We start from the raw sequence: 144179 nt of genomic DNA on the forward strand, positions 1-144179 counted from the left end.
TTAGAAAATGTTCTTTTGTGAAGCTCCCATTTAGTTTTTTTTTTCTATTATATTGTCTTTAAACCAATGTATGTGTCTTTATATATCGTGGATATGAGTGAGTCCTTTGTCAGAAATATGGACAGCAAATATCTCTCCCACATGGTGGTTTGCTTTTCATGCTCTTAATGATATCTTATGATAAAAAGATTTTCGACATTTTAACAAAGTCAGATTTTTCAATATTGTCTTTTATGTATATTTGTTTTATGAGAAATTTACAAAATTTTGCTACTCCAAGGTCACAAGAGTATTCATTTATGTTATCTGGCAGAAGTTTGACATTTCCATCTAGAATGGATCTATATGGTGTGAAGCAGGGATTGAGGTTAATTTCGTTCTGTTGAAATACCAAGTGATATATTGCTGTTGTTTTAAAAAATCATATATCATCTTTGCATTATAATGCTACTTTTGTCATCAGATGACTATATATGTGTGGGTCTATTTATTTAATTTTTTATTTCATTAGTCTGTCTTTGCTTTCATTAACACAACATTGAGTTCAATACTGTAGATTTTGAGTTAGCATATTTTTTTCAAATTTTGATATTTTAAAGCTGTTATAGCTCTTTTCAACAGATTACTTCATATAATTCATAGATCATTTTGTTCATTCCTACAAGGTCATAATTTTGATTTGAACTTAATTGAATATAGAAAAATTGGTAGACTTTTGACACTACACTATTGAGTTTTCTAATATATTTAGGAATTTTTAAAGTTTTAGTAATGTACAGAGATATTAGAATTTTATCTTTTATTTTTATTTTTTTAATAAAAGTATAATTAACATACAGTGTTATATTAGTTTTAGATGTATAGTATAGTGATTCAATAATTCTATACGTTATTCAGTGCTCATCAAGGTAAGTATACTCTTAATCCTAGTCACCTATTTAAACCACCCCTCTCCCTCATCTCTCCTCTGGGAACCACCAGTTCTCTATAGTTAAGTCTGTTGTGGTTGTTTTCTCTCTTTTTTTCTTTCTACATTTGTTTTATTTCTTAAATACCATAAGTGAAGTCATATGGCATTGGTCTTTCTCTGACTGGCTTATTTTGCTTAGCATGATACTTTCTAGATCCATCCACATTGTAGCAAATGGCAAGATTTCATTCTTTTTTTATGACTTATTTTTCATTGTATACATACCATGTCTTCTTTATCTGTTCATATATCAATAGACAATTACTTGGATTGCTTCCATAATTTGGCTATTATAAATAATGCTGCAGCAATCATAGGGGTTGCAAACAAATATATTTTCAAATATTTTTTTTTCATATTTTGGGGTAATTATCCAGTAGTAGAATTACTGGATCATTTGGTAATTCCATTTTTAATTTCTTGAGGAACTACCATAGTGTTTTCTAGAGTACCAGTTTGCCTTCCCTCCAATAGTGCGCTAAGGTTCCTTTTTCTCTACAACACTTGTTCTTTCTACTGTTTTTGATACTATCCATTCTAAAAGATGTGAGGTGATATTTCATTGTGGGTTTGAGTTCCTTAATGAATGACAAGTGAGCATCTTTTCATGTGTTTGTTGGCCATCTGTATGTCTTCTTTGGAGAGATGTCTACTAAACTCTTCTACCTATTTTTGAATTGGATTATTTGTGGGGGTTCTTTTGGTGTTGAGTTGTATAAGTTCTTTATATATGTTGGATACTAACTCTTTATCAGATATATCATTTGTAAATATCTTCTCAAATTAAGTAGACTGACTTACAATTTTGCTGTTTTTTTTCCTTTGACAGAAACTTTTATTTTCTATACTCAATAGTTTATTTTTGCTTTTGTTTCCCCTGCCTCAAGAGGCATCTCTAGAAAAATGTTGCTACAACCATTGTCATAGAAATTACTGTCTGTGCTCTCTCCTAGGATTTTTATGGTTTCAGGCCTCACATTCAGGTCTTTAATCTCTTTTGAGTTTACTTTTTGTATGGTATGAGAAAGTGGCCCAATTTCACTCTTTTGCTATAGCTCTCCAGTTTTCCCAACACATCATTTGAAGAGACTGACTTTTCCTCATTGATATTCTTGCCTTCTTTGTTATAGATTAATCAATCATGTAATTGTGGCCATTAAAGCCCATTATGAAAGCATTATATTTTTACTCTTTTCCCTCACATTTTATTTATGTGGTGTCATACCTTATGTTCTTTTATACTGTGTATCTTTTGATGAATTTTGATAGATATACTTGATTTACTACTTATATGCTTTCTACTTTTCTTATTCCTATTTATGGTCTTTCCTTTCCACTCAAGGAGTCTCCTTTAACAATTTTTGGAAGTCTGGTTTAGTGGTGATGGATTCCCTTAACTTTTGTTTGCCTAGGAAACTTTTTATCTCTCCTTCTATCCTGAATAAATGCTTTGCTGGATAGAGTATTCCTGGCTCAGGTTTTTGGTTTTTGGTTTTGTTTTGTTTTGTTTTCCCCTCTCAGGACTTTGAATATATCATGCCACTTTCTTCTGGCCTGCAAGATTTCTACTGAAAAATCAGCTGATAGCCTGATGGGATTTCCTTTGGATGTAACTTTTTTCTCTTGTTTTAAAAATTCTGTCCTTATTGGCTACTTTTTTGCTCATTTTATTACTATGTGTCTTGGTGTGAAACTCCTTGGGTTGATATTGTTGGGAGACTCTGTGTCCCCTGGATCTGGATGTCTGTTTCCTTCCCAGATTTGGGTAGTCAGCTGTTATGTCTTCTAATAATTTTTCTTCCTCATTTTCTCTCCTTTCTTCTTCTTGGACCCTTATAATGCAAATATTGTTATGCTTGATGGTGTTACTGACTTCCCTTAACCTAATCTCTTTTCTAATTATTTTCTTTTCCTCTGTTCAACTAGATTACTTTCCATTACTCTGTCATCTGAGTCATTGATCCATTCTTCTTCCTCTCATCTACTGTTTATTCCCTCTGTAGTTTTTGTAATTTCACTTATTGAGTTCTTCATCTCTGGTTAATTATGTTTTCTGTTTTCTATCTGATGAGGCTCTCAGTGAGAATATCTATTCTTTTCTCAAATCCATTGGGTATCTTTATGACCATTACTTTATATTCTCTATCAGACATATTACTTATTTCTGTTTTATTTAGCAATTTTGCTGTGACTTTGTGCTGTTCTTTCATTTGAAACATCTCCTTTGTCTCTTCATTTTATCTAACTCTCTATTTCTGTGTTAGGAAAGTCAGCTACGTCTCCTGTTATGGTAAGAAGTGGCCTTATGAAGAAGCAATCCTGTGGTACCCTACAGTTCAAGCCCCTTGATGACCAGAACCTGGTGCTTCAGAGGTGCCTCCTCTGTGTTTTATGGGTCCTCTTCTGTGTGATAGAGCTGCATTTGCCTTCAGTCCATTCATCTGCATGATTTTCTGTTGACTCTGTGCAGGGTTTTGTGCCTTTGTTATCAGTGGGCCATTCTGGGGCTCTCTTGGGCTTGATTTGAGTCAGCTCAGGCATATGCCAGTGTTGTGATCTCATCAAACTGCAGGATATTCTCCCTGTGTTGTTCCCTAAGAGGCTTTCTTTGGTGGGCAGGGACTCCAGTCTGCCAGGTGTTTTCCCTCAGCAGTGGAATTGGTGTATGGTTATCCTCCTTCTCTCCAGGACAGAAGTCACTTTGGAGTGGTTCTGCCTCTGATGAGGATACTTGTATACTGTCAAGCACATTTATGGCACTTCTTTGGATGGACTCTTGCCAAGGGTGGGTTGGATGGGGTTTGACTGTGGGAAACTAGGAGGTCAGGAAACACAGTGTTTTCATTCTGCTATGGGAGGAGACCTGAAACTGCTTTGGAGAACTTCTACCAAGAGCAGGTTGGAGTAGTCAGTCTGCAGGAGAATGTGGTGGCAGGGCATGTTGTTAGCAAGCTAGGTGGAGAGTGTTTGTGCTTATTCCAGCAGTGGCCATATCTAAGTTGGGGGCAGGGTAGAGAAATAGTGCCTGCTAGCTCTTTTGTTCTTGGAGAAGTCTCCTAAAGATCCCTGCCCCTCTAGCACATGTATTGAAGTTAGTAATTAAGGCTCCTTCCCGTATAGCCCAGGTGTTTTTCAAACTGCTGCTTCTATGCAGTACAGAAATATTAGACTTTCAAATATTTATTTTATTTATGTTATTTCTAGGCATTTTATTAATTTTAGTGTATTTGAAATTACACCTTTATATACATTATTTTTATAGTTTTAACCTTATAGAAAAGTTGCTTAGTTAAAGAATTTCTATGCACTGTTAATGCAGATTTGCCAATTGATTATATTTTGTTACAGCTGCACTGTTTTTCTCAGTTTCCCTTCTGTCTCTCATATTATTTTCCTCTGAGTCATATGCAGTTCATATTCAGATTTTATAAACTGTCCCCCAAAATATCTTTGGTAGTCACTTTTTCCTAGTACAACATCTAACCAGGTATAATGCATTACATTTATTATAATGTCTATTTTTAATCTCTAATTTTACACAGTTCCTCACAGCTATACTTTATCTTTTTTAACTTTGGCATTTCAAAAAACAAAGGCCAGTAATTTTAAGTGTTCTGTAAACTGTCCTTCAAATTGGATTTATCTATTATTTCCCCATTGTTAGCTTTAGTTTATGGAATTTTCAGGATCAGGGTTAGGGTGGGATGGTCAGGAAGGCCAAAGAAGTAGTGTTATGTTCTCAATACATTATATAGAAGTTGCATGATGACAGCTTGTCCTGATTTTAGTAACATTAAGTTTGGCCACTAGATTAAGATGATGTCTGTCAGTTTCTCCACTAGAGTGTTTATTTTTCACTTTATAATAAAAAAGAGAGTTATGGGACAATATCATATGAATGCCCAGTTCCACATCAAATTTTGACCCACTATTTTCACATACATTGTTAATATCCTAAATCCATCATTTCTTCTGTATTTATTAGTTGGTGTTCTACTGTAAGAAAAAGTTTTTCCTTCTTTGCCATTATTTATTTATTTGTTTGTTTACATAAGCATAGACTTGTGGATTCTTTTTTTAATTTTTATTTATTTATGATAGTCACACACACACACAGAGAGAGAGGCAGAGACACAGGCAGAGGGAGAAGCAGGCTCCATGCACCGGGAGCCTGACGTGGGATTCGATCCCGGGTCTCCAGGATCGCGCCCTGGGCCAAAGGCAGGCTCCAAACCGCTGCGCCACCCAGGGATCCCTAGACTTGTGGATTTACATTTTATTTAGTTGGCTATTTTTCATTACTGTTATTATGTATTTGCATGTTCTAATTGTCCCAGATTCAGCCAGTGGAAGTCTGTAATCTGTGTACTTCTGACAAATCTCTGTCATTCTCTGAGCACGTCTTTACATTCTAGAAGCACAAGATGTCCCTGGATCATCTTTTAGCCCTTTCTTCAGGAAGCTAAGATTTCTCTCCATGGAGACTATTGTTTATAAATAGAGATTTGAGTACTACAAGGGTTCATGTGTCTAAGCCCTCTGAGAGGAGAGGACTAAGGAATATATTATATATACAATTTATGCTTTTACTGTTGTACCTATCAATCATCTATACACACATATAGAAACATGTATGTGTATATGTATATTCAAAATTTGCAAATATATATATTTAAATATATGCTATGTGTTCATAGAAAAATACTGTAAATTTGAGACCCATCTTCATATTTATAAATGCCTTACTTGACAATGGTAACTCTGATTCCCATTATTCTCAGTGAGTTTATTCTTTTCCATAAGCCTCAATACATAGAAATGTTTCAGAATTGTTAATAAAGACCATCCCCAAAAGTAGTGTTACTAACTAGGATCAATATCTGTTTAGATGATATTTTTTTTTTACCAGAAATGAACCTGTAGTGAAGAGCAAAATTCACAATTTTAAATGGATAATTCAATGAGTTTCAACAATGGATACCATATCCCTGTCAAGATGTACAACATTTTATCACCCAGAAATTTTCCTCATTCCCTTTTCTAAGAAATGTTTCTATATCCTGCTCCCTCATACACACAAATACACTCATATGCATGTGTGTGTGTGTGTGTGTGTGTGTGTGTGTGTGTAAAATTGCCTTCTAAGAGGTGATGTTTCCAAGGTCATTATTAAGTATCCTGGGTGTTCAATAAGGTCTTATAGTGGTAAAAACTTGAATATCTAAAGCTACAATTACATAATTTATGAACTGAATGTTTTTCAACAGTCTTTAATTAGACTTTGTAATCAAATACTACATAATGCTAAATTTTTATTCATTTATTCTAGAGAAGGCAGAGTCATAGAACTATGGAGAAGTCAAATGGACTAAGAATATTATTTCTTAGATTGGTGTACAGTGATATTTAACCATAAATAATGGTTAATGATGATGTCTCAGCATTTGCCAAAATGTAATTTCAATGGATGTAATTCTGTTATCTATTGAATTGAGAAGAGTCAAGTTATATAGCATGCTCTATATTCATATAGAGCTAAATATTCATATTCTATATATGCCAGGATAGAAACTAATCTATGTATATAATACCAATCCTTAACTTGGCTCTTTTGCCATTGAGTATGGTAGGTGGTCTCTAATAGAAATCCTTAAAGTACACCTGCTATTTTTTTTAAAGGATTTTATTTATTTATTCATGAGGGACACAAAGAGAAAGAGAGGCAGAGACACAGGCATAGGGAGAAGCAGGCTCCATGTAGGGAGCCCGACGTGGGACTCGATCCCAAGTCTCCAGGATCACACCTTGGGCTGAAGGCGGCGCTAAACCGCTGAGCCACCTGGGCTGCACTACACCTGCTATTTATTTATTTTTTTTTAGCAGACTAAAACCTAGAGTGTTGATATGTAGGCATTGTCTTTATTATCTCTCTTACCTCTTTTAAGGGCCTACATATTTTTCCTTGACTCTTTCTCTTCTTTTTGCTTTGTATGTTTATTCTGTTGCTGCTGTGAAGCCTTATTCCTTCCTTTTCAAAATGTCCCTATATATATGAATAAAAAATGTTAATACAGGGTGATAAAAATTTATAAAACTGTTGAAATGCATAAGGTAAGGGTCACAAAGTTTGTTTTGGAAAATCCCAAACTGCTAGAACTATAGCACTAAAGTGGATAATTTATTGGAGGATGCTTGAAAGTCATGGACAAGACCCCATATCTGCCAATCTGCCATCTGCTGATGCTCACTTATGTACCTGTAGACTACCAAGAGTCGTGACTTTTTTTTTTCTTCCACATCTAATATGCTAACTCATGTTGCTGTATTCTAGTGGTTATTTTTTTGGGAACAGAGTTTGTAAAGTATAGTTTCAAGCTTTAGTCTCTGTTGGATATCAAGGGAATTATCACTAATCAAGGGAATTATCACTGATCATCAGCGTGTACATCTCACATAATAGATTTTAAGTACCTCCTTTCACATAACATTTTCATTTTGAAATCCATCTTTATTGTTTTTAATCCATGGAGATTTGGTCATCTCGTCCTGTAAATTGGTATGAACTGCCATGTATTGTTTCTTTAATAACTGAAATTATGAACTAACTAGGTTTTAACATCCTAATCAATAGTTTTCTTCCAAGGCACCTACAGGACTTATGATACCAGATGCCATTTTTATTTTTTGTATCAGAAGCTTGATGGACAGGGTCTAAATATCATTTTAATTTAGAATAATAAAAAATATCCCAAACTCTAAGTGCCATCTTTTCTGAGGATTATTTACTAGCAAAATGGATTAGATTAGAATACGCAATATGGCATTTTTAAGAACTTCAGATTTAAATGATTAATGTGGTTTAGTTAAAGACGCGGCAAATGAGGATAAATCTATGAAAAAGTGATTATTTTGTGAGTGGGGAAGATAGTTATGGGATCAGACTCATTAGCACAAATTGTCTAATTCCAAGATGCAGTTTCTCTGCCAGTGGTGGCACAATTAGTGGATATCCACAAGACCCGCAATTGACAAGCGTACTCAGGTCAGTAACTCAGATTCTGGGAGGTTTGTCAGCAAACATTCCACACTCTTTCATTAAGATTGTAGAAGATCAAGAGTTCATGAGCAGAAGAAACAAGTCTCAGGATGAACAAGTAGGGAGGGCAGAATAAAAGGCCTTGACGTGCTATATGGGATACAAGTTTGAAAAGAAACATGAAATCAGTGAAGAATTGGAGTAAATGCACCAATCTTATTTCTGAGGAAATGAGTTATCAGACGCACCTTCAAGGAGGGTGGGGTGGGGGACAGTATGACTGCAATTGCAGAGGAATTACATTGCCAAGGTCAGAGCAGATGAATAGGGAAGTCACACCGATGCTGAGTCCCTGAGCTGCTAACTTTAACCTCTCATTAAAAAAAAAGAATAGAGGGACGCCTGGGTGGCTCCATGGTTGAGCATCTGCCTTTGGCTCAGGGAGTGATCCTGGGGTCCTGGGATGAGTTCCACAGCGGGCTCCCTGCATGGAGCCTGTTTCTCCCTCTGCCTATGTCTCTGCCTCTTTCTGTGTCTCTCATGAATAATTAAAAATAAAAAAGAATAGGTTCCTCACAAATTCTTTGTGGAATGTATAAAATTCTTGCTAAGATAATATACACTTATACACAGGAAAAAATTAAGATATTAATTGTATATTAACAAAAATCATGAATTTAGGAGAGCAGATAGATTTTTTTTTTCTCATTAAACTTTTGTTTTAATGGGTCTCAAAATTCTGTGACAGATTTTTGGTCAAGTTGTTTCCATTAAAAAGTACTGATTTTAAAAACTAATAACTTAAAACTGCCACACATGCACAAAAAACAAAACAAAATAAAACAAAATGGTCCAAAAAACATTCTCCTTTCCTTCTGAAAGTTTTACGATGCATTGTTATCATTAACCAGTCTTTTACTGTTAAACTTAAATGGCCAATTGACACAAACAGTTCTGAGACCGTTCTTCCACCACTGGTGAAGACTGGGGTGGCAGATATTGGAGATAATATTCATTTAGACTTCTGAGCTTTCTGGGCAGACTCGGTGACTTTGCCAGCTCCTATCAAAATTCCAATGGCATTTTTCAAAGAAATAGAACAATCCTAAATTTTGTAAAGAACCACAAAAGATGCCAAATAGCCAAAGCAATCTTGAGAAAAAAGAAGAGGTGGAGACACCTTGCTTTCTGATTTTAAACTGTGTCACAAAACTATAGTAATTAAAACAGCATGGTATTGGCATAAAAAGACACATAGATCCATGGAACAGAATAGAGAGTCCAGAAATAAACCTATGCATACATAGCTAATTAATTTATGACAAAGGAGCCAAGACCACACAATAGGGAAAGGACAGTTCTCTTTAATAAATAGTATTGGGAAAATGGACAGCCACATGAAGAAGAATGGATCTGGACCATTTTCTGACACCATACACAAAAATCAACTCAGAATAGATTAATGGCTTGAACATAAGACCTGAAACCATAAAACCCCTAAAATAAAACATAGGCCATATACTCTTTGCAATGGGTCTTGGCAATATATATTTTCTTAAGTCTAATCCAATACCAAGAGAAAAAACAAAGCAAAAATAAACTAGCGAGACATTAAACTAAAAAGCTCTGCACAACAAGGGAAACCTTCAACAAAATTAAAAAGGAGCATACTAAATGGGAGAAAATATTTGCAAATCACATATCTGACAAGGGAATAATATAAAAAAATATATAAGGAATTCCTGCAATTCCATAGCAAACAAATAAAAGAGTCTGATTAAAAACAAAATGGGAAGAGAATCTGAATAGACAGTTTTTTCCAAAGAAGACATACAGATGGCCCACGGGTACATGAAATGAAAATCAACATCATTAATCATCAAGGAAATGCCAATCCAAACCACAAGGGAGATCATCTCACACCTGTTATAATGGCTATTAGCAAGAAGACAAGAAATAAGAAGAGTTGGTGATGACGTGAAGAAAAGGGAACTCTCATGCACTGTTGGTAGAAATAGAAATTTGTGCAGCCATTATAGAAAACGGTATATGGATTCCTCAAAAAATTAAAAATAGAAATACTATATGATCCAACATTCCACCTCTGGGTATTTATCCAAAGAAAATGAAAACACTAACTTGAAAAGATATATGCACCCCTATGTTCACTGCAGCACCTTTTACAATAGTTAACATATATAGAGAGATATGTGTAAATAGAGACACATATATACACATGTCCATACACATATATGATAAAACATTATTCAACCATAAAAATGAAATTTTGTCATTTGTGACATGATTGGACTTCAAAAGTCCAATTATGCTAAGTGAAATAAGTCAGAGAAAGACAAATGCCATGTAATGTCACTTATATGTGGGATCTAAAAAGAAACAAAAATCCTCAGAGACAGAACAGACAGGTCAGAGGTAGAGGTCATGACCCCAGGACCCTGGGATCAAGACCCCATGTAGGTCTCCCTGCTCATTGGGGATCCTGCTTCTCCCTCTCCCTCTAAGCTTCCCCTGCTTGTTCTTTCTCTCTCTCTCTCTTTGTGTCAAATAAATAAATAAAATCCTTAAAAAAAAAAAAGAGTTTGCCATTAGTGTAAGCAATGCTAGTCACAACAAGAAATAAGGCTTCACATCTAGAAGCAATACAAAAGAAGTTTTGCTCACAAGTCTAACAGGAGCCAAATGGCTACCTTATACCTTGCGGCCACCATAGGAAAGATAGAAGCCATTGGATTTTTCTGGCTGCTCTGAAGTACCAGGCTGTGAGTGGCCACACCAATCCCATTGACATTCCATTATTCAGAATCCAATCTGTCTTCTGCTTCATCCAAAACCTAACCACAGCAAAGGCTGGGAAATTTTGCTTCTGTGCCTAGGATGAGGCCTGGGCATGTATATTTTATCCTATTTACATTTGGTTCATTTTTAAATTTGAGACTCAGACTTCAATGAGTCACACATGATGGGCTGCTGAGCAGCATTTATTTCAACAAATCTTACTTCTATCTTGGATGCAAGCTCTTCTAATAGGTTTATAGAAACAAACTCTCCTTTAGCTTAACTAATTAAAGATGCTTCCTCCCTGCATTCCAGTTCCATTTAATCTTCATTGTCTTTTTATCATAATAATCACTCAGTTATCTACCTATCTAGTCATGTTATTCTAGATTCGAGAGCCTTATGTTACATACCTCAAATTGAAAGGCACCTAGAGATACCTCAGGAAATTTCTGTAAAATTGAATATCTTCACAGTTACTTACGTTTTACAGACCTGGCAACTGTGACCCAGAGAAGTTAAGCAACTCTGGGAAATCTGACTAGGAAACCCCACACTCTGTCTTGTATTTCTCTTTAGAGGTCCTATAACTTAGCTTTTTGAAACTATGTCTCATTAAAATTGTCTTTCGTTGCTTTAGTGGATGGGACTTTTGTTATAGGATTTATTTTCTTTTAGTGCTGGTGGTTTTTGGTTATGCTGCTTCAATGAATGAAGATATAGACCAGAGTGGCAGGCAGCAAAGCAGAGCTTATTGAGCGAAAATATAAAGCACCCAGGGAGGAAGGAGGACTGAGAGGGCTGTCATGGGAGTTTCTAAGTCCAGGGGGTTTTATGGTCTTATTGGAGGGCTGTTTTAGTCTGATTAACCCTGCATTCACCTGTCATCCAATCAGTTTTTTGTCATCTATCACATGGGAAAGAGTGGAGGGCTCCTTCCATGGTGGGTGCCCTTGTAAGGGTGGTTTCTGCTTAGGGCGGCCGGCCTCTTGTCCCTCCCTATCTTTCTTCCAACTATCCCTCATTACTTTTACTCTATCTTTTTTTGTTCTTATTTTACAAAGCTACTCATGAATACCAGTTCTCTTATGGCTCAAAACTAGCATCCTTAAAGCCAACAGCCTTAAATGAGTAAGGCACCTAGGTTTGGCATTTTTGTTCTGAACCTCCTCATAACAAAGGATTTTTCTACAAGTCTTCTATTATTTTTCATCTCAATTTCATTTGTGATAAAGACTGTATATGTATCCATGCTTGTCCCTTCTATGCTCTCTTTTATGCATAAACAAGAATTTACTCAGTTTCAACCTTTACACTTCAACTATTTTCTTCCAAATGTTGTTCAGGGATACCAAAATATAGGCTTTTTTTTTTAATGGTCACAACCCATTTCTTTGATTAGTTATGATCACTGTAATTAGTTATGATCACTGTTAGATGTGGGCCATGATGTGAAACAGGCAGGTTTGGGAGTGAATGGGCAAGAAAACTCATGAGACAGCTTCAGTACAAAAAAAGTGGTTTTATTAAAGCTCTGGGACAAGACCTGTGGGCAGAAAGAGCTGCACTGGAGTGGTGAGGAGTGACTGCTTATATACTTATTGGGAAGGGGTGGGTGAGAGATAGTGTAAGTTTCCATGGAATTTGGAAGCAAGATTTCAGGATCTTGAGGGGTTACCTGCTGTGAGGATAAGATCATTTACAACTGTCTAGTAAAACCTTAGTCATGAGATCCTTCAGGTATTTATCAGTGGGCCAGATACTTGGAGGATGATTGTTAAATATATCTTGGGGAGGAAGGGTTAGAGATAAAGGAAGTTTCCAAAGATATTGTTATGTTAAAGAAGGCTTATAGGATCCTGGAGGTTGGACCAATGTTAAGGTAAGGTTGCCTTTTGCCTGTAGCAAAGTATTAACATCCAGGCAGTTAAGTTCCTGAGGAAGGTTACTCCTCCCATCTCAAGTACTGGTTAATGGTCTGTAAGGTGTAAGGAAGTTTGGTTTTTCTTCTTCTATATTTCTTTTGCCTTTGTTTTCCACATCATTCTCCATGGAATAATTTTGACCCTTAAATCTTTAAGGTTGTTGAGGATGGAAGGTCTCATCTGTAACTTCTACCTGATGAATAGGGACACTGAGATCTCCCTACCTATGGGTCAACATTAGTAGTCAGTTAGGGACTTAACGTATATAAGAGTTATGAAAGGCAGAAGCAACTGAATACAAGGGAGACCTCATGTATGAATCTCCCCAAGTAGAAAGGATCATTTGTAGGATTTAACTTAAGGAAGTGAAGGAGTCTTAGCTCCAGATGGAGGGAGGCTGGGAGAAAATGGCAAAACATGATAAGAATAACAAGGGAAAGGAGCCTATGTAAGAGTCCTTTGAGGGATGCCTGGGTGACTCAGTGGTTGACAGTCTGCTTTTGGCTCAGGACGTGATCCCAGGGTCCTGGGATTGAGTCCCATATCATGGTCTCCACAGGGAGCCTGCTTCTCCCTCTGCCTATGTTTCTGCCCCTCTCTCTGTTTTCTCACAAATAAATAAAATCTAAAAAAAAAAAAAAAAAAGTGTCATTTGATAGTTGACAAAAGTCCTCCTCCAGTCTAGGAGTTTAGTCAATTATTAAAGGAAAGAGAGGGATCATTTAAAGTGCCAATATGAGTATTCCTATTGGCTGGAAACCCAGAAATATTTTTATGGTAATCGGGAATGTATACACAACATTCTTTTTATGATAACACAAGTTCCACCTTGTGCAGCAGTTAAAACATCTAATGTCATTCTATTTTGTAAAACTGCATAAAGCATTGTGTTACTTCAATATTTAACAGGGAAATGCTGTCTTGAGTGTCACTTAGGGCGTTTACCATGTACTTATTAAGAGCTTCCAGGTGTCAAATGACATCCTCCAGTCTTAAAGAGGAAATAAAGATGGATGCTAGGTGGTCATACCAGTAAAACAGAACATGTCCACCATTGTTTTAAATCTGGAAGGGTGACTGGGTTGGTAATGGTTTTAATAATGTGTCTGTGCATCTAGTCAAAACCCAGAGTAGAGTGGCCTTTCCAGCCTGGGAGAAGCCATGGCCACAGGATAGAGCTGCATAAACACTGGATCCTATTAGGAGCCAACCATGCAATTCTGGGCCTCCTTGAGCTGTAAGCAGGATATCAAGGCCCATTCAGTTTTGGTGGCCACCTTTTGAATTTGTGGGTGACTATGAGTTGGGTCTGGCTGAAGGTGGCTGCTCAATGCTTGGCTAACACCTCTACTTGAAATTTTGTATCAATGGAGCTGGCTATTAAGAAAATATGGCTAAGGATAAAACCATCAAAAACCTCTCTTTGTTTGATGTCTAGCCTTAACAATATCCTAATTATGAGGAATCACTGGTAAGTGGAAGAGGACTTGTCTCAGGAAATAAAGGGCATCCCCATGTGCATCATCCAATTCAATCATAAGGAAAGTGGGGCCATCCATTATCTCCACAAGTCTGTAGTTAACCCGACAGAGTGAGGTACACACTGACTTTTAAGGAATGATTTTGTCATCCCAGCCACACAGAATTAGTCAAGATGATAGTTATAGTCTTTGTGGAATCCATCCAATTTTCCAGCTGTTCAAATAATCATATATCTGTGGGGTCCTGTTTTTACCCCCACAGAATAATAAGCATGAAGATTGTCTATACATGAGCTATTGTGACAATTTCTCTGAATTTTACCTCAAGTTGTCTAGCTTAGGCAAACAATAAACATTTAAAGAAATCAGGGCACCTGTGTGGCTCAGTCAGTTAAGCATCCAACTTGTGATTTGAGCTCAGGTCATGATCTCAGAGTTGTGGGATCAAGCACCACACCAGACTCTGCACTCAGTGCAGTGTCTGCTTGTCCTTCTTCCTCTGTTCTTTCCTCTGCTTGCTCTCTCTATCTTTAAAATAAATAAAATCTTAAAAAAATAATAATCAGAGCTAGAATTTAACATTTACAAAAGTGTGCTATTAAAACATAATTTTTATCTCTAGAATCACCCCTATTTCAAGAGATAGCAAAATTAAGACTAATTTGTTAGAAAAATAAATTTTAACAAACTTGGCCTAATTATTTACATAAGCTCAGCAAGAATAGTGATTGGCCATATAGATTTCAAAGTTTCAAAGTTTGCTGGAGTTTTCATAAGGAATCTAGATTGAACTTTGAGTAGCCTCTCTAGGCCAAAAGCCAAGACAAACACTTGCCATTAGACATGTCTGCAATACCTGTGATTTGGGTGAATTCCTCTTCTTGAGGCCCCAAAATATCCTGAGGTTCCTACGTCTTCCATCAAGTGACATTCTTTACTCACCCAGTAAGGCTACTCAATAAACAATATCAGGCCAACATTTCCAAGAGTTTATTGGCTTCATAAAGTCAACCTTAATTCCTTAAAGCTGTCTGGTCATATCTGAGTCTATGCATGTATGTCTCAAATATGGCATTCCAGTCAAAGCCTTGGTAAAGTAACCAATGTTTCCAATGGCATCCTGTTAAAAGGAGAACAGATTCTTAACTAAACTTATACAAATGATTATAATTGCCATGGAAAAAGAATACTCACTGAGACTTTTTTTAATTTCAGAGGGTTCAGAGAGGAAAAATTAAATGCTTCAATTTGTTCACAAATGAATATTTCATCATATTTTGGCAAGTCCTAGATATCTGAAGACAAAATTTCCTTAATCTGGAATAGCAAACACTAGAGAACCAGCAGCGTTTCAAACATGAGCCACAAAAACTGTAATCATCTTCCTCAGTTCAATTAGTTCCATGTTACTAATTCTTACTGTTTGAATACAGCTTTTTAGTTAGTGCTAGAAAGTTTTACCCATGTTAGTTTCACGATCTTAAAAATATCAAAAGCCTGCATTTGTCAAGAGCCTTTTTTATGAATCTCTGTGAAGATGAAACATGTTCTGCAAATGACAAGAGACCATAAGGCAATTGACAAGGAAAGCCAGTTATGTTTTGTGAGACATAACACTTCAATAATCAGAATATCAGGTGATGACCTTACACCAGAACATAATATACCGAATAAACAAGTCTTATTAGTCAGAGACTTAGTTTTCAATTCAAATCTCTGGGAAGTTCCTTAAAACCTTGGAAAGTTTCAAAGCACATGCCTAAATAGGATAATAGCTCATTAAAGACCTGATAAAGACAAAACATAGAAACTGGTTTTTCTGGGCAAAGAAAAAAAAAAAACTTTGTTTACATTTCCTTATCAAGAGCAGATCAACAATCTATGAAAATATTATCTTTTTAACACAAAGAAAGCACAATTTCAATCTTATATCTTAAACTTAGTCTGTGCTGACCACACATAAAATTCCTTTTCAAAAAAAAATTCCTTTTCAATGATTTCCATCTACAAACCTTGCACACCTTTCTTTTGCATTCATTTTCTTTTTCTTTTGCATTCAGATTGCTCAGGTTTCCTTTTCCTTTCGTGTAGGCATTTCTTGGTCATACCACTTCAAAGAGTGGAAAGGGAGATCAGAGAAGAGTGGTAGGCAAAGCGAAGTTTATTGAGTGACAGTACTGAATTATGTTCTACCTGGGTCCACTTAAAAAAGGTAATCAATTTGTTCCCCATTGTCAATTTTTACCTGGAGCACTGGGAGGAAACTTGAAGTGTACAGTGTTAAGTTTGAGGGGGTGCTCTTTACTCCTTTACAGTGAAGGTAGTGGAAGGAGTCAATGGTGCTGGAGGCACTGAGGATGGTATAGGAACCAGTTACGCAGGTGCATCCAAGGTGGTGCAAAAACAAGAAGGGGAGGCAGAAGAAGGGAGGTACTGCCAGAGGGCAGAGAAAGAAGATTCCTAGTTCTAAAGCTCATCAGGTCCGACAGATGAGCAGGACCATGTTTTGTTTTTTTTTGTGGGTTTTTTTTGTTTTGTTTTGTTTTTTCCCAAAAAGTGGGAATAGGCAGTGCATGTTGGGCCAGAGAAGACAGGGACAAAGGGAATTTCAGCAGCTGCTTGGGAATATTGCTTAAAGTCCCTGTCACAGGTAGACTAACCACGGTTGGCCTCAGTTACCATAGCCCTTAACCCAGGAAATGAATAAGGGAGAAGTACCCACATCTATTAGGAGGAGCAGTGAAAGTCAATATCCTCTTTATTACCTCCAGCAACCAGGGTTTAGGAGGCATATTTAGATCATTATCATCCAATATATTGGGAGAGAGTTTAAAGGACTGGTTGGTGGTCAAAGGGCCCTTTGGTCCATGTGCTGATTTAAAGGAGGCCTGTACCTATGGTACCTCTGTCCATTTGCCTGTTTCCTGCAGAAGAGATCTAACTGATACATCATACTGAGGCCATGCAGTGTTACAGACCAGTCCTTTCCTCAATTTTTTTCAATCAGAATTGTTCCAGTGGGTTAAAAAGTCATTCCAAGGTTAAGTTCTTGAGCCTGAAGAGGGATGGTCCATTGCCACAAAAATCTCCCGATTCCCAAGTGGCACCACACACAGGATATGTCAGAGGTTCCTGGTGTTAAAATGACCCAAGACGTCCTTCAAATGAAATCTCTGTGATCGCTGCCCTGCCCTGTAGGAGGAATACCATTGCCCACCCCCACCCCTGCTTTCCTGCTGCATTCTAGACTACAAATGGGTGCCAAGTATGGACCAAGATACCATGTCATGCCCTGCCATGCCCTGCCATGAAGAACCCACTGTTTTTAACCCATGGAAAACACTAGAAAAGTTTTACAAGGGAAAATTACCTAATTTCATAATTTAAATGGTTAGTAGGGGACATTAACAGAAAACAATAAAGATAGAAATCCGTCCTGTTCTAAGTGACATTCCAACATATGTAGTCCTTATAGCTGACTCCCCCAGGAAACGGTCCCCAGTTGGGTACTATTTTTGGCCAGCTCTGAGTGGAGGCGTCACAGCCAGAAGTGGCTAGACCAGAGATGTGGAGGGGATCTCATTAGACAAATGAGGAAGAAACTTCACACGGGAGTCTTAAGATTGGCAGCTGTCCTAGTGACTTTGGTGATTGTCTCATGCCGAAGACAACAGTTTTGTATAAGGACAGGAAATCAAGTTTCTAAGTTTTATTGTCATTCTGGCCATAGTACTAACTTCCAGCCAAAAGGAAAGCTTTTAATCCCTCCCCATAGAGCAGCCATGGGCTGGAGGATTGCAGCCTGAGCAATTGACAAGAGTGTTGCAATAAGACCACACTCCTTGAAAAGCCCCTGAAATGGAAGGAAAAGAGAAAAGAAAAGAAAAAGAAAAGAAAAGAAAGAAAAGAAGAAAAAAAGGAAAAGAAAATAAAAGAAAGAAAAGAAAGAAAGAAAGAAAGAAAGAAAAGAAAAGAAAGAAAGAAAAGAAAAGAAAAGAAAAGAAAAGAAAAGAAAAGAAAAGAAAAGAAAAGAAAAAAAAGAAAAGAAAAGAAAAGAAAAGTACTCACCAAGTTTGTCACCTGAGGCTCGAGGTCCAGACTAGAAGTCTCAAGCCCCACATTGGATGCCCAAATGATGTGAAATGTTGGAGTTTGTGAGTGAATGGTCAAGAAAGAATTCTTGAGATGTGTTTGGTGCAAAAGGATGGTTTTATTAAAGCATAGGGACAGGACCTGTGGGCAGAAAGAGCTGCTCTGGGGTTCTGAGTGACTGATCATGTATTTTCTTACTGGAAGGAGGTTAGGGATAGTGTATGTCTCAAAGGTCTTTGGAATCAAGGTTTTCAGGATCTTGCGGGGTTAGCTGCTGTTAGGATAAGATCATTTACTACAGTCTGGTAAAACTGTAGTCATGAGACCCTTCAGATGTATATCAGCAGGCCACATGCTTGGTGGATGATTGCTAACATACATCTTGGGTAGAGATAAAGGAAGTTTCCAGTGAGATTTCCATATGCTAAAGAAGATGTACAGTGTCCTGGAGGTGCAAGGTAAGGTTGCCTTTTGCCTGTAGCAAAGTATTAACATTGAAGCAGTTGAGTTCCTGAAGGAAGGTCACTCTTCCTGTTTCAGGTACTTGTCAGTGAGTTGTAAGTTGTAAGGAAGTTTAACTTTTCTTTTTTTTCTTATTTCTTTTGCTTTTGCTCTCTGCATCAGGCAAAATATCTTGAAGAGATGCTATTTCTACCTATCTCTGTGTGGCTAAACTAATCAATGAGAGAAGCATAAACATGAGCATTTCTTAATGAATATGAATTAACTTAATCCAGAATTAAGTAATTTAAATATCTTTTGAACCTTTTTACAAGCCATTCTATCTTCTCCATACTGTGGCTCCTGAAATACTTGAATATGATATTCACCTATTATGAATGAACACTCTGAAGAGTTTATGTTAATTTGATCATATCATTTAGTCCTGTTGATTAGGGTTTCCTCAATTAATGTTTCTCCAAATCTGTATCACTGAAAAGTAAATCTGTTTTCAACAATACCAAAATACATGCCCTACATTTTTTTTTTTATCAGTGGGTATGGTTCTTAGATACAGTTCTCAAGAATGCTTAATTGATCTTAATTTGTCTGATTATTATAACTAAGCAATATTTATAGGATTACCCTATGTGATTAAATTTGCATTTTTACATCTGTTTCAAGCTGAGAAGATGATGTGATATTTCTTTTCACAATTACTCATTTGTTTTAAAATTACTTTAAATATTCTGTTGTGAACTAAGAGCTGATTCCAAGTGTCCACATAAATGAGTTTCAACACAATTGATTTAACCTCTCTTTAAATAGTCACTAATACACTAAATGTCTGCTGCATATTCACTTTATGTGTAGGAAGCAAACCTAAATTTTATTTAAAAGTTTACTTGAGCTTAGGTCTCTTAAAAGTTCTAAGGGCAAAGTTTTGGTTATGCAAGTAAAAAAGTAGTTTAGAACCAAGTAGTAACAAAAGAAATCATTTTCCTAATTAGAAATTCTGAGTCACTTGTCATATGTCTTAATACTATAAAAATGATTTCATGTAACATAAAGCTGGCAATTAATTAAGTAGTGTAGTTTTCTTTAGGTTTTTAACCCTCTTATAAAACAAAGCCAAGGAAATACAAGACAAAACCTTTAAACATCAGTAACATTGCTTCAATAACAAAAAATACTTATTGCTACATGTTAAAAATAGTTAATAAAATTTCAGAGGAAAAGGAAGTACGTAGATGTCATAAAATTCAAGTCCAGACTCTCTAAGTGAGGGTCCAAATTTTGTGTGTATGTGGGTTTTCTCATCAGGTTCAAATTGCTTCATTTTTGCAGCTTAAGGAATAAGGCAATTGCTGTAACCCAATTCCTTTATTTCCTTTAAAGAGAATATTGTTACATTTAAGAGAGTCTTAGAACATATGCAGTATAAAAACTTTTTTGAAAGTAAGAGTAAAACACAGGTTTGTTAGGTACGTTTTAATTTCAGTTGTTTATCTTTTTTTTTTTTTTTTTTTTCAAATTTAAAACAATGCCACCTAAAGCATGAAAGCCTAAAAACACTACTTTGGAAGATTTTTAAAAACTTCTCAGGAATGTCTACAGGAATTTTTATCAATATTCATAAACCACTTGAGGATTTTTGGTTACTAAGGATAATTCTGTTGAACTAGAGTACACTGCAGATCTCTCTAGGACATCTTGATGACTGTGTTTCAGAGGCCCTTGAATAAAAAACAAAGTAAAATCGAATTGAGAGTGGTAATGGTGGCAGGGAGATGGAAGTTACTGCTCTGAGAATTTCTAATTGCTGTGTAAGCAGCAGAGCAGAATAAAGTGTGTGTTAGATAAAGTTGGGCCAAGATATACAACTGTATCTGTAGTGAGTGAAATGCAGCAACTAACTGTGAAGGCAAATCTGTTGATGCCTGAAAGACCACACACGTGGAGAGGTGGTGAACTTTTCAGGAGGCTTTGTTATTCCAGCTGGGCACAGAGAATGAGAATAGTGTCTCAGCCCTCACGCATATCAATTTACCTCACTGAGCCTGACATTTCTAAGCTATGAAATAGTTGATTTTTATAATCCACCAACTATGAGAGATCAGTGCTCAGGAGTCACTTGGATTATGCAACACTAGTCCTAAACTGTATTAGGACCTCAAAAATTTTTCATGACTCAGAGAATGGGGCATTAATTGGGTGAATTGTCAGGCTAAGACAAACTGGCAGAGAATCAAATCCTGTAAGGCACTAAAGTCAGCCCAAGTACAAAATAGGTATCCTGAAAATGGGGGTAATAACTTATTCTCTAAAAGTAAAATTGCTCTTAAATAAGTTCTTTCAATGAGTCTCGTATAATGCAAAAGGCAATCTGTTTTCTTCTTGTAGAAATAAATCTTGCAAATTTGAAGTTCGATAGACTCTGGTTTACTTAATTAAGTAAACCGTACAAGCTCAGAGTTCATTATCCGATACCCTTGAGACCAATGTCTAATTTTAGATTTCAGAGATTTCCTTATTTTAGAAAGGTAATATTGTGTATATATCATATGTTAAGTAATAGTTCAGGGTTTGGGGCAGCACGCTATATTCAAGTACATTAATATGTTTGCAGTGAAACATATGAATATTCACAGTAGGTGGGATAAAGACCAAAGATAGCTTCATGTCAGATTGGAATAGGTTTTGCTGCCATAATTTGCCATAACTTTACTAAGATGTTTATGACACACAGAGATTTTAGGTATTGGAACTGTAATAGCTGAAGTTAGTCACTTGAACCAAAGGTTATCAAGTCCAAAAATTCTTCACTGTCCTTGAGGGGGTGTAATGAAATTTCATGAACATTGGAAGGGCTCTATGCAAGAAAATATTTACCCTCAAATGGCAGTACAATGACTTTGAAAAATCATCTTCAAGAAAGACATGATTAGGGATGCCTGGGTGGCTCAGCGGTTGAGCGTCTGCCTTTGGATCAGTGTGTGATCCCAGGATCCCTGGATCAAGTCCCACATAGGGCTCCCTGCATGGAGCCTGTTTCTTCCTCTGCCTGTGTCTCTGCCTCTCTCTCTCTGTGTGTCTCTCATGAAAAAATAAATAAAATATTAAAAAAAAAGAAAAAGGAAAGACATGATTGATTCAAATCCCCTCCACAGTATAATTAATTAATATAAGGCCATTTTCTAAGAATGTTTTGATAATGGGGTCAGAGGCTGAGAAGGTATTAGAATGAGGACAAGGAAAGGGAGATTTTCTTTCAAATTTAGGATACCCTGAGTTCATTACCTCCTTGTCTGAACCCATTCAAATATTTTCCCATCCAGTTTTTGCTATATAAGTCACAGCAAAGAATTTGAATGGTATCCTCCTAATCATGATGGAAAGTCATGGAAACCTTAAGAAAGTAATCAAACGAGATCTACATTTTACAAAAAGCCCTGGCATCACCATAGACAAAGGAGAAAGACAGATATTGAAGCAAAGGAAGCTAATTAAGAGATTATTGAAAAAAAAAAGTAAGATATATTGGTCTAGAACTGCCAAATATCACAATTCAAAAGCTATAAGGCAGAAATGACAAACTTAATGGTTGTTTGCATATGGGGAATGGCACAGGAGTCAAAAAAGGCTCTGAGACTTCTCTTTGAATGGTGATGTCTTTCCCTGAAACAGAACATAAGATTGTGTGTGTGGAGGGAGGGGGAGAAGGAATTGACATAGTAAGCTCAGTATTGAACATAATGAATTTGAGGTTTCCATGTGATATCCAAAAGGACACATCTACTAGGAAGTTAGCTGTAATACTTGAAAGTTCCGGGGAGATGTATAGACTCACGATTTAAGTATTTGCTCAGGAATATATTGATGTTAAACATTGTACAGGAAGAATGTAAAGTGAGAAGTGAACCCTAAGGCCACCATTAATTACAGTTTGCTCTCAGGAAGAGGCATCTCCAAAGCAGACTGGAAAGAAAAGTCTGATTTTTTTTTTTTTTTTTGCCAAACAACAACAACAACAACAAACAAAACCCACAAAATGCACAATAGCTTGTATAACAGAGGAAGAGAGTGTTTCAAAAAGATCATATTGTTAGAGAAATAAATTAGTTATTGGTAGAAAAGAGAAGAAAACTGTGTACTCGATGTGCTGGTGAGGAGGTCATTAACAGCCAGAGCATAGCAACTTCATGGGGTTGGGTGGCAGGGAGGGGTAGAAAACGGACAGCACTGGGCTGTAGGAGAGTGAAATAGATGTGGGTGAAGATGAGAGGAGATGTAGGATAGTAGGTGGCTGAGAAAAGAAAAATTGACATGTAGAGACTAGAGCTTGTTTAAGAATAGAATCAATGTATAGAAGAATATTGAATATATGGAAAAGACAAAGAGAAGTCGAATAAGCTTCCCTGGGAGGGAAGATGTGCAGGAAATTTTATAGGCTTGGGTTGCAAAGAGTCTTCAGTTTATGGCTTCTATTTTCCCCCAAGAAATAGGAACTCAGAGAGAAAGGAGGCTTTATGAGGTTTGAGGTGAAAAGAGAACATTTGAAATAGCAACAGTGAAAAATACAAGTGAACCATCTAGGGAAACAAGAAAATTTCAATATTGATTTTTCAGTGGCAGTTGCAGGCTGAATTTACAAGGGCTTAGCAGTATCAATGCACCAATTATAATTTTCAATAAATAAAAAGTCTATACGCCTCCCCAGAACTTTCAAGTATTTCTACCTTATAGCTTTCAAATATTTCTGCCTTATAGCTTTTTAATAAATAAAAATTAATTAATTGGAGGATTGATTAATTGGAGGATTAATTGGATGAAGAGTATTGATTGATGGGAGGAAGTATATTGATTGATTAATTAGAGGAAGAATAATGGTGAATGCTCTATGTGGAAGATGGCAAGAGATGCCCAAATATTGAAAACAAAAAGTTTTTGTTTGAAACTTTTGTGGTGAAATTTATACTGATTTTTAGCTTTTAAAAAAGGCAGCAAATGTGATTAAACAGAACATTTATGGAACTTCAGAGATAATTCACTAAGAATAAGTAATTATAGGGCAGCCCGGGTGGCTCAGGGGTTTAGTGCCTCCTTCAGCCCAGGGCATGGTCCTGGGATCAAGTCCCTGCATGGAGCCTGCTTCTCCCTCTGCCTGTGACTCTGCCTCTCTCTGTGTGTGTGTGTCTCTCATGAATAAATAAATAAAATCTTTAAAAATAATTAACCCCATTCTCCTTTAGTAGCATCAGCAGACTGGTAGAAAGATGAATGCCATAGATACAATATAGGATATAGTCAATAAGGCATTTATTTACTAACCTTATATAAGCTCCACAAGTGATTGCTGCAAAAACAAAACAAAACAAAACAAACAAAAAAACAAACTATAGCCATTGTTGGCAGAGAATAAGTTTAAAATAAGTATTTGTTGAATGAATTAATGAGGAACCTTGTGGCCAAAGATGTGAACTAGACAGTTATATAGGTTACTAATACTGAGAATGTTCACTATGGAATTAATGTCAATCTGGAGTAAATTTCCAGTTGTGTTTCCTTTTTGATCTTGTCTGGTACAATCTGGATGAGAAAAAGGCATCATGGTTATAAAATATGTATTTGTTATACAAACAAGATGACCTTGGAGTAGAGTATATAGGAAATCTTGCATTTCCACTGAAATTTAAGTACAGGTATAGGATGCAGAAGTTAACAAAAGGAAAGCTCATTGTGGCACCAAATGCAAACCTGTTAAAAATTAATCTAATTCTGATTCCCTTCCCATAAAGATAAATAATACTTTTATTTGAAGCAGAGATAGTGTCCTGTGTACTGGTGTGAACACATTTGAAGTACCGTGTTCAGTTTCATGTGCCATTCTGGGAAACCAGACAGAGATTCTCTGGAAAATAGTAACTAAGATCTCGAAACCACTGAGGGAAATGAGGACGGTGAGCACGAAGAATGAGAGGCAGATGGAGAAAATTACAGCATTGTCAAATATAACAAAAAGAATAGATCATTGGTAGGTTGAAGAACTTCCCTCCAAATCGGACTCACTGACCTTTAAGACATTGTCATACTCCACAATTCTCTGTCTTGTTTATCCTAAAGGAGATTGACAGGGTTTTAAAGAAAGCTACGAGTCTTAAACATTTCTATTCTTTCTCACTAGATGGAATATCACAAAAGCAATCAGTTCCTCTTCAATTGAATCTCTTCAATAAGCTATTTTAGTTTCTCAATCTTTTTGAGCCAAACACATTTTTTCCTTATAAATGTTAGTCTGCCTTGCCGGAGAGGGAGAGTTACAGTTAACAGATCCAAATTTACTATTGTGTAACCTTGTCTTTCCTACATTTATGGAATATGTATATTTTCCTAGAAGATAAATTTGCTTTCAACCAAAATATTTGATGGCACACTGCGCTGTAGATTTTTTCATATTTGGCTTTCAGGTTTCTTAAATGGAAATGTAAGCTATATTTTTTATCTGAATCAATTTGAAACAGTCACTAGTTAATGAGGAATATATATCAGTTCAACTCACAAAAATGGTTCAACTATTCAGGTCACAATGAATACTACCAAAACTGTAAAATAAAGTTATTGTGTTTATTTTAAGTACTTTAGAATGGTCTTCTTTCATCTAACATAAAAATGGAATTAAGCCAGAGTTGATACTTATGTCTAGCAAGTATTTTTTCTTTTATATGTAAGATTTTACTAATAATATTTATTTATATCAACTGAAATCTCTGTATATGTTTTGTTTCTGATGTTTTTCCAAACAAGTTATATAGTTTATGCCTTCAAAGAGAACATTACATTAACTAGAATTAGGATTAAAAAAAGGGACAATTTCAGATTTACATATATATGATTACTTTTAAAAATTTCTGTGATTTTTTAAAGATTCAAAGTGAGATTCTGTTAAACTGATTATACATATATTTTTATATCTTAAATCATTCAGTCTATTTGCACTATTCTAAGGTTAGCTGTAAATATATAGAAGTCGCCCCACCCCACCCCACTTATCTGCAGTTTTGCTTGGTAGTTTCATTTACTTTCAGTCAGCCAGGTCCAGAGGCAGATAGATGATCCTTCTTCCGATTAATCATAGGTCAACAGTTGCCCAAAGCTGTGTCCCAATGTGGACTCATTTCATCTCTTCACATAGGCATTTTATCATCTCACAGTATCACAAGAAGAATGGTGAGTACAGTGCAATAAGATATTCTGGGAGAGAGAGGCCTCATTCACATAATTTTTATTATAATATATTGTCATAATTGCCTTATGAGTTATTATCATTCATCTCTTACTCTATTTTGTAAATTGAAGTTTGTCATAGGTATATGTATAAATAGGAAAAAAAAACATGGTATATATAGGATTTGGTACTATCCACGGTTTCAGGCACCCACTGGGGGTCCTGGGACATATCCCCATGGATACGGGGGTGGGGGAAAAACTGGACCCTGCATCTAAGCACCACCATCCATACCTGAACTTTATTGTCTTGGAAATAATATGAAGCAAAAATCCAGACTTAAATTTACCTTCAACATATACTGACTACAGAAATGCCTTAGGGTTTGCACAGTACTAAATAATGTGGTCCTTGACCATGAACATTAAATAAATTGCAATTTAAAATTATTTAAGTTAAGTTGTGTATATATAAGCAAGATTTCTAGATTGATTTTTTTCACTTTCTGGTTTTGACCAGGCCAAACTTTTCATCTTTATTTTTCTTGGACCAGACAGAAATCTTTACATAGGGAAGGTTTAAGATTATTAATGAAAGAGTGCCTTAGGTTATACAATCATTTAAAAAAAAATACTTCTGTCTGAAAAAAATGGAGAACCAAAGACAAAATGAATTTGGATGAATTTAAGAAGGGAAAATGCAAACCATCACTTGGAAAGTAGTCTTATGGGTTAACTTTATACATATTATCTAACTCATGTTTTTTGTCTTTTATATTTTAATGTCTCCTGTGTAATTACACAAGTGCAATAACAAGAATTGCGAAAAGGAAAGCACTATATTGAAAATAGTACTGGTTTGTAAAAAGTCAAATGGTCTGCTCTTAAGTCCCCTATTTCCTGCTATAGAATCCTGTATTAGTCTCTTACTTTAAGACTTAGGTTCTTCCATTTCTATAATGGACAATGATATGTTCTCAGTTTATTTTCTAGGGTTTACAGTAAAGTGGAATTAGAAGCCCACTACAATGGAAATCAAACATGTTATGAAAATAAATACTATTATTCTAAGATCTATTTCACTGTGTACATGTATTTGTTTATTTTTCCCTAATCCGTATACTCACAGAGAGTGTTTTCTGAAAATATTTTGCCCCAGATTCCTTTCCTATATCAGAGTCAATTCCTATCATTTGTGTATTCTTGTAAATTAATGCAAATAACAGAATGGAATTGAATGTATATTTTTAAATATTAAAATTAGGTGTTTGTGGAAAGTTATTTTGTCTTTTCACTACTTTGTTCATCATTAATGAATCTGTGCCACTTTTTGTAGTTAGTTGTGCCAAGGCTAGTTGGATTTTTGGTATAGCATTTTCCCTTGCAAATTTTGGAACTGCTCCAGGCCAGAGCCTGGATGTTTAAGGAAGAAATGTCAGTAGTCCTCTTGGTGTGTGGTCTCCTAATGAGCTATTTCAGTCCTTCATGCTGCTTCCAACACTCTTGCTAACAGTTGGTTTTAACTTCTAGGCAAAATTTGCATTGTCTGTAGCTCAATGGAATTATATACAGAACATATGAATAAGTCATGAAGAGATTTCCACCAGCAAAGGTTGAAGTGGTGGGTATGAATTCCTATTTCACTGAACTTCACTGGAATCAACATTTATTATCTCATGCGCAAAATGTCTAGTGGAAGATGTGCTGGATTTGGAGTTAAAACGCAAGGTTAGGTTCTGAGTAAACATTTTAGATGTGCCATCTGAGATATGTCACAACTTCTCTAACCTCAATTTTCTAATATTAATGAGAGAGTAAAACTATATAATTTATAGGTTTCTTCTAAAATAATTGAATCTGTAATTCAAATATTCTAGATAAGTTTTTGTCTTTGCAAAGCATTTTGTTGAAATCAATGCAAGCCGTTCTTTATATTCCAGTTTTGGTACCTATCACAGCGGATCCAGAATCAGCAGAGTCACTGTTGGAAAGGGCTATTACGTAGATAGCCTCCCAGATTGAAATATGACTTATTATAATGCGTCATGCCAAAATTAAAAAAAAAGGGGGTTATGAAAGACTCTATGCTGTATGATTATAACAGCTGCTGTTATAAGCATTTTAGAGGAAAGGAGAGAATATATATGTTTTGGTTTTCATGGAAAAAGTATGATTTACAGCTTGGCTTACATATATCATCATCACGCTCACAGCATGTAGCTTAAAAATTTACTATCCAGATCAATAAAATGCTATTGTCTAGAGAGAATTCAATATACTGCATTTTAAGCATTTTGGAATGTGTATACATGTATATACACACAATCTAATGTTTTAAAAAATCAGTTTTACAGAATATGAATATTCACAAATTCTCCTCCTTCCATTAAATAACAAGTTATTTACTTAACACTTGATAATGATGCTGCTCTGTTTTTTGGGGGAGTGGAGGGGTTGGTTGCATCACTACTCTTCATATCTACTATACAACCTAAAATCTTTGTGGGTCTTTCAAGATACTCAATTATCTGGATCTATTTAACCTGCACAGGCTTTTCCCTATTGCTTACCTACCTCCACCTGTTTTTCCAGTCAGTCCTATCTTCTCCTTTCCCATCTGTTCCTTTCCTAATTCCCACCTTCACATCATTGCCAAAAATGTGTTTCCCCTACCCCAAATTACCATCTTCTCTCTTCCTCCACAAACCACACATCTTTTTTAGAGTAATAAATCACTTTACTATGTTTTAAGAATTATACCTTTCCATTACACCAAAAATCAGGCAGTATCCAAACATTGAAAAAGCGAGACTCCTTCAGTAATAAGCACTGCATTCAGTGAACATTACTCAAGACATTTCTCTTTGCCTGTTTGTGCACATACTGGCTGGGTAAAAACACCATCACTAAAGATTCCTCTAGAATTAAAAAAAAAAAATCACTAAGGCCTTATGAGAGACAGACTCATTATTTTTTCAGCCACGTTTCCATTTTAGACATCATGGATTGTTCCAGGGTCTTTTATGAAGCATGCCACACTTGCTCCAGCCCACCATGGTCTCCCTTTTCTTGGGACCCTCATTGCTCTATGACACTGCCTCAACTTTTAGAACTTACTGTGCTCTCACTTTTGTGTGTTTTTATTTCTGATGGAAATGAAACTAGATTTTAGTTTTCCTGATATAAGAGCTTTGTCATATTTCTTTGTAATTTCTCTGTCTCTGCCTCATTCTTGCTTGTCTGTCCCTTAGAAACTCCATACATATTTTTTTGCTGAGCAATTAATAGAATTAAAGAGTATATGTAAGTTTTGTATTTGACATTGGTTTTTGTCATCTCTGCATTCATTCCACTCCTTTCTTTTGAGTAACACCCATTAATGGTCAAATTTCTTAATATAATATAATACCCTGTGCCCAGTAGTCAGTTCTAGAATAGGCATATGAACTCAACTGGTCCAATCAGACTAATGCTTAGGATTCTTCTTTGATGGCTAAGGAAAAGGAAGCTTTGTCTTCTTCTGAATGCTCTAGTATGCAAGGTTAAGGCTTGAAAATGCTGCAGCCTTTTGCCACCACTAAGAAGGTCACACTGAGGAATATGCCAAGAGACAAAGGAAGTTTGTAACAGTATCAGAGAACCTGAGGCTGTGGAGACCAGATTAATCTGAGAAGCCCACACTACCTCTGAATTTGTCCAGTCGCCTGAGCCATAAATTCCGTACATTATTTGAGTCACATTGAATCAGCTTTTTATATATTATTTGAAAATTAGTTCCTCCAAATTGATACTTACATCCCAGTTGATACTTAGCAATGACTTTGCACTTGATAATTCACAGGAAATATAACACAGACAGGCACCTAGCATATTTTTATGTGTTCAAGAGTAAGTTTTGAGAAAATGTAGAACTTATTCCAGTTCATTCTTGTATTTATGAGAGACTGTGTGCATGTGTGTGAAAGAGATTCAGAGGAAGCAATACTATCAGTTGCAAATTATTCTTAAAAACTGTGTTCTTTGAGAAGTAACCTAATTCTAAGGAATAAAATATTTGAGGTCGGTTACTCAAATGATGCTCTTAAAATGACTGGGAGAAGAATCAATTGACTTACTGAGTATTTATAAAATGTAGCTTTTGAACTATAATACTTGTATGCATTATTTGGTAAATATGTTGGTTTAAGAAATTATTTTCTCATTCTTAAATTTGTGTCTGCAAAAGAATAACAGCTTTTTAAGCAGTAGGAGTGACTACTGATAGGCAATTTGTTTCTTTGACTTTCTTTCCCTTGGAAGGTAGGCATTCAATCCCAGGCCAACCACTTCAGATTTTTATGAGTTGTGAAACTACTTTATAACTTAAGGGTGACGGAATTGGCTTTGGGGAGGGAAAAAAAGAAGAGAAATTGAAATGCATTCTAAATGTGGTTGACTACTGCTAAAGGTTCCTGTTGAACATTAGTATGTTGTCCATAAATTAAGGTTTTCAATGTTTTAAAGTCTAAACTATTATTATCATAATGCTCTTCAGGCTTTTAATGGTGATCACAGGGCGTGTTCTAAGTTTTGATCCTAAAAACATTTTGAGGGAGCACAGCTCTCCCAATAGCCTATGGTTCTGGCACAGTTTTAAAGGAAGGAGAAGGTAATCATGGTCCCAGAACTTTACTGCTTGGAACTACTAACAAGTACTTCTAATAAGAGTCACTAAATGGCACCATGTTGGATGAAAACGTAGCTCAATAATCCCTTTCAAAGTAAGTTTTACATGAAGTAAGAAAATTGGAATGTTGCAAAGAGGGAAAATCTGAATATAGAGATGTTCTGCTGATTGAATTAACCCTACTTTTTAATATTCATGTTTAGCAGTCTTTTCATATTGTTGATGCATTCACTAACAATTATTTAATGAAGACCCCCTGTGAACCAGATACTCTTCTAGGGGCTGGATATGAAAGTCACTTCTCTTATGGTGACTGTGGTCTGTCCAGTAAGGGAGCCAGAAAATAAATAAGATGAATAAATATAAAACATAAAGTAGATTAAGGAATAATAAGAACTAAAGGAAAAAAGTAAAAGAAGGAAGAGGAGGAAGAGAATTTAAAGTAGTGGTCTGAATACAGGATGTATGTGATTTTTTTCAAAGAGATGACTAAGGAATATCTCATTAAAAGGTTTCTGAGTGCTTCGCCTGGGTGGCTCAGTGGTTGAGCATCTGCCTTCACCTCAGGGCATGATCTCAAGTGCAGGGATTGAGTGCTGCTCCCTGAGTGGAGTCTGCTTCTCCCTTTCCTGTCTCTGCCTCTTTCTCTGAGTCTCTCATGAATAAATAAGTAGAAATTTTTTTAATATAGTTTCTGAGTAACAGTCTGACAGACAGCAGAAAGCAGCAGTGGGAGTGCCAAGCAAGAGAGCATTTGCAGCAAACAGCATGTGCAAAGGCCCTGAGGCAAGAGTGTGTTTAACAAATAAAAGAGAAAAAAAAAAGTAGAGTAGTAGAAGGTGAGGTCAGAAAGGCAATGAGGACCAAATCTTATAGTTAAGGACAGATGAGAATTTTAACTTTTACTTTGAGTAAATTGAGAAGCCATTGGGTTTCTGCATAATTGGTTCTATCTCTTTTACAATATAAAATAATATTTTCTATTACCTTTACCTTTTTTTTTCTTCCTTGATTACCCTATGGCGTACTCTAGCCTTTTTTTTTTTTAAAGATTTTATTTATTTATTCGAGAGAGAGAGAGAGAGAGGCAGAGACACAGGCAGAGGGAGAAGCAGGCTCAATGCCGGGAGCCAGACGTGGGACTCGATCCTGGGACTCCAGGATCCCGCCCTGGACCAAAGGCAGGCGCCAAACTGCTGAGCCACCCAGGGATCCCCCCTATGGTGCCTTTTATTTTTAACTGGAAAACTCAGAATATGACATTTGTATCTCAGGAGCTTTTCACATTTCTGTTGATGTCACTTGAAGGATTGTCTTTTAGCAACTTTTGGAATTTATGGCAGATAATTTCCTTCTGGAGTGATGAAATTGCTCTATATCTTGATTGGGATGGTGGTTATACGAATTTAAATATTTATCAAGACTTACTGAAATGCACACTTAAGATCTATGCATAGATATGTATTTTTACCTCAATAAGAAAAGATTTAAAAAAGTAACCTGTAAATTTTATGTTATACTTTTTCCTAAAATGAATAATATGTACTGGAAATACTAAAACACCAGTAAAAGAAATAGAAAATAGAAATAAAACTATTCATTTTCATTAATCCAAATTTTGTGTACTTAAGCCTAATATTACAAATCAAAATAACATCATTAAATGCCAGTGTGTCATTTATAGTATTAGTATTGGGTTTTACTTTTTTGTCAGAAGTAGCATTTTAAATACTACCAGTATACTCATTTTATGAGATTTTTGCAAATATTATTATAAATATAAAAATTATAAACCGTCATTAAAATATAAATATTATAATAATCACAAATATTATACATATAACAAATAATATTACCTATTGGTTTTTTACTTGAGTTATAATATTAATGATGAAGTAGAACAGCACATATTATAGTTTTATTTATTTATTTATTTATTTATTTATAATTATTTTTTTAAAGATTTAATTTATTCATGAGAGACACATTGAGAAGCAGAGACACAGGCAAAGGGAGAAGCAGGCTCCATTCAGGGAGCCTCATATGGGACTTGATCCTGGGACTCTGGGAACATGCCCTGAGCCAAAGGCATCGCTCAACCACTGAGCCACCCAGGCGTTCCTATAGCATTTATTTCTTTATGATTTTAAAGTATGATTCTAAATAACCAATACAATTCCTTTAAATAGTGGTGCCATTATATGTTCTTCAGTTCTACTTAAAACCATCAATTTGGTCCCATTACAATTTTAACCAATACTTTACATTTTAGAATAGGTGACTGAGGCCAAAGACACAGTCTCTTAAACTTATGAAACAAATTATTAATATTATTATCAAAAGGGAAATAAGGATTTTACTCTCCCAGCACCATGTCTGTCATTGCCTACAAGTAAAGTATGATCAATAGCATTTATGTATTGCAGAATACTAACAAGCCTTTAGTAAGCACAGCATGAGGTTGTGAGATGTTATTTACCTTTCTTTTCTTAAGATTTTATTTATTTGTGAGAACATGAGGGAGGGGAGGAGCAGAGGTGATAAGGGAGGGGCAAGCAGACTCTACACTGAGTGCAGAGCCCCACATGTGGCTTAATCCCGGGACTCTGAGATCATGACCTGAGCCAAAATCAAGAGTCAGAAGCTCAATGGACTGAGCCAGTGGGGGGTCCTGTTATTTGCCTTTAAATAGGTATAATCCTCACAGTAATGTTTCTATAATGTGATAGAGGAAGCACTCTTTTTTGGAATTATCTGGGGACAAAAGACAAATTGTGACAACTATTTTTATTGCAATGATTTCATGTATCATCATTTTAATTACCTAGGTAATTTTTAATGGCATATTTTAATGTAGTAAAAATGAAATCAGCTAGAAAGAAATTTAAAAAATGAATAAAAATATGAAAAGGTGAGCTATATAGAAAGAAGTAAGATCTGATAGAATAAATAACCAGGAATTATTTTCAAATGTAGATGACTTTACAATGTTTAAATCTATATATATGAAGGGACACCTAGATGGCTCAGTGGTTGAGCGTCTGCCTTAGGCTCAATGCGTGACCCTGGGATCCCGGATAGAGTCCCACACCAGGCTCCTTGGATGAAGACTGCTTCTCCCTCTGCTTATGTCTCTGCTTCTCTGTATCTCCCATGAATAAATAAATAAAATCTTAAAAAAAAATCTATATATATGAAGACCAAATTGCTATGAGGGAAAAGAAAATAACCCGTAAAAGCAGGTCACATTAGCAACTGTATTCTCGAAAATTTCCATGAGTCCTATATCGTAGAATATTTTTTTTATCGTAGAATATTTTATGATCATTTCAGATTTCTTTTTTTTTTTTTTTAATTTATTTATGATAGTCACAGAGAGAGAGAGAGAGGCAGAGACACCGGCAGAGGGAGAAGCAGGCTCCATGCACCGGGAGCCCGACGTGGGACTCAATCCCGGGTCTCCAGGATCGTGCCCTGGGCCAAAGGCAGGCGCCAAACCGCTGCGCCACCCAGGGATCCATCATTTCAGATTTCTTATTTTTTAGAAAGCATATTATAAAGTCTATCTGTCATAAATTTAAATAAATTAATTGCCATACCCAAAAGGAAGCTTTCAACTTGAAACAATGGATTTTGTCACATAAAAAATAAATCCTTTTTAGCTTTAATAGTGATATTACTACCCATATTTCTCTGCTAAAGAGCATTCAAAAATAATTTTTAAAATATTTTATTTATTTATTTATTTTTAATTCATTTATGATAGTCACAGAGAGAGAGAGGCAGAGACACAGGCAGAGGGAGAAGCAGGCTCCCTATTGGGAGCCCGATGCAGGACTCTCTCCTAGGACCCTGGGATCACCACCTTAGCTAAAGGCAAATGCTCAACCACTGAGCTACCCAGTTGCCCTCCAAATTAATAAGTTATAAAAGCCTACAGCAAAATGTTTAGATGCATTGAGCATTGCCAGATCTGGTATGTTTTCTTTAAGTGATATGTTTTTCATAAGGTCTATATTCTTGGATGGGACCAAAGTATGTGCCCTATTTACATTTAAATTGCATAATACATTTGATTTCCTACAGTCCTGGCAACCATTAGCATCTTTTAATCCAGAGTATTTTCATCTTGTTAGAAAACTGATATTTTCAGTGAATTATTTTATCTGAGAATTTTGTTTAGTTTCTCACACTTTATTACAAAATAAACCCAACTTATGAAATAACACTGACTTTTTCAAGGACATTATGTGCTGTTTATTGCAAATATCTTCCCATTTTAAGCTCATATCAAGTAATATATAAAGAAAGAAAACTGAAAGTAAGGTTGTAGGCATGAAAGTCACATTTCTTGACAGATTTTTAACTTCGCCTCTTAATCTTAATGTGAGCTAAATGATAACAATTCTCATTGCAGGTATTATGTTACCATTTGAGTGCCTTTTTTTCCTGGTAAATGTTTGAAAGTGTTAATGATAACACTGATCAGTAGCTGAGGGGGCTTCATAATGGACACAGGTTGTCTGGAGCTCGGTTGTAAATCTCATACAAGAGACAGCTCCTCAGCTGGCCAGTGACTCATTCTTCAGACTTATATTGTCTGTTTCCAGCATTTCCAAACATTTTATTCAAGGTGGTATCTTTAATGATGCTTGTGTGTCTAATGTGGGACAGATGCTGGGGGCGGGGGGGAAGTGATCTCAATTGGTCCCTCAAGCCTATCTTGGAAAATTAAAAGGAATGTGTTATATTAGTGGACATCTGAAGTTGGCATTCAGTTTTCTAAGGATGTTAGCATGAAGTATGGTATTTTTATTTCACAGTAATTTTGGGGTAATTACTGTTTGACAGTTCAATTATATTGTAGCTGGTAGTGTTATTATATAGACAATTTACTGAAAGATTTGTAAGCAACTTTAATATTTTGGAAATCAAAAATACTAAGGTTTTATAAATATAGTGCTTATCAGGGAACCACTATCATTAAATAACTGGCCATTGACCTGAATATACCCAACTCTTTCAGATATATTATTATAAAAAGAGCACCAATGGAGATAGCAGTTGAGAACATGAACATCAGAATGAAACTTCTTAATTTTATTTTCTAAAAGAAACTCTTCTTAGCTATGTAAGTTTGATCAAGCACCCTATCCTCTCCATGTCTCGGTGTGTTTATCTATTAAATAAAATAACTGTAGTCAACTCTTAAGTTTGTTATGAAGACTAAATTAAGTGATGGAGGAATTATATAAACCATACAACCTAATAGCAATAAATTATTATTAAATAAATAGCATGTATTCTTGTATTCCTTAATGCTTTAAAAGAATAAGCTTCATATTCATTTATCCTGATAGTTTTTAGACAGCTATTAAATAAATAGTATGCATACCTTTATTTCTTAATACTTAAGAAGAATAAACTTTATATCCATTCATCATTATAGTATTTTGACAAATATATAGCTTGGATTAACTCTAATAACTTCGTCTCAATGATTTATGTCCTTCAAAATTAAATTACATTTCAAGAGTGACTTTAGGAAGCATTTATCCTTCCAAGATTCCTGGAAACATCTGTTATAAGAAAAGCTGGGATAAATCCACTCTTTCTCTCTCTAATTTCCTCTTTACCAGCACTATTACCACACTATAAGTTTTACATATAAAACCTATTAATTTTATATTATATATGATAGATTTGTTTAAAGAATGAATTGAATTATATAACTAACATCTACCTATATTTATTTTATTCAATTATTTAAATTATTATTTAAAACATAAATTGAATTTTCCACATGCTTGCTCAAACACCGATAATGTAAAATGGTATTACCTTTCCCCATGCATGTAGTCAAGTACTGAAACAGCCCAGTAAAACTTTAATACACGATTTTTATACGAAATATGATTTAACTGCTGTGAATGAGTTTTCTGAAAATTTGGTTCTTCAAAAGATTGTTAATTTAGTGGAAGAATCGTCATCATCAATGATAGGTCCAGAGGGACCTCCAGAAGGAATTCTCCCCTGAGGAAGCTGATAGTTGTCCTTCCTGGCATATCCCCTGAGCTTGAAACTGCTTGCTAATGAAGAGCTTACAGATCTTTTCCAGGTCATTCTAATGTTCAAATCCATCCTTCCATAAAGTTTGATTTTGGGCTAGCCAGTTGATAATTTAGTGCACTTGTCAAACATTTTTGCCGATTCTTATCATTCATCTTTCCTGGAGGTCTCTCATCTTCTCCAGTGGCCTTCGTACTAAATGTATAAGATGCATAAGATTTAATTTAGGACTCTGATGGCATCTGTGCTTCTCATCTTCATTGGCTGTATTTCTTAACCTCCTTGACTACCTGCTCACTATTGTCCTTGTTCAAAGAGCCTTTGTTGAGGGTAATTATAATTATCTCTTTATTTACTATAATCTTATCTGCCACAGACACCATTAGGGGTACCACAGGTATTAAGATCAAAGGTGATTTCAATCTGAGGAATGCCATGTGGCTCATAGGAATGCCTGTGATATCCAACTTTCCAGGTAAGTTTTTTTTCTTTATTATTGCCTTCCCATCTTCATAAATCCAAAAGGTTGTTAGGATAGAAAGTGAAAGTCTAAGTCTTTTTTTTTTTTAAGGTTTTTATTTATTTGAGAGACTGTGTACACTAATGTGAGACAGCAGGAGCAGGGGTGAAGGGGAGAGAGAGAGAGGGAGAAGAAGCAGGCTCCCAGCTGAGCAGGGAGCCTGATGTAAGACTCCATCCTGGGATCCTGGGATCATGACCTGAGCTGAAGGCAGACACTTAACCAACTGAGCTACCCAGGTCTTGTGTGTGTGTGTGTGTGTGTGTGTGTGTGTGTGTGTGTGTGTGTAAAGAGGTCATTGTGTTTGTTAAGAATTACTGTGCCTTTATTATTACTTTCAGTACCAATGAAACATAAGTGACCCTTGGAGACAAAGAATACTAACATTTTCTGATTTATCTCCTGACACCTTGGCTTCCTGGGCAGCTGCTCCATCAAAAAACAGTTATTGGGTTTATGATCTTGTTTAATCATTTGTCATTGAAGAAGTCCTACAGAAGATTCTGAGATTTGGGAACACACATTGTGCCTCAATAATGACTTGTCAAACATAAAGCTTTCTTTACAGTGATCAAGTTGGTAGGCTTCATGTCAGCTCAATTCTCCAAAAAGTGCATGGGTAATTTAGATTTATTCATATATGAACTCTATCTCAATACTGGTTTGAGTGTTACTTGAGTACTTTAGCATGTTCACACACTGTACAGATGACAGAAACACTTTTGTCTCAATGATGTCCTTTTAAACTTTCACTTGAACTTGGTGATGAAATAAACCATTTGCTTGTTTACTCAAGAATGTACCTAATTGTAGAGTTGATTTTAAATATTTCAATCTTACTAGTAAGGATGAACACATAAAGATGCTATTTTCCAGGTCAAAGATCAGTACACTTTGTTTGGCCTCAGTATCTTGCCCAAACCTTATGTAATAGCAAACACAGTTGGCTCATAGATGATTTCAGTCACAATGAAACCAGCAACCCTAAAAATATTTTTATATACCAAGAATCATTAAGGTAAGTGATTTTGTGATGATGATGATAGGATACTGAAGTTTTCTTCATCTTTTGTCAAAATCATAGAAATCTTCCTTGGAATGATGCTTTAGTTGTGTCCTTTGTACTCCACCTGGAACTGACCCTATGACATATCATTCACCACCATGAATAGCTAGTGTTTCTTATTTAAATGAGAAACCACCTAACCAAATTTACATTTACACATATGCTTGTCTTCAAATATTCTGTTGGTGGGATAATTGCAACATGATTCTTCTTAGCAACACTAAATCATTCTCTGACAATGAGGCAATATGACTTTGAATTGTCTAATTTCCCTGTTCAATGGCAGTGATCCTCACTTTTCTGTGTTGGAAAACACCTGTCTAGAAATAGACAGTTTTGAGGTTGTTGTCAACTGCTGGCATCTTGAATGTATTTGCCAAGGAGAATAGACTTGGCTCACAGGAGAAAGAAGTAGAGAAGATATTGGGGCTAATGTCCTATTTAATTAATTGAAGATGATTTTAAAATATAAAATGGAAAAATTCAAGAACAAGCTATTCAAGTTGTAATCAGACTCTTGAATTATACTAAACCCTATTCTGATGAAGAAGTTAAGTGGAAAGGGCTGTGTATCTACCAGGCTGAGAAAGGAGATGGAGGTGACAGACTCATTATTAGAGACTCTATCAGATGTCTTTTGTAGGTCCTGTGCACTATGCTAGTATTCCTGTTAAGTAAATACCACTAGTTTGCTAAAATTATCATAATTATTCTGAGGTTGAAACTAACTTTAGATTTTTATTCACTGAATTTACTAACATCTCATTTTTTTCTGAAAATTCTTTGAAGTTGCAGCTAATTTTAAACTTGATTTTTAATTATTTATTTGGTGATCTCTGAGGATGGTGTGGTTCTTTTGCTTGTTTGCTTGGTTGTTTGTTTTTTAAAAGGTCACATACTCACTGACAGTCTTCCCATTGAGAGCTGGGGAGTCTATGTCACCTGCCTTTGAATCTGAGTGGGCTGGTGAGTTTCAACCAACAGAGTATAGCAGAAATCACGTTAGATCTTTTTTGAGGGTGCTTTAAAAATCACCAGTTGTACACCTGAAACTATTGGTACATTATGTGTCAGCTATACTTAGAATGAAAGAAAGAAAGAAGGAAAGAAAGAAAGAAAGAAAGAAAAAGAAGGAACAAAGGAAGGGATTGTAGAGAAGTAGTTTACATTTACTATTGGGTGTTGTAAGAATTTTTCATAAATTATCTCGTTTTTTTCCCTAAAAACAAAACAAGCAAAAACATGTAATATCCTTCTGCTTCCCTTGGAATTTTCACTGTGAGGGGAATCAGTTGCTGGGCAAGAAGTACAAATGCTTGAGATGAACAGATTAGAGAGAACATACATAGATGGTCCAGTTGAGATTCTCCCTCAGGGCCTGGTATGCCAGCCATCCCTACCAAAATGCTGAACATTTGATTGACACTGTCGTGCACCCTCTAGACTATCCCATCTACTAGCTAAGTACCACTAAATGGCCTTAGTTGAGGCCATAAACAAAATAATCACCCCAATCTCTAACCTACCACACAATCCATATGGTATTATAAATTACTTATTGTTTAAAGCTACTAAGTCTTGAGGTAATTTGGTATGCAGTAATTGTGACTAAAAGATGGAAGATGTCATTTCTCTCTTTTTGAAGTTATGAAGGTAGCACTGAGAAATTTGGAGGCAGAACACAAATACTATTAGTTGAGAAATGCTTTCCTTCCATTTAAATTATTGTCTTTTTGTGTGATGTTGCTAGGACAATACTTTATTTTTATTTTGGTATATATCTTAAGAACTGAAAAATATAATCAAACTGAATTTCAAAATTTTGGATATTTACAAAGATATTAGCCCGAGAAACCTAATACTATCAATTTTGCAGATTTAATGGATCAAATATTAATACTTTCCAGTATGGATATTTTGCATGTTATGAATAAAGTATGAACTGTGATATTAACAGGTATAAAAGTTTTAGTTGGTAATATTTATTAATCTTATAGCATTAATCACATTGAAATCTGACATTTTTCTATTTAGAAATTGGAACTTTGCTGTATTTCTAGATTAGGTAAGCCATTTTGAAATGTAATTGAGTCACCTCATCAAATACTGAGAGCTATCGCCTGGCAACTGAGATACTTGGAACAAGTCAGTGCAGTCTGACAGCATGATATTCTTTTATACTTATTGATAACTTAGACCATGGGGATATCAAAGCAGTGTGTGTACCAGCTTTAGTTTAAAACAAATGCATTTAGTTAAATAGTAATTTGTAATTTTCAAAAAGCCTATTTTTTCCTCCCCCATAATTCAGTTACTGGATATGTAGAGCTATCCAAAAGGAAACAACAGGATAGCTCTACATATCAGAGTTGGAGCCTCAGAATGTTCAGTATGACCCTATCTAAGCAAATTTTTAAAATTCTGTATTAGATTTATAAGTTTTTTTTTAATTTTATAAATTAATTTTTATTGGTGTTCAATTTACCAACATACAGAATAACACCCAGTGCTCATCCCGTCAAGTGTACCCCTCAGTGCCCGTCACCCATTCACCCCCACCCCCCGCCCTCCTCTCCCTCCACCACCCCTAGTTCATTTCCCAGAGTTAGAAGTCTTTATGTTCTGTCTCCCTTTCTGATATTTCTCACACATTTCTTCTCCCTTCCCTTATATTTATAAGTTTTTAAAGTAGATTTACAAGATTTATAAGTTTTAACCTCCTCAAAGGAGTTACTCCAGCTGTGGTTCCTTCTGAAATTTAATATTTTCCTTCTTACCTGAATTCATCTAATCAGCATACAAGGGGAAAAAAGTCTTCCATTATAAAAATAAAAACAAAAACAAAAAAGACACTCTCCCTTTATGCTCCATCTTCACTTGGCTATTTTCCATTCTTCTACTCCCCTTTAAAACAATTCTCTGCCTCAAACTCCTTTCTTCTTGTTCTCCTTGAAGACTGCAATCAGCTGAGTATGTGCTCCACTTCCCTGAAACCATCCTCAAGATCACCGTTGACTTTCACATTGCTAAAGTCAATGATCACTTTTCAGTTGTCTTCTTATTCTTCCTATCAGCGGCAATTGATGCATCTGATTGCTTTCTTCTATTGAGTTTCTTTTCTTTTCTTTTCTTTTCTTTTCTTTTCTTTTCTTTTTCTTTTTTCTTTTTTTTTTTTTAACTTGCCTTTATGGAATCCACAACCTCTTGGTTTCCCTTTCACCTCTTTGGCTACTTATTTTCAGTCTCTGCTGGTTTAACTTCTGTTATACTTCTTTCCTCTAACATCTTCCATTCTCTCTTGACACTCACTACATAAACAGCTTCTAATATGACTTTGATATTGATGAATCCCAAAGTTTGTATCTTTAACTGGATGTCTCCAATCAGCTCCATGGTTGTGTATCCAGTTGCTTACTCGACATTTAAGCTGGGTGTCCCAAATAATTCTTTATCTCATAAAGTCTAAAACTTAACTCTTGATTCTCTTCCCTTTCCTTTTTCCAATTTATATGCATCGATAACTTCCATTTTATTGAAGAAAGTTTGTCTCATAATGCCATTTATGGGTTTGGAAATTGCAAAGATTGAATGACTTTTACTTTGCAGGTGTCTATCGATATTCTACCGACAGTGACCATTTTGTATATATGTAATCCTTTGTTTTCCTCTGTCTATATGAGAGTGAGAAAAAAATTCTAGTCTAAAAAATATTACATCCATATATTTTGAAAGTTGTGTAAGACATACATAGATTATTTTATTTGATCATTTCTAAACTATTAACGATTGGAAAAAACACTTTTAGACTCTTATTTTTCAATAACAATAGTAGACTAAGTTACATGATTTCTCTAAGGTCACTAGCATTATGTCACTGAAAAGACAAACCCATTTCCTTTTAACCCTACTTTTGTGGGTTTTTTTAAATAATAAACACTTCATATATTTGACTTTTGAATTACTAATGCATAGAAATTTCAGGGGCTTCACAAAATTCTCATAAACTGTTTAAAAATTTTCACCATAAGATGATCACTTCTTTATTTTATAAAGGAAAATGAGGTTAGTTTGATCTAATTTGCATATATTTATTTATTTTTGTGGAGGAGTTCATATTGACTGCTAGCGATCACAATCTTTCTAAATATTCATTGCCCATCCATTTAAAAATTCATTCCAGAATTTTCCCAAAGATCAACTTCAAGTTTATCAACTGATAATGATCATAATTCAATTTTTAAAAAATTCTCATAAACTTTTGAGTATGAAATTCTCTTATTGTATCTGCTTCTCTACTTTTAAAAATTCTATTGCCTTAATCTATTTGTATATTTCTGCATGTAAGTTAACTCTCTCAACTATTGGAGTATGATCTAATAATGTGTAGGATCATTACTTACCCACTGAACTGCTTTAAAAATTGTTGGTTCTTGTTGAACATTTTCTTTTCTGAATAAATCCTGGAAGCAGTTGTCAAATCACATAAAAAATTCTATTGGGAATACAATTGGGCTTTGTACTGAATTTATATTTTAATTTGTAGAGATTTGACAGTTTTTTCTCAACCAGAAAATGGTATATTTCTCTATTTATCCAAGCATTGAGCATGTCTTTTCATAGTTTTTAAGTAATCTTTATATTTTTATGATGTTTATAATTTTCTTAATATTGTTTATCTTATTTATGTTGGGCTTAGTACCCCTCTTCCATTTTTAAAAATCGTGATTGCTGATGTCAATGGGGTTATTTCATCACATTATCCAATTAGTTTTGTTATACCAGAGGAAATTATGTATTTGTACATGTTGATCTAATATCTGATCACTTTCCTAACCTAAAGTCCTACAAGTTTTTCAGTTAATTATCTTAAAATTTCTAGGCATACAATTTTAACATAAACAAATATGGTTTTGCCTTTTCCCTTGTTTTATTTTAATTTTTCGTCTTATTGCATTGTCTACTTCAGTGATATAGTAACCAATAGCATCTTTGTCTATTCCTGACTTTAATGGAAAAGTTTAAAATATTGCATCATTATGTGTCACGGTTTGTAAGTTTCTTTTAGATCGCCTTTATCAAGTTAAATACAATTCCTCTATGTCTTTTAATCTTTCTCTCAATTTTCATGTCATTTTTATTATGTACATTCTAAGAGAATGCTTCAGCTCAATTTCATGGTTTATTAACTTGATTTTCAACTCTGTTCAATTCTTTTCTGCCCTGTTAATTTTTATTTTAATTTTATAAATAAGGATTTTATTATTAAAGAAATATTTTTTATTTCTTTTTTATAATAATGTTAATCAGCTTTTAATTTTTATTCATTTTTAAAAATGTTATTTATTTATTCATGAGACACACAGAGAGAGGCAGAGACATAGGCAGAAGGAGAATCAGGCTCCCCACAAGGAGCCTGATGTGAGATTCGATCCCAGAACCCCAGGATCACGACCTAAGCCAGAGGCAGATGCTCAACCACTGAGCCACTCAGGCATCCTGAGTCTGTTTTATAAAAATAGGTATCCTGGAATCTCAGCAAGGATTCTAATTATGCTTATATTAGTAGTTTCATTTTTTTTTCCTAATGCCTTCTACCTTAGATTCTTGTTTTTTATTAACTTTGGTGCTTTTTTCCCACAATATTACTTTTCCCCAAATGTTGATGATTTTTGTTGTTATCTTTACCTTTAAATGACTAAATGATAAATATGATTTCTTCAGACTAAGTAAAATGTCTTTATGACAGTGAAAGCAGGTTTTTATTATGAAAGCATCTTTGATTCATTCAGTATCAACAAAACATACTCTTGCTCTTCTTTGTGATAGGCATAACTTCTCTGGGCTTCAGGTTCTCATTGGTAAAATGAAAATAATACCTATTCATCAATATATAAGAAAAATAATGAATATAACTAAGTAAACTTGAAGGTAAGCACCCAATACATGGAATGAGCAAGGAAAAGTTGAATTCTACTAGTTTTAAAAACACAGGATTAATTACATTTTTGGGATTAATACTGAAAAGTATTTCCTCTGTTTAGGAAATAGAATGAGTGCCATGACCCTATATGATACTGTGAAACACTGTTCCGAATGATCTCAGGTTTTTCATAGCTACTGTTAATAAGGCTTTATCATACTACAGCACTTAAGAAACTCTATGACTTTATTTGTTTATTTTGTCTCATTTCAGCAACTGTTTTACAAATGCTTATGTTATATCAGGCATTGTTCTCACCACCTTAAATCTATGACTTTTTGTAATCCTTATAAAAACCATGTAATACAGGAACTATTGCTGACCCTAACTTACAGGTGAGGATTCGGAAGCAAAGAGGGTTTAATTAATTTGACCACTGTTACACTTTAGTTCATGATAGTGTGATATAATGTGTTATTCATTATATCATATGCCCAAATAATGAAATGAGATATTTATAAATCATTTTAAGGTAAGTCTAGCTCACATATGACCACAGTATTATTGCCAACAACAACAACAACAATGATAATAGTAGCTATTGTAAATATTCACTTATTTAGTAACATGCATGTCTTCCCTCTAGACTCTACTGACTGTAGATATACCATATTCATCACTGCATCCCCAGAATCTAGTTCAATGCATGATAGTAAATATTATTTAAATGAGTGGCTACTCAGGTGAGGAATCTGTGTTAAGTTAGTGAATTGATCTAGCCATTACCTCTAAATTCTCAAAGGATGTCACTGAAATTACAGTAAAAATGTGAAAAAACAAACTTTACAAAGACCGAGAGGATACCAAAATAGAAGAAGAGAATGTCAAAGGTAAAAACAATTGTTGTAAATAGTAATTTATTTGGGATACCAGAAAATGTTGAAAGCTATCATCTTACCAGTGGACAAAAGGAAAAGGGGAGATGGAAAACCAGGAGGCCAGGCAATGTCCATCACAGATCTTAACTAGCTGTCAGAAAACAGAAGAACCAGCATCTTGGACACAGGTTGGTTGATAGGTTGAAAAATTTGGATACACCAAAAATTTCGAGAACTTAGGTCTTTAGATCTCTAGGCCACCCTTACTCCCAGACAGCTATCACTGAGCCTCATGTGTAGATTAGAGAATTATTCTCTGAAGGATTTGAAGCTAAATAATTTGGGACTCAGGGAGGACTTAGTTTAATTCTTCCTATAGTGAGTATCAGAGGCCAGACTTACAGCCCCATCCTGGAGATAAAAGATATTTATTAGTAAATTAACCTCTCCAAGAGACAACACAAAAAGATACTGCTGGTTGTGATTCCTCAAGAATCATGGTTTAAATTTTACTGAACTTATCTGTAGAGACGCTCACTGTTTTATAGCCTGTCTTTTAAATCTAGAAGTTCATATTCATTTTTTGTTATCTTATTATTAAATATAAAGTGAAGCCAAGAAGTGCAAGATTTTTTAGGAAAGTTTCAAACATGAAAGACAACCAAACCAAAAAAAAAAAAAAAAAAACAAAAAACCTAATAAAGAGCAGTGGGATGCCTGGGTGGCTCAGTCAGTTTAACTTCTGCCTTCAGCTCAGGTCATGATTTCAGGGTTCTGGGATTGAGCCCCACATCAGGCTCCCTGCTCAGTGGCAAGCCTGGTTCTACCTTTCCCTCTGCCTACTGTTCCCCCTGCTTGTGACTGAAAAATCTTTAAAAATAAATTAATAAAGAGCAGTCAATTATGATTGTGATATTTCAAGGAGAGGAAGGAAACCTAAAAATAGACACATTCAGAGTTATTGAAAGAAAAAAGGAAAATATTGCAATTAAAATCATGCAATTAAAACAAGACATACTTTATAAAAGAAACATATAATTAGTTATTTGTATATATTATATATAGTTATGTGCATATGTATTATGTGTGTATACATATTAGTTATATAATTTTTCATGTAAATTTAACTGTGATAGAAAAATCAATAGAAGATTTAGGTGGTATATTTAAGGAAAACTCACTGAAATTGAACAGAAAGAAAATGAAATTTAAATATAGATTGAAGAAATAGATAAATTAGAAGATCCACCCAAATCATCAATATCTCAAAGCAGGAATTTCCACAAGATAGAGGAGCCAAGTAGAAATTGTTATCTAAGAATTATCAAATAAAAATTTCAAAGTATTCACATACATGATTTTTATATAGAAAGGGCATCAAGTGTCCATTATAATGAATGAAAAATGACTCAATATTAACTCATAAATCATTAAGATTAGGCATAAAAATCTTTAGGGAGAGAGCAAGTAACACAGCAAATCAGAAATCAGAATGGCAGCTAACACTTGATGCCTAGAATATGATGCCTAGAATCTAGAAGAGAAACAGACTTCATGTTTCCGATAGAAAATGATTTTAAACTTACTGTTATAGATTAAGTCAACCATAAATCAAATATGAGGGTTAAATAAAGATATTTTTTCAAAGACAAAGACTGTATATATTTACCTTGAATATACTCTGACTCAAGGAACTACTAAAGAATGTATGTCACCAATATGAGAGATAAAATGAAAATATACTATAACCTGGGGTCTGGGAAAGAGGGAACACATCCCAGAAAAAAAGAAATAAAATCATAGAACATGACACAGAGTGAAACTAGTAAGACATATTGTAAAAGATGTATGTGGGAAATGGGAGACTCTGGAAATTAGATTTTTATAATAAAAATACATAAATGCATAAACAAACATAAAATATCTATTCAAGCTATGTTGAAAAATTTTGCTTGTACTTCAAAGATATTAGTGTAGGTTCCTATTATGTGCATAGAAAATTTAAGCAGAGAAACACAATGTTTATAAAGTACAAAATGTTATTCAAGACCAAAATAATGTGTATTGCACAAAAATGGTTCAATTCCATATAAATATAAATTCAATTGCATATAAAAAGGTAGATAGTACTGATTTGACCAAAAATGAATTGGAATATATAAATATATATCTGCATGCACACACACACACATGCGCGCACACACGTTTTATATATTTTATGAGAGAAAGAAATAAGGACGCGTGTGTGTATTTATTTTTAGATACATGTAATTTAATCCTTTAAATTTAAATTTAAAATTTAAATTTAATTTAATGTAAATATAACTTAAATGCTCAATTTCTTAGGATGTCAATAGGTACAATCTAAAAGTTATAAATCAAGATATATACATAATTATATGTAATTGACCTTTTAAACTATAAATATGCATTACTTTGCTAGAACTAAAACTAAAATTACAAAAATTAAATAATAGCCAAACAATCTCAAGAAGGAAGAATAAAGGGCAAACTCACAGTTTGTGATTTCATAGCTTATAAGCTACAATACTCATGACAGTGTGTTGCTTGGATAAAGATAAATCAGTGGAGTAGAACTGAGATTCTAGCAATAACTTGTAACATTTATAGGCAACTGGTTTTTTACAAAGAGGCTGAGACATATCAATGAGAAAGGAGTTGTTTTCTCAACAAGTGCTGGAAAAACAGTATATAAACATGCAAAATTATGAATTTATTTTCACCTCGAATCATCAAAGAAAAACATTCAAAATGTTGAGAAGGAAAGACTGCCAACCAATGTTTCTATTCTTAATAAAATGATTCTGCAAAATAAAGGAGAAATTAAGATGTTCCAAGGTAGAAAAAAACTTAGGAAGTTCATTGCTGGCAGATTACCCTACCAAATATACAAAGGGAATGATTTAGAATGAAATAAAAGGACACTAGATAGTAACTTGAATCCATAGAAAGAAATAAAGAGCACCACTAAAAGTGTGTAGTTACATACAAAAATTAGTATACATGTATTTTGTGTAAAACACTTTCTTCTACCCATGTAAGAGACAGTTGCATAAAGTAATTATTATAAAACTGTGTTGACAGGCTTGTCACATATAAAGCTATGGTTTGTATGACAGTAATAGCATAGAGAGGGGAGAGTAACAAAGCTATGTCTTAGCCAAGGGTTTTCTTTTGCTATAGAAATTAAGTTGGTATCAATCCAAACTATATCATTTTAAGTTAACATAATAATTCCCAGGACAGCCGCTAAGAAAATAACTCAAAAATTTTTAAAGAGGGGTGACTGGGTGGCACAGTGGTTGAGCATCTGCCTTCAGCTCAAAGCGTGATCCCAGAGACCCAGAATCGAGTTCCACATTGGGCTCTCTGAGAAGCCTGCTTCTCCCTCTGCCTAGATAACTGCCTCTGCCTCTCTCTCTTTGTGTGTCTCATGAATAAATAAATAAAATCTAAAAAAAAAAAACTTTTAAAGAAGCGAGGGAACTAAAATGATATACTAGAAAATATTTATTTAACACAAAAGAAGGCAGTAATTGGTTCAGAAAGAAACAAAGGAGATGTAAGACACAAAGAAAATGAATAGCAAAATGTCAGGCATAAGTCCTAGCTTACCAGTACTTGCATTAAATATAATGGACTAAACAATCCAAAGAGCAGAGACTGACAGCATGATCCAATGGTAAATTGCCTTCAAGAGGTGCAGTTTAGGTTCAGTGACATAGACTTAAGGTAAAAGGATGGGAAAAATAAATGCTGTGCAACAGTATTTAAGGAGAATTAAAGTGGCTATACTCATACGAGATGAAATAAACTTTTAAACAAAAACCATTACTAGAGGCAAAAAGGACATTTCAAATAATAAGAGTCAATCCATCAGGATGACATAATTATAAACATATAAGCCTAGCAATAGAGTCCCATAATATATGAATCAAAAACTGACATAATTGAAGTGAGAAGTGGGTAATTCAACAATAGTCAAAGTCCTCAATATGCATTTTCAACAGTGGATAGAACAACTAGACAAGATTTTGAGCAGGAAATAAGAGTCTTAAAAATAGTATAAATCAAGTAGTCCTAACAGATATTTATGGAAGACTCCACCCCAAAACAGCAAAACATATATTTTTCTAAAATGTATAGGAAATATTCTCCGAGATAGGTCGTACGTTAGACCATAAAACAAGCCTCAAAAAAATCTAAAAAAATGAACTCATACAAAGTTTGCTTTCTTACTATAAATTAGAAATCAAACAGAAGGAAATATAGGTAATCTACAAAAATGTAGAAATTAAATAAAAACTACTAAATAACTACTGGATCAAAGAAGAAATCACAGGGAAATTATAAAATATTTTGGAATTCCTGGAAATTAAAAGATACAATTGAAAACTTACAGAATAAAAAAAAAAAGAAAACTTACAGAATACAGCAAAAGTCAGTGCGTAGAGGGAATGTCATCATTGCTATGATCTATGCTAAAAAGGAAGAAATATTTCAATTCTGTTATCTAACCTTCCATCTTAAGAAGCTAGATTTTTTTTTTTAAAGAGCAAACTAGTCACAAAGCAAGGAAAAGGAAGGAAATAATAAATATTTGAGTGGAAATAAGTTAAATAGAGAAGAGAAAAACAATAGAGAAAATCAACAAATCCAAAAATTTGTTTTTTGAAAAGATCAACAAAGTTGACAAACTTTGGAATAGACTTGATTAAGAAAGTAAGAGAGAAGCCTCAAATTACTTAATTCAGGAATGAAGAAGGAGCATTACTACTGGCGTTACAGAAATATAAAGAATCCTCAAGGAACATAACAAACAACTGTGTACCAGCAAAATAGACAACCTACACAAAAAGGACAAAGTCCTAAGAAGATGCAAGCTACAGAAACTGAGTCAAAAAGAAATGAGTAGTCTGAATAGACTTTGAAAAATTTGATGGAATTTATAATTTGAGGATTTTCCAAAAAAACAAATACAGGAACACATGGCTTCAGCAGTGAATTCTACTAAACATATAAAAAAAGAATTAATAACAGTCCTTCATCAACTCTACCAAAATTTAAAAGACAACACTTCCAACTTATTCTATGAAGCCAGTGTCACCCTAATATCAAAATCAGGTAAAGACAGCACAGAAAATAAAACTGTAGAAAAATATTCCTTATGAATTTTAATACAAAATACTAGCAAATTGAGCAACGTATTAAAAATGACCACAAGTGATTATTCCACTAGTGCAGTATTGGTTGAAGTCTACATGTCTGCCAATGTAATGCACCAGACTACTAGAATAAGGAGAAAAAATGATAATAATTTTAATAGATGCAGGGCAGGGTTTGTAAAGTGACTGATAATGGATATAAGATTTCTTTCTGGGATGATGAAGTGTTCCAAAATCAGATTATGGTGATAGTTGCACAACTCTATAATTCAATAAAATCATTGAATTCTATACTTTAAATAGGTAAATTTTATGTGTGCAAATTACATATCAATAAAACTTTTAAGTTTCAGGAAAAAAAAAGAGGCTTTTATCCCATAACTCATAAATTGTTTCCATAATGTGGCATATCCAGCTGAACATGGCCACCAAGTTGCTATCAGTGTTGACAACAATTACATAGTCATTCCTTCTCATAATATGATGCTAACACTTTAAAAAAAAACATGTAATAAAAGGATACTTTATTCTCACATTAGTGCTCTGCATTAGTCATAGTAGGGGCTTCCCTCAAAATCATTTTTTTATAAGATTTTATTTATTTATTCATGAGAGACAGAGAGAGAGAGAGAGGCAGAGACACAGGCAGAGGGAGAAGCAGGCTCCATGCAAGGAGCCCGATGTGGGACTTGATCCTGAGACTCCAGGATCACACCCCCGGCTGAAGGCAGACGCTTAACCGCTGAGCCAACTGGGCATCCCTCAAAATTATATTTCTGCACAGAATGGCTCACTGAGTGGTTACTGATTCAAATGACTATCTTTGATTTAACATACAAGCTTCCCTGTAAAATCCACTTTCAGATGTTTACAAGGCGTGAAATGTCTTACATTATCATATTCTCCTTCATTAGGTGCATTTGAGAAAATGCAACAAGGCATGCTAGATCATCAGGTTATGCTGCATTTTCCTGTGTGATAACTCGTGCTGTTTCTTTTACTATTGAAAGTCGTTGGATGTGTTGAAGAAAATCCTATTTCTTTCCTACATGTAAAGCATAACTCGAAGAAGGCATTGATACATAATGAATCATAATGCTGATTTGTTTTTTTTTTTGCAATCATAATGCTGATTTGAAAAATTCTATCCTCACTATTGATTTGAAAGCTCTTTGACTATCTAAAAAAAAATCATTAAAACAGCATAACTTTGAGTCTGTACTGTAAGCCAGAAACAGACACTACTCTAATGTTTTAGATTCACTAAATGAATTAAATCTCACACGAAATATGAATGACTACTTTTTATCACCATTTTAGAAGTGAGGAAGTAATGACCCAGAGAGGTGAAGTAATTACTTAAAAAAAAAGTTTGTAAATTAGATAGTTATATATGAAGGATATACATAGAAATATAGAATCAGATATAAATATAGACATATTTTTAAACTCTACTAACTTTGAATATCGTTGAAAAGAACGTGTACATTTTACAATACTGTGATGTGTTACTTTTATACATTTATTCTATTATTGAACTTATGGAGGTTTTTCTTGTATATATATGGTCTAGTTAATAGCTTTAGGTAAGTAAATATTTTAAATGAACAGGCTTATTTGACACTAATACTTATATTTTTGTTAGCATGTAAATGTGCCTTGAAGTCTTAAAAACTACCATACTACTTGGACTAACTTTCAATATGACTCTACAAACTAAAACATTATGTAAAAAATGAAGATTAGGGGCACCTGGGTGGCTCAGTGAATCAAGCATCCAATTCTTGATTTTGGCTTAGGCTGTGATTCCTCAGTTTAAAGTTAATAAGAAATTGTTGCTACATTTCTGAAATACAAGTGTCTTCAAAGACAGCTTTGTGTAAATAACTCCTCCCCAAACAATTTTTTAACAGCGAGACAAACAGCAACAACAATAAAAGAACCTTCCATTTCACATGAATCCTCGAATCAGATAAGAGGAAGACTAATGATTTTCTGAATGTTCTTGGTTCACCACTTTATTGGAATACGTTTTATTTCAAAGAAAGGTGTTTTCTTTCTTTCTTTCCTTCTTTCTTTTTTCTTTTCTTCTTTCTCTTTTTTTCCAGTTGTTGAGGAAAAGGAAAGTTTTCCCCTTCTTATCTCTCTGAGATTCTTTTCATCAGCATCTCTTTTCAAAGCTAAGCACTGGAATTCCATTTGTACCCAAAGAAACAAGCGGACCTAAGAAAGTAGGAATTTAAAATTTGGAAGATAGAAAGAATGGAGTAATTCTAACAAATGAGATTTGCGGTTTGAAGTTTTGTTCAAAACTTTCCATTTCTCTCAAGTCCATGTACATTTTTTTCAAGTCAAACCCAATTCTGAAAAAAGATGAGGACTTCAAATGTCAAATGGGGACAGGAGGACAAGGAATGCCTCTGGGAAGAAATAACATATATACTGGAGCCAAAAGTAAAGAGTGAGATGCTGAGTGTTCCAGGCTGAAAGTAGAATCACTTAAAATGTCTCAAGAAGAAGAGCTATATACACATAAGAAAATAAAAATGCCAGTGTGATTAGAATGTACAGTGAGCAAGGAGGAAAAAAGGGACACTTTACAGTTAGAAAGAAAGCTAGAACCCTCATAGATTAAGCTAAGTATTAATTTTACCCTAAGAGCAGTAGAAAGCATTTGGGCATGAACTAAGTTATGAAACAATCACCCCAACTATTCAGTGGAGGATAAATTAGGGAATATGAATGGCAGTGAGGAAGCCATTTACACAATCCTGGTGAGAAAGGGCATTGCCTTGGCCTGTAGTGTAACATGAGGCTGAAGACAGTTCAAATGGATTTGAGATATTCCATGTTGTCATCAAAATCAAAAAACATAGACAAAATGTTGGGGTGGATGATGAGGAGGAATTAAAGATGATGATCAGTTTTTTTTGGTTTAAACCATTGAGAAAATTCAGAATGACATACACGATACCTTAAAAGTCATTACAGTATTTACCACTCCCCAAGAGTTATGATTAGAATAACTCATTAATTGCAAATAAATCATGGTATAACCAAGTTTTTAAAATGCCTTTAAGAATAAAAATATAGGGATGCCTGGTGGCTCAGTGGTTGAGTGTCTGCCTTCAACCCAGGTCATGATCTCTGTGGGATCGAGTCCCACATCAGGCATCCTGCATGGAGCCTGCTTCTCCCTCTGCCTATGTCTCTGCCTCTCTCTGTGTGTGTCTTTCATGAATAAATAAATAAAATTTTAAAAAAGAATAAAAATATATGAGATTATTCAAAGGAGAGAATATTTAGAAAATACTTGCATTGTTTGGTCTTATACAAATTATTGTTGAAAAGAATGGTAATGGACCTTGCATTTTTAAAAATAATCCAAATGATGTAATGCATGAATTTTACTACTTTCTCTAAACATTAATTAGAAAACTGGGAGGCGGGTGTCAGGTAGAAATCCCAGGATCCACATGAAGACAAAACTTGGGTGAGATACAATGTCCAATCATTACTAAGATTTGGAATTGCCTGATGAGGTTAGGCAGAAAGCAAAGTGCAAATGAAATGAGACAATATAAAAAGTCACTCAATCTCATAGTTGTAGCATGAAAGTAAAGTCAAAATGTAATGAGAATTATTCACTTGTTAGATTAGCAAATAACAAAATTTTTCTTAATAGTTTGAATAATGTGAGGTAGAGCTCTTTTCACACCTTACTGACAGAAGTAAAAAATTAGTTAAGAACTTAGTAGAGGGCAGTGTGGCAACAACTGTAAAAGTTAGAACGTGTGTGAATGTGGCCCCAAAAGCCACATCTTGGAATGTGTTTGCTGATGTATTTCTACATGCATACCAATGTGTTTTAATGTCACCCCCCACCAACATGTAGCTTTATTTGTTACAATATAATATAAAAGCATCCTTACCACCTGTCATGATGAAACTAGTTAAATAAGTCATGGTGAATACATATGATGCAATTCTTATAAAACATTAGAAAGGTGACAGTTTTTCCCCCAAAATACATTATTAGTAAAACAAAACAAAATACAGGACAACATGCAGGAAATGCTAGAATGAAGGAGTAGAGAACATGTGTAGGTATCCACGTAGACACAAGAGAGCACTAAAAGGAAAAAAAGTAACTGGACAGAGTTGTCTCTGGGAAATGGGAGTCAGCAATGAGATCTTCTCTCCTGCGAAACCTTTGAATTGCTCTCACCACATGAATCTATAACCTATTTAAAGAAAATGAAGGAAGAGAAAGAAAAAGAAGAAGAAGATGAAAGAGAAGGAAGAAGTAAAGCCTAAATGGACTATTGGCCATCAAAGGTATCTTTGTAGACATAGTTATTGATGGTAAAAACAGCCAGTCCCCTTTGAGGTAATGTCAACTTGCTTTAGGATGAGCAACCTGGCTTGACTAAGGATGCTGCGTTCTATTCGACCCCGTAGATATGGACAAAATTTACTAACTTACTTCCTAAATATTTTATACTTACTGTGGAAAGAATCCAGAACAAAGGTTGAACCTCTTAGGGTATCATGATACTAATTTTTGTTAGCGTTAAAAATGTCAAGAGCAGTTGAAAGACCGGGTTGATTAAATTCTTTTCATACTATATGATTTTTTAATTGTTTTTAGAAATCCAACAGCTGCCATATAATAATATGGCAAGAAACACGATCTCCAGCTCCCTTTCTTCCCTTTCCCTTCCTATACCTGATTGTGTGTGTTTACATCATTCTTCTAAGATTTGAACCCAGACTTGATTATTTATATTTACTTTTTTAAAATCTTACTTTTTAGTGCATAGGTAGTAAACATTCTTTTTCTTTGGAGCTCAGAAATCAGATTTTATGTTGCAAATGGATTTAAAACAACAATTTCTTAGCAATACACTTTTTTTTAAAGCTTTTATTTATTTATTCATGAGAGACACACACACACACACACACACACAGAGAGAGAGAGAGAGAGAGAGAGAGAGAGGCAGAGGGAGAAGTAGGCTCCTCAAGAGGAGCCCAACTTGGGACTCAATCCCAGGTCTCCAGGATCATGCCCTGGGTTGAAGGTGGCCCTAAATCTCGGAGCCACCCAAGCTGCCCCAGCAACACATATCTTAAAAGACAAATGTTAAAGTATCTTCCTGAATTTTAGAATAATTTAAACTCCATAGCATGTTCTATGACTTCAAATTAAAGAGATAATTTTTTAAAATAGACTACACTATGCACAATATTTTCTGGAAATAATGAGATTTTTCTGTAACATCATCATGCCAAGTTAGAAGAAAAATGTTTAAACTGTTGACCTTTACTGTCCATTCATTGTTAACTCTCTGTGGAAATATTTTTTTTAATTTAATGCATTTTGAGCACATTTTAACAAATTTCTCAAAGTATATGTATTTAAAGTAGAGTTTATATTTCTCTTCAGCATTTTCTTGAACAAATAATTCTTAAATCTGTAAACAAAATTATATAGATAGACACCTGCAGCGATCAAATTAATATCATTACATACGATTGAACTATATTGTGTGAAAAGCTATATTGTTCTGTAAGGAAATAAGTTTTCTTCTTCATGAAGATAAGTTGATTTTTTTAATTATAAAGGTGTTTTTTTAATTATAAAGTAGTTCATGTGCTGTGTTTTCAAAAGTCCCACAGAAGAAAATTTAAAACATAAATATTCGTCTTTATAATGCCTTAAAATAATTTTAAATATCAGATTTTAAGTCTCTATAAAAATATAAATTTACAAAAACGATGGAAGAAGCACATATTTTATTGTATAGGATGGCAATTACCACACGGAATGCTTGTCTTGCCTTTCTGAAAGGCATAGGTCTAAGTATAACCTATTTGATTTAATTTTGGTTGTCTAGATCACAAAGTTCACTGCATGAATTTGGCTCAATAAATATCTTAAGGGATAGAAAATTTAGTGAACAAGTTCAAATAACCTCTACCTTGGCCCCTTGGGACTTTCTCTAGTTGTTTCTATGCCTTTGGGAAACATACTGAGCTAAAAGTTGTCAAACCTAGTGCAATAATATCTAGCCAGAAATTGTTTGAAATACAGTGTTTTTGAGTCTTCAAGGACCCATTGAATAAGAAAGACTAAGATTTAGGAATCATAATCAATAGATATGTTCTTGCGGGGACTTTCTTAGCCTTCCAAAAATGGCTAAGATAATTAAACCTAGGAAAAACTATGCCTAAAATTCCTTTAAAACTGCATGACATATTTCAAATACTGTATTATTAAATGTGGTTAACTTTGAAAATGGCATCACAAAAGTATCATTTCATTTCTTTTCTTTCTTTGGTATAAACTCACTCTTCATTGACTTTTTAAGAAGGAAAGATAGCAAACTCTTCCATTATTTTTCCAATGGACTTAGCAAGTTATGTTGTGATCTATATTTTTAGTAAGCCTTATTTAAGTTTTTTAAAGTGCTTTCCATATAAATATTTTTAAATGCATAATACACAAAGTGACAATTTACAAATTAATAATGTAAATAAAACTGCTTTTACTTTAGTAAATATTTCCATGTCCTCAGTACCTAATACATCATCAGCAATAAAATATATATATTAGCTGGGCATTTTAAAATATTAGTTGGATAATCTTAGACATTTTAAAAATAAAGAAAATTCTGAAGTTTTATAAGAATGTAGAATCTGGGCTATCTGGCTATAAAAGCTGGCACACATTTTGAAAGAAAGGCAAATAAATGAAGAGGGTACTCTAAATCATAGCTGATATATCTAAAGTTAAGTAGTTAAGAAATCTAGAGACATAAGGAATCAGGCATTTCCAGGGATACACAGCAAAAAAAAAAAAAAAAAAAAAAGAAAAAAAAAGGATTGCAAACTATGGGTAGCAAACATGGGACAAAATGTAGACCTCCTTAGGTTTCAGGGAGAGGATAATGCGTGGGTACAGCCCTTTTGGTCCAGTCTTCCCTTCTATGTGATTTGGTTTCCAATGCCTGGTACCTAAGAAATTAATTTGGCTTGCATCTCTTAGCTCATAATGAGACCTTTTGCTCATGCATGCATTCAATAAATATTTAATATTTATATTTAAGGTACAAAATTTATTTAACATTTGTTTAATATTTACTTAAAATAAATATTTGTTCATTTATTCATTCAATAGATATTAGCTTATTGAGAACTACTAGGTTCTATATCTTTAGTGACAATAAAGAGACAAAGTTTCTACAGAAAAAAGGCAACATTTGTCAAAAGTAGAAACCGTTGTTTGATCCCAGGAGTCCTGAAAGAGTAAAGAGATGCTAGGGAAAAGTCACACTGTATTCATAGATGAGGCGGTTTTCATTTTCTTTGTCCCAAATCAATTCAAAGAGGGTTTCTTTCTGTAAATGTATGCTGTCCCAACCAGTCATGAATCAGGGATGGTGAATTGGAAATAGGGCTGAATAAGGGCTGAATAACTGTTGTATTTTTTACGAGCATGCATCTTCAGAAATGTGTAGGTATCATGGGATGATTATAGATGTCAGAGGTCTTTATATCAGCCTTATGCCACTGACCTATAATCTCTTAAACCATTAACTCGGGATTAAAGTCACAATGTGTTTCCTGGAATCGAAAGTAATTTGTGGCTTGTATGGTTGTCTCACATCTCCACTATAAAACAGTCTCTCAAATAATCTTTATATAAGTCCTACCAGTACACCGTGGGCAATGTTTAAAGGGTCAAATTCTAACTGTATTCAGACTTTTCAATGACCTTAAGGTCAGCTGCAACTGAACTGCTTTTCCTCTTCACTGTAGTAGGATACATTTTATCTCTAGCCATTCAGTCATACAACAAGCTTTAACTCCAGGCTTTGGAGGAAAAGGGAAGAAAAGGGATTATAAGGGAATAGCATATAAGATCTAGGTTTCCCTGTTAAGTATTATCATGAAAGATGTTTCTAGGTTTGTAATTTGAGAAAAAAAAAACATTTAACTCATTATATTTATGAATTCTGGACAAACTATTTAGGAAAGTTCTTGATCCCTTACTCTGGTTCTAAGGTCTTATTTTGGATAATATTAATTTATTTTTGAATAATTTCTGAAGCCACGATTTCCACATCTTCATTCCTGGTACACTACTAATAATGTGACAGCAGCCACTTTTTCCATTTGTTCCCTGTCTGCTCCACTTAAAAAAAAAAAAAAAAAAAAACAAGAATTTTCAGAAAAACAATGATAATTTAATTGCCTAGGATATATTTTCAGTGACTGTATCAATTTTATCTCTTGGAATATCTGAGATCCTAGAGTAAATGTTTACTCAAAATGCTTTATATTAAACTAAAGAATAATGTTACCAACAAAAATTAAAAAGCCAGAATTCATAGGAAAGTGAACAAATAAGTAAAAATTTGAAAAATAAAACAGTTCTGATTTCTATTAAATTCTTGAGAGGATATTCAAGGTTAAGTCTAGTTATCATTCTTACCCATTAGGTTAGCAACAGTAAATAGGAAAATATTGCCTACTACTAAGGAGGCCTGAAAATTGAGTCTCCTTTCTAAAGAATGTGCATCATATCAGCTACTTGGAATGCAGGGAGGCAATGTCTATTAAGATTTAAAATACATGTATGCTTTGATTTAACATCTTATGGGGATCTATAAAAGCCCTACATTTTAAGGATATATGTACACTAATGCTTAATGTAGCAGTATTTGTAATATTAAAAAACTGGAAACAATATAAATGACCTTTATCTTCCTGAAATAGTTGTGCTGTATATACATCATGTATTTATTATACAACAACAAAAACAATGAGAGCAGCACTAGTTGAGAAAGACTTTCCATAATGTGTTTTCAAGTGAGAAGGGCAAAAAGCAAAGAAGTCAATATGGAACTTTGCCATCTCTTCTAAAGAGCAAACAGTGACTGTGTGCCTGTGTGTTTGTGTGTATTCTTGTGTTTCTGGTTTATAGTTGATTATATTGGAATGAAGCAAGATCTAAAAGAACCACTGTTATTTGATAACACTGGCTACTTCATTCATTTAGTGCCTGAAGAGAGAAAGTTAGAAAAGAAAGTGCAGATATAAAAAAAGGAAAAACTGTAACACAGTTTATAAAGATAAATAAATGTATAGAGAAGCAATACTATGCATAACATTATCTTGTGTGTCTAAAAGTTTGTATTTGCATGAATGTTCTTTAATAAATAAAAATTTGAATAAGAGTTTGAGGGAAAGAATAGCTATCAAAATGTTATCATTGACTTTATTTTATTTCCTTTCTTATTAAAAAAACATAATACGCTTGTTCTATAATTATGCTATCAAGTGGAGATATTATGCATTAAGATGATTATTTTTAAATGATAACGAGGGGGGAAGTTTAAACTCTATTGCTTTAAATTCAGTAATTTTCAGACATCACAAAATTCACAAAGCAAATTTAAATTTAATATGTATGATGAAATTTAGATATATCTGCTATTTTTTATAGCCTGGAGGCTAAAAAAAAGGAACCCATGGTAAGACATCCCTATGCAGAGGCTTTGAATCACTGCTTTAAATTTTCAGTCTCATAACAAACTTTTGAGAAACACTGGGTGAAAGTGCATAGCCATAAAAGCTGAATAATATGGCAGTTTCTAAATTTTCAAATATATTATGAGGGTTTATTCACCCATCTTTTTTCCCCTCTCAAATATTTAAGGCTTTGGTGAGCTGTAACAAAACGGGAAATTTTAACAGAAAAACTAAGACACAGGAATCTTAATGGAGAAATTAAGGAACTGTTTGTTGACCTCTATTAATTCGTCAACTTTCTCAATGAACATGTATATTTGGGATGAGCTTTTGAAATAGCATCCAGCAAATATGGGGACACCTAATGTTAGGAAACCATCATGGAAAAGGACAATTCTCTTTACTTTAAATTCAGTCACCCCGTGCATTCTGGAATGTGGAAAGCAGCTACTTTTGGACCCGTCCTCCTCTGACAAGTTCAGTGTCTGGGATATGATTATATGGCACGAGACTTTGTGAAAAACCCAGAAAGTATCTATCAAAAGGAAAACCTACTAGAGTTAAGAAACTTGACTGTCTCTCTAATCTAAACCATTAATTTTATCTGCTGTCCCACATAACAGTTTCTTAAATGGCAGAATTAGATGGAGAAGAAACTTGGAATGGTTGGAAATTTTATTTCCTTTATTTCTTTAAGAACACTTCTTTTTTTTTTTTTTTGAAGAAATGGAGTTGAAGGGAGGTGTTGGCTGAGCAAGTTTTGGAAAATGGATATTATAAAGATGACTTTATAATTATATAAAAGACAAGAATCCAGACAGGAAAATGAATGATAAACCAAGGAGCACTTGAGTGACTCAGAAGTTGAGAATCTGCCTTTGGCTCAGGGTGTGATCTTGGGGTCCTGGGATCGAGTTCCACGTTGGACTCTCTGCAGGAAGTCTGCTTTCTCCCTCTGCCTATGTCTCTGTCTCTGTGTCTCTTGTAAATAAATAAATAAATAAATAAATAAATAAATAAATAAATAAATAAAATAACAAATGCTATATCAAGCTATAGATTAGCACATTTAGAAAAAAATGTTTCACATCTAGATACTAGTTTTTCTCTTTGTATTCTGTTTATATGCCTTTGGGTGGTTTTCCTATCTAGAAGGCAGGTTTGCTTAGTTTCTCATAGAGATCATTTTTGTTAAGAAATTTCTTTTTTTTTTCATTCATTATCTAGAAAGATCTGGACTGTTGTAAATGTTATTTCTACTCAAGAGAGCCCTAAATCTTCATATAGTCTTCAAAGTAGTGACCAGGAATAAGGCATGAATAAAAAAGATCAACAATTTTGCCTGTCTTAAGAAAGCCATTTATTCTAAAACAAATACATACATACATACATATATATGTGCGTGTACACACACACATACATGACTCTCTTGTGCTGCAGTCATGCTGTGTGGTTGATTTTTAATTTCAGTATCATCCACACATCATAAAGGAATGGAAAGGAAAGGAAAGAAAGTTCATAATTATAGGGAACACAGATGTAAGAAGGGAATAGAGTCTACTTCCTCTCCACCCAAGCAGAAATAAGGATCTACTGTCCCTCCTCTCTTGAGGACAAGTGGAGAAGGGAAGTACAGGAAGTCAAATTTCCATGCAAATCTCCGTGTAGAACTTCCCTGATCTAAGAGATCCTCCCATGAAACAGAAAATCAGCTCCTGGCCAACCAGGTGACAGCAACCTGTCTGGACAACAAAGGAAGGATTCCTTAGTGTCTCTGGACAAAAACTCTCAAGTGCTGTTTAAGGAAAATCTATGCTTATTTCAATTAAATCACAAAATATATAAAAATTAAATCACATGTTGAGATAATTCATTAGATTAGAAAGTACATTGTATTTTGAAACATTTTGGTACTACTTAATATTACATGTTATACAAAATTAGAAACCCTGTGGAAACTTAAAATAGGAGGATCCAATAATGAAACCAGGAACAATAATCAGGTAGATTTTTCAGTATTGACAATAAAAAGTAAAGAAGAAGAAAGAAGAAAGAAGACAATGACAATGATGACGGGGAGGGGGAAGGAGAGGAGAAAAATGAGTAAAAAAAAATTCTTCCATAAGTAGGTTATTTCCAGTATTACATGATTTAAAAAAAATCAGATTTGATTATTTGTACAGCAGATCAAGTGGCAGTATGAGTCCCTGGAGAATAAGTTTTTAATGACGATGGAAAATATTTACACATGATGAAATGTCTGTTTCATAGTTGAGAATACTCTAAAGAAGTGGAAAGTGACTTTTTTGGCAAAGGTCGCATGACAATATCTTTAGACTGTGTGTCTAGATGGCTATGAAATAATAAAAAATATATAAATCCGTCTCTGCATCCAAATCCGGACACATCTTTTAAAACCCTTGTGAATAGTGGTAGTAAGTAAATCTTTTGTTTTAACATTTAGTTTTTTTACCCCAGTTTCTGACACAGAGGCACTGCGACCTTTGTAATTTGCTGAGTGATAAGAGTGCGCCAAAATATCTTGGAATTTCCTAGGTGACAGGAATATCTTTCGTTCTACTGTTGGAGCTCTGGGTGAGCTCCTGGTGGGCTCCTGGTTGGGAGTTAGTTACCCGAAAGACCAAGCTATGATTAGAGGCTTGGAATTTTCAATCCCATCCTCCATTATATGGAGAGGGGCTGGAAATCTACTTAGAGATCAGTCATGCCAACAGGATAAAGCCTCTATACAAATCCCAACAGTTCAGAGAGCTTCTGGGTTGGTGAACACATCCACGTAACAGAAAGGGGACACAACCCAACACCATAGAGACCGAAGCTCCAGCACCTGCAACCTTTCTAGAACTTGCCCTATGTCTCTTCATCTAGGTGTTCATTTGTATCCTGTTGTATCCTTTAGTACACTCTCAACTTGTAAACGTAAGTGTTCCCCTGAGTTCTATGAGCCATGCTAGCAAATTATCAAACTCAAGGAGTGGATCATAAGAACCTTGATTTACAGTCAGTCTCAGAAGTGAGAGTGACAACTTGCCCCTTGTAATTGGCATCTGAAATGGGGACAGTCTGGTGGGACTAAGCCCGTAACCAGTGGGATCTGATGCTAAATACTGGTAGAGAGTGTCAGGTCAGGACTGAAATGAATTGTGGAACACCTGACTTGTGTGGAAGAACTGTTTGATGCAGAATCGACAGTTGGTGTCAGAAGAGGTTTGTTTGCTTGTCTGTTTTTATTTTAAATCCAGCATATTTAATATACAGTGTTATAATAGTTTCAGCTGTACAAAATAGAGATTCAACAACTCTACACATTACTTATTGCTCATTAGGACAGTTGTACTCTTAATTCTCTTAGCATATTTCACCCGTTCCCCCTACTCACCCTTCTCGGATAATCATCCGTCTGTTCTCTATAGTTAAAAGTCTGGTTTTTTTTTTTTTTTGTTTGTCCCCTCTTTGTTCATTTTTTAAAAATACCATATATGAGTAAAATGATGTGGTATTTGTCTTGCTCTAACTGCCTTATTTCACTTAGCATTATACTCACTAGATCCATCTATATTGGTGCAAATGGCAAGACTTCAATTTTTATGGTCAAGTAACATTCTACTGTGTGTGTGTGTTTGTGTGTGTGTGTGTGTGTGTGTATACCAATTCTTTTTTATCCATTCATCTGTTAATGGACACTTGCACTGCTTCCATGTATTAGCTATTGTAAATAATGCTGCAATAAACATAGGGGTCCCTTTATCCTTTCAAATAAGTGTTTTGATTTTTTTTGGGGGGGGCTAAATATCCAAGAGTGGAATTACTGGATAATATTCTAATTCTATTTTTAACTTTTTGAGGAACCCTTATTCTGTCTTCCACAAGGGCTGCACCAGTTTTCATTCCCACCAACAACAGCACACAGGGGTTTCTTTTCCTCCACACCCTCGCCAACACTTATGTTTTTATTTTAGCCATTCTAACAGGTGTGAAATGGTATCACATCATGGTTTTGATTTGTATTTCCCCAATGATGAGTGATGACAAGCATCTCTTCATGTATTGGTGTCAGAAGTTTTGAGTGCAGTAGTCATATGACAGTAAATTAACATGCAGAAATGTTTTCTCTGTTTGTTTTCTTTACTCAATGGCATTAGCAATGGCTCCACATCAGTGAAGCACAAAAAGCAGACCATTTTCACATTCATCACTAATTATTATGTCTAATTGCTACAGTATGCATGAGAGACTTGATCTTAAAGTCACTGAACTAACACCACAAGCTGAGGCCTGTGGTGTGACCAGGTTGTTGATTTTTTGCTCCATCTGGAACAAAAGATTATGGAGGAAAATAGGTTGACACAACACACCGGGGTGCCCTGACTAATCCTGAGATACAACCTGAGGCGACAAATAATTTGTCACTAATAATATTTAAAGTGCCAAAATTTGTGAATGGTTTGCTTTTTTAAATTATTAGTTAAATAATTAATAGTGTGTCTCCTACATGCTATTGCTATATTTTATGTATGAGGAGGTTAAAAAAATGTTTGAGAATAGTTGGTCCAGAGGAAAATAATTTGGCTTCTATGCAGAGTTTAAGTTGGATTCTTCCTTTTGTTGTATATTCTTCTGAATAATAAAATGAGCTCCTTTGGGAGGAAGAGGAGAGTTGTGAGTCTAGATTCTGTGCACCTGAGTGCCCAAGGCCTCCCCAGATAACCCCAGGCAGCTACAGAACTGAGTGCATGTTTTTGTCTTTCTGATCCAACCAGGAAAGAGAGCAGAGAAGAGTCCTTCACAGATGAACACGAGACCAGGAACGAAATTCTCAGAATTTGGATACACATATGAAAAAGTATGAAAATGTAATTCAACATCATGTACTTAGAGAACTAGAAGCAGGGAGTACCTTGAATTGTAAGAGAATAATGTGATAAAGAAGCAAAGGGGCTTGTCCAGCTGCATGGTAATAGGGCAGATGTTTATTTCTGTTTTCACCTATCCTGGAGGGTTATTATGAAGAACAAATGAAAGAACAGACAAAGAGTTACTTTGTAAACTTACAATGTATTGTACAAATAAAGAGTAACATAAGGGACTTTGTTCATAGATTGCTTCAAACCATAAAGAAATATTAAAGATATAGCCATATGATAATTTTTCTTCAATTTATATTACTGGAACTGTTTGAGAATTATAAATGAGTTTCTTTTTTACATAAGTAAAATATAATACATTTTAATAACTATATAAAAGTATGATCTATGCCTTGGTCACTGCCAGTTAGCACACTGATTTCCAAGTAGGATGCACAAAATTTATCCAGGCTACTTTTAAAAATACAAATTCTTAGCTCATCCCAGACTAGTCAATCAGAGTATCTGTGGTTAGGGTGTGGACATCTGAGTTTTTTTGCCAACTGCTCAGTTGTGTCTGATGTACCCCCTTCTACATTGGTCTAGGGATTGTGTTTGAGAGCCACCAAATAATGATACCAGAGTCCAAAACATATCACAGAGCCATTTTGGAGGCTTTGCTGGTATTTTTTCAAAAACATATATTTTGATATCCTTAGATATCTTCCTAGTTTTTGTCATTATCACTTCACATCTCCCGATTCCTGAAATACTGCCATTACCTTTGCTCTACATTTTTTTTTAATATTCAAATCATCATTTTCCTACCTGGTCAGTCAGAGTACTAAGCTCTTTCATCATTGTAACTAACTCACTTTAAACGACTTGCATTATAAGTAAGTTCATAAAATAGTAACAAAGGCAGAAATAAGTAAAACTTTTAGAAAAGAGGAGGTTTGACCTCCAAATTCAGTATTATTTAAAGATAGTATTGTTGTTTACTTTGAAAAACCAAAAGAACTTGTGAAAAACTGTCAACAACCAGGAAGAATATATTTTTCCCTAATATGATCCTGGTCATCAAAATTGGATTTTCATACTATTTTATTTTTAAGACATTGATACAAGATGTTCTAAAATAAGGGAGACACTGATAAAAATTAAATCTTATTATCTGCCAGGTACTATGTCAACCACTTGCAACTTCAGGAAATCAAGCCTCAGGGAGATTAAACAATTTGCCAAAGGTCACAAAGCTAGTGGGAGGCAAAGCCATGATTGCTAACCCCAACATACACGGTCAACTAATATGACAAGGGAACTAAGAACACTCAATGGGGAAATGATAGTCTCTTAAACAAATACCCAAGAAAATGAGATAACCACTTGCAGAAAAATAAAATTGGACACTTATTTACATCACTTACAAAATTTCACTTGAAATGGATTAAAGACGAAGATAAGATCTTCTCCTGTTAAACTTTTAGAAGGAAACAGAGAGAAGCTCCTTGATATAGGTCTTGACCATTATTATTTTTTGATATGACACCAAAAGCAGAAGCAATAAAAACAAAAATCACAAGGAGAAACTACATCAAACCAAAAATAACCTGCATAGATAAACAATCAACATAATGAAAAGACAGTTTACGGAAAAGAAGAAAATATTTGCAAATCATGTCTGATTAGGGGGATCTCTGGGTGGCTCAGTGGTTTGGCACCTGCCTTTGGCCCAGGGCACGATCCTGGGGTCCCAGGATCGAGTACCACATCAGGCTCCCAGCATGGAGCTTGTTTCTGTCTCTGCCTCTCTCTCTCTCTCTCTCTCTCTCTCCGTCTCTCTCTGTCTCTCTCTGGCTATCATGAATAAATAAAGAAATCTTTAAAAAAAAATCATGTCTGATTAGAAGTTAATATCTTAAATACATAAAAAACTTCTACAACTCAATGACGAACTAAACAACCAATCCAATTTTAAAAATGGACAGAGGCTCTGACTAGACATTTTCTCAAGAAGACATGCACATGGCCAATAGGTACATGAAAAGATGCTCAACATCACTAATCATCAGGGAGATGTAAGTCAAAACTACAATGATATATCACCTCACACTATCAGGATGGCTAATATCAGGAAGACAAGAAAGTATTGTATATACCTCTCCAAGTATTGGTGAGGATGTGGAGAAAAATGATCCTTCAGGCACTATTGGTGGTAATGCAAACTGGTGCAGTCACTGTGGAAAACACTATGGAGGTTCTTCAAAAAATTAAAAAAAATAGAATAACTTTACAATCCAGCAATACCATTCCTGAATATATATCCAAAGGAAATGAAAATAGAACACACACACAAAAATATCTGCAGTCCAGCATTTATTGTAGCATTATTCACAATAACCAAATATGAGAACAATACAAATGTCTGTCAATGGATGAACAGATAAAGGAGATACGATGTATATATATACACACATATATGTGTGAGTGTGTGTGTATGAATATTATTCATCCATGAGAAAGAAGGAAATTCCGCCATTTGTGACAACATGGATGGTACTTGAAGGCATTATGCTAGGTGAGACAAGTCAGACAAAGAAAGACAGAAACTCTATGATCTCACTTTATTCACTTGCACAAGCAAGGGAGTAGCAGGCAGAGGGAGGAGAAGCAGACATCCCGCTGAGCAGGGAGCCCGATGTGGGGCTTGATCCCAGGACTCCAGGGTCAGGACTTGAGTCAAAGGCATATATTTAACAGACTGAGCCACCCAGACACTCCTCAATTTTTTTTTTTTAAAGGTGATTGCTATACTCCTTGTATAATTATTCTGAAAGAAGTTTATTTTTCTCTTTATAGAAATAAGAAAGGAAAAGACATGCAGAAGATAGAATGGGAGAAAAGAGAACTCAGATCTTTGGGTGACTGAAATATGTAACCACCAACTTTTGGTAAAGTACTATAATTTTACTGAATGCCTGTTGAAAGAGATTTTTTAAAATCAGCTAACATAGAAAGTAATTCTCATTAGGATTTGGATGGGACATAATAGGACCAGGACTAGTGAGGTGGACCATGAGAACAGAAGTCCACAGTAATTCACATAAGTCATGATGAGGGCTTTGGATTTACACAGCCTGTGGAATTGGGTATTTCAAGCTAAATTTGCTTCTTCTCCAAAGGGCAGGGACTTAGCAGCTGACTGCTAGATTGCATCCAAACAAATCAGAGGAAAATCCCATTGATTGCTTTGTGATCAGATTTCAAACAATTGATTCAGTTAAATAAGAGGCTGTAACTTCAGTTTCCTTTTTGAGTTAGCTGTATGAGTACTCTTATTAGAAAATGAAGTGTTACAAACTATTGGACCATATAAGATCATCAATATTTAACTGATAATAAAGGTGTAGCCTGGAAAACAATTCAGCTCGATTCACCTTCAGAAGGCCAGATGTGCGTGTAGAACATTTACGCTGCTGAAATTTGTGGTTGTCACTGTTACTAAGACAGGTCTCGCTCACTAGCTGACATTGAGTTACAGAGCAATGAAGATTGCAAAGAAAGGCAAATACAAGTTTTATTGGCACAAAGAGAATAACGCTGCAAACTAATGACTTCTGTCCCTTTAAATTATGGCTGGCAGGGGTTTGACATAGCGAGGCGATCTCTTTCCAACAGCCCATCAACATCTTCTCAACTGCCATCAGCATCACTTTGGACCCTGCCCTTCCTTTAGCTGGACCATCTCTCTGGAGGCCTTTGACTGGAGGCTAGGTTTTAACTTTGAAATATTACAAGCTTTACAATGAATTGGAGACTCCTTATCTTTTTATTGGATTTTTGTTTTTAGGTAAAATTTGTGAACTTTTCTCAAAGACTAGTGGTGAATATAAATTCCAGACCAACCAGAGACCAAACGCTATGAAGGAAATTTATACTTACTGTAGGTTCTCTACTCATCCTCTGCCCTCCCCCTTTCCAGGCATCCCATTTGTCACAGAGAACTTCTGTGGTGACAGAGACGAGCCGACTGGAGAACCCTGATTTCCAACCTCTTCCATTTTCCAGTTTGTTCCCTGAAGTTCCTTAACATCCACTGTAATTAGTTATTTATCTCCTTCATTGGGAGCTCTGGTAGGTTATAGCTCATCTAAACTGTTAAACCACTTCAGAACAATAGATGCATGGCTAATGTTGGCAGAGTGTCATGTTTTAAAATGAACTGTTGAAGTCTGGGCCTCACCCTGATATGATATTGCTGTTTAAAAGCCACCTTCCCAGTATTTACCCAAGTAAACAAGGAAATGGGAACTCTGCCTTCATCCATGAGGCAAAGTCAAGTCACATTCATATCAATGCCCATATTATGCTACCCACCAGCGAGCCCCCAACTGCCCTCACTGGAATTTCTGGAGGTCTCCAAATTTATATGTCGTGTGTTCTGGACAGCAGTCCCCTGTATCACTCTCCTGCTCTGGCTTTTTCTGTCTGCTGTCCACTTCACAGGAAGCAATTCACAAATGCAGATGAAGGGTTGTTTCTATAAGGAGTTTCCCTGTGAGAACAGCATTGCGGGTGCCAAAGGAATTAACTCCTGTGGCCAGGATGCTGCCCTCCCTGGACTCGTGCTTCTTTCCTCAGTAGGGCCTGGCCCAGCTCCCCTTACAACTATCTCACTGTCACCCATGAGAAGAGAGCCTTCATCCTCAGGTCCTTGGCTCCCTGTCCTTTATACACAACTGAAAACAAAGGAGAACTCAGAGCTCCTCAAAACAAACGAACAAAAAACAAAAAACAAGCAAGTTTTCAGACCCAGAACAAGCTCAATCCTTACTGAGGAGAAAAGAAAAACACTCTTCAGGGAACAGGATAAAAAGTAGCTTATCATGATACACAGACACAATTTTCCATTATTAGATAGAGTTTTTTCTTCTTGGAACAGAGCATTTCAGAGATGCCCTTCTTGTTGTGCTAAGGTCTACAAAATCCATGATTTTGCTGTCTTTGGTTTCAGGAACCTGGGGTCAGCCACCAGGGCAAGCAGCTGCTCCTCCTTATTATTTACTTATTTATTTATTCATTCATTCATTCATTCATTCATTCATTCATTCATTCATTCATGAAAGGCACAGAGAGCGAGAGAGGCAGAGACACAGGCAGAGGGAGAAGCAGGTTCCATGCAGGGACCCTGATGTGGGACTTGATCCTGGATCCTGGGATCACACGATGAGCCAAAGGCAGATGCTTAACCGCTGAGCCACCCAGGCATCCCAACTGCTTCTCCTTCTGACCCAGCACCATTATGTCAATAAAGGCCTAGGGAACGGTTACGCTAGGTCACAACTCTGGTGTCATTCACCTCCTTTCTGCCACCCAAATCTTATCGTCTCATGGCATCACAGGAAGAAGACTCAGTATAGTACAGTACAATATTTTAAGAGACAGAAAGACCACATTCACATAACTTTTATTATGGTATATTATTATCGTTGTTGTACTTTATTATTAGTTATTGTTACTCGTCTCTTACTGTGCCTCATTTGGAAATTAAACTTTCTCACAGGTGTGTATATATAGGAAAACCAGTACATTTAGAATTCAGTACTATTGGTATTTCAGGCATCCCGTGGGGGTCTGGGAAAGTAGCCCCTGGGGATAAGACATGACAACTGTATTTACTTAAGTGAAAATGTAGCCAGAGTGATGCTTCCCTCCTTCAAAAGAATTCTTTATAACTCTTTTTAAGCTTTTGCTTCTTGTGAGAGAGGACTTTGCATTTTATCTTCCATATCAACATTTCAAAAAATGTTTTTAAATATTTTAAAATTTAATTTATTTATTCACAAGACACACACACACACACACACACAGAGGCAGAGACACAGGCAGAGGAAGAGGCATACTCCCTGGGGGGTACTCAATGTGAGAATGGACCCCAGGATACAACCTGAGCAAAATGCAGATGCTCAACTACTGAGCCATCCAGGTGCTCCCAATATTTCAAAAATCTTAAGGCTATTTAAAATAAAGAGATTTACTAATCTTTTTTTTTTTTTTTTTTTTTTTTTTTTTTACTTAAATCAAGCAGTGACAAACCAGAAATAGGAGTGCTCCAAAAATAGGAGCTAAAGAGAGACTTTTAAAGAGAAAGGGCAGAAGCGAAGCAAAGAATTTATTGATTGGCTATAGCTTAAAGCCTGGTTGGCTATTTGTGATTGGCTCTCCTTGGTGCTTTGATTTCATAACCTAAGGCATATACAGGCTTAGGTTCTGGTTTGCTTATGCAGACCATTCCAGCATTAGAGCCAGATCAGTCTAAGGGCTCCCTTGTTTAATCTAACAAGGCTAGATCTCAGTCAGAACTAAAGAACAATGAACTGAGAGTGAACTTATTTTGCTTTTGGCAACATCTGTGAGGAAGAAGCAAGCTACCTAGAAATGGAAACTGAGTCTTGGTGCAACAGGGCAATACGTTGCATTATAAGGACTCAATTCATTCGTTTGTGTCTTTCCAACTCTATAAAGCAAATTCTGGATGTTGTTAGCAACCTACGTTCTTGAGTTCAGCCAAGAAAGAATACAGAGCTAAACTCTGAAGCAAGCAAGGGTTTAATAATGCTTAAAGCAAAAGGACTCTCAAGGGGAGAGATGGGCAGGCCCAGAGGTGGCAACTGCACTGGGGGCTGGGATGTCTTTTTTGATCATGTTTGTGTAGGTTATAGGTCATAGCCAGGGTGGTCTCTGACTCAGGTTGCTTCCAATCATCTAATGTACTCCTTTCACTGGTCATGAGAAAGAGTTTTTGGTCCTATGTGGTCTTTGTTGGAACTGTCATAGCAGCCCTCCTCCCAGGGGGTGCAGTGTCAAAATTGCAATATAAATGTATTATATATTAAAACTGTAGGTTACTATGGGGCAGTGGTCATAGGGGAGAACACATTGTGTATCCCCCTAGGATCTTTCCCAGTTGTTTGGAACTTGATTTATACGCCCCCCCCCTTTTTTTAATCAATCAGAAATCATTTGTTCTCTGCTCAAATCTAACTGCCTACTCTCTCACAGTTTGCTGATGAGCCCTGAGGGCAGAGTCAGCTTTAGCAATGAGAAAATGGAGGTATTTAGAGAATGTGCAAGTCCTTCTACCTTTTCACATCCAAGAACAACTTTAGCCCCACACCCTACCTTGCTTCCTAGCTTGCTTCTTCTACCAACCTCTCCCCAGCTCTTGCATGAGATTCAGCAGCCCTAACACCTCCTTACTACTTTCCGGAGCCAAGAGAGTAGGTGCTATGATTTGTTCGTAAAACTGGCACTAGTCACTACTCTTTTTTGGCCTGGCTCTCCTATTCCCACAGTGCTTGGTTAAGTTAATGAACTCAATTCCGCGTTCTTGTTTAAGGAGAAATAGATTATCTTTTGTTAAAACACAGGCTTGTATCGAGTATGAACTTCCATGCATTTGTCTGTTAAGTCTCAAAGATTCAACTATCTAGCTAAACTCTTAAAAAAAAAAAACAAACAACAAAAAAAAAACTTTTGCTGTGTTCTTTCTCTTCGGCCTTAAAATAGTTGTGCTATCAAGCACTCTCAAGTTAATACATTAAAGTATTATGTTCTGAGAAAAGGTTTTACTTTCTTTATGCTTCTCCTTGTCAGTCTTTTTCATGCTGCTCAGATGCATAGGCAGGAGACTGTAAGGAGTGTTTAAGTCAAGGGAGGAGCAGCAAGAACCTAATGCTTTATAGCCTGTGAGACATTTAGCTGTCAGACGACAGAGCACTCAATAGAATTTAGTAGAACTAAGTGCCCTCTTTTTTATTTTGCTTTAATGACTAAGGGAACAGAAAGAACAAGGTAAAAGACAGAAGGGCAAATCTACAGTCATCAACCAAAAGCAGAGGGGTTAGTATATTTCCAAGTGCTTAAAATGCTTCTTTTAAATTAATGTTTTGTTTTGTTTTGTTTCCTTTCCTGGACCATGTCTAATGTTAAAATCAGTGTTTAAATCAGGTCACATAAACCCACTGTAAATTAGGAAATAATTAATGAAAAAAGGAGTATCAGCTTAGGCATTTTTGTAATAAAATCAAGAGCTGTATTTTTGTGTAAATTGTCCAAATATTAATCATATTTATTTGTCTTATGGATGTAGAGCGGAGAGAAAATCCATTTTGTCTTTTTTCTTTAATTCTGGTGACAAGAGAGTTTCAGTTCTGATTTTCTCTACTAACAACTCATAGCTACCACTAAATGTTTTCCAAATGCACTCCTTTTATAGATCGTAGTTTAAGAATATTAACTTTACTAGATTTTCAATATTGGATTTTTGATGAGATAGGGTTAAATTGGAGGGAAAAAATATCAATGTAAGAACAAAAAAAGTCTTATAAAATAATATGAAAATAAAGGTTTATCATATATGGTATATATGTGAATATGTATGTGTGTATTTGTGTGTGCATATATATAATTATATGTATATGATATAGGTTTCTTATGTAGCACTGTGTGTATGTGTGAATGAACAAATTCAGGTCCAATAATACAGATTGACTTAAGACTCAGTATTTGTCTTGCTTAGAGTAGAATGTTGAATGCCAATTATTAAAATGTGTAGGGGGTATTGAAACAGGAAAATCATCACTTTATAGGCATCATAGAGTTCAGGCAAGAATTATCAATGAATATAAAGTCCAAGGTAATATTTTGTTGAGAAGTAGGAGATTTGCATGGTTGTAAAGTGTTGACACATGAATCTCTTAGTAGCTACATGGGGAAATATAATCATTATACAGAGGAAAAATTGAATGACATATTGGCAGAGTGCTCAAAATTAATATCATCAATGGAGAACAGATAAATATCATGTGACCCCAGGTATGATATTGCTAGGAATTCATAACCTGAATCTAATTATCAGAAAACACTGGACACATGAAAAAGGAAAATTCTTTTTTTTAAAAAGCCAATATTATAAAAGACAAGAATCCTATGGGTGTATTCTAGATTATTACAGAATAAAGGAGAATAAAGAGACATGAAAACTAAATATAAGTATAGAAATATATATAATATCTGATCTTAGACTAGATTCTGTGTTAAAGGGGAAAAATGTTATAAAGAACATTAACAGGTCATTTGAAAAAATCAAAATACAGATGGTAGGTTAGACTAAAAGATTATATTAATGCTAAATTTCCCAAGATTGATAACTGCCCTGTGGGTCTGTAAACAAAATATCCTATTTCTTATGAAATACACATGGATGAATTTAGAGAGAAAGGAAAACCAAAAGGAAAACACAAATATATAAAAATATTAAAAATATGTGAATGTGGGTGAAGGATATATATATATATATATATATATATATATATATATATATATATTCTTATTTTTTAACTTCTCAAAAAACTTGAGATAATTTTCAAATAAAATGTTACCTTTGTCTAAAAAGCAACATATATTGGGACATACCCCTCCACACATACACACACATTTAGATCTATATTTATTTTATTATTTTCCCTCAATACAGAATTGGCATTGTACAGATTATAGTCACTGCAGAAATGCCTCTTTCAACTTAGGTTAGGCAGATCTCACCAGGAGATAACACATCCTAAGGGCATGAAAACTTTGAAGGAATACAGTGTTGGCAAGTAACAACGTGTAGGAATTCGGAAAATATCGTAGTGTCTGAGACTAAGTCTAATGGGTAGGGAGGTACTATCAACAAATAGTAAAAACAGTTGTTCCCTGAACACTCTCTGGGACACTGGCCCCGTGGCCATCCTTCTTTGGGACCACTCTGATGGGGCAATACAGGGAAGAATGGTGATGTTCTCTCCCACCACCCCCAAACACAGGAATATGTCACCACTTACGTGGCTAAAATCATGGACAAATCAGGCAATAGTAGTGCTATAGGAGAAATTGGTGGTGTCTGGTGCCCCCATGATAGCTAGAAGGGGAGAAAAAAAAAAATACCAGACATCATGTGATCATTCAGATGACAGCTGACCAGCTTAATTGAAATAATCACCATGACTCCCAATATTATGATCTCAGGGGAATAAAATCCAGTGGTCACCATTTTTGCAACCCTGTTTAATACCCCAAAACTGAGGACTTCTTGGGAAGCTTTCTACATATGATTATGTGTGAAACCTACATGCACCTTTCTATGAAAAAGAAATCACTCCAATGACCACAATCAAGAGGCCTATCCAAAATATTAAATAAAATAAAGTCAAAATTTTTAAGATGTTTTCTACATTCATAACTACAAAGGCCTCAAGCAGAACAGAAAATCAATGTAAAGCTGAGACAAGAATGCAAGTCTTCTGTTTTTGCAATCAAATATTCTGCCTGGAGAACACTGCTTTATGGAACATAAATTAAAAAACAATGAAAACTATTCATCACACAGACACTGTTCTATCCCTCTTTTATCAACAAAACCACACTGAACGTTGAACAGGGCACTGTTTTCTCTGCCAGTGATCACACCAAAACCCACCAAGAGGAAAGAAAAACTTGGTAGATTTTAGTCGCGTCCCTGTGGCAGAGTTTTTAGAAGGGTCTTTCCTAGACTAGATCTGTTTGGGGAATGAAAAAAGGGAAGATTGGAGAAAGGAAGATAGTATCAGGATAGGTGGGTTAGAAAAATATGGAGAGGAGAGTTCATGTAAAGGAAGAAAGAAAAGATAAGAAAAAAAAAAGGTAGGCGACAAGGTCATAAAGCGAGTAGTTTACTACGCTTCAGCTTTCTTTGAATTGATGTTTAAGCGATATTTTACATAGACCGTCCATGGCAAACAAACAAATAAGCAAACAAACAAAGGATAGAGAAAAAAAAAAAAAAAACCTTAAAGTTTTGTCAAGAAAGTGCTTCTCAGCATTTTTTTTTCAGATAATTTTTAATTATCTCATTAGAAAATAATGAACTTGTGTGGCAAGAGTTTGGGCTGCTTCCTGCTCTCTCTGGTGAGGTACTGGATTTACAAAAGAGGAGAAGATTCATATTTAAGTTTGTCCAGTGATGAAATAAGCACACATAGTATGTATTTTAGAAATGAAGTGTTTTTTGAGTGTGAGTTCCTGTTATAAAAACAGTAACCCGAAACCCACTTACTCAGAAGCCCTGACTTATGAAAAAATAATGTTGTTTTTCCTTAGAAGCTAAAGATTAAAGATATCTATAAAGAAATGAGAAAAAAAGAAGTTTTGACTAAGATTTTATATGGTATCACTTTTGTGATGAGCCTTTTTACCATGAAGATACTCTAAGACAGTCACATTTAAATGAACTTGAAATGTTGTTTATGCAAGAATGTGGAGCTTCTCTGGAAATTGTCTGATATACTCATCTCCTAATCATCTGAGACACTGGAGTCCCTCACCACTACTGATGACAATCATCTGAGGAGATGGGTCTTTTAAACACAATCTAGCCTCAATCTGTGTATTAATGCATCCTCAATCCCATGACTCTCATTCCTCTGAATAGCTTTTAGAAAAGTTTAATATTAACTTTTTTTATACCATCAAAATATCTTTTCTTTTAGAAGATAAGCCCACCTCCTTCACTGAGAAAAATAAGGTCAATGGATAAGAACCCCCTAAGCTTCCAGGGTCTTCCCTGCTTCCTCACATCCACCCAATCTATTGAGGGATTCCTGGCACCTTTCTGACTGATATTTTTCTTCAGCCCAGGGAAGCTATTGGTAGCCCTTTTCCATTACACAACATGGAAAACAGAGAAAGTTTGTTTACCACTAGAGAGAAGAACAGAACAGAGGTATGTAGTTGGGCAAAAATGAGAAAATTCCCCAGGTTCCAGTAACATTGTTGTCCTCAGTTTCCTTTCATTCATAGTGTCCAGCTCATTTGAGGGATACCCCACAATCCTTCCCAAAACATTTTGTCTTTTGCTTCATTGGGTTTCTGGTTCATGACATAAAACATCTTAAATACATAGTCTAATATATATATATATATATATATATATATATATATATATAATGAACTATATATATGAATATATATATATATATATATATATATATATATATATATATATATTTTAAGTTCAGGACTTGGTATACATTGAAATTTGCTCCCCCAAGAGACATGTTTAAGTCCTAACCCCTGGCACTTGTGAGTGTGATCATATGTAGAAATAGGATCTTTGCAGATGTAATCAAATTCTGAAAAGGTCATAGCACATTGGGACAGGCACTAATCCAATGTCTGGTGTCAGTCTAAGATGAGGGAATTAGGACAGAAGTTGGAATGATGCCTTTACAAACCAACAAATGTCAAGTATTGCTGGCCATCACCAGAAGTGAGGAGGAAAGCATGAAACAGATTCTACCTCAGAGCCTGCAGAAGGACCCAACCTCACCAATACCTTGATTTTGGACATGTAACTTCAGAGCTGTGAGAGAATAAATTTCTGCTATTTAAGACACCCAACTTGTGGAACTGTGCTACAGTAGCCCAAGGAAGCTAATGCAGGCGGCCATATTATTCTGATTTTAGAGCAGAGGGCATGGAGGCTAAAAGTGAAAATGATGAGCTAAAAGGAAAATCAAATATCTGGCAAGTAGAAGGTCATGTCCTGTGATATTTCTTTCGTGCCATGTCACTATCACAACCGAGAAACTCTAATTGAATTTAATATATCTTCTAGTACTCTGTGATTGACCTCCTGCTTCTAGGTAATAACTAGTTTATCTTTATTTTAATCAATCAATTTTATAAAGAATAAGAGATAAAACATTATTAAAAGGAAAGGTGTTAAGCAAGAAAGCTGTAATGTAAAATGTTGCCACCATTGTATATGACATTTTGTGAAATCTCAAGGTAGTAGTCAATAGTGATAATATTATATGCACCATAATAATATGCAATATTATATGCAGCCTAAGCTGTCACATTGTTAAGTCAGTTACAAAATATACCAGGCCTCACTAAATCCTTAAAGTTTTTTGCACTCGGGTCTTCTGATAGATTTTTAGATTATTAAAGTATCAAAGTTTTACTTTTTCATGAGAATACCAGGCACACTGATGATCATTATGAGAGATATAAAAGGTGAGGGAGGATGGTCATTTCTAGTAGCCAGGTTATGTTCCAGGCATTGTACTAAACATTTTTATATCCTTATATTAACTGGATGTAGTACATATTATTATTGCTACTTTAAAAATAAACTAAATATCATAGGTTGTATATAATTGGCCTTAAATCACATATAGGTCATAAGCGGTAGAACTGGGTAGAAGTCTGCCTGAAACCTTCACCAATATCTATTCTACTCCACTGAGTTGGCTTGGCATTTGCGATCACAATGAGAATTTGATAAGTTTGCTGCTCAAGAATGAAATAGAAGAAAATGTAGGTTTAAGAAGAAAGAAGTCAAAATAGTGCAGAGGCACAGGAGAGTGTGCTAGGAATAGACTAGATTTTTTAAAAGTTCCAAGAAAATAGCAGATGAGATGGGATTGATGTTTAAAGAAAAATGAAGCCAGCCATAACCCAAGACATAAGCAGAAAATATAGGTCTTCCCTACTCTGCAGTAACTCAATGAAAGGAACAATATAGGCGCTCCGGGGTGACCACAGGATGGTCTAATAAAGTATTTTTTGAGTCAATTGTCTCCCTTCTTTATAAAAATAGGATGGCTGATAGTTATTGCTTTTGACCTCAAAAAGAAGACTGCGACCTTCTCTCTAAAGGAAGTAGGCTACCTATCCAAGGGGGCCCCTGGTAAAGACAGTGGGACCCAAGAGAGAAGCAGAGCCTGATGGAACACTGGTTTTCCCCAGTAGAAAAAAACAGAAAAGTAAAAGCTCCACCACACACCAAAGCCATCCTTACTTTACAATATAGAAGTTCCTAGATTGTCTGCCTGCCGCTGTGATGGGTGCCACATTGGGGCACAATCTCTTGGATTGAAGGGCTCATTCCCCCAATCCTGGGGCTACCACCCAAGAACAGGCTTCAACTACCTACACTTTTGGGGAAGCATCTTAGGTTGAACAAAGCTACTCATCAAAGTCATGTCACCCTTTTTCCAGTAGCCTGTCTCCTCCAATGACTGGCGCATGCAAGGATATAAAGATTCAACTTGTTTGACCAAATCAAGACAAGCATGGAGGTCTTGTCTGGTTTTAGAACTCTTGGTGAGGGTGGCTAAAATGTTGTGTTGACTGCTTCATGGCCCAACTTCTTCCTCTACCCCCTTTCTATTTTCTTTTCTTCTCCAACAGGAGTTGATTTTGAGAACAATCACCAATAAACTTTGTCATGCTTCTCTATGTCTTAGAGCCTGCTTTCTGAGAAACCTAACATACGCCACTTTCTACCACATCTTAGAGAAAATCTTCCTGTCAGTGTGCTCAGTTTACCTGGGTTTCCCTGTCATTCTCCCATTCAAGAAAGAGGCTTTCTGGAGAACTAAGAGTTCCTGAGAGTAGAGGAAACAACATAAGTCACATCACACTAATCAACCATTTTCATTCATAATGTACATGGACAACTATGAAAACCAACAGATATTTGAGAAAAATCAACTCGGGATGCCTGGGTGGCTCAGAGGTTTAGCACTTGCCTTCCACCCAGGGCAAGATCCTAGAGTCCCAGGTTTGAGTCCCACGTCGGGCTCCCTGCATGGGGCCTGCTTCTCCCTCTGCCTATGTCTCTCCCTCTGTGAGTTTGTGTGTGTCTGTGTGTGTCTCATGAATAAATAAAATCTCAAAAAAAAGAAAAGAAAAATCAACTCTATGAAAGTCGCAAGAAACCACTGAAACAATTGAGTACAGCAGAATCAGATCAATTAGAGATTCAGAAACAATTTGTCTAAGTATATAATCTAGAGACTGAAAAAAGCATTTCATAAAGCAATGGAAATACAAACCAAGAGCAGAGAAAAATATTTTATTAAAATTTTGAAGTATGATTCTGAAATTATAAAAGAAATTCTGAATGTAAAGTCTAAATATTTTTTAAAGATTTTATTTATTTATTCATGAGAGATACAAAGAGAGAGAGAGAGGCAGAGACACAGACAGAGGGAGAAACAGGCTCCATGCAGGGAGCCTGACATGGGACTCGATCCAGGGTCTCTAGGATCACGCCATAGGCTGAGGGCTGCGCTAAACCGCCGAGCCACCGGGCTGCCCAAAGCCTGAATTTTAAGAAGGAAATATGACAAGATCCACCCTAGAAAAACTAAGACCACCAAAAACTGGAAAATGTAGAAATATTAAGAGCTGTGGAAAAACAGCAAGTTGCCAGGGAAAAAATAGCAACAATAGAAAAACAAATAATTAAAAATTGCATTCACCAGTTTTCCCAAGCTGAAGACTGATGTGTTCACTGAAAAATCCTCTCAAGAAACAAAAATGACTCCTGGAGAAATTATCATAAACTTTTAATACTCTGATATGAAAGAAAACAACATAAATGCTTCAAAGAGAAAAAAAAAGTTCTCCAGGAGAGCTGATCCAGTGATGGGAGTAAGGAATGAATTTTTATTGCATTAAACCCCTGAGATTTGGGACCTATCTCTAATGACAGCTAGTATTATCTTGATATAAAATAAACTGGGGTGCATCTGGGTGGCTCAGTGGTTGAGCATCTGCCTCGGCTCAGGTCATGATCCTGGGGATTAAGCCACATATCAGGCTCCCTGCCTGTTGGATAGCCTGCTTCAACCTCTCCTTTTGCCGCCCCCTCTGCTAGTGTTCTCTCTCTCTCTGTCAAATAAATAAATAAAAACTTTAATAAAATAAATAAATAAAAATAAAATAAGCTGGATGATTTTGATGAATCAAGTAGTAGAGATTTAATGAGTTTTATTGAAAAATATCAAAACAAGCACCAGGTTGACAAGTAATGGCACTAATAAGCCAGTGATGATGATGATGATGATGATGATGATGATGATGAAAATAATAATAATTAATAATAATAATAAGAAGAATGGCATCCAAATCCAAAGGCAGACAAGAAGGACTGGGAGATAGTGTACATTTGATAAATTCTTCATCATTGTGGTGGGGGGGGTGGGGTTTGAAGATAAAGTGATATGATACAAATTTGATAAATTAGGATGCAGATGACAAGATATGATTATATTTTGTATAGCTGAAACAACCATTAGATCTCGGAACTGTTAACACTGTGGTCTCTGAAGCTTACAGCTGGCAGTGAACAGATCACTGCTTTCCATTTTGCTCTCTTTTATGCAGCCGATATCCTTTTACCTTGTGCATGCATTATTTTAAACATGTAAACATTTTTATTCTATTTCTTTTAAAAAACTAAATTGGATATATCCAGACAATGGAGCTCTATTCTGCATCCTGTAGATAAATGGAATGAAATAACACAGCGTTTATAGAAGTAGAAAGATAACCTTCACATTGTTAGGAGTAAATGAAATAAGCTGCCCAATGTTGTATATAAAATGAACCCAACTGTGTAAATAAATGTGTACAAACAAATATACATATAAAAGGTGTAGAAAGGGAGAGAGGAAAGAAAAAGAAAGAGAAAGAGTGACACGAGGAGAATGGGAGAAAGAGAGAGAGAGAGAGAGAAAGAGAGAGAATTCTTCATGAGGAGGTAACCAGAGATCCAAGCCTCCCCAGGAGTGAATGTGCCTCGGAGAAAGGGCAAGCTCTGCTGGCACCCCAGACATCCACTATGGATGGAAACAACGGGAAGGATGGCAGTGGAGCAGGGTTGTCAATACCCCAGGGTTTGTAAAATAATGATCATTTATTCCCCGGGTTTGAAATTTCCTGGATGTGGGTATTAGTGTCAAATAAGTAAATTTCGTGTTTCTTTAATGAAAATCATAAATTACTTTTACACGCTGACTAATACAATACAGCTACTCCAAAACACCATATGTTATGGATTTCAAGAAACTGGCTTGCTGACACTTTCTTCAGGGGAAAACTATATTTAAATGTGTACCTTATTTTTTAAATGTGATGGTTTGCTTGGAGTTTTAATAGCTTAACAAAAGAATGTTTTGAGATTTCATTTAAAGTGACCATATTGTCATTGTGATTCAATTTAAAATTAATCATATCCAGATTTCTTGCCAGAAATACTTATTTTACTCTTTTTAATGAATACGAATGCAGTCTAGTTCCAGGTAGCCAAATCTCTCATCTTTCTAGTGAAAAGCAGCAGACCTAGAATCTGGCAGCATCATATAGATTGTTTTGTTGTTGTTGTGTTTTATTTTGTTTATTCCCCCTGAGAAAGTCTGAAAAGACCTGATGATATTATTAGTCCAAACATAACTGCTAATGCTCTGGCCAGCAAATTGAAGCCAGATATACAACAGATCTGTTTTATTTTCTTCTTACAAGCAACTAAAGGTCATCTACAAAACAAAGTGAGTGTCAAATAAGGCTTTTGACTCCAGCAATTTGATGTTTTTGGCCGTGAAATAGACTGGTGGTTCAGCAGTGGTCCAGGAAGGCATGCTGGACAAGAACTGTGTGTTCAGAATTCTCAGCAAGCAATGTTGAATCACTTTGCAATGAATATCATGCTAGGAATAACCATAAACCTGCAGAAGCCAGAGGTCATGTAGCAATTTATAATACGCAAATCCTTCATTACACCAGCATATGTTCGCTGGCAGAAGGGTGGCAAAAGCTGTCATCAGTTTCTGTTATCATAGAGACACACTGTCTACTAACTCACTGATTGAAGCATGAAGCCATCAACCAGATAGAGACAGTGTGTTGTTTAGGAGCTGGGCGTAACAGGGTGCCCGTGCGGCCACAGCAGCATCCTGGACTGAGATGATGCTGACAGCTGCGTGGCGGGCTCTGCTGCAGATGTCACATTTGTCACGTTGAGCAGTCGCCTCATGCCATTTCTGAGTTGCCCTTAACATCAAACAGTAGAACACAGTCACCAACAAAGTGGTCCTGGATGCCTGCTAATTCCCTGGCAATGGACTGATGCTTAGTGAAATCGATTCCGCTCTGCCCCGGGGGGCCCTGTGAAAGAAGGCACCCCCGCTGCATGAGTAGCTGGTGAGAGGTTTGAAACCGAAGAGAATGTTTAGCAGTGGAACCCCCTCACCGACATAAAGGACCCTTGAGGAAGAGATACAGACCACAGTGCAGGAATGTGCCTTGCCTTCTGGGAAACAGAGGGGCAGATAGATAACCCTGGAGGGCAGAAATCAGAGGAGGAGATTTTATAGGAATTTCAGCCTATCTGCTCAGTTCAGGTGAACGATGTTCAGCAGATTCCTTTTTCCCTGTTAGACTTAATGTCATCCATACCCATCACCAGAGTCTCTCTCCCACTCTTTCTCTTGCTCTCTTTTCAATATAAAGAAATTTAAACTTATTTCAACTCAGTATCTGTCACATGCTTGCTATATGCCTGACAACGTGCAAGGGAGCATGAGAATGCAAAGTAAGAGTGACATGCTTCCTCCCTCAGGGACTTTAGTAATTTTGGAATGACATGATCCATGAAATGTTTGGAGAAAGATATAACACAGGATATAATCAAGTGTCACAGAACGTATTAGAGGAGATGAGTGTCATGGCAGGTCAGAAAAGGTGAGGATCAAATCTCAGACCCGGTGTTAGAGAGGTGTTGGGACAGGAAATGTGCCATGAAGGAGGAAGAGCATCAGGATAGAAAGGGAATAGCATTCAATACTTTGGGTAGGTGTGCATTTTCATTGAGGACATAGGACGCTGGCATGCCTGTGTGCTCCTGTAGGGCAGAGAAGCAGATTCAATCCCTACAAATATGGTCACTGTGAATGTAAGTTGCAATACTGGAGGCTTGATGTTGATGGAGCTGGCCCCCTGAATAATCTACTGATCACAAATAATATCACTAATGCATAGTAGGGAATGGTCTGTCTCATAGATGAACAAGCGGAGATGTAGATTTTGTAAATAAGCTAGTGCTGCTTATTTTCCTCCCAATTTTAGGTAGCAGTATCATTAGGGAGGAGTCGGGTGTCTTCCCTTAAATCCTGAATGAAATGTTTCTTGAAACATCAGACACCCAAGGAAAAGATTGGTTGTGGAGAACTTAACCCAAACCTTGTAATTAAAACAAAAAAAATCTTAATTATAAGCTCAGGTTTGAGTAGATGGAAGAAGAGTATAAAAGCAAATATGACACATCCCCTGCCTTAATTACAAGTGAGTGTGTGCAGCTTATATCCTATAGCTGGCTTAGGGGAAACCTATGCACACAGCCCAATAATAGTCGCCCTGTCTGGCTCTAGTCCACAAAATCAGTGAGGCCTTGAGTCATCATTCCTGTAAAGTACGGACTCCATAAAGAAAATGGCCTTATCCTTGATTTTTGCAATACTGATTATGACACTTGCAAGTATGATAATCATTTGAGAAAACTATTGTTTTCCACCATGAATAAACTAGGTATTGTCCCAATAATCTCAGTGGATTTTTCTTTTTTTTTTTTTTTTTTTTTTTTTTTTTTTTTTTTCAAATTTTTACTTATTTATGATAGTCACAGAGAGAGAGAGAGAGAGGCAGAGACACAGGCAGAGGGAGAAGCAGGCTCCATGCACTGGGAGCCTGATGTGGGATTCGATCCCGGGTCTCCAGGATCGCGCCCTGGGCCAAAGGCAGGCGCCAAACCGCTGCGCCACCCAGGGATCCCATCTCAGTGGATTTTTAAAAAATCTTTTGACTGGTTTTCATATGTGCATAGAGAGAACAGAAACGAATGTAGCTTTCAACCTTACAACAAACAAAAGGAGATAAACATCAAGTTCATAGCTTTTCTGAAACCCACCACCAGACAGCTGAGGAAGGCAACCATTTGGCCCCAAATCTAAGGGCAGTTGAGTGCCTGTAAGAAGGGATGAAATGCCAGCTCAGCTCCTAATTAGATTAACTCAACCCTCCACACTAAAGGTCTACCAGAAGAAAAGGCATGTCCGTTTCCAAGATTTACAAAAAATATTTTCCCCATCTCTATTGTCTTAAAAGGAAATGTCTGGCTTTCAACAACAAAAATTAGAAAGCACACAAAAAGGCAAGACAAAACACTTTCCCAAAGAAGTGAGCAATCCAAACCAGAGTCAGATGTGCCACAAGTCCTGGAACATCTAACAGGGCATTTAATAACCATGATTAATATGTTAAAGGCTCTAATGGAAAAATCAGGCAGTGTGTAAGATTGATGGTAATTTTAGCAGAGAAATAATTTTAAGAAAAAAATCAAATGGAAATATTAGAAATACAAACTACATAACAGAGAATAAAGATTGCCTATGAGGGGAGTGTTAGTAGACTCTACACAACTGAAACGAATATTAGTGAGGTACAAAATTCTATAGAAATTACCCAAACTGAAAGAGCACTCAAGAGCTGTGGGACAGTACCAAGGAGCCTAACGTACATGCAATTGGAAGCATAGGAGAAGGGAGAATGGGGTAGAAGAAATAATGGAAGAACTGAATACCCATTGAATTTTTTGCTTGGCAAGTCAATCATTCTAAAGGGTGAATCTCTCTCTAATTTATTTCTTAAATGCTTCTGTCTCTGTTTATTCCTTTGACAAGTGACATCATTCAGACTAGACTACAGATCTGGTTTTGGTGTCAGCTGCTCATCTCTCTCCATACAGATTTCTTATGCTGTTTGGCCAAGAACTTTAGTCCCAGGAGATAATCTATAGGGAAAAAATGATCAAAAACAATAAATTTTAGAAATTTGGATTACAGTCTCTGTTTTTGATTGAACACAGGTCAGATTATGAAATGCCCTAAGAGGTTTTATTTTTTTATTTTTATTTTTTTTATTTTTTTTTTAATTTTTTTTTTTTTTTTTTTTTTTTTATTTATTTATGATAGTCACAGAGAGAGAGAGAGAGGCAGAGACACAGGCAGAGGGAGAAGCAGGCTCCATGCACCGGAAGCCCGATGTGGGATTCGATCCCGGGTCTCCAGGATCGCGCCCTGGGCCAAAGGCAGGCGCCAAACCGCTGCGCCACCCAGGGATCCCTCTAAGAGGTTTTATAGCAAAGAAACACGTTTAATGTTTTTTTTTTTTTTTTTTTTTTTTTTATTTATGATAGTCATACAGAGAGAGAGAGAGGCAGAGACACAGGCAGAGGGAGAAGCAGGCTCCATGCACCGGGAGCCCGACGTGGGATTCGATCCCGGGTCTCCAGGATCGCGCCCTGGGCCAAAGGCAGGCGCCAAACCGCTGCGCCACCCAGGGATCCCCGTTTAATGTTTTTTAATGGAGTATTTTTCTAAATCTGTTTGGCCATGTACCACTTATTTATAGATAATATTTATTAAAATTGTGTAAAACCAATGTTTGAAGGAATCAGTTTGGGGTGATTATAAACAAGAGCTTAGTTCTATTTTCCTTTCTTCTTTTTCCAGGTTTATTTTAGTCAATAAGGCCTTGCATGAACTGGCCCTTAGCCATTTATCAAATTATATCTTTTATTGTTCTCCACTTTGCTCACTATATTTTAGGCAGAGGCTTCTGTGGCCCTAATAATTCTAAGCTCATTTCTTCCTTTCTGTCCTTTCTGCCCCCAATGGCTCTATGTTAAGTATTTGTATGCCTTACTCTTTCATTCAGATCTCTGGCAAACCTCACCCATTTTGGCAAATCCTCATTAGCAGCCTGTTCTAAATTACCATCTCCCTCTGTCATCCTTTATCCCTTTATTCTGCTTTGTTGCTCTTCATAGCATTTACTACTATCTAACATTATATTTTGTCTTATTTGCTTCTCATCTGACTCCTGTAGACAAATGTGAATTCCATAAGGCCAGAGACTATGTCACCTAGTCTCAATCACTATATCCTCAATGCCTAGAACGGTATCTGGCAACATTCCAGAATGATGGACATTGATAAAAATCTTTCAAAGAGTGAAAAAGACTAATGAATCGGTCTGAACCACCTCTACCAGGTTGCATTCTTCTTTGATCCACACCTAATTGGCTTAGCCAACCTATCCATATCAGAAGTGATACACTAATTGGAAAACATTCTCCCTCTGAGTCTTCCTTGTTAAAAAAAAAAAAAGTCAGTCATTATAGTATAAAGGCTCTTTGACTTCAACTATAATTCTATTGCTCTAGCTTTTTTTCTTCTTAATTGATCTTTTATCAATTTATGCAATGTAGGGGCATCTGATACAGTACTGTTCTTATATCTTTCACAAGAGATATTATGGGCCTGATTTGAATGATATTGTGTAGCTTTCTCTAACTTTAAGGGACAAAAATTTACTCTTTTGCTCTGGGAGATCATCTACTAACTTTTCAAAAAATGGTTTCTGGTCATTCATTTCAAATTCATGCACTGAGCAGTTGTTAGGTACCTTGCAACAAAAATCAAACTGACAATAAAAGCAAACAAATAATGTTGCTATTGATTTATGTTGCTTTTATATCTACTACATGTAAAGGTTGATCCTGTCAGATCAGCGCAATGATAGACATTGAAACACCAGAGAATTTGCAAACACACACACACACACACACACACACACACACAATACACAAACTTTAGTTCTAGGGATTCTCATTAGTGTGGAGGTAGACTTAGGCATGGACATTTTTAAAGGTACCCATTGATTCAAAAGTGTAGCCAAAGTTGTGAACCAAGGGTCTGGTTTGTGGATAAGTTAGGAGTGTGTATAAGGCAGTTGAAATTGGGAAAGCTGTGGATCAGGGCAGACTGCAACCCCAAGGATGAGCTGAAATGAAGAGATGTAGCTTTCAGGAAAGACCGGGCAGTAAAACATTTCCTCTTGGAGAGCACTGGCACACTAGTCCATTGGTGAATGCTTCAAGTTGTCTAGGACTCTGACAAACTGACTCTTTTTAGACCAGCACAGGGGCTGACTGTGGGCTTCTATACTTTAAGTCCTAAACACACTTAGTTTGTATCTCTGATTGTTAAAATGTTCCCTACCTCAGTGCCACCTTGGTTTCTGTGAGGATGCTGGCATCCTGCTCTGCTCTGAGAAGCTTTTCCATGGCTGTTTGACACAGAATTTTGCAGAATGTTGGTGACTTCGGAAACCCCCTAGGCACACCCAAGAGTGCTTCATCTTGTACATTACATCTTTAGGTTTCTTACTTCTAGAGTTGGAGTAGAAGAGTGATTCAGACTCAAGTTCCTGAAATCTTGGTCTATTCTAATCTCATTCCTAACCTACCTTAACTCTAATTAATTTTAAGCTACCCGTAGAATAGCTTTCTTGTGCATCTAGAATGTATGACTTGTTTTTCTCGTTTTTTTCTTTTCATTTAACTATAGTTGTACTTGTGCTCACTCTCATGCACTCTCTCTTTCTTAAAAACCTTATATATGAATTTTATGTAAGGGATGTATTGCCTCGTAAAGTAATCTCGAAAGCAACAATAACAAAAGGAAGAATATTAAAAGTGTATATACTAGAGCAAAATATTAGAAGCTCTATATCAATTATGATACCAGATAAAATGAACTTGTAATGGGCATTTGTGGTATAATAAAGATATGTCTAATCTTTATCTCCAGTCTTGACACAGAGCTTCAAAAGCTCTTGGAATTTTCTGATAATAGGTGTTTCTTTGTTATGCTAATGCGGTGACTTGGTATATGTGCATGGGGGTGACTATCTGGCCTCAAGAGCGGAGTTGGTCACTAGAAGAATCAACTATGTGATTAGAGGGTTGGAACTTTAGGACAGCCTGACCTCTGAGGAAGGTAGGGTATTGGAGATTGAATTCAAGCACCTGGCTAATAATTAATAATTATGTTTCAGTAGTGAAATCCCAATACAAACTTTGGACAAAGCTTCAGAGGAGCTTCCTGGTTGGTGGACATACCAGTGAACTGGGACAATGGTCCCAATATCACCATTAGAAACATTTCTTTCCACAAATAAAGGCGATATTTTAATATAACAATGATTCAGGGGATCCCTGGGTGGCGCAGCGGTTTGGCGCCTGCCTTTGGCCCAGGGCGCGATCCTGGAGACCCGGGATCGAATCCCACATCGGGCTCCCAGTGCATGGAGCCTGCTTCTCCCTCTGCCTGTGTCTCTGCCTCTCTCTCTCTCTCTGTGACTATCATAAATAAAAAAAAAAAAAATGATTCAGTCTAAAGCTATTGGCCATGAATGGAAGACTAAATGTTTGTGCAAACTTGGATTTACAAGTAACTTATCTATTAGGGTGCTACTTTCTGACATTAATTTTTTGATATTAAGTGGGTGTCTTGAAATACAATTAATTTTCTTATTCTTTCCTGATTCAAAAGTAAACTAATTTGTTGCATAGGACTTAAGGAAATGTGAGAAGAACTAAATCTCTTGACCTTTTATGAATAATTTATCTTTTCTAACACTTGAGACCATTGAAATACTATTTGTTTTAAATGTTTTGAATCTTTTTTTTATGTTTTTTTCAACTAGTGAAAAGGAATTAATTTTTCTTTTTTTGGAATTAATTTTTCAATCAGACTTTTCACTTTTTATTGTCATGTTTTAGCATAACATTTTATTTTTTATTTTATTTATTTTATTTTAAAAAAATATTTTATTTATTTATTCTTGATAGACATAGAGAGAGAGAGGCAGAGACACAGGCAGAGGGAGAAGCAGGCTCCATGCAGGGAGCCTGACGTGGGACTCAATCCCAGGACCCCAGGATCACATCCTGGGTGGAAGGCAAGTGCTAAACCACTGAGCCACCCAGGGAGCCCTTAGCATAACATTGTATAATAAATTACTCTGCACTGTTCTTTAACATAAAATATATAAAATAATAATGGGAAATTTGAAGAATTGAATGCATTAAATATGAACACTTACTCTCCTATTATCTTCCTCTTAAATATTCTTCTTTTTGCCCTGGCTTCTGCACAAGAGAGGTTTGGCACTGATGGAAAAATAATGCAGACCCCGAGGTTTAAAAAAAAAAATAGGTTTGTGACTCCCAAGTGAGAATGCAAAGTTAACAATTACCATTTCAAATGGAATGATTATCAGCTAGATATTTTTAAAAAAATCAAGAAAACAGCCCATTTTTAAAATTAAGCACACATAAAACTTCAGATAATGAAGGAAAAACAAATATATATATATATTAGTATATAAATATATATATGTATATGTACAGACTTGTATGCCCTAGAGTGTGTGCATGTGTGTGTGTGTATGTGTGTATGAGAGGACAGAGGAGTAAAAAAACACATTTGTCAATGAATTTGAGCTAATGATCAGAAATATTTTGAACTAGGCTCTTTTTGAAATTATAGAATTGGGCTCTTTTGAATAATGAGAGGAAAAAATCACTGTGGTTTTAAAGTGTGAACTTTGAAATCAAACATTTTGAGTATACTGGCTGTATAAATCTCGGCAAGTCACATTTCTTAGTTAACCCATCCATAAAATATAGGGATATTTTAGTAACTGGATGAAGATTCCTGATAATATAAAACACCTAGATCATGGGCACCTGTGAATGATAGCTGATTTGGCCTGAATGACTTCAGAACTCAAAGTTTGAATGTATAAAGGAGGATGTGAGAGAAATATTTAGAAAAGGAAGCTAGATTTTTACACAGGTTGCTGTGAACTATCTACTGAATAGCATGTATTTCCAAGCATGAAAAGAAAGGAATGGTTTATTTAAAATGACTTTTTAGCAGTTTTGTTTCTTTTTGTTTTTATTTTCCTGAACTCTATGCCTCTCTGAGCCTGCCTGAGATAGGTCATGCTTTTCTAGGGTTATGCACTCTGCTATATAATCATTCTGAAAAAGAGGAAGTTCTTTTCTACTTTTGATTTTTCTGGGGGAATGTTATCCAAATGATGTAGGAGAGGTAGGAAGAAAAGTCCACCAGTTCTGTTCATTTCAATCCATGCAATTAAAAAAAATATTTGAGACCATTTAATTGGGTCTGTAGTAGAAGTGTGAAATTGTCTCCATCCATTTCTGGGGTTCCATAGGTTTGTCTTTGACCTGAGTCATGAGACATCTGGGGCTCCTGAAGTAGATATGTCATGCTAAGTTGCATTTGAATGATAGAAACAGTATCTTTTGACATATCCCAAGCTGTCCAGTAGTATAACAAAGTGAATGAATTCATCTTTAAAAATAGTCACTACCTGCTCATTTTAGGGGAAATGTATGAAGGAATAATTATGCTTCCTCCTTTTTTATTTATTAAAATAGTCGATTACTTCTTGAAACTATTTTTTAAGACAACCACGATGTTTGGTTATTGTTCATAAAGTCATTTTTTTTCTTTTTGTAGTCTAATTCATTGTAAACATCTCAAAACTAAAGTAGTTCTTAAGCTGGAACATTTTTCCCAGTCGTAGAAAGATTATCAGTGTAGAAAAGCTTATGTGATTTAGTTTTCATGGCATTTGCCAAGTTAAGTGAATCTAATGTGAAAGTCAGTTAATATTAACTATTCTGAGAAGCAAGCTGAACAAATCTGGGTTTAGACCTTGTCTTAATTACTTTGCAGTTTCTTCTCTTGCAGCGTTCAACTAAAAACACTAGAAGCATTGGCAGCACAAAAAACAAAAAACCCCAAAAAACAAAAAAACAAACCAAAAAAACAAATCCTCTTTCCTTGATTTACAATTTCTTAAATTATCCTGACAACATGGTATTACAGTTGGGGTTTGTGGACAGTCTTCATGGACAAATAAAGTTTATCTTCCAGGCTGGGACCAACAGCTTTGCACCTGCATTTAACTTCCTAAAGGCTCAGAGTTACTTTCTATCTCTAGTGAATGGAAGCTGCTATCACTTTGCAAAGTAACAGCACGAAAAATACCGGCAATCCAAGTTCCCCATGCAATTTAAGTTTCAAAGTGTTCAAGAACTTTTGATGATAATTTTATTTAAATTTATTTTCCCTAAGAAGTATATTTGTTTGTTCTAAATCTGAGCTGTGTTTTCTGTTTATCTATTTATATTACAACATAGTCTGTGTTTGCATGAGTCCAGTAAAATCCTCAATCTGAAAATTGGAATGAATTGGAAGTCCTTTGGATTTCTGCCTTTAACTAAGAGAGATTTCACTGTGGCTGGATGGCAAAATATACGGGAAGTGTGGAGCTAAATGGACATAAACATCTTGCTGTAACTCTTATACACCTGACCACCTCACTTCTGGTTTCTTTCTTTTTTTTTTTCTAATGTTATAATTTTCTGACTCTCTGTAAACATATTACTCACAATAAAACACAAAGACATAAATCAGGAATACAAAATGAGGCAGGAGAGGCTAGAGTACATTAATCACTTGTGGGTCAGGGTGAACTAGCAAAAAGTGCTTGAGAACTGATCAGATGTTGGCTCTGTTGTGTATCAGCCCAGGGCTGTATATAGGCCAGGGATTTGGGTGCTTCTGTGGTCTCTTCTTCAGCCAACATGTGGATAAGAATACAAAACTCCCTGAGATGAAATGCATTATAGCAATATTAACTACAAATTATTGAGATGTTATTGTTTGCCGAGGCACTGTTCTAAATCTTTATGTCAATTAATTTTCACAACATCCAGATGATGTGGGTAATATTATTACCCTCATTTTCAGATAAGGCATTTGAGGCACAGAAACCTTAAGAAATCACACCAATAGTACTCCACAAATAAAGAACATACTGGAAGCCCCCATTTGGAGGGGACTCCCTATCCCACCAGGTCTTAGCTGTGTGGAAAGGGAGTTGAAGAGGCAGAAGCTTTACCTAGTGGCTGCCCCCCCTGAAACTATAAGATAGGAGCCACGGCCAGGCCTGCTACCTCCACTGTCCCTATGGTTCATCACATGACGGATAAGAGCATTTCTGAACAAAAGTGTCCAAACTGTTTCCAGTTGCTGGCTCTAGATAACTTCAGAGTGCTCCTCAAAACTGAAGCCCAAACTGACACCCAAAATGCAGAAACTACTTAGAAGAAATTAGACACCTTTTCAAGAAGCAAAAATAGTGAAAAAGTACAAAAATTCCCAAAATGTCGATGACTGGTAAAAGACACAATAGGACAGTTAAACATCATGGTAAAAGTAGAAGCTGTCACCATTGAAGAACAACAACCCTCCCACTACTACAAGTAAACTCAGCCTGAAGACTCCAAGGCCTTCAAACCTGAATTACGATATGTTGGGTTCCAAAGCATACTTGCTCCTGAAAGAATGTGAGCAAAACTAAAAAACCCTTCTCTCAACTAAAAATGTTGCTTAGTCATAGCAAATCTGGAAAGAATCCAAAGGTGTATTTCAGACTTTTTAAAAAATATTCTCTGTAAAGGATAGACTCTGAAAAAAAAGAAATGTTTAATCCAATTCTGAAACTAAAATTAGAAAAACAGGTTTGTTTGTTTTTTTAAACTTGTATTTATTCTTTCAATACATGGAAACTAGATCTGAGGGCAAACTTTTCTTAGTATCCTTGGAGAAAATACCTCATTAGTAACCTGCCTACCTCACAGAGTGTTTGTGAAGATCAAAACTATACAAAAGGTCATTAAAAGTCGTAAAGATTATATGGACATTGAAAGCAAAAACAAAAACTCAGGCAGTCTGTCTCCAGCACCCAGTCCTAGACTAGCTAAGGTTTCCTCTCAAAAATGTGCATAAATGCACCTGCATAAAAACCAATGTGAAATGCTTGTTTCCTTTCTTCTCTTACTTCAGAATGCTTATATTTGTTGGCATAATTTGTCTTGGGAACTTGGAGAATTAATGGAGGATCACTGTGGTCCCCACTGTGTGGGACCCAGCTCAATTCTCAACCTTCAAGTCTCTAAGGGGTCTCCATGCTGAGAGTTGTGCAAGAAAGGGATTTCATCAACTAATTCCATTTATTTATTTATTTATTTATTTAGTTAGTTAGTTAGTTAGTTAGTTAGTTTTGCTTTATTTAAATTTCTAAGGGTTTTATTTTTTTTTATTTTTATTTTTATTTATTTATTTTTTTTTTTAGAGAGAGAATGAGAGAGTGTGTGCATGAGTGGGGTGAGGGAGGGACAGAGCAAGAAAGAGAATCTTAAGCAGGCTTCAAATCCAGTGTCAACTCCATCATGGGGCTCGATCCCACAGCCCTGAGATCATGACTTGAGTCAAAATGAAGAGTCAGTCAGACACTTTACTGACTGAGTCACTCAGGTGCCCCACTATTAAATTGTTAAATGAGACCAATTTCAGGAAAATTTACATTTTAAGGTGACGTAGAGATATAAAAATGATAAACTCAAGAGAGGTAACTATGAATGCAATTTCAATGTCCCCTTGAATTCTTGAGAAGGAAATGAAGAGCATTTAAATAGTTTTAAAACCAAAGCATTTTATGTGCTCATCCGTTGTACCCTAGGAGAGCCACCAGGTGGCTGGGCACTGTATGTGAGTGGACAACCTCAGGAACTCTGATCACTGGGTCTTTAGGCCATTGTATTTACTTTTTAGAATGAAGCAACAATTTGGTCCCTACATGTAAAATGAAGCAAAACACAGACACAAACCCAAATACTTTAAATGGTATCTTTTCCCGCCTCAGTAATACAAATTTCTCAAGCTGCAAGTAATATAAAACACTTCCTAAAACTTGACAATTTTGAAGGCTATGAACCCCTTTGTAAAGGCCAGAAACTTGAGAATGTATGTAATGGGTCAGAATTGTGGCATCTCTAGGAATATTTCTATCTCTGAGTTAGGTACAGAGTGATATGTTATTAAGGACAAATTTCCCACTTTGATGATGATTTTTTTTTTTTAAGATTTGATTTATTTGATGGAGAGAAAGAGCAAAAGAGAGAGAGCACAAGCAGGGGTACAACAGAGGGAGAAGGAGAAGCAGGCTCCCCGCTGAGCAGGGAGCCCGATGTAGGGCTCAATCCCAGGACTCCGTGATCATGACCTGAGCTGAAGGCAGACACTTAACTGACTGAGCCACCCAGATGCCCTCCAATCTGATGATGATTTTAAAGACTAATCTATGAATCCTCCTGAAGTTTTATTTTTGTTTTAGCTTATTACTATTTTCTTCTCAGTGAAACTTCTTTTGTTTTCCCTCAGGTCTTATTTTATTTTTAAAATTTTAACAGCTTTTTTGACATATAATTGGTATACAAAGAACAGCACAAAAAAAAAAAAAAAAAAAAGAACAGCACACATTTCATGCATACTGTTTGATGCGTTTGAACTTCTCCAAATACCCATTATACCATCACCAGTCAGGGGCAGAAACATCCAATACCTCTCAAAGATTCCTTTATTTTTGTTTTTGTTTTGATGAGAACATTTAACATGGGCTCTACCCCCAGCCAATATTCTTGAATAAATTATTAACCCTTGTAGCTTAACTTTGTCACTTTCTATTGTGCTCGGTATACGCTAGTATAGTGTGGATTCACACAGGCCATGTCCAGCTGCCATCATGACCCCTTTGTTGGCAAAGCTGTGAGCATATCCCAACTTTCACTCTTCATTTGCCATACTTTTATTTTTTTAAAGATTTTTATTCATTTATTCATGAGAGACACACAGAAAAAGGCAGAAACAGAGGCAGAGGGAGAAGCCTCCCTCCCCTGCAAGGAGCCCAATGCAGGACTCAATCCCAGGATCCCAGGATCATGACATGAGCCAAAGGCAGCCGCTCAAACCCCTGAGCCACCCAGGTACCCCTCTATTATCATACTTAAACCTGACTTACGACTTAAATATTTTGGCAGCATTTCTTTGAGGCAACTCGCCCCTCCAATAGGGCTCTTACCCCAGTTTGACAACCATCTTTTTCATCTTTAAAGTTCCCTGTTTGCCCTAATACTTACTGTGTTCAATAGATCTGCTTTAGTATAATTTTCTCATCACCTTTTTTGCCTTTTTTGATCATGTGTAAAGGTAAGGAATAATTTTTCTTTATTCCTAAAGTTTCAATTACTACCAACTATCAGGTTTTAATCAACCTGAGGCTAATGGATCCCCTTAAAAATCGGATGAAAGTTAAGAGCTTTTCTTCCAACAAAAAAAGCGCATTGGCACTCAGTTTTGAACTCAAAATCAGGAGGTTCATAGGCTTTATGAAGTCCAAAGCCAAAAAGACTAAAAAAAAACCCCAAAACCTCTTGATCTACAACTTTTTTTTTTTATTTTTTGCGTGGACACTTAAGTCACTTCCATAACTTGTTATAAATAATGTTTAAATAAACATAAGGCTATTATGCTAAGTGAAATAAGTCAGACAGAGAAAGACAAATACCATATGATTTCACTTAAATGTGGAACCTAGAAAACAAAATAAATGCACAAACAAACCGAAATTGAATCATAGATACAGAGAACCAACTGCTGGTTGCCAGAGGTGGGGGGGATGGGCAAAATACGTGAGGGAGATTAAATACAAACCTTTAGTTATAAAATAAATGAGTCATGGGGATGAAAAGTATGGTTTAGGGCATATACTCAATAATGTTGTAATAATGTTGCATGGTGACAGAAGGTGACTACATTTGCGGTGAGCATTGCATAATGTACGGAATGATCAAATAACTACATTGTACATCGGAAAATAAAATATATCAACTATACTTCAATAAAAACAAATAAATAAATGAAAATAAATGGGTAGAAAGGAGGGAAGGAAAGAGGGAGAAAGGAATCAATCAATAAAACTACTGTGGTGTAGTCTCCAACTTTTCTATAAGCCACTTTAAGATTTACAAAACAACTCAAAGGAGAAATAATAAATAAATAAGACAAAACCCCTTGCTCTATATATTGGTGATAGGAAAATCTATATTTATAACTCTTCAGTTCTCTTTCTGAGCTTTTTTTTTAAGATTTATTCATTTATTCATGAAAGACACACACACAGAATGAGAGAGAGGCAGAGACATAGGCAGAGGGAGAAGCAGGCTTCCTGCAGGGATCCCAATGCAGGACTCCACCCTGGATCCTGGGATCACACCCTGAGCCAAAGGCAGATGCTCAACTCCTGAGCCACGGAGGTGTCCCTCTTTCTGAACTTTAACATAACCATTTGTAGCTATAAGTTTCCCCATACGAGCACCACTTTAGCTATATATCCCATAAATCTTGGTAAATTGTGTATTCATTTTCCATTCATGTCAAAGTGTATTCTATTTTTCTTAGGTTTTCACTGACCTATTGGTTATTATGAAGGTTTTGTTTAATTGTCACATATTTGTGATTTTCTCAAATTTCTTTGCTACTGATTTCTTATTAAATTTCATTACATTTAGTGAAGAACATACTTTATGTGACTTCAGCCTCTTTAAAGTTATTGAAGCTTGTTTTATGGCTAACAGATGGTCTATACTGTCAGAGTGTTTCATTTGCACTTGTTTGAGAAAAATCTGTATTCTTTAACAAAAGTGGAGTTTTCTATAGATGTCTGATAAGTCGATTGAGTTTATAGTGAAGTTGAAGTCTTGCATTTTCTTTTGATCTTTTTCCTAATTGTGTTATTCATTACTGAAATAGATTTTAGCATCTCCAACTGTTTTACTTTCCAATTCTGTTAGTTCTTAATTTGTGTATTCTGGTACATGAATAATGTTCATAAATACATTTGATGGATTGGCCTTTTATCATTATGAAATATCCTTTTTTATCTCCAGTTATAATTTATGTCTCAATGTTTATTTTGTCTGATATTAGTATAGCTACTTCAGCTCTATTTTAGTTACTGTTCGCATGGTATATATTTTTCTATCCTTTTCTTTTCGATCTATTTGTGCCTTTGAGTATACAGTGTATCTCTAATAGCATACTGTTGGATTTTTTTGTTGTTGTTTAAATCTCCCAGTGTCTGCCTTTGATTTGCAGTTTTTAATCTGCAATTTATATTAATGTGATTACTGATAAAGCAGTATTTATGCCTGCCATTTTGCTGTTTGTTTTCTAAATGTCTTGTATCATTCCTCAGTTTTAAATCCTATAATTTATAGCCCATGCATCAGACTCACTCTCATCAGATTGCATAGAAAGCATAAGAATATCCAAAGCTGAATGGATATTGACTTCCATTAGATTCTTTCTTCTCTATTATCTTGAGGAAGGCTAACATTAACCATTCAATTATATGAAAAATCTAATTGCCAATGGTTATATTTCCATCTTTACTTATCTCATCCAATGACTTGCAAATATCTACAAATACTACCTCCTGAATGACGCTTGGATTCCTGAATTTTCTTGATCCCTAACCCCACTCATCGAGGCCACCATAAAAGCTAAATGGTGTTCCTCCTCCTGTCTTCTCTCTCTGCACTCCAGTCTCAATTCTGTAGCTAGACTGACATTTCTAAAAAGCAAATATGATCATGTTAGCTTACAAATCTCAGAGGATCCCCATTGCTTTGACCTTTACAGACCTTAGCATGCTTTTCAAGAGTTTGCCTGATTTCATTCTCTTTTACTTTGCAGTTGCCATCTCTCACACCTTAAACACCTGGCCCTGACAGTCCAAACTTATTTCCATCAGCTGAATGTAGCCTGCTCTCACCCATCGTTTTCTGTTAGAAACACATTTCTTTCCTCTTCTTTATCTAGCTAGTTCCTACCATTGTTTAAGGTCCCTATCTGATACACTGTACCTGTATCCAAAAAAAATAAAAAAAAGAAAGTTCTCTGATACCACTATTTGAATTATCTTCTTCTATATTTATTTCAATAGAATCTTGTGCTATTTTAATCATATAATATCAATATTTCATTTCAAATTTTTATTTAATTCGAGTTAGTTAACACATAGTGTAATATTGGTTTTAGGAGCAGAATTTAATGATTCATCACTTACATACAACACCCAGTGCTTAATACAACAAGTGTCCTCCTTAATCCCATGCCCCATCTAGCCCCTCCTCCCCCATCTCCCCTCCAGTAACCCTTAATTTATTCTCTAGAGTTAAGAGTCTCTAATTGTTCCCCCCTCTTTTTTTTGATCTTCTCCTATGTTAATCTATTTTACTAATGTCAATATTTTTAAATTCTATTTCTTTTATTTGTCTCCAAATAATCTCAAGTTCCATAAAAACAGGGAGTTCTAAAATTTGGGGTTTTTAAAACATTTTTATTTAAATTCCAGTTAGTTAACACAGTGTTACAGTAGTTTCAGTTGTACAATATAGTGATTCAACAATTCCATATGGCATCCGGTGCTTATCACAACAAGTGCATTCCCTAATCCCCATCACCTATCTCACCCATCTCCTCACCTCCCCTCTGGTCACAATCAGTTGGTTTTCTATAGTTAAGAGTCTATTTCATGGTTTGCCCCCCTCCCCCCTTTTTCCCTTTATTCATTTGTTTTGTTTCTTAAATTCCATGTATGAGTGAAATTATATGGTATTTGCCTTTCTCTGACTTATCTCACTTAGCATAATATTCTCTAGTTCCATCCATGTCATTGCACATGGCCATATTTCATTCTTTTTAATGGCTGAGTAATATCCCATTGTGTGTGTATACACACACACACACACACACACACACACACACACACATATATATAGCACATATTATTTATCCATTCATCGGTTGATGGATACTTGGGTTGTCTCCATAATTTGGTTACTGTAGATTAAGCTGCTATAAACCCTGGGGTGCATGTATCCCTTTTTATTAGTATTTTTATATTTTGGGGGTAAATACCTAGTATTACAATTGTTGGACCATAGAGTAGTTCTATATTTAATTTTTTGAGGACCTTCAATACTGTTTCCCAAAGTGGCTACACCAGTTTGCATTCCCACAACAGTGCAAGAGGGTTCCCCTTTCTCCACATCCTCACTGAAAACCGTTTCTTTCGTTGTTGATTGTAGCCATTCTGACACATATGAGGTGATACCTCATTGTAGTTTTCATTTGTATTTCCCTGATGATCAGTGATGTTGAGCATCCTTTTATGTGTCTGCTATACATCTGTATGTCTTCTTTGGAAAAAAAACGTCTATTCGTGTCTTCTGCCCATTTTATTTGATTATTCATTTTTGAGGTGTTGAGTTTTGTAAGTTCTTTATATATTTTGGATACTAATCCTTTATCACATACATCATTTGCAAATATCATCTCCCATTCCATAGTTTGGCTTTTAGGTTTTTTGATCATTTTGTTTACTGTGTAGAAACTGTTTATTTTGATGTTGCCCCAATAGTTAATTTTTTTAATTTTGCTTCCCTTGCCTCAGGAGATCTACTTAGAAAGAAGTTCCAATAGCCAATGTCAAAGAGGTTAGTGCTTGTGTTTTCCTCTAGGATTTTGATGATTTCATGTCTCATATTTAGGTCTTTAATCCATGTTTAGTTAAATTTGTGTATAGTGTAATTAAATGAACCAGTTTCATTCTTTGTCATGTTGTTGTCCAGTTTTCCCAACACTGTTTGTTGAAGAGACTGTCTTTTTCCCATTGAACATTCTTTTCTGCTTTGTTGAAGATTCACTGACCATATAGAGTTCATTTCTGGGTTTTCTATTGTGTTATATTGATCTCTGTGTCTATTTTGTGCCAGTGCCATACTATTTTGATCACTACAGCTTTGTAATATAACCTGAAGTCCAGAATTGTGATGTTTCTAGCTTTGCTTTTCTTCTTCAAGTTTGCTTTAACAATTCGCGGTCTTTTGTGATTCCATACAAATTTGGGGATTGTTTGTTCTAGTTCTTTGAAACGCCGGGGCACCTGCACCCCGATGTTTCTAGCAGCCATGTCCACAATAGCCAAACTGTGGAAGGAGCCTCGGTGCCCATCGAAAGATGAATGGATAAAGAAGATGTGGTTTATGTATACAATGGAATATTACTCAGCCATTAGAAACGACAAATACCCACCATTTGCTTCAACGTGGATGGAACTGGAGGGTATTATGCTGAGTGAAGTAAGTCAATCGGAGAAGGACAAACAGTGTATGTTCTCACTCATTTGGGGAATATGAATAATAGTGAAGGGGAATATAAGGGAAGGGAGAAGAAATGTGTGGGAGATATCAGAAAGGGACACAGAACATAAAGACTTCTAACTCTGGGAAATGAACTAGGGGTGGTGGAAGGGGAGGAGGGCGGGGGGTGGGGGTGAATGGGTGACGGGCATGGAGGGGGACACTTGACGGGATGAGCACTGGGTGTTATTCTGTATGTTGGTAAATTGAACACCAATAAAAATTAATTTATAAAAAAAAATAAAAATAAAAACACACTGAGTGTGGCATGGGACTGTAAAAAAAAAAAAAAGAAAAAAAGAAAAATACTATTGGTATTTTGGTAGAGAATTCATTAAATGTGTAGATTGCTTCAGGTAGAGAAATTTTAACAATGCTTGTTCTTCCAATCCATAAGCATGGAATATCTTTCCATTTCTTTGTGTCATCTTCAATTTCTTTGCATCGGTGTTTTATGGTTTTCAGAGTACAGGTCTTTTACTTCTTCAGTTAAGTGTATTCTTAGGTATATTACTGTTTTTGGTGTAATTGTAAATGGGATTGATTCTTTAATTTCTTTTTCTACTTTATCATTACTGAGGTATAGAAATACAACAGATTTCTGTACATCGATTTGGTATACTGCAACTTTACTGACTTCATGTATCAGTTCTTACAGGTTTTTGGTGGAGTCTTTTGGGTTTTTTAAATAGCGGATCATGTCATCTGCAAATAGTGAAAATTTTACTTCTTCCTTGCCTATGTGGATGTCTTTTATTTCCTTTTGTTTGCTGATTGCTGTAGCTAGGACTCCATTACTATGTTAAATAACAGTGGTGAGAGTGCACACCTCTTTCTTGTTCCTGACCTTAAGGGAAAAGTTCTGTTTTTGCCCATTGAAGATGATATAGAGCTGTGGGTTTATATATATATATATATATTTTTTTTTAATTACTATTTTTGTTGGTTTATTTTTATTTTCTTTATTTTTTATTGAAAGTCAATTAATTAACATATAATCTATTATTGGTTACAGAGATAGAGGTCAGTGATTCATCAGTCTTATATAATACCCAGTGTTCATTTATCATATACCCTTCTTAATGTCCACCACTCAGTTGCCCCATCCCCCACCTCCTCCCCTCCAGTGATCTTCAGTTTCCTGATTAAGAGAGGATTGTTTCCTATGATTAAGAGAGGAAAAAATAAAACAAGAAGAAATCAGAAAGGAAGATATATTATAAGACTTTTTATCATATATGGCTTTTATTATGTTGATCCCCTCCAAATTTAATTTATTGAGGGTTTTTCTCGTGTATGGATGTTGTTTGTCAAATGCTTTTTCTGCATCTACTGAAAGGATCATGTGTTTCTTATCCTTTCTTTTATTAATGTGGCATATCATGTTGATTGATTTGTGAATATTGAGCCACACTTGTAACCCAGGAATAAATTATGTTTTTATATGTATTGTTGGATTTTGTTTGCTAGTGTTTTACTGAAAATTTTTGCATTCTGTTCATCAGGAATATTGGCCTATGATTCTCCTTTATAGGGGAGTCTTTATCTGATTTTGGTATCAGGTAATGCCAGCCTCATAGAATGTTTGAAATTTTCCTTCCTTTTCTTTTTTGGGGGATAGTTTGAGAAGGAGATATGTCTTTTTAAAAGATTTTATTTATTTATTCATGAGAGACACAGAGGAGAGAGAGAGGCAGGGACACAGGCAGAAAGAGAAGCAGGCTCCATGCAGGGAGCCCGACGGGGACTTGATCCCAGGTCTCCAGGATCACACCCTGGGCTGAAGGCAGCACTAAACCACTGAACTACCAGGGCTGCCCAAGAGAAGAATACATATTAACTCTTTAAATGATTGGTAGATTCACTGTAAAGTCATCTGGCCTTGAACTTTTGTTTGTTAAGAGTTTGATGACTGATTCAGTTTCTTTGCTGGTTATCAGTCTATTCAAGTTTTCTATTTCTTCCTATTCCAGTTTTGGTAGGTTATATGTTTCCAGAAATTTATCCATTTCTTTCAGGTTGTCCAGTTTGCTAGCATATAGTTTTTCATAATATTCTCTTACAGTTGTTTGTATTTCTGTGGTGTTGGTTGTTATTTCTCCTCTCTTATTTGTGATTTTATTTATTTGGGCCTTTTATCTTTTTGTTTTGATAAGTCTGACTAGAGGTTTATCAATTTTTTTGACTTTCTCTTCTTTTTTAAAGATTTTATTCATTTATTTAAGAGAGAGAGTGAAGGGGGCAGTGCAGAGGGAGAGAGAAAAGTAGATTCCCTGCTGAGCAGGGAGCCTGATGACATGGGGCTGAATCCCAGAATCCCAGGATCATGACCTGAGTCAAAGGCAGATGCGTAACTGACTGAGCCACCCAGGCACCTATTTATTGATTTTTTGCAAAGAAAAAATCAGCTCCTGTTTTCATTGATCAGTTTATTATTATTATTATTATTATTAATTATTATTATTATTACTTAGTTTCTAATCTTTCGTTAGTGCAGAAACTCTATTTCTGCTCTAATTTTTATTATTTCCTTTTATTTTCTGATTTTAGGCTTTGTCATTTTTTTTCTAGCTTCTTTAGGTGTAAGTTTAAGTTGTGTATTTGAACTTCTTCTTGCTCCTTGAGTAGGTCTGTATTGCTATAAACTTCTCTCTTAGGACCACTTTTGCTGCATCTCAAAGGTTTTGGACAGTTGTATTTTCATTTTCATTTGTTTCTATGCATTTTTTAAAAATTTCTTCTTCAATTTCCTGGTTATCCCATTCTTCTTCGATTTCCTGGTTAACTCATAGCAAAAATTTTGTTTTTAAATATTGCTGCAGCACATCCCCTAAGACCTAATAGTCACTAGATATTTATTGAATAAATGAATAGATGTCTCACTTTTCCTTAATATGCCATTTTGAACTTGTCATCAATAACTTGTTGAACTTTTGAAAACAATTGTATTTAGAGTTTCAGTTTGTACTAATTCCAGGAAAGAGCCAAGTATTCAATTTTTAAATGATGTCTCATTTGACAATGTCTCCCTTGATAATAGAATTAAGTGCATAAGCCTGAGTTCACTCTAAAAGTAAACTTTTTTTTAAATTAAAATATATAACTTATCTTCTTACTTCCTCAACTTTGAAATTTGTCTTATCTCAAAATTTAACAGCCATTTCAACATTAAATAAGAATTTCCAATTTCATTATTATTCTAGGATTTTTCTTCCTCTAATTATATTATAACTTTATCCTAACTAGTAATTCACGTGAGAAGATCATTTTTGCATGAGATACATAGCACATTACATATACCTTGTAATTATTATTCCAGTGACATAAAATTACAATGTATGTGTGCCATAAAGTTTTCAACGTACAGTGTGATATAAAGCCTATCAAGCCCCTTTCCTGGAAGGTTGGAGACCTTTATTCACACAGTTCATTCTCCTTAAATGCATTAGACTATGCTTTTCTACAGTGAAACACATGTAACCATCAGAAACAAAGCCTCAAAAGACCTGACGTTCATAAACTGGGCAGTTCCCTTTTGAGTATATTTTTAATTATTTTTAATTAGAAAATAAGGAATAAAATTTCAGTTTCCAAACTATAGTAGTATGGGGAACCAAGAACCAATGTTTTGTAATATTAACAGAGAGGACAACCTTTTAACAGTGTGGATCTAATATGAAACTAGTCTTTAAATGTTACTGTAGGGAATGGTAGGATTTATCTCTGAAATACTTTTATTTGTAAAAATTTAATATAATAATTTTCATTAACTTCATATATATCATCTTATTTGAAAAATATAACAAAATGCCCTGTGATGTAAAAAGTTAAAAACAAAGGAATATAGACATATCTTGTTTCAGCAAGTACTTAATGTTTGAACAAAAAAAAATCATTTGAGGCACACCATTGTCTTTTGAGATTAGTTTACTGAAAGCATATATTTTTCATTTAGAATATAATTTGGGAAATTCAGTTAAGCTACATAATAAAAAGTGCACTGTCATTTATAAATTGAAATTAAAAGCCGGGATGCCTGGGTGGCTCAATGGTTTAGCAATTGCCTTCGGCCCAGGTCATGATCCTAAAGTCCTGGGATCGAGTCCCACATCAGGCTCCCTGCATGGAGCCTGCTTCTCCCTCTGCCTGTGTCTCCGCCTCTCTCTCTCTGTGTGTCTCTCATGAATAAATAAATAAAATCTTTAAAAAAAAAGAAATTAAAAGCCCTTTTACTTATTTTCTAAAAAAAACACATATTATTATTTTTATTATTTTTTAAATTCTGTCATAGTTAATATACAGTGTTATATTAGTTTCAGGTGTATGATATACACCTGAATCAACAAACTAATTTGGTTATATAAAAACAAATAACATATTTAACATATTCTATATTTTATGTATATACTCCTGTATTAGTGATATATATGAATATGTGCACATGAAGGCATGTTATAGCATTAAATGATACAAACCAATTTTTAAATAGTATAATAGCATGTATTTATGATTCAGTCTATATAATGTTCAAGATTTTAGATCTTTTTTTCTTTCTTTTTTAGATTGCTGAATTTGAAATTTTACTATTTCTGCTATGGACTAGAAGGATATAAAATACTTCGGGGAGAAACTGCAAAAGAAAATATTACTCCCTATAAAATGTGAATACCTGTGTGGCCTCTCAGGTATAGGAAATACGTTTATTGTGGGTTAGTCTTTTCCCAAAGGGGGGTGGACTATGGAAATAACTGGCAGTAACAATGGATAGCTATTTAATTGTTTTATGGTAGTTCTGAAAAGTGGCTGCCTTCTCATTTTATAATCAGAGGACACACTATAGAAAAGGCTAGTTCCCTTGGCAAAGGTCCTCTCATTTCATTTACTCCTTTTCTCTGTTGAATACTTAAAATAAATAGAATAGCAAGTCTGGGAATAGACTTTCTATATTTCTGCTCCCTCAGTTGGAACAATGCAGAAACTAAATTTTCTACAGTGTAGAGGCTAGGACTTTCAAGTTTGTTATGAGGACTATGACTTTCTTATTGTTGCAGAAAAGTATAATAATAAAAGTTATTTATTAGATACTTACAATGTGCCAGACCCTGTTTCCTGTGCATTACATATAAAATTCCACTTAATATTCATGATGAACCTGCAAAATAGGTTTATATTATTGTTCTCAAATAAGGAAAATATAACTCAGAGAGATTGTATCATTAGTATCAAGTCTTTAAGCTAATAAATAATAGTTCAGTACTCACCTTAGATTTGTCTGACCCTAATACCTGTGTTATTCAAAATTATTTCCAACAAACTTTTTTCAAAATTTTGCAACACTAAATTCTATATCAGTGATTTTATGTGTCTGTCAAGGTATAAAAGTAGTTCATAGATAATTCCTAATATTTTGAAGGTTACAATGTGTTGTAAATATACTAGACTGAAAAGAGAAGATTATCCAGTTGCTGTGTAAAGAGTAGCAGTCTGTGGAACTGAGTAATTTAGATTCTAACCCTGTTACTTTTTTTTTTTTCCAAGATTGAGTTTATGAACCTTAACATTCTCTTTAGGAACATCTTTTTAGAATTTTAGATTATACAAATATAAAGCAGAAACTTGCTGAAAACATTACCTCTTTTTATTTTGTCATTATTTTACTGAATTTTAACTATTTCACATGTATATTGATTTATACTATTCATTCTCTGGAATGCTGGGTAGCTGCCTGGGTGCTGGCTTAGCCATCAATCTCTTGCATATAAAACTATCACCTGACAAAAATTTTCTCCTTTGGTCAAACTTCAGACAAGTTCCACTGAATTCTCTGCTCCACTAAGCCCAAACTCAGCCTTCAGTCTTTGCCCTTGTAGAGTCAGTTTTAGCAAAAATCCTATTTAATCAGTTTAAAGAGAATTCCCTACCCTCTAAAAATGGTCACCCTAGATATTTGACCAAACTTCTGATTCCTCACCATCCTCAGGTGATGTGATCATCTTGAAGCTTAACTTTAATAGCATCCTATTAGGTCAGTTGAGCAAGAATCAGCCTACACTCTCAATAATTTTCCATCCACACTCTCCCCCTCAACTCTGCTCCTTGCCTAACAATCCCCACTTTTTCTTATTGTATTTGGGGTTGAGGCCAATCTCTCTCCCCTAATGCAAAACCCCATTGTAGTTTTTCTTTTTAAGATATTTATTTATTTATTTATTTATTTATTTATTTATTTATTCATTCATTCATGAGAGACAGAGAGAGAGGCTGAGACATAGGAAGAGGGAGAGGCAGGCTTCTTGCAGAGAGCCTGATATGGGACTCAATCCTAGGACTCCAGGATCACGACGTGAGCCAAAGGCAGATGCTCAACCACCGAGCCACCCAGATGTCCCTGTAGTAATATTTTTGAATGAACAATTCCTCACTATCTTTTTTTTATTTTTATTTATTTATGATAGTCACAGAGAGAGAGAGAGGCAGAGACACAGGCAGAGGGAGAAGCAGGCTCCATGCACCGGGAGCCCGACGTGGGATTCGATCCCGGGTCTCCAGGATCGCGCCCTGGGCCAAAGGCAGGCGCCAAACCGCTGAGCCACCCAGGGATCCCAATTCCTCACTATCTTTAACAAGAGTCAGATTTTTTTTTAAACAAAATCAAATTAGCTTTATCAAAAACTTAACTAAAAAGAAATCAGCACAGTCCATGAAAATCCCCTCAGGATTCAGACAAGTGACTCATTAATCTTTATCACTCCAAATTTTATTAGCAACCTGACTCTTAAGATTAAATGGACAGCAAAATATAATTTTACTATAAGACTGAGTGAGAATTTAATAGAAAAACCATATTTTCCTATTGAAGTAACAACAACAAAGAACTTTCTTTTATTAGCAAGCTAATTAATAAAATGGTCTCTTTTGAAAATCTGTATCAGGAAAAGAATGGGATTAATTACTTGAAAAGTCCCCTTTTAGGTTATTTAAATGTAATACATAGATAAGGGAATCAAAGCTAGTGATGTGTATAACAAAACCTTCTGTGATTTGAACAAGGCTGCCTCTCAGTGTGCAAAGTTAGTTTCTAGGGAAAAGACAGCAAATTTGTTTGGGACAAGGACCTTAAACTAATAAATTGTGACTTTTTTTTTTTTTTGAGATTTAGTGAGCTTCTTATTGAAGTTATGCCTAGGGTTTACCAAAATCTCTCACTTTAAATCTTCACCCAGATATTGCTCAGGTAGAAAATAAGTATTGGTCTATTGTAGAACTAGTCTTCATTAGTGGTATTATGTAGCCATTTCAGAAATATCACCAATAGTAGAGTGATAAGACACTAATGTTTGGAGACATACATGCCTAAACTGTTTTGGTTAAGTAATTCCTAAATGTGGTAAGCAAGCTTTTAAGGTGGGAGGTAATTGGTCTATATCTCCATCTTCATCTCTGTATTGCTTTATATCTAAAACTTATGTAAAATATATTTCAGAAGGGGTTTAAGTGATTAATCAGAAAAATTAATTTAAATATGGTGATATTGTTACTTCATTTTAATTTTTATATTTCCCAAATTTTCTACAGAGAAGGTATTTGGCTTTTGTTTTGAATATATGAGTGGTCAAGCAAAAGAATGAAGATCATAAAAGATTTACACAATAAAATTAACTAGCTTGACCAAATGGATATCACACCCAATTCTTTTTAGTCCCTCATATATCACTTAAGAAGCTTGACAAAATATATATATATAGAGAGAGATTAGATATTTATAGATATATATAGATATTTATAAATAAATCTATATATAAAGACTTTATTCATGAGAGACACAGAGAGAGAGGCAGAAACATAGGCAGAGGGAGAAGCAGGCCCCCTGCAAGGAACCTGATGTGGGAATGTGAGACTCCATCCCAGGACTCCGGGATCATGCCCTGAGCTAAAGGCAGATGCTCAACTGTTGAGCCACCCTGGCGTCTGACCAAAGATATTTTATAAACAAATTTTATCAAATGTCAATTGACTTCTATGTCTAATAATCAGTGAAATTAGGTCACATTCTATAACAGAAAGTTAATAACATATCTCTAGATAATCAAATTTAAAAAGTCATAATCAAAAGTGGAAAATATTTAGAACTAGATAATATGTATATTTAAATATATAATACTAAATATAAAAACTCATGGTATGCAGCTTAAACAGTACTCAAAGTAAAAAATTGTGATCTATTAAGTGTATTTATTTATCAAAAAGAACCATAAAGAGAATGAAAGAAGATGAAATTGGAATATGTTTACATTTGAAATAATTTACAAAAGACTGATATTCAAAATATAAAGAGATTGTCAATCAATAAGGAAAGGACAAGAAACTTAATTTTAAAATAGGCTAAGGAAAAGAATATCATAGTTGAGAAAGCAATAGAAGAACAATAAATTTAAAAAGAATGCCAAGTCTTTAGTAAACTGGAAATATGTGAAATAAACCTATAATTACATAATCAATTAACTTTGACTAGATGCACCATAATTTGTCTATATGTTTGAGGCAGGGGCAAGAACAGGAATTCCTCAAGTGTCCCCTTCAATAAATTCTGTAAAAATTTTAAGCTATATGAGTGAAAAGGTCAAAAGCTAAGTGATGAACCCAAGAAAGGCAACAATGAATGCCCTGCAATCTTTGGGCTCAAGAGACAGAAATTGACTGGGATCTCAATAAAAAATGTATGAGGGCCACATTCAAAGATTAGAAAGAAACTAGAAATGAAACAGTACTAGGATTCCAACTCAGCCCAGATCCATCTCAGTTCCTAATTTAGTATGGTGATCAGCTTCTCACCCTGTCTGCCTAACAAAGGGAAATAAATAAAATAATGTACAATCTTATACACACTGCAGGTATAAAATTTAAAAGTACAAATTACCATTTATGGGAAGAGGCAATGACCAATAATCAAAAGAAAACAACAGAAAACAAAATATAAAAGTAGTAGGCCTGTAGATGATTTAAAATTGGAGTTATGACAAAGTCTTTAAAACAACTGTGATATAGAGGTAGAATTTTAAGAAAGAAACAAAAATACTAGAACTGAAAAATACATATAACTGATCTTAAGAACTTATAAAATGCATTTAGCAGAAGAGTGCACACAGCAGAAGATGAGATGAATAAACTCAAAGGCAGATCAATAAAAATATCCAAACTTAGTACAGAGTAGAAGAACAATAAAAGAATGAACAAAAAAAACATAGGATAATAGATATTCAAATTTATGGTTGAAATGTCTGATATACATGTCATGTGAGAAAGAATGGAAGTGAATAGAGGAGAAAATAATAGCAATACTTGCAGAGATAAAGGCCTTAAAACATGAAATGCATGAGTTTGTGAAGTTTGGCAATGAGGTTGTGTAGTCAAGCAAGATAAATACAAATAAAACTGCACATGGGCACATCACAATCATACTACCATAATTCAGAAATAAAGAGAAATATCTTAAAGACATTCACAGGAAAAAAGGAGCATCACCTTTAAAGGATTAATGGTAAGATAGACAGCTGACTTACAATAAATTATAGAACCCAAAAGCGATGAAATTATATCTCTAATATACTAGAAAAAATATATATATATAGTCAAAGTAGAAGTCTATATCCTGACAATATGTCCATCAAAAATGAAGGATAAATAACATTTTTAGAAATTAATGCTTGATAGATTTTTATCATCATATGTGAATTTCCAAGACTACTATACAAAATCTGTCATGCTGAAGGAAAATGATCTCAGCTGGAAAGACAGAATTTCAGAAATGAATGAAAACCACCAAAAAGGATAAGCATGTGAAAATTTAAAAGAATATTGGCTACAAATGGAGTTAAAATGTCGCAAGTTTCTTACATTCTTTGAGAATTTGTCAAAGTATTCATATTAAGGTAAATTACACTAAGTCAAAGATGCATATTGTAAAAACCAACCAGAGGAATTATAATGTGAAAAGAACCTAACTGAAATACAGGAGATAAAATGTACTTTTATACAACCGAATACAGTGATAAACAAGAATAAACTGCTGCATACAACATGGATAAATCTGACATACACCATATTAAGTGGAAAGAACCAAGCAAAAGTCCTATGCTTTATGCTTAATACTATTTACAGTTAACCCTTAATCAATATGGATTTGAACTGAACACATCCACTTATACATGGATTCTTTTTCTGATAAATACGGTATAGCACTATAAATGTATTTTCTTTTCCTTATAATTTTCTTGACATTTTCTTTTCTCCAGATTACTTTATTGTAAGAATGTAGTATATTGTATATATAACATAGAAAATATGTGCTAACCAATTGTTTATGTTGTCTGTAAGGCTTCTGCTCAACAGAAGGCTATTAGTATTTACGTTTTGGGGGTATAAACAGCTATACGCAATTTTCAATGGTGTAAGCCCTAACCCCTGAATTGTTCAAGGGTCAACTGTATATGAAGTTCAAGAGCAGGCATAACTGATTTATGGTGTTTCTGAGTGCTGGACTACATCAGGGTGTCTGTATGTAGAAAGTTATTAGGTTCTAAAATATGCTCATAAATTATCTGACACTTCAAGACTTACAGCCTAATGTGTGTATTGAATGTGGGCTGGACTTAGTGATTCACTTCTAATGAAGAGACTACAGTGGCAGTGACAGCATTTGACTGTAGGGATGAAGTCATAAGAAGCTTCCTCCTCACTTGTCCTACCCCTGGCTTTCCCCATCAGGGGGAATCCAGCTTCTATGTGCTAAGGACATTTAGGCAGCCTCATGGAGTGATTGATGCGGCAAGCCAACAGCCTGAAGTTGAGCTGTCCATTTTCCAGCCAGGTTGGTGTCTTCCTGGAAATGGTTGCTCCAGCCATAGTCAAGCCATCAGGTACCTGCACCCCATGCAACATCCCCCTTGCAAGGATGAGGACCCTGAGTCATGACCACTCAGCTGAGCTGCTCTGACTGGCAGAAACTGAGATGATAAATGTTGGTTATTTCAAGCCATTCTGTTTTGAAAGGATTCTTTACACAGACATAAAAAAACTAATGGCCATTGAGCTATGTACTTAATAATGTACTCTACTGTACATTATATATCTTATATCTTACACATCAGTAAATAATGAAAATCAGCTGAAAACATAACCAGGAAATTGACCAATGAGGCAAGAAAAATGGGCAATAGATATAGGAGAAAATAGCCATCATCAGAAATTTTTTAGAATATCATTCAAAAATATTACCCTCCATTTTTCACCTGCAGTTTTGGCAAATTATTAAAAGGGATAATAACATTCAGTGTTGTCACTGGCTTAAAAAATGTTTATTCAGGGTACCTGAGTGGCTCAGTCGGTTAAGCGTCTGCCTTCTGCTCAGATCATAATCCCAGGGTCCTGGGATCGAGTCCTGCATTAGGCTCCTTGCTCAGTAGGGAGTTTGCTTCTCCCTCTATCCCTCCCCTCCTGCTCATGCTTGTTCTCTCATGCTTGCACTCTCTCAAATAAATATTTTTTTTAAAATCGTAAAAACATACTTATTCATAAAACCATTCTATAAAAAGTTTTTTTTTTGATAAGAAGATATTTTGTATAAAAACTTTAAATACAAGTGTTATTTAATAATTCCACTTCTGTGTGGCTTAGTGGTTTAGTGCTGCCTTTGGCCCAGGGCCTGATCCTGGGGTTCAGGGATCGAGTTCCACGTCGGGCTCCCTGCATGCTTCACCCTTTGCCTGTGTCTCTGCCTCTCTCTCTGTGTCTCTCATGAATAAATAAATAAAATATTTAAAAAACTAATAATTCCACTTCTAATGCAAATAATCTGAGGAAACATTTTTACAAAGGTATTTACAAGGAAACATCCTCCTACTGTTATTTATAACAGCAAAAACAGAAAAATTTACATGTGTGAAAGGAATATATGGGTAAAATGAATTGTGATAATCTATGATATTGACTTACATAGCTATTATAAATAATGAGGAAATGCATCTAACTTAGAAAAAAAATGAATTTTTCTTAATAATACTGCTATTCTTTTTTAAAAAATTTTTTTATTTATTTATGATAGTCACAGAGAGAGAGAGAGAGAGAGAGAGGCAGAGACACAGGCAGAGGGAGAAGCAGGCTCCATGCACCGGGAGCCCGACGTGGGATTCGATCCTGGGTCTCCAGGATCGCGCCCTGGGCCAAAGGCAGGCGCCAAACCGCTGCGCCACCCAGGGATCCCTAATACTGCTATTCTTTTGTACATCTTTCAGATGATTTAGACAGATACATAAAGATGGTAGGAACATTTAATGCAATTTTTATTTTTAAAGATAAGGAAAGCACCAAGGTGCAGTTACTGGTCAGTGCCACTGAGCTTATGGTGACTGAGTTGAACCCAGAACACATTCTGGCTGTTAGTGTGGGATTCCTTTCAGCACATAGTTAATATAATAGCAAACATTCTAGAACTCTTTCCTTAATGCAAATAGTCAATTGAAAGTGCCAAATTTGAAACAGCCTACATGCCGTCCTTGGGGGGAAAAGGAAATAAATAATATGAACAAGAAGCACCTACAGTTATAATCAGATAAACCACTGCTCAAATCCTATTTTTACCATTTATTGCCCTTGTGACCTTGGCCAAATCCTTCAATCCCCTTGAGCCCATTTCCTTTTCCTATGAGAATAAAATAATACTAGATTCTCCTCGAGTTTGAGGGAGAAATAAAATTATGACATACATGATGTTTATAATGGCCAGGTGCCTGGCAGGTCATCAACCATTGCTAGTTCCATTAATCTTCATTATGTACAGATTTTCTTTTTAAGATTTTATTTATTTTTTCATGAGACACAGAGAGGCAGAGACACAGGCAGAGGGAGAAGCAGGCTCCCTGCTGGGAATCCGATGCAGGACTCGATCCCAGGACCTGGGGATAAAGACCTCAGCCAAAGGCAGATGCTCAGCCGCTGAGCCACAGCCACCCAGACGTCCCCATTATGGACAGATTTTAAACAACTATTAATATTTGTCCAAGTTGCACAGCCTAATGTTGCCTAGTAAATGTTGTTGATTGAGAGGTCTATTTAAGATAATAATTGCTTACTGGCAGTGGCTTAATAATAGTTATGGGAGTTTACCTATTCTATTCAATTTTAGATTTCTTAAGAGAGAATATGACGACAGCTTTTTGTGTGTAAGTTCATTTTTATTTTTTTATGTATATGTATATTAAGAAGGTATTTCAGAGTTTGCTATATTATTCAAAAAGCTTGTTATGGTTTTTTAGGATAAAAATTTATCGGTAATTTTGGGGGGATAAAATAATCATTTCATTTCCAAAATGTGCTTGTCATTCACAAATCATTAAGTTGTTTCTGGTAACAAATATATCGGCACAGTTTGTGCTTAGAGGGAATTATAGAGATAGTATGGCTTTTTTTTTTTTTTCCGGTTCTCTAGGATGTGGTTTTGCAAGTTGCAACAAACATCTATAGAATCAAGTTTAGGCAAAGTGTATATCTACTTAATTGAAATAATATGGAATTATTTTCAGCTGGTCAAGCCATTTTCAATACACAAAACATCATTTCCAACTGGAAAGTAGTAAATGAGCACCTTGCAAATGTTCGTAAACACAATCAACAGTTCATTATGATATCAAGTATCACAAAGTAGGCAGGATCAAAATAGACACGGTAGGTAATTACAGCAGTGAGCATCAGCTTGTTAAGACCAAACTTATCTTCCCCGATGCCAATCTCCTTCCTGTTGCTTTTATCAACAGTAAGTAAAAGATACCATTCTTTCCTTTCTTCCTTTTCCTTATAATTGGATTATCAGTCACAGGGTGCTGTCATGTAAAATAGAAAATGTTTATTTCCATGTTCACATTCGTTATGTGCCTTTTATATTTTGATAAGAACCACGAGAGGAAGAAAATAATGCTAATTCATGTGAATTTAATTCTATATCAAAATTTCCTCGTGCTATAAATTGAGATTTTCCTGTATTGATTTTGAAGTGCCTGTGTCTGAGTTTCTCAATTTGTTTTAGTGTTTCCTGTTTGTCTTTTATGAGAGTTGGGAGAAAGGGGAGTTTACATGTATTAGGATGTTTAAAGATTCATATTCTTTCTAGGATTCCCTCTAGAATGATCAGGAAGTGAGTCAAATCCTTGGTTTTGTCTTAGCTTGGTTTATTTTTTCCTATCATCCCATGAATCCATATATTGGTTAAGAATAAGAAAAGTAAAAATTTTACTGGTTACCTGGTGTCTTTTGTTGAACTAAGAGCTTTCATTGATGATTTCTCTACTGTGGAGATACATAAATTGACATATGCCTCTTCCTAGATTGGTAATGAGAAACTTAGAAATTTTATCCATTTACTTAGAAATTTGCAAAGATGAAAATGTTTGACTGTTTTTTTTTCTTTTTGCAAGATGGGGTTACTTTCCTGATAAAAATATCAAAATTATTCAGAGCTTCTTTAAATTTATTCCTAGTTATTGCATTTTTATACTATTATAAATGATCTTTTTAAAATTTCAATTTTAATCCTTTTTGCTTGCACATAAAAGTGTAATTGACTTTTATAAATTGACCTAGTATCATTTACCTTGCTGAATTCACTGATTAGTACTAGGTAGCTTATAATGATGTTGATTATTTTAATAGTCTTTAGGGTTTTTTTATATGCCTGTTCACAACGTCTACAAATAAAATTGAATTTTATCTCTTCCTTTCTTATCTGTAAGCATTTCATTTTTTTTCCTGCTATAGTACCATGGCTAAAACTTTCAGAATAATGTTGAATAGAAATGGTCCAAGCAAACATTTGCCTTCCTTCTGAATTGCAGGAGTTTTGCAGGTTCTTTATCACACTGAGAAAATTCCCTTGTATTACTAGTTAGCAAAGAATTTTTAATATGAAATAGTGTTTAATTTTGTCATTCCTTTTTCTGTAACTTTGCTTTTTCTGTAACTATTAAGATGTTTATGTTGCAATTTGTGAATATTTTTTGATCTATTGCTGGGTAGCAAAATTGCCACAAACTTAGTAGCTTAAAACAATACACATATCTTCCAGTTTCTGGTTCATCTTGTAAGGAACGTAGACTTCATCACTCCATCCTACAATTAAAAAATTGAACTAAAAATCCATAACTCTTCTAGATTTGTCAGAGAATTGAGGCCACTGGGTAAGCCACTGCCCTCGAAGTGGAGAAACAGACAGGCAAATACTGACAATCCCAGCATGAGCAGAAACCCTTGAACAGAAACTTCCGTGAGAACAGTACCAAGATAGGGAAACCTAAACTGTAATTAAAGTATTGGTGAGGCCTGACTGTGGGCACATCTGAAAATTAAAAACTCTGGGAAGAGGTTCAGTCATAGGGAACCCCATATTTTTGTGAGTTTTCTCTCTAGGAGCTTACCAGGTTCTGATGGTGAGGTTTATAGAAGAAAATCCTCTCATGCTTCTGGCAGAGGAAGAGGAAGAGTAAGACCTGCAATCAAGAGAAATTATTTTACCAGAGCCTGAACAAGGATGTAGTTTCAAGGGAAACTATTTTACCAGAACCTAACCAGACTCTGGTGAGAGAAAAATGTAACTCTACCCTTTTCTTGCCCTTCTCACATAAGGGAAGAAAAAAACTGAGAAGTACTTGGGACATTCACAGTCCAGTGGCAGAAGTTCACTAAAATACTGAGACCCAAGCTTAGAACTGTAGCATGCTTTTCCTGCCTCCTTACATACTACAATACTACTGAAGTCCCCTTACAGCATTTCCTTTCAACTAAAACTTATTAGACCTACTAAAAGACAAAAAATAAAGCAGAACAAAATTTGAAAAGAAAGAGCCAGATTTAGGTAAGGCAGGGTGATTAGAATTATCAGACTGAAAATTTAGTTAGAATGCTGAAGTCTCTAATGGATAAAGTATAAAGCATACAAGAACAGATGGGCAGGGTAAGCAGAGAGATGGAAATCCTAAGAAAGAAGCAACAAGAGATCCTAGAGATAAAGCATGTGTTTGACAGGCTTACCAGTAGACTGGACACAGCTGAGGAAAGAATCTCAGATCTCAATATGTCTTAATATAACCTACAAAACTGAAAGAGGAACAAAGACAGAAAAAAAAAAAAACAGAAAAGAATGGCCAAGGACTATGGGACAACTAAAAAGGTGTAATAATACATAACGGGAATATCGGAAGGAGACGAGAGAGAGGAACAGAGCAAATATTCAAAACCATAATAACAGAATTTCCCCAAACCAACATCAGACATCAAACCACCCATTGAGGAAATTCATGGAATGCCGAGCAAAGCATATGCAAAAACAAACAACAAAAAGACATCTAGGAATAAACTTTCAAACTACAGAAAATCAAAGCTAAAGAAAAAATCCTGGAAGAAGCCAGAAGTAGAAAATACAACAGCAACAACACCCTACACACAGAGGAGCAAATATAAAAATTACATCTGACTTCTTAGAAACCATGCAAGCAAAAATAAAGTGGATTAAAATCTTTAAAGTGTTGGGAGAAACAAAACAAAACAAAAAAAAATCACCAACCTAGAATTCAGTATCCTACATATTATCCTACCAAAGTGAATGAGAAATACTTTCTCAGACAATTGAAAACGGAGGAAATTTGTTTCCAGTAGATCTGCCTTGTAAAAAATGTTGAAAGAAATTGTTCAGAGAGGAGGAAAATGATTCAGGTAAGAAGTTCAGCTCTACATAAAGAAAGGAAGAGCATTAGAGAAAGAATAAGTGAAGGTGAAATAAAAAATTTTACTTTTCTTATTCTTAATTATATAACAAGTAAAAACTTGCTCAAAAGAATAATAACTAGTTTGATTATATATACATATACACTGTACATATACATTTATGTATCAGTGAAATGAATGAAAGCAGTGATAAAGAGGACAAGAGAAAGGAATTAAGAATATTTAGTTATTAGAAGTTACTTGTACTTCTTGTGAAGTGGTATAGTGTTATTTGAAAGCAAATTTGGATTCGTTGTAGTATATGTATTACATACTCTAGGATGCCCGTTAAAAAGGTAAAAATAAGCAGTATAATTTATATGAAATTAAGAAAGGAGAAAAAATTGAAATTATATAAAATGCTTAATTAAGACCATTAAAAACAGAATAAGAGTGAAAAACAAAAATGGAGACAAAGAACAGAGCAACAAATTGAAAACAATAACAGATATGCTCAATACTAACCCAACCATATCAATAATCACTTTAAATGCCAGTAGTCTAAATACACCAACTAAAAAATATATGTTGTCAAAATGGATGAAAAAAAAGGCTCTACTATATGTTGTCTACAAGAAACATTAAAAACACAGATAGATTAAATGTAAAGAGATGGAGAAAGAGATACATGTCGACACTAATCAAAAGAAAGCAGAAGTAGTTATATTAATATCTGACAGAGCAGACTTCGGAGCAAGGGAAGTTACCAGGGATAAAGAAGGGTGTTACATAATAAAAAAAGAAGACAATTTTTCAAGAAGACCAGCAACCCTTAATGTGCATGAACCCAAGAAGAAGTGTCAAAATATAGGAGATGAAAACTGCTATAAGTATAAGGAGAAATAGGTGAATGTCCTGTGGCAGTTAGGAGCTTCAACAGCCTTCAATGAGGCAGAAAATCAAGATATTCTTCTCACGCTCACAACCTGGAATAGTCACCAAAATAGACCACATCCAAGACCAAAGAATACACCCTCACACATTCACAAGAACAGAACTCATACAATGTTGCTCTCAGACTAGAATGGGGTGAAACTAGAAATCAATAATAGAGAGACACCTGGGTGGCTCAGCCGTTGAGCATCTGCCTTTGGGTCAGGTCATGGTCTGGGGTCCTGGGATCAAGTCCCACTTCGGGCTCCCTGAAGGGAGCCTGCTTCTCCCTCTGCCTATGTCTCTGCCTCTCTCTGTGTGTCTCTCATGAATAAATAAATAAAATCTTTTAAAAAAGAGAAATCAATAACAGAAGATAGGTAGAAAATCCCAAAATACTTGGAGATTAAACAATATAACCCTAAATACACATAGAGGAAGTCTCAGTGAATTTTTAAAAAAAATAAACTAAATGAAAAAGAAAACCCAACTAGTTAAAGCTTGTAGAATGCAGAGAAAGCTATCTCATCTTTTTTTTTTTTTTTCCAAGTTTCTAGTAATTTGCTCTCAGCAATACCTATAAGTTGTTAACCCTTCAGGTGCAGAAGTGGAAATCTCCACAATGTGTTTAGTTAATTCCAATAGAACCTTATTTGATTAGCTTGCCCTGGTATTTTCTGATGTATTTCATTTGTTTTCCTCTAAATCTCTGCTTCAGTCTTTTCAAAAGGTGGTAGTGTTTAGCATAAAATATGGAACAGAGTTTAGATTCCAAATACCACTGGAAGCAGCTACCTATGTGATCCACTTAAATTATCTAGCTGAACTGTTTCTCACTTTTCTCATCTACAAAGTAAGTGTACTTATATCCCTTTTACATATTTGCTGTATAGATTAGAAATACTATTTTTAATAGCTGTGGGTTAGTAATAAATGATAGTTAACAGGGCATCCCGGGTGGCTCAGTGGTTTAGCGCTGCCTTCAGCCCAGGGTGTGATCCTGGAGACCCAGGATGGAGTCCCACGTCAGGCTCCCTGCATGGCGCCTGCTCCTCCATCTGCCTGTGTCTCTGCCTCCCTCTGTGTGTCTCTCATGAATAAATAAATAAAATCTTTAAAAAAAATGATAGTTAACATTATTTGCAAATTTTAACCAGTATTATATGTTTTTTCATTCAGTACTGAGCATTGCAATGCTGAAGTAATACAGGCTGTACACATATATACATATATATACATATATGTAATTTCAATGAGAACAAATTTAATAAGCTCAATATAGAAAAAAAAAATAGATTGCACCTTGAAGATACTCATGGAAAGGCCAGCATCTGTGTTCAGTGAGGTAATAACCATAAAACCCTAATTTATATATAAATATATATTCTAAGAGGCAAACACATACTTTAGAATAGGGCAATTGGCTAGGTATGATCTTCTTGCAATTTTATCAATAAAGAAAGCTTATTTTAATAATTAACATGATGATATAGTTGGTTTTGCTTATAAGAAAATATTTTAAAAGTGGAGGAGCAACTGGATGGCCCAGTTGGTTAAACATCAGTCATGTCATGATCTCAGGGTTGTAAGATCAAGCCCCACATCTGACTCTGTGCTGGGCATGGAGTTTGCTTAAGATTCTCTCCCTCTGCCTCTGCCACTACCACCCTGCTGCCACTCCCTTTGTAGAAAAGAAAAAAGAAAATATTTAGTGTGTGTTTTTCCTCTCTCTACTTCCCCTGTTGAGGTTGAGATGACAAAGTTATTGAACAGCATAATGTGTCAATGCAATGTTAGTATAAATTGAATATGTTCCAAAATCTGCTTATGCAATGTACTGATTATTATAATTATATAATCATTATATAAATTAATGATATATGAGTGTGAACAGGGATATTTGTATTTGGGACTGAATTAAGTGCTTTATAAACATTATAAAGGCAAAACATTTTTGATTGAATTACCATAGGTCAGATTGAAGAATTAGTGTGGAGGGAAATCACACAAAAGTGAAGGGATGTTTTCTTCATCCAAATTTCTATAATCTCATTCCTTTCTTTAAAACCTGAAATACTTATTTTTTGTTTGTTTTTAAAGATCTTATTTATTTATTCATGAGAGGCACAGAAATAGAGAGGCAGAGACACAGGCAGAGGGAGAAGCAGGCTTCATGCAGGAAGCCTGATGTGGAACTCGATCCCGGTACTCCAGGATCACGTCTTGAGCCGAAGGCAGATGGGCTTAACCGCTGAGCAACCCAGGTGTCCCAAAAACCTGAAATACTTTGAATGAGACACTATGGCTATGATTTTTGTAATAAAATCACACAAGACCCCTTTCAGCAGAACCATAGTTAGAAGAGAATTCTTGGCCTTAAAGTGAAAATTACAGAATAAATTTACAATCATATATCTTAAATTCAAATCAAATATTTAAGCTATAAATATATTTTTTAAATTTTTACTTTAATTGAGCTTTTTTAAAAACCATTCAAATGCTCATTCTCACTGTATCAGATAGATGTTTTATACTGTAATGCTAATGAAACATTCAGCATACTTCCTTGCCCCTCCTCTACTTCTTATCCATTACCTTGACTTATTTTTATACCTCCCTAACCTATAATCCCCTTTTAAGGAGAGCAATTCTCTTATTCAAATTATAGCCTTCATAGAATTTTGCATTTAGAAGATATTCAATGAATGATAAGCAAATAATTGCTTATGAGGTGTCAGTCTCTTGAGTTCAGGAAAAAAAATAATAACTGTGAACACCCCTTGTCCTATCCAGGTAAAGATTCTTGAAACGAGAACCATCACAATCAATGAGCACCCAAGGGGTCTCAAATGATAGCATAAGCACTGGGATACATGCTAAAGATACAAGTGATTGGCCCTCCAGAAAGTATCAGTAATTACATAGTATAAACTTGGTGATTGAAAAATATATGGGTTGATACACAACTTCATAGGCAGGATATTTGGCTCATTCTGATAAGGATTCAAGGAAGATTTCCCAGCAGAATTAACATATAATCTTATTTGGGGATAAATTATTTAAACATATGGAATATTAGATATAGAGATACAGACACAAGCCAGAAACAATACATGGAAAAAAGAGAGCCAGAGAGAGAAAGAGAACCAGGTAAAGAAAGGGGGGGGGGGGGAAATAAGTGCTTGCAATGAAAAGTAATTCAAGCAATGAAAAATAATTTAATAAAATTATATTGTAGACTATCAAAATGGCATTAGAAGCTACATCATGAATCACATGATTTGGAGTTTTTAAATTATCCTAAAGACAAAAGTCCTTCTAAAAGTTAATGAAAGAATGAGATGATGATATTTTTGTTTGAGAAAGATCACTTTATTTAGTAATTATAGGCTCTGAGATTATGGGTGTTACAATATGTTATCATACCCATACCAGCTTTGATGATCCTCGTTAAATACCCTTCATTATGTTTTTTTGTGTATGTGTTTTATGATGAAGTCATCAAAGATACTCTGAATCTTAGGCCACCTAAAACGGTTTTCCCCCAAATTTACAGATAATTCAAAGTAAATCTTCTTTCTCTGAAAACAAATATTTTAAAGACAAAAAAGTAATCAGGAGAAGAAAAATTATAAATAACCTGTTTAATCCATGTGTATATGCAGCAGACATTATTTGAGCGCCTACTTTCTGTTAGGTACTATAACAGACACCAGGATTTAACAATAACCAAAAAACAAATATTTATGTTTTTACCAAATTGACCTCAGATTCTCACTTTATTGGGCTGATATGCACCTGTCTGCACAATCCATTTTTACACAGAAAAATAATCAACATACTTTAACACAAGAAAAATACAAGCTGTAGCTCTAATATATCATGATGCTGTGGTATGAATTGGGAAATTTTACTTAAACCCAAATTTCTGAACATATTGAGAGATACTAACTGTGCTTTGTTCTGAAAAATCCCTACAAGGATGTTTATATAGCAAGTAGCCTCTGAAGATCAAGGTAATAACTCTCTCCAGAGAAAAGGACTGGTTTGTTTACAGTCTTTAAAGGAAAAATTGCCTCCTTCCAAAGCAAAGCGCAGAAATCCTTAATACCCTGTGATAAGAAATACGGGTGGAGCATAGTTTTTTGTTATAATGCAATCTACTGCACACATGGGTGTCACCTAGCCCTCTTAGCACCCTGTGGAACTAGAGTTAAGAGTCAAGATTCTGGCTACTGCTGTGAGTAATAAACTGCTTTGTCTCTGGATCCAGCAGCCTCATGTTGTCTAGTGGTCAGGAAACTGGAGCAGGTTAAATTGTTAGCTTGCAAGAGAGGTAAACTCTTAGGCATATTACAATTCTTGATAATAAGTATCTGTTTTTCCATAGTTCATAATGAATTTTCATTTAGGTCACAAGTCCAAAAGTAACAAGAGGTAATAATACAATGATTTTAAGTTTTTGAAATTCATGTCAAGGAAATTTTATAACTGTACTTATAGACATTATATAAGGCCTGAATAAATGGAAAGTTATACCATACCCATAGAGAGGAAGATTCAACATTGTAATGATGTCTGTTGTGACCAAATTAACATTTTAATTAATTGAATACTGATTATTTTAATAAGCCATTTTATGGACTTCCTATCAGAAGTTGGTAGGGGACACCTGGATGGTTCAGTGGTTGAGCATCTGCCTTCAGCTCAGGGCGTGATCCCAGGGTCCTGGGATTGAGTCCTGCATCGGGCTCTGCACAGGGAGCCTGCTTCTCCTCCTGCCTATGTCTCTGCCCCTCTCTATGTCTCTCATGAATAAATAAATAAAATCTGTTAAAAAGTTGGTAGAATTTGAGAAAGCAGAAATACAATTTAGATGGACAATGATACATCACTGTTTGCACTATAGTTAATTTTATATGAAAAATGTTTTCATATGCAACATGTATTGCTTTCTCTCACTTTAAAAATTAAACGTTTGGAAATGATTTAACACTATTATAAATAGTAAAGATGATTTAAAAATTCGGTATTCTTTGGCATAAAATTAGAATCTGGGGTGAATTATACAGTCAGACTTTCCATTTTGAAAATGTTAGTGAAAATATTTAGGCTTTATTTTCTGTAACTAGGCACTTTGGTAGACAGAACATACATACAGGATTCATATTGAAATGACTATAATTGGATAAAGCATCAAAATTTTAAACTCAGTGGCTCAATGACATTTTTTACAGTGTCATTAGAAAAAGATTTAATATATGAAGTGACAAGAGAAAAGATGACAGCTTATTCTACCTCTTAAAGAAAAAAGAAAAAAAAAGTGAGGTGTTTCTTATAGCTTTTATTCCTTTGTATGAAACAGAAACCGAATGTGCATCAAGCTCATCAGTGAACATTTGGAAGCTCTGCTCTCCATTTATGAGTCTGCGAAGTTCTGATAAATCAGATCACTTTGAAAGTTAATCCGACATAAAATAGTGATAAAAGCATTCAAATATGTTAAAATACTGAGCATTCTGTATTTGAAGACTTCAAAATTCTAAGAGGGAAACAACCTAATATCCATGTACAAAAAAAAATCTAGACACATACTTATCCTTTATAAGAAATTAAATCAAAGTGGATTGTAGAATTAGATATAATTTGCAAAACTATAAAACTCCTAGGAGGTAATATAGTAGAAAACCTACATGACCTTGACACGGTGATGACTTTTTAGATGCAACTCAAAAGGTACCCATGGAAAAAGATAATTGATAATCTGTATTTCATTAAAATTTAAAAATTCTGCTTTGCAATAGATAATGCCAAGAGAATTAGAGGACAAGTCAATAAACTGAGAAATATTTGCAAAAAAAATTGATATGGGACTATTATCCAAAATATGCAAAGAACTCTTAAAATTCACCAATAAGAAAACAAACAGCCCAATTAAATGAGCCAAAGACCTTAGCAAATACCTCATCAAAGAAGATGTATATAGATGGTGACAAATAGAAATATGAAAGGATGGGGCAGACTGGGTGGCTCAGTGGTTTAGCACTGCCTTCAGTCTAGGGCCTGATCCTGGAGACCCGGGATCAAGTCCCACTTCAGACTCCCTGCATGGAGCCTGCTTCTTCCTCTGCCTGTGTCTCTGCCTCTCTCTGTGTGTGTGTCTCTCATGAATAAATAAAATCTTTAAAAGTAAAAAAAAAAAAAAGAAATATGAAAGGATGCTCTATATCATAAGCCATCAGGGAATTGCAAATTAAAACAATGAAACATCATTACACAACTATTAGACTATCCAAAATCCATAATACTGACAACACCAAATACTAGGGAGGATGTTGAGCAATAGGAACTCTCATTCCTTGCTGGAGGGACTACAAAATGGTATAGTCACTTGGAAAGATAGTTTGGTGGTTTCTTACAAAACTAAAGGTGTGTTTACCATATGATTTCATCAATCATGCTTCTTGGTATTCATACAAAGGAGTAGGAAGTTCATTTCCAATAAAAACCTACACATAGATGTCTATAACAGCTTTAATCATAATTGCCAAAACTTGGAAGCATCAAAGATGTCAGTCAGTAGGTGAATGGATAAACTGTGGTACATCCACACAAGGGATACTATTAAGTGCTGAAAACAAATGAGCTATCAAGCTATGAAAGGACATGGGGGAAACTAAATGCATGTTACTAAGTGAAAAAAAAAAAGAACACTCTGAAAAAACTACACTCTGTATGCTTCTTGCTATACGACATTTCAGAATAGATAAAACTATGGAGAAATGAAAGGATCAGTGGTTGCTAGGGATGGAATAAGGGGTGGTGGAAGGATGAATAGGCAGAGCCAAAGGATTTTTAAGGAAATAGAAAATAAGATTTTTATTTATTTATTCATGAGAGACACACAGAGAGAGTCAGAGACACAGACAGAGGGAGAAGCAGGCTCCCTCTGGGGAGCCCAAATGGGACTCCATCTGCGGACCCCAGGATGAAACCCTGAGCCAAGGGCAGACCCTCAACCACTGAGCCACCCTACACCTCAGTGGTGAACACATAGTATACATTCATCCATACTCATGAATGTGTAACACCAAGAGTGAACCCTAATGTAAATTATGGACTTTGGGTGATAATGATAGAAGTTTACAAATTATAAAAATAGACTTCCTTGTAGAGGAAATTGGTAATGAGGGAGCTATGCATGTGTGGGGGTAGGAGGGACTACTCTATAGGAAACCTCTATACCTTACTCTCAATTTGCTGTGAACCTAAAACTCCACTGAAAAAATAGTTTTCTAAAAAAATTTAAGATACAATGAAGCCCTACTTTTTAACTTTCCTTCCATTGTTATATTAAGTCTTAGAAGTCTGTGATCATATACTTATGTTCAAACCATCCAATCAATTCACTTCTTTTTAATGCATTAAAGATAATTTTTTCCTCTTTATTTTGAAGAAAAAATTGTATATATTCTTTTAACAGTTATTTTGGTAAATTTTACTGAAAATGTCAATATTCTTTTAATAGTTATTTTGGTAAATTTCACTGAAAATGTCAAGGTACAAATTTCTCTTTGGTTTTGTATTTACTTTAAAGTATTTCCTATTTCATACACTTTCATTTGCCTTTGAAAATATATATGCATAAAAACCTCAAATTAGATATTTAATTTGTTTCAATTTAGGTCAAATATTTGATGTCAGTCCTACATCAAAAGCTCAAGGAACATGATACAAACTAAGGCAGTCCTTTGTAGAGATGCTGATTCTTGCCCAGACTTCTCTGTTTTAACTTGGACATTGTTTTAAGTGCAGATAAAACAACCAGTGATTTCAGAAACCTCCTTAAATCATAAATATTTCAAAAATGAGGTTTTCATCAGCTAATATGGTATGTTTGGAAGAAATCTTAAGATGATCTGAAAAATAACATGCAAACTCCCTAGGATTATCTTTCTTTAATTGTAAAATTGAACTACAACATACCTGTGGAATATTTCATCTCAAGCCTTCCTTTCTAGCTACCTCCTGAGGTTAGGCCTTCTCTGATTTTCCTTTCTTCCATTCCATCCAAATCCTATAATCACCTGTTTTCTTGTTTTCTTTATAACTGTGTTTGACTTAAGTTATATAAAATTGGATGTTGTCTTTTAATGATTTATTTTTCTCCTTTCTCGGAACTCTAGTTGAGTTTAATCATGCTTAACTGTGTGTGAATAAAATAATTTAATCAGACTTTTCATTTAGAATATTATACCTTGATTCATTCTTAATCAGTTTTAAAAAGAAATTATAAATTATGTTTGGATTCCTCAGTACATTGTCATGTTTCTATCTTCATTAGCCTATAATGTCTATTTCTTTTAAACCATAATGGTTATTTTGTATGTGAGAATGAATTATAAATCTGATGGCACAAAGGGGATTTCCCCACCTTATGGAATTTAGACTAAATTTTGTTTTGACCCCAACTGTTATTTCAGCATAAAACTAATGCAAACGGGTGCCTGGGTGGCTCAGTGGTTGAGCATCCGCCTTTGGCTCAGGCCACGATCCTGGGGTCCTGGGATCAAGTCCCACATCAGGCTGCCAGCACGGAACCTGCTTCTCCTTCTGCCTATGTTTCTTCATCTCTTTCTGTGTCTCTCATAATAAATAATTAAGATCTTTAAAAACAAACAAACTAATCCAAGCAACTTGACCTAATCATTAAGGGTATTTACACCTAGAGAAAAGGAATAAGAAACTTATGATAAACTTAAATAACATTTTTTTCTTCAGTTGATATTATTGACTGGATATATTTTTTGGGTTATGCAAATAACTGCTTTGAGTTCTTCCTTAGGTGTTTTGCACATAGAAAAAATATATCTGACATGAGGAAGATTAAAATAGATGAAAATTCTCTGGAAATGTATTTTCTAGCAATAGGCATTTCATAAAAAGTGGCTCTGCAGATTAAGGATAAAAGGTATAATGACTCTCAGGATTAGTTCTTATTTTAAAACAAACCCCTGGCTATGTATAAGTACTTACGAGTAAATTTGCTTATTTGTGAATATGGCTTGCCTCCTTAAGTAAAATTAAGATGAATAAGGAAAACTACACTCAAAATTTTAATTTTATATATTAACATATGAATAGGGATAAAGGCAAAGCAAAATACTAGACTATAATAGATGTTCTCCGTCTGCACTGACCCTTCCTCTTACTCTTCGTATAAAGCATCCATCAGGTGGTTGATAAGTTTGCTGGGACTCACATATCTGATCCGTAGTACAAATGATCAAAGGTACATCTTAATGGTTAAGATTCACCAGGAAATTAATGTTGCTTTATATTCTTATTTTATTTAATGTCTCCAAGGATATTTTCATCTTGTTGTTTTGTTTGGCAGAAATAAGTTCATAAGCAGAATCTGCTTCATTATAAAGGAAAAAAAAATCTTAGACCTCTGCACTGCAGATTGCACACGACCTATAATTTGGTTATGAGCAAACACCAGTGACTGTTGACAAGCAATCAAATTAAATAGAATAGCAAAGAAAAGGAAATACCAAAGTATCTCCAGTGTTGTATTATCTTGTGACTCTCTCACTTCAGTTTCCTATGTCTGTATTTATGTGTCAGGGTGTAAAATACAGTTCTTACTGTAAGTTGTGATCAAAGAATTTTGAAAGCCCCTGCCTGGGACAGTGGAATGTCTAAGACTAAAATAATTGTGATCATGAAAGCATCCGTTGATGGTAGGCAGAACTGACAAGCTTATGCTCTGGTGAGGAGCTGTTATTATCTATAAACATTCATACGTTGAAAGTTGTTACACAGAAATATTTGTGCAGCTCCGCGGAGCTAGACCTCAACCTCTCCAATACATGTCGATAAACTATCACTGCCCTCTGGGATTTCAACTTCTCAATTTAAGACACACAGCAACCTCGCTGGGAATTCAAGGAACATTTGTATGGGATTCTTTTTCCATCTTTTCTGTAGCATGGATTTCCCTTTTTCCTTTCACTGACTCAGCAAGAAAATAATAACTGCCTCGTTTTTGTTTCCCTTCTTCATCCGGAGCTTAGGCCTGCACGAAATCACTTTCCCAACATTGCCTGTTTGACAGAGTCTCTCTAAAAGTAGAGACTATCTGTTGTCCAACGATATGGTCTCAGAAAATGTATCAAAGAGGCTCTTGGAAATTTGTTATTTATCCCTTTTCATTCCTTACATCTAGTTGTATGATGTATTGCTTATTCAACTACAACTCTGGTCGTATCTGCCCGTGATCTCTGTATCTATAACTTACAGCAATGTGATCATTATACTTGTGATCAGGGGTATTTATGACTAGCAATAATGGGCCCGATGGAAAGTGTGAAGCAGGCCTTTATGTGAGAAAACACCTCTCTTCTTTTATTCTGAAAGCTGAGAGTGAATTTGCTGAAGGTTGGATGAGGCAAGACTCTTGGGAAGTGAGGTAATGAGACATTCGCCACTAGCTGATGTGATAGGAGATTCTTGGCAAAGGAAATGACAACATAGCCTTCATGATCCCAATGGTCCCACCGGTGGCTCCATCAGTGCCCCCATGGAACTGCAGTATTGAGCCCATGCCTCATTTTGATCCTTAGTAGGATAATAAACCTGGCAAGTAATGGTCTGGATGCCCAACTAGTCTGTCCTACCTTCTCACTCCCTTTCCCTTACCTTTTTTTTCACTTTCAGAAGATTTTTTCCAAGTGTGATTCCTGCTGGATTACTTACATAGGTCATAATTTTTACTTTTAGCAAGTGGTTTTCAACATTTTATAGCTGCACAGGCCATTGAAATCCACATGTCCCCAACATTTTTTAGGTTTTTTTTTGCTTCTTGGGAACTACAGAGTCTGAAACTCAGTCTCCCAGTTTAGGGATTCTAAAATTTCTCAGGATGATATCTTACCATCTGATTCCCTTATTGTTAAACACTCAGTGTTGTTTACTCTTAAAAACAGGCTCTCAAAAATATTCATAGTTTATTAGATCTAAAAGTAGCCCTGAGTGTTTCAAATCTTCTTTTGCCCAGCTTTTAATACATAAATAGGTCTGGGTTTAAACTTTCTCTGTTTCCATTATCTGAATAAGAAAATATTGAGTATCAGACCTACCTATCCTCAGAATTTCTTACCTCTGTGCTAAGATCAAGGAGAGATCCATAGAGACTACATGCTGTGTCAGATTAAATTGAAAAATAATTTAATTAAAATACACCTGTTCTCTCCAGTCTGCTGGAATCTAATCATTTGAAATGGCAGTCTTCCAGACAAAAGTGGCCACTGTCCCTATTTTAGAAATAAGACAAATCTAATATTTAACACATTTCTCTTGTTTGGGGAATCTAATAACTCCCCCTTTCAAAACCACATCTAGTGTAATGTTATAATAATCTTTTGAAAGCTAAAAAGAATCCAGAAGAAAAAAGAAAATCAAATGATTTGAGAATGCTTCTTGATTATCCAGGAAATATTCATATATATATGTGTATATATATATATATGTATATATATATATATATAAAATCACATACACACACATATATACACATATATAATATTAGAACTAAATTATAAATTACTTAAGAATATGTCATAAAATTAAAAAATACTATCCTTTTTATTTTAAACCCTAAATAACCTCTTCTGCCTTATAAAATTAGGTAATTATAAAAATGACAAATCTGTGAATGTAATGTTCTAGAACCCTGCTACATAGTGCCAGTTGTTTTAGGGATATCCAATGATTGGATATTAATTAGCTGAGCATAAAAATAATTTCATGAGAATATAATTGAGGAATTTGGGTCTCATTCTTTCTGACAGATATAAAGAATCTTAGGGTTTGTAACCTTGCCCTGAAAAGAACATAGAGGAAACTACAAACCTCACTCTAAGCAGAGCATAATGTGGTGGTGGGGATCTTTTTTAGATCTATCAGGATAATTGGAAATGCACTAATATAAGCTTTGCAGAGTTCTGTGATGACCGTGTTAATTAAAAGATTGCCTCTCCTCTTGGGATTGCCCAATATTACCTCACCATCTCCAGTTATTCCCTGAATCATCTTACAGAAAGATAATATTTCACCATTTACTATTGCTAATACTGTAATTTTTTTATTTATGATATGTTTTAGACTCCTGTCCTTGATCCATTACTCCCCTCATTACCTCACCACCTCCAGTTATTCCCTGAATCATCTTACAGAAAGATACTATTTCACCATTTACTATTGCTAATACTGTAATTCTTTTGTTTATGATATGTTTTAGACTCCTGTCCTTGATCCATTACTCCCTTCATGCCTCACTCTCTAAGGGCAAGTTCATCTATTCTATTATCTTGGCAATCACAAACATGCAGATGGCTCCTAACTTTTCTACACTGACCCAATCCAGTCCTCTGTACTACCAGATGCACATTTAATCAGCAGATCCCACGGGAATCTCGGATTCAATATATTCAAACCAGAACTCTGCCTTCTTTCTGAACCTGCTCCTCTTCTAGCATTGACTTTCTTCTTCAGAAATTACAGTCTACCCCATCACTAAAAAATGGAGGGATTTTTGGCTCTTCTTGGTTACCCTCCATATCCAATAATTCATCAGGTCTCAATATTTCCTATATCTGGACTTTCATCTTCATCTCTTTCAGTTTTTCAGGAAATGTTTAATGAGTGCCCACTATAGGCTTGGTTGGCACTCTTCTAAAGCTAAACTGACTTTAGACAAAACATTTAAAAATATCCTCACCTTCTGGAGTTTATAATCTATTTGCAGGACACAGAAAATAAGCAATAACTAGAATACATATCAGAAGCTGATACATGCTATAGACTAACATAAATAGAATAGGATAATGAAGATCAGAAATGCAGAAATGCACTTGTCAAGGGAGGCCTCATTGATAAATTAATATTTGACAGAGACTTGAAGAATATCTAAAAGCCAAGGAAATATGGGAGAACAGTGTACTATACCAGGGAGAGACAATGGCCAAGACAAGCTGTACGTGGTAGTTGGAAGAGTAGCCCAGAGATCAATAACCCTGGAGATCATGACCTTCATGGAGATCATATTTATTCTTTCTAAATATCCCTTTTCAATTATATCCCTCTCTTGCCTTTACTAGTCTTGAGAGTTATATATCTACAATTCAAAGTGCCATGATTCTGCCCTCTTTTAAACCTCTCAGTGGCTAATCACAGACCACAAGAAGCAGCTAAACTCTTAAATGGTGTATCAAGTTTTCCGTGATCTGATTTGTGTTTACTTCTATAGGTGTATCTCATTCTGTTACCTATCTTCTTTATGTCCAAAAATACCCATTCCTTTGTAGTTTCATGAACACCACCACTGGTCTCTCTAAGGTTCTGGAGCCTTTTGTGTGGATTTCCTATGAATCTTTCATCTTACTAATGCTCAAAATATTTCATCCCTTATCACCTTCAATACAGATTAATTCAGTGGAATTCATTTTTTCTATCTTTGCGTATCTTTAATATTCCTCTTTTAACTATGTTTGTGAATGTTTATTTGGCCCTGTCTGAGATTATTAAGTGTGAATGCCTTGTGCAGAGTAGATGCCCAGTAAATATTATTTGATTAGAAAAATGATTAGTATAATCTCTAAAGTTTTGTAAAATCAAGAGGTTTCAGTTGGACTTTAAGATAAACTTTCAATTGTTTCCTATTGTTTTAAGATAAAAATTCCAGTTTCTTTGCCTGCCATGGGACTCAAACATGTTAATCTTACTTGACTTTCAAATTGTGTGTGTGTAATCATTCATCTATATGTTTGTTAATATATACATATAGTATATATACTTTCCATCTATGAATGAGAAGCCTCTAAATTCAGTAAGTTGATTGATAAACACATTGTTTATCAACACAAACACATCGTTTATATTCCAGCCTCCTTAATTTTACTTTAATATTCTCCTATTTTCTTGTGGGAAGACCTATGTTTTCTTCCTCTGTATATATCTTATCTATCTTGTAAGTACAGCTGAAGCTCCATTTTTTGACTGAACTATCTTGGCTACTCATAGCCTAATGGAGTTTGTTATTTATCTTGTGTGTTGGCTTCTATTTTGCATTTTAATGTATGAGAAGTCAAGAATTATGTGTTATAGTTATTTTATACTCCATACTGTGATCAGAGTATTTGCTGAAGATTTTGAGATGCCTAATACTAGAATGAGTTAAAGAGGCCTTTGGGTTACTTGTATTTGGAGATGGTTAATTAAAGCATAAACAATTATTTCCATGAGCCAGTTTGGAATTTACCTCTGTATAAGAATAATGAGCAAAATACTTCATTGAAGATGATTCTAATTTCAAGATTCTAACCAGAACCTTCAAAATAAAAGCAAATAAGCGAACACATCTTAATGAGCAGGGAAATCAATGGGAAAAAAAGATGGTCACCTGGTTTTGTTCGTCTGATTATGGAAGATGGCTTCATTTCTTTTCTATTTTCCATCTGTTCAGCAACTCTAAGATTTAGCATTCTTCTAACTAATTGCAATTGCTTAGTATTGATTGATGGCGATGCAAACCAAGGGACTATATAGGGACTTATTCTTGATTTGAAACTTTTATATTTATATTCTTTTTTCCTCCCAACCTTTCCTCTGTAAAGTAGAAAGCTCTGTGTGTCCTGATGTCTGTAATTTCCTGGAGAATATCAGTCTTTGCACTAACAATATATAGAAAAATGATAAATTAGTGGGGTGTTGCAACACATCTCCCCCAAAAGAATAATTATTATGTATACTAAACATATAAACATATAGGGAAAGGGAAATTATTATGTATACTAAACATATACTAAACATATACTAAACCCAATGACCTAGAACCCACTTAGCTAGTTTGCAACTGCCTGTGTTGAAGAAGCTATTTCCTCTTTTAACTATTACCAGGGGTCTAATTGTGTTAGAAGAAGCAATGAGGACAACAATGAAAAAACTCTTTCCTACAAGGTTAACATTGTCAATATTTGCTTCATTTTGTAGTAGAAAAATCTTAAAATTTGATATTTTCAGATATCAAATGTGTATTTATGTCCCCTTATCATTCCTTAATCTTTGTAGAGAATTAATATTAATGACTACATATTTTTATTAGTTAGTTAGTGAACCTTGAAGTGACTCTAAGACATCATGTTGCTTGCCTGTTGTGGTTTTAGGTAGATTACAATGAGCCCCTCTCGGTAAACAGTATTATTTACTCAATCTATTATAGATCTGAAAGTTACCCATAGGATTAGTTTTAGAATTAAGCAGTCACCCACATGATGTGTTTTGGAGCTTGGTCATTTCTCTGCACAATAATGACTGATCTAACACAAATACTGGATGCCTGAAAATGTAGTTCACAGATCAGCATCCAGGCTCTGGCCTTATTGCTTGGGCTACAATTCTAGTCTCATAGTTTACTATTTTTTTGCCTTGCTTTTATCATCTGTAAAGAATAATGGTGATACTTACTCATTAAGATTTAAGATCAAATGAGGCAATATATAGTAACCTATTTATGACTATTCCTGATTACTAACTACTTTAAAAATGGACCTGTTGTTACTATCACAAAATGTTCATCTTTTTGACTTACTGTATCTGTACCACATATCTAGTGAGGATAAAGCCTTAAATTAATTCACACCAAACTGTTAGTGTCTTACTTAATGAAAGAACATATGGATTAGCTTCATAAGCTGCAAAATGCTCTATAAAAATAAAGAAATGGTATAACTAGCATTTGCAAAGGGCAATGAGAGAACATGAGGGATGACAGAAGAAGACCAAAGGGAAATAGAACTGTTTCATACTTTCTCTAATGCCTTCCTTTACCCTGTATAAGAGAATATACTCCAAACTCATCTCTATGTGGTTATTCAGTAAAAGAATGTCATGAGAGATTACTCACCACATGGATTGAATTGAAAAACCCCAAGCCCTGGGCTAGGCCTGCACCTGGGGCCAGCGAGCCTGCACACAGCCTGTGACAAGTATGTACACATCCTTACCTGCTATGGGAGCATGTACCTCTGCAGCAAGGGAGCAGGAACATGGGAAGTTTAATGCTCTGGGAGCGGACTGTTTGTTATGAACAGAATAAAAGTGAGGTTGGCACCTCTCTTTGATATGCTCTCCAACCCTACAAAACAGAGGCCAGGCCTGATGTCCACAATCACATCTGTAGATGCCTCGCTTCACTGTAAATATCTCTAGGTAGCTTTAGATCTATTTACAGGGTGCAGAGCCCGGGGTGACAGAAGACTGAGGGGTTTGGAGCTCTTGTAATTTTAAGTTTTAATGTAAAAACGACCTCATTTGTATCTCTAGTGTGAAAAAAGCAGTTACTTTCATGTAGTTGTGTTTTTTTCTTTCCCCTTAGTGTTTCTTTCTGCAGAATACTATAAGCTCCTGAAGGACCGTAATCCTGTCATAATCATTGCTTTTATTCCTAGTACCTGGTACACAATAAGAAACTGGAAAAAAAATAATCAGATGATAGCTCCTCAATGATTTTTTTTTTTTAGTACATAAATGAATGAAAGAAATCAGCAAGAGGCTGTCTTTTAGACAAGATTTTTGGACTTCACAAATTCTATAAAGAGATGATTTTCCTATGAAGGACTATTTAAATATTTTTATAAACGATAAAATATTTAATAAGATGTTATTTTTAGGGGATTTATTTTGTTATTCACCTGTGAGTGCTATATATTAATTATTCTAAGCAAACATACTGTCAAACTGTATAATAAACTATGTGTAATAATTATATTAATCTAAAATTTTCCAAAGGCTGACCACTAACTCCCATAATTATACACAATAATATAGTTAGTTGTATTTTCAGTTCATTAGACAAAATGAATCATTATCACATTTTCATATTTATGTACAGAAAATTGCATTATGTAGAAAATATATGTATATGAATACCCAATCTCTCATTGAAATCGAGTTGTCTCATGAGGGAAATTCACTATAAAGTTGGTAGCAGTGACACTACACAAGTTGTATTGTGATGTATTATTCATAAAAAAGTTGAGTAGAACTGCAACTTTTTATCTTATTGAAATGTTATCTAAGTATGTTTTGCTATATATTTAAAAAAAAATGTCTTGTTGATGATTTTTTATGCCTGTCACTCCGAAAGCTACTCAGAGAAGCTATTTATACTTTTGGATTGGGAATCATGTCAGTCTTGGAACATATGGTCATCTGTAAAGTCTGTTTAGCATCTCTAAAAGTAGAAATTGCTTGACAATTTAAATTATTTAATTATAATTTTACCAAACAAAAGTGTTATGATCACATAGAAGTGCTCATGTATCTCAGCATAACTTCAATTTCAAAAAAAAAAAAAAAAAAGCAGCAGGCTTAAATCCGGCCAAGACACTATAAAGGTTTGGATATTTGGTATTTATTTTCCTAGTTTACCTTCTGCTCAAATATTTCTTGAGTTTTCAAGGGTTTTGTAGAATAAAATACTCCATCTTCTTTCTCCATTATCTAAAGTCTTTCTGGCAGTGGAGAACAAAAAGAAGAGAAGAAGAAGAAGAAGAAGAAGAAGAAGAAGAAGAAGAAGGAGAAGGAGAAGGAGAAGGAGAAGGAGAAGGAGAAGGAGAAGGAGAAGGAGAAGAAGAAGAAGAAGAAGAAGAAGAAGAAGAAGAAGAAGAAGAAGAAGAAGAAGAGAAAAAGAAAAGAAGAAGAAGAAGAAGAAGAAGAAGAAGAAGAAGAAGAAGAAGAAGAAGAAGAAGAAGAAGGAAGAAAAAGGGAAAAAAGAAAAAAATTGCACTTGCCCAGAAACCCAGTCTGTATTTTACTGTGGATTTTAATCATATTTAACTTCTTCCTTAATCTACCCTCGGTATCTCTGAATTTAGTACAAGTATTAGATACCCCTCTTTTATCTGAGTCCAGGTTTTCCTTTCTCCCTCGCTTTCTTCCCCCACTTTTCCCTCACACCTCCTTCTTTTCATTCTTCCCTTCTCTCTTCTTTTCCCTCCTTTCTTTTTGCTTCCACACTGCGTATCATATGCATTTCATTAACCATTTTCAACCCTCAAGCTCAAATCTACAGCCTAAATGCAACTCAAAGTTCTCACTTGACACATTTCGGGCCCTAACACATCTACTTTCTTTGAAATGGAAGTTTTGTTAGTGGCCATCTAGAGTGGTATTTCCAAAAATGCCACACTAAAAAATTAGTAACTAGACCCAGGGGTCTAGTTAATATACAGATAACCAGGACTAAAGGGGAAAAAAACTTTTAATAAATTCCCGAGGTGATTCCTTTGATAAGAAAACTAACCTCTCAGCTGAAGCATATTTCTTCCCATTGCCATTTTGATCTGTGGTCTAACAACACCAGCCTCAGTACAGTGATAAATACTTCTTTAAGAGGAAGCCTATTTCACTGTTCAAGCATTCTAATTATAGAAAAAAAAATCTTCTTACTTTGTTCCTAAACCCATTTCCTATTCTGCAAGTTACAGTTTTATCATAGGCACATACAGCTATTATAAAAAAAAAAAGATGAATTATAGAGAAAATCAAAAGTGCTCTAATACATATGATTTGACATGAGCAGGTTTTTGCCAGCAGGAAAGCAATGAAAATGGGATCAAGTCTTCCCAGCAAAGGAAATTAACCAACAGGAGCTTGACAATTGCAGGCTTATTTTAAGGGAGTAGTGATATGTTTTGAAGGTTATTAAGATGTAACCTCTTATTCATCTAAAACTTGAATGTTTCTCCTTGAGAAAAATCTTTAGGAAAGTTACAAGTTGTTACCTATAAAGATGAGTTGGTAAAGAGTATTGCGACTATCACATGATTTTAATCAGAAAACTTCACTTAAATTACAACTAAGTCATACTAATTCTGCTATCTTGGAAAGATGCCTTAACCTCTCTGACAATTAGTTTTGCATGTGTGATATGTAAGGCACTTATGATATTATTATAATAAGTATTAAGGGTGAAAGTGATAATAAACTAGTTCTATAAATATATGAAATGTTAAGAAATGTCACTAAACTGGCTAGTGACATTTGTCTCTGGTAGAAATTCTATTGCCAATTAGTTGGAAAGAAAATAAGAGTTCAACAATTCACTGGCATACATGTTATCTAGAGATGAATGTTTGTGGAATTCATGCCTAGGGCTTTTGAGATATTCCAATAATAGCAGATTTCTCTTTTGGTCCTTATTAGGTTTCAGGTATTTATTGGGGTAGGAGACTAGAGATAAGGAAACCAGAGTGAAAAAAATACTGTATCTTAAAACCCAAGTTATACACCATTGTAGTGACCAGGCAAGACAATGGGACTATACAGAAATTTAAAGGTTTTTTAATTTGGGCAGCCTGGGTGACTCAGCGGTTTAGCACTGCCTTCAGCCCAAGGTGTGATCCTGGAGACCTGGGATCAAGTCCCACATCCGGCTCCCTGCGTGGAGCCTGCTTCTGCCTGTGTCTGTGCCTCTGTGTGTGTGTGTGTGTGTGTGTGTGTGTCATGAATTAATAAATAAAAATCTTTAAAAAAAAGATTACAAGAGATTTGAAAAATCTTATTTAAAAAATAAAGTTTTTTTTTAATTTAAAAGACAATATAGGAAATGGAATGATTGCATGTGAATTTTTATTTAAGATAATATTTTAAAATATAAACAACCTCAACACTAAAGTCAAAGGATACAAAAATCAATGTGAAATTGTATTTTGAGTTCATTATGTCAAATAGTCATCCAAAAAAATAAAGGCAGAAAAAAACATTAGAGTATTTGAAATTTGTAATTTAACATTAGGAAAAATATGATGTTAGAATATTTTTAATGTTATTTCTTTGCTATTATTGCAGAAAAAAGTTTTTATTTCACATCTAATATCAATATTTTGCATTTAGCAAAACAATGGAAAATTTAATGGTGGTTTGAATCTATTTTGGCTTCTAAGTATTTTTAATATATATAAAACAAGAAATTTGAAGTCTAAATTGTCTCTCATTTTAGACATGTTATTTAATGCTGATGAGGAGGATGCAAAAAGTATGAAGAAACTTAAATTAATTTTCTGAGCATTTGTTGTATTCAGGGTGCCAGAGAAGGAAGAGGAGGAATTCAAAATTTAATGTACTTTTCAAAAAATATTTAATTCATTCCAGGAAACACTGATTCATAGCAGAATGTCTACACAAGTGTTCTAAAAAAGTTATAAATATGGGGGCCTCTGTGTGGCTCAGTGGGTGAAGCTTTGGACTCTTGGTTTCAGCTCAGGTCATGATCTCAGCCTTGAATCTGCTTGAGATTCTTTCTCCCTCCCCCTTTCTACTCCTCTCCTTCCTAGGGCTCACTCTCTCTCTCTCTCTCAAATAAATAAATAAATAAATAAATAAATAAATTCTTTAAAAAATATAAATGAAGTACTTCTGTAAGAGAACAAAATCAGATTAATTTCAGCTATAAATTCCTGGAATGATTTTGGAAGGAAGAGACTTATGAATGCATCAGTAATATCTGGGCAACTCAACAAAACCATACTCAACTGGGCATGTAAATAAAGAAAATTAATGAGTTCATAGAAATATACAGACTTTGGAGATATTTTCTTAGTTAATTTCTGGATCTGTATGAATATTGACACTTTCCAAATCAGTTAGCTTACAAGAAATCCATTTCACAGCAATTTTGAATGCTTCAAAAGTATTTCAACTTCTTAGTTAGAATGTGTAAGGTAAATGAAATTTTTGCTAGGAAATTTTTGTGGACATGGTAGTAATGTTCTTGCTTATGAAATTAATAAATTTGCATATTTTTGTTTGGCTTAGGTTCTCTTGTTCTTTTTCAGTTGTCCACAAATGCCTTTACAAACATAAATATCAATTTTTTTGAGTTATATGTTGTCCTGAATAAGCAAAATGGTATATGGAGTATTCAAACAGTGATTTTATGATTTCACTCTTCTTTATGTTAATTGAACCCATTCACCAACAAATTGGCCTCTGTTCCGTGAGAATGATTTGGATGTAAAGATATTAGAAGACTTGTAATTAACTTAGTCATTCAAAATTTTATTTTATTTTATTTTATTTTAGTCATTCAAAATTTTAATCCCATAAAATAACCTAAGGGTGTCTTTATTCTTACCCATCTTTATCTCATAATAAAAATTCGGCTACTCTCGTACAGAAAATTGGCAAAGATAAGATTTCATTGCTATTTTCTTGGAACTAAACAGATACTTTTTCCCCCTAAATGAACTCTAGCGCTACCAATCTATATTTAGGTATTTAGTCAGTCCAGTTTTTTACCTGTTATAAAAACTAAAAGGATACTTCTCCTTTATGTTTCAATATGTCACCTTTTAAATTGATTATGTCATTTTTTTTTCTTTCTGAAGCATTCTCTGGTGACATTTTACTGCTTTCAAACACTTATAATCTCCATTTCTTTGTTCTTGCCTTCATGCTTCAGATGGCTCAAGTGTGACAGACAACTTTAGATCTAAAAGCTAATTATTGAAGAAGGAATTTATTTTATATATTTGGTAATTTTACAACTTCATTTCTACATAAACATTTATTGAGCACTTACTAGATGCAGTGTACTATCAATATCTCTTATCTCACTGTAATTTAAAAAAAAATGATAGTCACATTTCTTCCTAAATGTTTAAAGTATTCTTACAGTTGCTTAAATGGCAGGTCATAAAGAATTAATAGAAAGTGTGATATGAAAAGTACAATGAGTACAAAGAGAAAAATTATGTTTGATGTTTTCTATTTTGAAATTTCCTACAGGCAGTCTGTCACTGTGTTGAATGATTTTTTTCCTTCTCAAGTGGAGTGCATGGGTGACTCAGTCTGTTGAGCCTTGAACTCTTGGTTTCAGCTCAGGTCATGATCTCTGGGTTGTGAGATGGAGCCTCACATCAGGCTCTGTGCTCAGTACGAGTGTACTTGAGATTCTCCCTTTGTCCCCTGCTCCCCATGGCTCACATATGCATTCAATTGCTCTTTATCTCTCTCAAATAAACTAATAAAATCTTAAAAAATAAATAAAATGTCTCTCAGATGTACTTTCTTCTCAGTTCTCACTACTAAGACCAAAGCCCAAACTTCCACCACTCCATGTTAGGACTACTACAACAGCTCTTTAACTGATTATCCCACCCCCACTCCTTCCTTCTCTAATGCATCCTTTCACTGCAATAATCTTTCTGATATACCGCTCTCATTATGTCACTCTTCTGCTCAGAAAACTCCTATACTCTGTTGCCTTTTGCATGAAAACCACATTCTCCTATTTAGCATGAGAGGTCACCCATAATTTTGTACCATTTTACTAGTGAAGCTTATTTCCTACTTTTCCCCAGTCCAGAAACTTTGCTTCTATCATACTGGTCAACTCATTTCCATCCCAACACACTCTGCTTCCTATAAAGTCCATGCTTTACAAGCATGATGACCTTTTTCAGAATGGCCCTTTTCCCTTGCACCTAACACTGACCTTTCTAGAAAGTCAGAATTGAACCCCATTAACTCTAACAGTTCTAACACATCCTAACATTCTTTCATTTTCTGAACACCAATAACATTTATAATCAGAAACTCATGGTTACTTAATTTCTCATGAGAAGTGTACTGGAATTAATTCACAGTTGAGTGTTCAGACCATTTTTACTTCCCTCTGCTCACTGTATATTCTACTGGTATCATAGTAATAACCGCATCACAGTGATGGATTATGTGTCCTTTCTTTGTTGCTCTGGAAGCACCAGAGGAAAACAACTCATTTTTGCTTCTCATCCTCAGTGTACCTGGCATCACACCTGACACATAGTGGCTTTTCAATGCATGTTTAAAGATTGAATGTCCACCATGAAAACTTTCTCATCCAGAGATGATTTGGAAATTAGAAATAATACCTGCCCTACTTAGCTCACATGATAGTATTGAGTAGAGAAAAAGATGGGAAAATACTTTGTAATTATAAGTGGTATAGGGATAGTACATGGTTCTGTGAAGAGTAATACTTTCTTAACTTATACTCTTTGAGTGTAGAAACTGTCCTACTTATTTTGACACCCATGAGCACACACTCAGCTGCTGCTGGCTTATGACATACTTTCAGTAAAATTTCCACAGATTTTTTTTATCATTATAAATAATTTCATCTTAAAAATCATCTGTTTTTGTATTATTATCACATCATGTTTATCTCCTATGCTCCATGGTGCCTAAAATGATAAAATATTTTTAATTCCAATTCTCAACAGGCTGAGAGTTTCAATAATTACATTTTTATATATTATGTCCTCTAGACATAAAAATAAAGCAAAATGAAATTTATAACAGGAAATCATGAAATTTATCACCTTCTCGGAGAGCAAATTAAATCAGTAGAGAATTCCTGTTTGGTATGGCAGTTAGTGGGAAATATTACCTTGAGAATTGAAAGTGTGGAAGAACTGAGTTTTGATCTTGGTCTTGCTTACTTGCTGGGTGGTGGTGGGCAAGTCTTTTATCTTCTCAGAACTTCACTTTCTTCCTTTGTAAAATGGAAATTTTGTTTTAATTCCTGTTCCATATCTATCTCACAGATTAGTGGAAAGAAAATGAGGAAATGTGTTAACATATTACTCTATGAATAATTTAATATTAATTTAGACCACTAATTTTTGAAATCAACTTGCTTATTTATCTAAATGTTTCACACTGTATTCTAAGTTATCCATAATACTATTCAACAAAATACTTTTATAATGGTGATTATATAAAAACCAGTGACTACCTGAAAAACGTTGGGATTGCAGGTTTGTAAATATATTTAGGTTTATGCTTCTGGGTACTTTTTGTCTTTAAATGCACTAATTTGAGTAAATGACATACAGATAATTTTTACAAATCAGAATGCCTTGGACACAAAAATTTGTTCTTTTTTTTTTTTTTCCCTAACTGGATTTAAGCAGATGAGCCAATAGCAATTCATTTCCTTTTTCTGTAAATAGATCTTAGGAGTGAATAAACCAACAAAACACATTTATCAGCTTTGGATGATATTACGGGCTGAATACTTTTATTCCTCCAAAATATGTATGTTTAAGCTCTAACCTTCAGTGTGATGGGGTTTTGGAAGGTATTTAGGATTAGATGAGTTCATGAGAGTGGGACCTTCACGGCAGGATTAGTGTTTCATTTTGTTTTTAGGATGAGAAAGAGAAAAGAGAGCTCATTCTGTCTCTGTCTTTTTTTTTTTTTCTCTCTCTCTCTCCCTCCACCATGTGAGAACTCAGCAAGAAGGCAGCCATCTCCAAGCCAGGAAGAAGTCCCTCACCAAGAACTGAGTCTACTTCCACCTTAATCTTTGACTTTCCAGCCTTCAGAACTGGGAGGCTGTTTTTTAAGTCACCTAGTTTATAATATTTTGTTATAGAAGCGTGAGAGATTAAGACAGATGCAAAAATTTTAACAACAACAACAACAAAAAAAAGACTCAAAATTAAGTCTGGCTATAAAGAATGAGAATAAGGGAAGTGTGAAAAAACACCACACACACATACACACACACCAGAGCATGTTGAAGGTGTAGAAATAAAGCACTACTGCTGGAATTAGCACCCATTGAAATTAGTTCAATTGGGATGGATGAGAGAAAAGCCAGCCATTCTGCAGTCCACTCTATCTTCATTATGTCAGTGGACATCCTATTAAGGCTGTATTTCACAGGCTCCCTTGCAGCTAGTTGCAGCCAGGGACTAATTTCAAGGTCATGATATATTAATGGAAGTGATATTTGCTCCTTCCAAGTCATTTCTCTGTCTCTTTAAAGATGTTTCCCCTGGACTCTGTCCTGCTTAGTATTGTGGCTTGGACTTAGTACTTTCTGGAGGAACCTTGGAAGCCATATGCTGAGGATAACAGAACCACCCATAGCCCTGGACTTCTCTTGGAACTATTTTATGAGAGGAAAATACATTTCCCTTATATTCATGGCTCCCTTTTTCACTGCAATTTAGCCTCTTCTAATCAAGTTGACTCCTAAAAACTAAACCCTACTGCTACCTTCCCTTAAAGCAAAAGACTTTAGTTTGGGAATAGGGTAGGTAATTCACCCAATTTGTGGATCAGTATGAATAATTAATATCACATCTTTTGGCATCTCATTCAATGTGGGGAAATGCATGAGTGTTCTGAACCATTAAAATAGAGGATAGTAGTTAATGTCATGTCTTTCCTGGTCCAACCCAGCTAACAATTATGCCTCTTTTATTCATTTTTTCTTAGAAGTGCATGGAGTTGAATGCCAAATTGAATTGCGCAATATAGATAGAGTAGCTTGAATTAAGATAGACTAGCTTTAATTCCTCTGAGAATCAGTCTATCTTCAAGTGTAACCTTCATGAAGACATTTCTGAATCATTCCAAATAAAGTATACTTATTCAGTAAACTGTGAATTATATGTATTATTTACTTTGTACAAATTGACAATCCATTATATATCAAAAATATAACATATTAAAATACCTCAGTAAATAGTTGGAAAACAAGGAAAAAGAGGAATCCTGAGCTTTGCGTTTAGCCTGCTTTTTATGCATTATCAAGTTCAACTCTTTCCATGGGAAGAAAAATTGCTATGGCCATTGATTATCCTATTGTCTCTTTCTCCATCTTTTTTTCTCCCAATCATTGTTGTCCTTCAAGACCTTTCTACCTCATGGTTTTCCCACAGTCTAATAAGGAACATTTTCCTTTGCATTAATTGATATGCTTGATACAACTGAGTGAAT

At 35.0% G+C, this 144179-nt stretch overlaps 1 pseudogene; it reads left to right on the top strand.

The window, feature by feature from the left end:
* The first annotated feature begins 27650 nt into the window (after positions 1-27650).
* Positions 27651-93011, top strand: LOC129503536 (UPF0711 protein C18orf21-like; annotated as a pseudogene).
* The last annotated feature ends 51168 nt before the right edge of the window (positions 93012-144179 follow it).

The sequence above is a fragment of the Nyctereutes procyonoides genome, unplaced genomic scaffold, assembly GCF_905146905.1.
Source record: "Nyctereutes procyonoides isolate TBG_1078 unplaced genomic scaffold, NYPRO_anot_genome, whole genome shotgun sequence".
Lineage (NCBI taxonomy): Eukaryota > Metazoa > Chordata > Mammalia > Carnivora > Canidae > Nyctereutes > Nyctereutes procyonoides.